The sequence below is a fragment of the Myotis myotis genome, unplaced genomic scaffold (assembly GCF_014108235.1).
Source record: "Myotis myotis isolate mMyoMyo1 unplaced genomic scaffold, mMyoMyo1.p scaffold_m19_p_8, whole genome shotgun sequence".
In the NCBI taxonomy this organism is placed as follows: Eukaryota; Metazoa; Chordata; class Mammalia; order Chiroptera; family Vespertilionidae; genus Myotis; species Myotis myotis.
Window position 1 is genome coordinate 9226025 of NW_023416390.1, and position 124371 is coordinate 9350395.

At 45.5% G+C, this 124371-nt stretch overlaps 5 protein-coding genes across 12 annotated transcripts; 3 read left to right on the forward strand and 2 right to left on the reverse strand.

Moving 5' to 3' along the window:
* The first annotated feature begins 3481 nt into the window (after positions 1-3481).
* Positions 3482-11733, forward strand: LOC118661031 (aldehyde oxidase 4-like). Of its 2 annotated transcripts, none has more exons than XM_036318541.1 (7): positions 3482-3576; positions 4489-4541; positions 4957-5071; positions 5251-5316; positions 7355-7540; positions 9498-9665; positions 11256-11733. In XM_036318541.1, the coding sequence occupies exons 1-7, from the start codon at positions 3520-3522 to the stop codon at positions 11307-11309; spliced, it is 699 nt and encodes a 232-aa protein (XP_036174434.1). In that variant the 5' UTR covers positions 3482-3519; the 3' UTR covers positions 11310-11733. The 2 variants fall into 2 exon arrangements, with proteins under 2 accessions (XP_036174434.1, XP_036174435.1); XM_036318542.1 differs by having other exon boundaries at positions 3552-3626.
* Positions 11734-20728: 8995 nt separating this feature from the next.
* LOC118661465 (aldehyde oxidase 2) lies at positions 20729-84097 on the forward strand. The gene is made up of 34 exons (XM_036319567.1): positions 20729-20877; positions 21861-21969; positions 22324-22450; positions 22676-22737; positions 30056-30145; positions 32457-32537; positions 34468-34612; positions 36057-36149; positions 39777-39928; positions 41374-41467; positions 42931-43040; positions 45705-45889; positions 47026-47209; positions 48390-48482; positions 49577-49746; positions 50414-50528; positions 52050-52172; positions 53187-53283; positions 53722-53846; positions 54788-54921; positions 57560-57647; positions 59770-59856; positions 60043-60234; positions 61248-61475; positions 65494-65589; positions 66961-67089; positions 69074-69148; positions 69881-69933; positions 71107-71221; positions 71936-72001; positions 72113-72301; positions 74428-74595; positions 81793-81869; positions 82350-84097. The coding sequence occupies exons 1-33, from the start codon at positions 20729-20731 to the stop codon at positions 81844-81846; spliced, it is 3978 nt and encodes a 1325-aa protein (XP_036175460.1). The 3' UTR covers positions 81847-81869; positions 82350-84097.
* Positions 84098-88907: 4810 nt separating this feature from the next.
* On the forward strand, positions 88908-106510 carry BZW1 (basic leucine zipper and W2 domains 1). Of its 5 annotated transcripts, none has more exons than XM_036318950.1 (12): positions 88908-89045; positions 90156-90229; positions 92209-92385; positions 95427-95521; positions 96506-96571; positions 98404-98539; positions 99451-99560; positions 102160-102330; positions 102546-102692; positions 103186-103324; positions 103572-103694; positions 104056-106510. In XM_036318950.1, exons 2-12 carry the CDS (start codon positions 90166-90168, stop codon positions 104085-104087), a joined length of 1260 nt encoding a protein of 419 aa, XP_036174843.1. In that variant the 5' UTR covers positions 88908-89045; positions 90156-90165; the 3' UTR covers positions 104088-106510. The 5 variants fall into 5 exon arrangements, with proteins under 5 accessions (XP_036174843.1, XP_036174846.1, XP_036174845.1 ...); XM_036318952.1 differs by lacking the exon at positions 88908-89045 and adding an exon at positions 89754-90028; XM_036318951.1 differs by lacking the exon at positions 88908-89045 and adding an exon at positions 89754-90013.
* Positions 106511-108536: 2026 nt separating this feature from the next.
* Positions 108537-110759, reverse strand: LOC118662015 (pre-mRNA-splicing factor CWC25 homolog). Its single transcript, XM_036320629.1, has one exon. It carries the CDS (start codon positions 110437-110439, stop codon positions 109189-109191), a length of 1251 nt encoding a protein of 416 aa, XP_036176522.1. The 5' UTR covers positions 110440-110759; the 3' UTR covers positions 108537-109188.
* Positions 110760-115564: 4805 nt separating this feature from the next.
* Positions 115565-122515, reverse strand: CLK1 (CDC like kinase 1). 3 transcript variants are annotated; one of them, XM_036319624.1, is made up of 13 exons: positions 122365-122515; positions 121177-121331; positions 120748-120976; positions 119627-119717; positions 119161-119227; positions 118178-118294; positions 117918-118084; positions 117610-117704; positions 117386-117515; positions 116899-116981; positions 116396-116475; positions 116043-116133; positions 115565-115932 (listed from the first exon to the last, which is right to left on the reverse strand). In XM_036319624.1, exons 2-13 carry the CDS (start codon positions 121329-121331, stop codon positions 115789-115791), a joined length of 1449 nt encoding a protein of 482 aa, XP_036175517.1. In that variant the 5' UTR covers positions 122365-122515; the 3' UTR covers positions 115565-115788. The 3 variants fall into 3 exon arrangements, with proteins under 3 accessions (XP_036175517.1, XP_036175519.1, XP_036175518.1); XM_036319626.1 differs by lacking the exons at positions 119627-119717; positions 120748-120976; positions 122365-122515 and having other exon boundaries at positions 121177-121301; XM_036319625.1 differs by lacking the exons at positions 119627-119717; positions 121177-121331; positions 122365-122515 and having other exon boundaries at positions 120748-121165.
* Positions 122516-124371: the final 1856 nt, after the last annotated feature.

The window sequence follows — 124371 nt, forward strand, 5'->3', positions numbered from 1 at the left end:
GACCTGGCCTTGTTATACCTGACTCCTTCCCTTGTGGACACCATTGGGAGCTCCTTATGGAGTCCCTTCTGCAGCGATAACAAGGTCAGTGCCTCATCTATGGTTTTAGCCACTTGTGACCTGCTCCAGCCCCACCCTAAGCCCCAGGCCTCCTCCAGCCTTTTTCTGCTGAGGCACCTTATCCCTTGTAGGAAGCCCTTACAGATGGGGCTCTTTTAAAAAGTGGTGATTAGAGGGTGCCAAGAGTCAGGAGGAGGAGCAAATGGGGAGTTATTGCTTCATGGTTATAGAGTTTCTGTTTGGAGTGATGAAAAAATATTGGAAATAGTAGTGATAGTTGCATGCACCAAAAAAAAAATTAAAAAAATACATCTATACTAATAAAAGGGTACTATGCTAATTAGACCAAACATCTTCCAGATGACCCTCTGGACAAAGCCATAGTGGTGGGGCCAAGGCAGAGGTGGTTAGGCGTGCAATCAGGCAGGCAGTGGAGAGTAGTAGGGGGATCAGGTCAGTAGGCAGGTGAGTGGTTAGGAGCCAGTGGTCTCAGATTGCAAGGGGGATGTCCGACTGCTGGTTTAGGCCCGATCCTGCCTGCAGGGATCAGGCCTAAACCAACAGTCAGACATCCCCCAAGGGATCCTGGCTTGGAGAGGGTGCAGGCAGGGCTTAGGGACTCCTCCCCATGTGTGAATTTCATGCACCGGGCCTCTAGTATAAGAATAACACTGTTTTAAAGTCCATGGGTAAAGTTCAGCTGACAACAGAAACCTTCTTCTAGGACTGTGTAAATATTGCCAGGCACATTTGAGACAAAATAAAGTTCTTTATCTGAAGTCTAAAAATACAGGAAGTCTAGAAGGGAGCCTTTCCACACACTGGCTTCCCTTGTCTAGTTTGGGCAGAGCGGTGTCCACAAATGCGGAGAAGGCCAGGAGTGGAACTTGTCACCTGGTCGCCCCTCAGACCGCCTGCAGCTCCTCAGTGGGCTCGCTGGTGGGGTGATTACCAAGAGTTCTGGAGGCTTACTAAGGCTTCTCGAGGCTCTAGGCCCTCTGTCAACCACCACTTTACACTTTCAGAGCAAACATATGGCAAAAGCTGAGGCCCCGTTGGCTGCAAAGACAACAGTGGCTCCAACCTGGATGTAAATAGACTGCCCATCGTGAGGAAGGTGAATCTGTTCATTTCAGAACCCCAGAATTCTTTTTAAATCCCAAGTCATTTCTATGGGAGTAAAGTGTAGGAAATGGCTAGAAAAGAAAAAAGACTTGTGGAAAAAATCTTAAATAATTCTAAGTTAAATGCAACACTTAATGGATTAAGTAAATCAATAAGCATTAGTACATTTATGTCTAGAGAAATAGAGATAAGCTACCTATTAAATGCCACAAAGTAAAGAAAGCAGCAAGTAGGGAAAACTGATCCCATTTTGGTTTTACTTCATCATGCATTCTTAAACAGGAATGGTTAAATATAGAAAATTCAATAAAATTGAAAAAATGTACCTCAGGCAGCACCCACACCACAGGTTCCACCCCGATGCACGTCCCTTTGAAGGCCATGCAGGGAGTCACAGTACAGCGTCTCCCCCAGAGATGGCCCAGGACTTCCCGGGACTGCTGCGAGCTGCCTTTCACCCATAGTCTTGTGTGCAGCAGTAGAGACAGGTTGGTAAGCCTGCAACTCTAGAGGGCACACATCAAGCTCTCTGAGTGGCTATGGAGTGTCTCTTGCTGGGTTTGCGATGGAGAAAGCCCTTTCTTCCACTCTATCCTGAGAAGATGGAGATCCCAGCACACCAACCTGCTGCAGTGCAATCCTCTCCCTCACTCCAACCTTCCAGCCTCTTCAGCTCCAACCCTGTGATACCTCTGAGGTGGGTGAAGAACAGTTTGTGGCCACTTTCTCAGCAAGACCTGCTTAGGAGGCAGAGCACCCCCATTTGGATTAAGGGGCTATTTGACAGCTATTGTGCCAGTCTCCTCCTTTTGAGCCCTTAGCCTAAAATTAGTCAGATAATGAATAACAAATTATTAGGTATAATAAATAAAGAAAAAAGAATAAAAAGAAGGAAACATAGTGGCAGGTGTCATGAATTGAAATAAAGGAAGTTATAGAAAGAGAAAGTGCAAGTGTCAGGGCTGCCTTGGGCAGCCAGGAAACCAGGCTGGGCACTGGTTGGTGACCCTTGAGCCTGGTCCGAAGGCAGCAGGGACAGGAGCCCTCCGTGTAGGGACTTGGAGCAGAGGGAGCTCACTTACTGTGCTTGAGGAGCTGCAAGGAGTCAGGATGGCTGGAGCAGAGGGAGCCAAGGGGAGGGAGGTGGATGAAAATGTTAGGTCTCTGGGGTGAGGTTGGGGTATAAATGCTCATTGTTAAAGCTGGGTAAGTGGTGTAAGAGGAAATATTGTACTATTCTCTCCTTTGTGTATTTTGAAATCTTCTCTAATGCAGAGAAAGCCAGAAAAATTTGTATCTGGTACTTTGAGCTCCAATAGGGGGAGGTGACTCTACTAAGAAATATGCACCAAAAGGTGTTCAGATGTCACAAAAGAATGGCAAACGGTCTCTGCTATACCTCAGCCTGTTAAAGGGAAAACTTACGTTAGCGGAGCATTCGACTGTTGGGCATAAAGTTATGCACAAAAGTGTATGGTCAGGTCACAAGAAGAAGGCCATCTGATAGTTGGACAGGCAGGAACTGTGCGACTTGGGTTTGCCTTGGGTGTGTTACTCTTTTGGAAGGCATGCATTTGTAATGAGGTCAGTGATTGAAGACTGAATGAACCAGCAAAGATAGGTTAATGAATGCAGGGATCTCCTGGATGCATAAGAAGCCAGAGACCATTTCCCAGAGAGGGGATGCGAGAACAGAAGGAACAGACACCAACAGAGGGCCTGAGGGCTATTCTGAGTCTGAGAAGAATAAGTAAAGGCACACGTGTAAGCAGATTTCTATTTGAATTAAGAGAGGAAGCCAAAGCCCAGCCCATATGGCTCATGGTTGAGCATCGGTCTATGAACTAGAGCAAGCATGTCAAACTCACAGCCGGCGAAGTACGTGTGCTGTAGCGGTGGAGACTCTTTCCACCCTCCAAGCAGCAATTCAGCTTCAGGAAAACATTATCCATCAACTAAATTAATGTTATTTCAAATTTTATTGGTATATAGATTAGTCTGCACACTTTGTCATTTTGGCTTTTGCTTTGTAGACATAAAAGAGCTACAACCCTAAGGCAGCTCTACCTAGCTTTATGTTAACATGTATTTAAACAACATTATAATAAAAAATAATTTTAACACTGCAGGACCCACAAGAATATTTGTTTCTTTCAAAGGGGTTCCATTCATTGTTCAAGTTTGAGAAACTCTGCCTAGAGGACTCGGAAGCAGGTTTACCAACTGACATCCTCATTTGAATTGATTTGAATATTGAATATTTTGCTACTCCCTGTGCCTTTCACTTCCCATGACATTTCAAATACTTATTTTTAGAATGCTTGCCAAATTCTTATGGCCCGTCTCCAGCCCGTCATCAGGAAAAACCCCAAGGGAAGCTGGGAGGACTGGGTGAGTGGTCCGCATTGTCCTGCCCAGAGAAGGCAAATGCATCCGGATAGGTAGGTAAAGCCCTCAGAGCGTGGATGGTTGGCAGTGCCCACTCAAGAACAAAGCATTTATTAGCGCTCACTTCTGCTTTTCTGAGAGTGAGAGAGAGTCCGTGTTCATCTCGTGGCTTCACTGAAGAGCCTCGTTTCTCACCGCTCTACCGTAGAACACACCTGACAACGGCCTAGCGCTACCCTAGAACACACCTGGCAGGGAGCCCTGCGCTGTCACTGCCCCTCTGGGCACAGGCTCCCCCTCCCAGCCTCAGGGCCTGGGTTTCCCACCAGAGCAATGGAGATCACGGAAGTCTCAATAGCAAAGGTTACTCTGTTTTTAATACTAAGTATTACTATTCTCATCATTACTATTATTTCCAGCTATACCCAGTTTACTACAGTGGGGAAGCTGATGTAATAAAATACTGAGACAGCCAATCAAATAACATGGGAAAAAGCACGGTAAAAATACATACACACACACATACTACATACATACATACATACACGCACATGCAGACACTTATGTACACATGTGTTTGTGTATGTGCATGTACATATATACCTACCTGTGTACACACGTATTGCATAAGTACATGAATATGGCCTAGTCTCTCCCTCTCTCTAATTTAAAAAGCCAAAAAGGGTGAAAAAATAATAAACTTCACACTGTGCGACTCTAAAGGGTCCCGGGGCACAGCTAGCAGCTGCCCGTAGGCACCGCCCGTGGGAAGCCCGGCCTGTGCTCATTATACACCATATCAGTCTCGCTGGGGGTGAAGGCGCAGAGGGTGCTGCAAACGGGAGGCAAGCCCAGCACAGGATTTTCCCTGCTGTCCCCGCACTTACGTTTCTTCGTGTCAATCACCTCTCTCAGATTGCAAAAGCCTACGAAGAATCCATCAGCCTGTCCACCACGGGATATTTCAGGTAAAGGACGCTTTTACGTTGGTTGGGATTACACTGGGGCAGGGATGGCGTGGGCGCATCATGAACAGATACCTGCTGAGCACTGGCGCGCAGCCGTGCGCGGTGTCAGCCTTCAGTCATGGGCCTGGGGAGGCGGGAGGAGACCTAGGGGAGGCCAGGGACCCTAGGAGCCACTGCCCTATCTCAGCCAGAGGGACACACCCTGTGACCTGGCACAGTCACTGCCTGATGGAAAGGAGGGCTCAGACACCCATGGGCCTTCTTCCCGTGTCTGTGCCGGACACGAGTAGGAGAAGGTCAGAGAGGCCTTTGGTCCTGGGTGGCGCTCTGTTCATCCCCAGGACCCACAGTGCCGCCCGGGATCAGACCACGAGGCGGGAAGGAACCATTCTTGCCCTCGGGTTTCTCTCCGCAGAGGCTACCAGACCCATATGGACTGGGAGAAGGAGGAAGGGGAGCCTTACCCATATTTTGTTTACGGAGCAGCCTGTTCTGAGGTGGAAGTCGACTGTCTGACTGGGGCTCACAAGGTAGAGAGGGGGGTGGGTGCTCCCACCTTCACAGAGTGAGCGTTTCTATGGACGCATTTTCTGTGTGTGGATGCTAATCACCCTGACCCTGCCAGTGGGGAACCGGGGACAGGGAGGCAGTTGTAGTTAAGATCTATGTTTAAATAACATTTTCCATCCTGTATGTTCTCGTGGTGCAGCTCCTTCGGACGGACATCTTCATGGACGCGGCTTTCAGCATCAACCCAGCCCTGGACATTGGGCAGGTGCGTGGTACCAGACCGCCCCGCGGGGACTTTTGGTCCATTCCATTCAGCACATTATTTCCCAGAGTTCTCCAAATGCTTATACCTGCTACAAGTACTCTGCAATATATGTCATATATTACACACACACAAATAGATAAAACATTGAACGAAAAGTCAAGAAAAAGTTAGCAGTGGTTGTCTTTACGTGGCAGAAATATGTGTGATTTACCCTGCTTTATAATTCTCCAGGCCTTCTAATCTTTCTTCAACAAACATTAACTTTTATAATTAGGGAATATTATATAAATGCATAATAATAAAGCCCCATTTGTATTCATATGCATTTGAATTTAAGTAGACTAAACAATTTAGAGAAATATAAGGGGAAAAGAAACGCTTAAAAACATTTTTTCTCTGGCGGAATTTCTGATTTATATCTCCCAAGTAAGTAAATTAACACACCCAAAATCTTTTTCAGCTTTAAGTTAAAGCCTTTCCTGCTGTTGGTGTAGTTTGTTCCCCCTGTCCGCGCCCCCTCACCCCCCTCACCTCCCGCCCCCGTTCCCCTCCGTAGCCTTGTTACTCAAAGTGGGGCCAACAGGCCAGCCACATCAGCGCACCCCCAACCTGCCAACCAGGCCCCCTGCCTAGACCTGAGTAGCAGGTTGAGCAGCTTGGCTTCAAACCCAACAGACAGACCTGTGGTTTCATCTGCCAACAGCTTCCTGTCTTCCTGAGTCCTAAGGAGCTGGCTGACCGAGATTGGCCAATGGGCTTGCTGAGGGACAATTTAATTGGTCCCTCAGTGTTTCTCAAAGTGCGGTCCTCCCACTTGGCAATGAAAGCACCTACAGTGTTTATTGGAAGTGTGGGTCCCTGTGCCCACCCAGGCCCACTTCTCCAACAAAAGTTTGCTGGGCGGGGACGTATAATCTACCCATTTAACCTGTACCTGAAATTCATCCCAAGTCTGTAAAGTTTGACAACCACAGCTGACCTCAGGCCCCACCTCTCCTTCACCTTTCTATCTGCTCCTACCAGCTTGTTCCTGCCTCTTTATTTCTTAAGCAAAGGCCAAAATGGAAATGTTACGATCAGAAAAACCCTACCTTTTACCACTGGGAAAGGGAAGAAAAAGCCAAAAATGTGTTAGACTGGAACTCTTGGACTTTAATCTTTTCCTTTAGGGACAAGCATTTGGAAATATCCAAATTTAGCATTTACATTTGTTTACTTTATTCTGTAATTTTACAATTCAATAGAATGCAACATGTAACTCTCCTTCAATTTTTTAACCTTGAGGCAGATAACTCCTTTAAAGGTGACTATGAACCTTTTTTTCTCAGAGCATAATAGTTAGTTGATAAGCAGAACTCAAATGGCTTGTAATAAAACATATTTAATTTGATAAAATATATTTCTTTAAACCCACCTTGCTTAAGTTTGATCTACTCTCCATCATAATTTATAAAAGGAAGCAAAAAAATCCAGATAGTATAAGAAATACTGTGCACCGGTTCCATTTACTTATTCACATTCTTTTAACATTAGCTCTTTTTCATATAGTTCAACAAACATTTTTTGAGAATGTATGTACCAGGCACTATGCTAAGAACAGAACACAAGAAGGCCAGAACTCATAATGCTTATAAACCAGTGAGAGCTAGAGTGAAGAGAGAGAGAGAGAGAGAGAGAGAGAGAGAGAGAGAGAGAGAGAGAGAGAGAGAGATAGGAGTTTGCCAAGTGGACAGGCTGAGGTGGGGAGCAGTAAAGAGAAAAACTGCCCTTACAAAGAATTGGAGGATGGAACCAATCTGGTGGGCTTGGAGAATCCCCCAGAACTTGACAAGTGTTGAGTCCCTGGAATGTGAGGTACCTGGGCAAGAAGAGCTAAGGCTGGGGCCAGGCAGGATGGCAAGCACCAGATGCCTTTGTAAGTTCACTGCAATGCTTTCAAGAATGACTTACTGTGGTTCAGAGCTCCATTTGCAATCACATTGGGATATATTTTCAACCAACGCCATGTACTTATAAACTGTGACATTTTTGCCTGTAGATTGAAGGAGCGTTTATCCAAGGCATGGGATTCTATACCACAGAAGAACTGAAATACTCCCCAGAAGGTGTGCTTTATTCTCGGGGTCCTGATGACTACAAAATCCCCACCGTCACAGAAATACCAGAAGAGTTCTATGTTACTTTGGTGCGGTCCCAAAATCCCATAGCCATCTACTCATCCAAGGTAAGAACTCAACACCTCTATTTGTTTGCTAGCGCTGCCGTAACGAAATACCAGTTGGGGTGGCTTAAGCAACAGAGATATATTTACTCAGGGTTCTGGAGGCTAGAAGTGTGAGATCAAGGCTTGATTTATTCAAAGACTTCTCTTTGGCTTGCAGATGGCCATTCTCACTGTGTCCTCACATGATCATCTTTCTATATGGCACATGTCGGATGTCTCTCTCTCTCTCTCTATCTCTCTATCTCTCTCTCTCTCTCTCTCCTTAATTTCTTTTTCTTATAAGCACATCCTAAAGACCTCATTTTAACTAAATTACCTCTCTAAAGACCTTATCTCCAATTACAGTCACACACTGAGTGCTAGCGGTTAAAGACTTCAACATATAAATTGGAGGGGAGCACAGTTCAGCCCATAATAACCTGCTCCTTCTAGAAATAATGAGAGTCCCCTGAATTTGCTTTCTTCTTGGAATTGCAGGTCCCAAAGGGAGATGGGGGAGGGGAGAGCAAACGCATGGCAGAGTGGTACTCACTGCCTTCAGAACCCCAAGTGGAGTCTTCACTCTTGAGAGAGATCATGAAATATATTTAAATAAAACAAGAAGTCAAACATCTTGGTTCATGAAGCTAAGTGCCACCGGGAGGTAAAGCTGAAGTTGTAGGTTAATTTCCCCAGCCCAGAGCCTTCTTCTCTGCACCCTTCCCACATGTCCTCCAGACTCAGTTCTTTCTTGTTCGCACTGCATCTGCCCACCCTCTCCCCAGGTCAGAAAGGGCTTTCAAACAAGTTTCTCACTGAGGGCGATTTGCTCTGAGGTGTTAATAGCCACTGATATAAGATGTGTTGACGCACACGCTCCATGGCCGTGGGGTCTAACTGGCCCATGTAGACTTGCAGCAAAGATTCTCAAACACATGTACAAAAGCACAACTTCTCCAACTTAAGTGCCATTCTGAGCCCACAACTGGCCAGACTCATGGCAACTTTAACCTCAGGTTTTCAGGAAACTACCTCTGTTTCTTAGGAGTAGGTCAGAGTTGGGAGGAAGGTGAGTCTTTCGATATGAATAGCCCCTCTCTCCACTTCTGCACCAGACTTTGTCCAGGGCTATCTCTAAAGACTGTCCTGGCACAACCCTGCCTCTTGGGGTCTAGCCCCCTCCCTTCCAGTTGTGCTCCAAATAGGGCACAGGACCTCTCTGCTCTTGCCCCCTCCTCCTCACCTCACAGGAAACCCCTTCTTCTGCCAGCTCCACCTTTTCCTCCACATTTGCCTCAGAGTAAAAGGCACAGCCTGGGGCAGTCTTTATCTGCTTTGGGCCCTTTGTCCCATCTCTCTACTAAGACCCTGGACATAGACCAAGGACCAGACTCCTTTAAAGAAAGAAAGAAGGAAAACCAGTACAAGAAGCATTGGAGGGTTATTCAAAATACAATGTTCATTCACACTGTTAATTCAAGAGCATCCAGCACTCACCAGGAAAGTGCGCACAAAGAAGGCTTCAACGTCCACTCTTCAGAGGCAACACCTCACTGTCTTTCAAGCTCAGCTACAAAGATTGTGGTTCTTTTGCTGTGGGTTTGAATTAAACACACATGGCCTAGAGCAGCGATTTTCAGCCACGGCACACGGGGTGAAAATTGCGGGTCTAGAGGCCAAATTGAAGGACTCCAGAGGGCACCAGGGGCTTTGGTCTTCTTGCCCTGGGCAGGGGAACAGATGTTTTTAGCTGCCCTGCTATCCTGATGTCCTGGAGCATTTTCATTAACTACAACCGCCCACACCAATCCGCGTGGGGGGATGGGTTCTGGCAATTCAGAGGCACCCCACTCTGAGGGTTAGGAAGCCAGAGGAGGTGAGTGTGCGCGAGAGTGTGCGAGTGCATGTGCGTGTCAACACAGACTAGCAGTCCTGAAGGAGCCATGCCTTTCTGACGGCCTCCTGCCCTCCTTCTCAGGGATTGGGTGAGGCTGCAATGTTCATGGGAAACTCCGTGCTTTTCGCCATACATGATGCAGTGGCTGCTGCCCGAAGAGAGAGGGGCTTGACCAACACCTTCATCCTAAACAGCCCAGTGACGCCTGAGGAGATTCGGATGGCTTGTGCTGATCAGTTCACCGACATGGTAAGGTTGGTGAGGACGGGCCCCTGCTGGGACCCCTCTTCCACGGCTTTCAGGTTCTCGGGATGAACGTGGTCTCTGTGACAGAATTCTCGCGCAGGTTCGACTTTTCCAATGAAAATTCTCTTCTTTTCTCCACTTGCTACTTCCTATATGCTCCAAAGCAGCTGCCTGCAAAGTGAGTGAACCTCCTAAAATAATGTTTCACTGTTTCCAGCCCCAAAGAAAAGCACACTCAACTGAGTCAGTGCTGATAGCAAGTGGTATATATTTCTGTTTGTTTCCAGGAGGCTTTATATTTCTTCCTTGATTTCAAAAAAGGGGGGAGGGGAGAAATATATAATACTTTCAACAATAAATTTTTTAAAAATAGCAAATGAGTATGGTAGGTTATTTCTTTAAACATTTGGTCAAAAAGCAGTTGATGTGGTATTTGAATTACCTCAGTAACCAAATTAGATTCAATAGATATCTGATCTGGTCAATTATTTGGAAAGTATCTTTCAAGCAAACTAATAAAAAGAATTTAAATGAAAATATCAAGTCACTGGGCACTTGTTAAAAGAACAGTTTCATTTTTCAGCTGCTGAAAATACATCTAGAACTATCAGCGACTGTTTCTATATTCAGCTGCTCACTATAGCCCTACATGAGTCTGGTATAAAATTAGACTGCGGTTTAGGCCTTTGACATTACAGGGCTTCTGGGTTTAAGATGCATTTTATCCCCAAACATTATGAGAATGAGGAGATTTATGACTCAAGGTTGGAAAGAAATGTGAAAATTATAAAATTTTGGTAAGAATAAAATGGACACTGACTTGTTCTTTTTTAAAAAAACGAACAATATTTCTTTTGAATTACAACATTTTTCATATAACAGCATTTTTTTAAACAGAAGAGACATTTATTTTTCTTAAACAAAAGGAAGTTCTGGATCCCAGGGCAGTCCAGTGATGCCATCAGGACCCAGGCTGCTTCCATGGTCCTGCTTCCCTACCCATTCCAGGTCCTGAGAGGGTGGCTTTCAGTCTCCTGGTTATGGTTGCTGGCTGCTCCCCAGGAGTCTGACTGACTGCTCCATGATAGGGGTACAGAGACAAAGGCTAGTTGGACACGCCAGCAGAATTCTGACCTCTTTTTTATTTTTGTGGCTCTGAATCTCAGCTTTCATTTTACTGCAGAGATTAAACAGTATTTCTTTTTTGACCCATTTAATACATTTTTTGTTTTGTTTTTTACTTTTCAATTACAGTTGGCATTCAATATTATATTAGTTTCAGGTGTACTGTTTAGTGGTGAGACATTTAAATAACTTATGAAGTGATCCCCCCATACCTCTCATACCCAACTGATGCAATACATCAGTTATTATAATATTATTGACCATACTCCCTATATTGTACTTTACATCCCCATGACTATTTTGTAACTATTTTGTCAATTTATACTTCTTAATCCCTTCACCTTTTTCACCCAGCCCCCAGGCCTCCTTTCACCTGCCAGTCATCAGTTTGTTCTCCGTTTCTGTTTTGTTTGTTCAGTATAACAACATTGTATTAATAACCGTCTACCTTTATTTTATCTTTTTCAGATCCCCAGAGATGACCCTTCAACATTTACACCTTGGTCCATCCGTGTGTCTTAATCTTATCTTTTTTTTATAAAATGAAAGGGTTGACCATTGCCCTTAAAATTCTCAAACCAGAGCAATATATATGGTATTTCCCAAATGTCAATGATAATTTTAGCTTTTTTATTTTTTAATCCTCACCCGAGGATATGTTTTGTTCATTATTAGAAAGAGGGGAAAGGGGGAGAGAGAGAGAGAGAGAAATATTGATGTGAGAAAGAAATATTGAACAGTTTCCTCCCATACATGCCCCAACTGGGAATTGAACCCACAACCTTTTTGATGTATGGGACAACGCTTCAGTTAGCTTAGCCATCTGGCCAGGGAAATTTTAGCATTTTTTAAATCACTCTCTATAGTTTTGGTCACTGCATGATCATATTTTAGGAAGCAAATTTTCACTAAAAGGTATAATAAAGAATCAAAATTCTCCTTTTCATTTGCATTATCCTGAAGATATACAGCATCATGGGGGTTCCATCTTAGTCCATGTCTTGTCCTAACAGAATACCATAGACTGGGTGATTTATAAAAAAAACACACACACATATTTGTTTCTCACAGTTCTAAAGACCAGGAAGTCCAAGATCACGGTGCCAGCAGATTTGGTGTCTGGTGGGCTCCTGCTTCCTGGTTCACAAACTGCTATCTTCTCACTGTGTCCTAATTGGGAAGAAGGGACACGGGTGCTAATCCCATAGATGAGGGCTTTGTCCTCATTACCTAGTCGCCTCCCAAAGGCCCCACCTCCTGATACCATCACCTTGGGGATTAGGAGGTAACATATGAATTTGGGGAGGACACAGACATTGAGTCCACAGCATTCCATGCCTACCCACCACACCCCACAAATTCATGTTCTCGTATGCAGGCAAATTGCTCTCCAACTGTGAACCTGTGATGTCAAACGTGTTACGTGCTTCCTAAACGTATGGTGGGACAGGCATGAGCTACACAGTCCCATTCCCAAGGAGAAATAGGAGTTTCATTCCCAAGGAGAAATAGGAGAGAGGAAAGGGATGGCAAGCCCCATGGATGTTCCACTTCTGAAGACTTGAAAATACTCCCCTTTGGCTAGGTGGTCTACCCTCCAGGCCTGGTCCTCATACTCTCCCAGACTCAGGGCAGGAAGGAGTTAGATGACTCATGTGGCACTCCTGAGTGTGCACACCAATGTCAAACTTTCTCCATCCCCAGTCACACCCGAAGGACCAACCTCTCCTCCAGATTCCAGGCACTGGAGAGGATCCCACACACACAGCCTAAGGCCTCACTGGTCCCCAGCTTCCCATAAGCCCAGCTGCCACCTGGCTCAGCAGAGACTGAATGGTTGGAGCTGGGAGGGGAGGGAAGAGGCCTCGTAGTCGATAAGGTTGAGAATGGAGGGCCTGGACAATGGGCATTTAATGACCAATCAAGGGTCCTAAAAAGTGCCCCACTCCTGGTCACCTGTGCTCCATCTTCGGCTTTTGAAGAGCTCACAGCAGAGGGCAACACACCAGGGACACGGGAGTGTGGCCAGTACTTTTCCATTGGCATCAGCAAGCAAGATTTGTTACCGTGTTTTTTTCCAGAAATAGGTTTGTTTTGGTTGCGGGGGAGGGCAGTGTCCTTTCCAATATTAATTCCGTCATTGGGTAAAAGGGTTCTTTGATGTAACCAATTCATGAGACCTTTCTTACAACAAATATACAAACGCCTGAGTCAGGAGGTGGGAGTTTCTCTCACCCACCAGAACAATCCATTTAAAGGTGAAGAAATTCGGTCTTGCCATTTCATGAAAGAAAAAAAAAATCAGTGGTTGTTTTTCTCCATTGTCTGACATAAGATCGGAGGGGAGCCCTTGGTGGAGACAGCAGCCTGACTTCGCGCTGCGGTCAGCCCTTGGGTCACTCTGCACTGAGTGATTTTTAGACTGAGTTCCCAGAGCCCTGGGGTTTCTGAAGGAGAGAAAGCCACAGGACTTCAGCCTCACCCCCAGCAGGCTCAACTAGCCTTGCTGTTGAATTTGTTCACACCGCATAAGGTTTCATGCAAACAAGTTCCCCTGGTGGAAACAAGTTTGAAAACACTCTTGATAAATCAGTCAAGGTCAGTTTTCAGTCTCCCAGAAAGTAGCAGATCTGGTTCCCTTAATCCGAAGCGCTTTCATACTTGATAACTCTAATCCCACAATCCGAATCTACATTACCCGCTTGCATTTTCTGTTGGCGCTGGAGGACTCCTTCCTATAAATACTGGGACACACCATGAACTGTGGTTTTGTTGGCAGCATCCCTACTCCTGTAAGTGGGAAGCGTGTGCTCTCTATGTTCACCGCTTCCCTCTTTTAAGGTGCAGAGTGAGATGGTGAAGGGATTGTGGAGCCTTAAAAACAATGCCTGGGTCACTTCTCCCCAAGTGCAAGCAGCCATAGGAAGGGCCTTTGCCTCCACTCCCTCCTTCCCCAGCCTGCCCCGCCTCCATTCCCAATTCCCACAGAATCAACTCCTACTCATCTTTCAGGCCTAGCAGTCCCTTCCTCAGGCCTTCCCTGATCCCTTTCCCCAAAACAAAGCTCCTCTCCCTGGTCTATGCTCTCACAATGGTAAATATTCTATCTCAGGTTAATTTTCTCTCTCTTGTTAACCATCAACTCCTTGGAGGAAGAACTCTTGTTGATCTTGTTTTTCACTGTGCCTCTACCACTTAGCATACTGCATGGCGCAAGCTGGGTGCTCAGTGTCTACTGGGTAAATGAATGAGTGAATTAACGATGCCTTCTTCATTTAAAGTATTTTTAGATAATCAGCCAAGCATTTATTAACTCCTGCAAAGAGCAAGCTACCATTCATTCATGTGGGGGATACAAGTAGCTCTTCTAACCTCCAGAAGCATATTACTCAATTGGGGAAATGAGACACAAACATTGAAAAGATAACCAACTATTAGTGGCAGATAAGAGACTGGTTTCCTGGTCCCTGGTTTATTAAATGAAAAGTAAAGAAGTGATTGTTTGGATCTGCAAGTGTGTTTTGAATTGAAAAAAGGATAGAAGGAAGGTTTGCTGCTGCTTTTTGGTGGTAGGTTAAAAGGGAGGAGGGAGGGGGAGGGCAATCACAGCAGGACAGGATCAGGGCTGTTATCTTTGCAGACACAGAGAGCCTCTCAGACACTCAACCAATACTTATTGGGCATTTACTCTGTGGTCGGCACCATTCTAGGCCCAGGGATACAGTGACGTCCCTGCCCTTGTGGCGCTTACATTCTAGCAGAGAAGGCGAATGAGGTGAACAAAACTCCGGGTCAGGCAATGATGAGAGCTCTGGAGAAAATGAAATGGGTGGTAGAAGAGAGCAGGACGGAGGTGAGACTTCAGACTGGAAGATCAAGGAAGGGCTCAGACCCAAATAACAAGAAGGCACCAGCTACGCCAAAGTCTGAGAAAACAGAAGTTAAGGCAGAAAATATAACTTGCACCAAGGCCTTGGGACAGGAAAGAAATGAGCACATTCAGGAAGCAAGGAAAGAGCCAGTGTGGCCAAGATTATGAACAAGAGAGACAGCGGTTGAAGATGTGCTCAGAGAAGTGAGTGGGGCCAGTCCCGCGGGGCCTCCATGGAGAGCTTAAGGGGTTTTGTTAGGTGTGTTGGGAGGCCAGTGGAAGGTTTCAAGTAGAAGAATGGTTGAGGCAGAAGAATGATGAGAAGGGTAGTTGGGCTAGAGCAGAAGATTGTTTTTGAAGAGCAAAAGAGCCTGAGGCCAGCAATAGGGACAGATCTTGGAGGGCTTTGCACACTGGGCCTAGGAATTTGGTCCTCATGTTCTAGGCCTCAGAGAGGTACGGAGCTATTTGTAGCAGAAGTAGCATGATCAAAAAATCTGACCTGCGGCCCTACCTTATTCACATTGTCGCCTCCAACTTCTCCCATAACCCTGTTGTGGATTTATTCAGCAACTGTATAACATATATGAAACACCCAAACACGCACACACAAACACGTGCACATGTGCGTAAACACTCATCTCCACAGGTGCACGAAGATGGGCAGGCCTTGGACCTAGACATTGAATAATAAAGTTGGCAGCTTCCAAGTGCATTTGGTTAGGGATGTTTCTGGACTAGCTCTGCGGTGGGAAGGATTCTGAAGCCACATCTAGACCAAGTGGGAAGGAGGATCTTCCTTAGTTAGCCAGGTCAAGAGGATGCCAGGTATTTGTTGTCTCTGGCCTGAGGCACTGTCACAGTGAGTTCGCTTTAAGACAAAGGGTTGACTCTAACCATGGCATGCCAGGGCTCCACACACTCATGAAGGAAGTGGGCTGGGGGACAGAGAGGTCTTGCCTCCTCTCCTGAAACTAGACCACTTGAACAGCTACCTGCATCACCCACATGTGAGGCCAAGTCCTGGGCATTGCTTCAGTTGAAAGAATAAGAATTGCTTGATTTTAGCTCCAGACATCTAACTGGAGATACTCAGAAAGATCAAAATGATATTGTTCTTTTGATCAAGAAAGGAATCCATCTATACACTCACAGGTATTTAAATCCAGGAGACCTTGGTTATAGTTCCCACTTTGCCACTTACGTTCTGCATGGTCCAGAGCTACTGGTCTTACCTATCTGAGCCTCTGTTTATTTATCTGTAAAGTGGTTGCCTTGACTACATCACTATTTTCCAGTGGACCAATCCTGCGGGTGGGGAGGAAGTAGGAAGGGTAAAGAGGGGCTGGGTGAATGCAGCACCCCACACTCCACTTTAGGGCACAGATGGGAATTGTCCATATGGCTTCCTACAAGGAGACATTTCTACAATTAGAATGAGATCAGCATTGGGAAAAGGGGAGGTCCACTTCTCTCTCTTTGAGAAGAAGGAACCCATCCAGGGGCTGAGGCAATGTACAAAGTGGGTTTGAGCTTAAATGGTTGTGTATGGTTTTCACACTGAGGCCCTCCAACCTCAGAGTAAGCAAGAAGGGATGTGGGCCATGCACAGAGCAAGCTTTAAAGCCAGGATTGGTCGGAGGCAGAGTGAGGCACAAGGTAAGAGGCGGGACCACACAGGTGCTCTAGACTTAAAAGGCCACGAGGCCAAGGAGTCTGCTCTCTGGACTCCAACTGCCAACTTCCACACAAGGAAGGATTTCAGTGCTTGGACCTGAATCCTTTGTGCTCAGTCCCGTGGCTGGTGCCAAAGAGCATACCCACCTAGAATTGTAAGGTGAAACCTGTTTACAGGTGTGATGCTTGGCCTGCCGCAATCCGATGAGTTGGTTTTCTTTGTGAACGGGAGGAAGGTAAGTGTTGGGGGTTACGACCAGTGCTTGAGACCACAGGAAACTACTAGCTGCAGGGGAGCCTTTGTGGCCCATTTGGGTTGAGACTTCTCCAGAAAGGAAGAAGAAGCCAGGGACTGGAACCCATACTAATTTGGCCTGTTCCCCATTTAGCCATGGCTCTGCCTCCGGGATGTGGGCGACGGTAAAGCACTGGGGTTAATTGCATGTGCCTCGGTATCAGTCTTGGGTCCAATCCAGCTCTGCTATTTACTGTATAAACTTATGCAAGTTACTTCTCCTCCCTGGGCCTCGGAGTACCCTTCTCAGAACCCACTTCCTGTGGCGGTTGTCAAGATAAAAAGAGAGGTGCTTCTTTCACTGATTAGGAATCCCCTCAAACTTGTAAATCACCGAGCACTGAGCCTGACGTACTGGAAGCACTTTATCTAGTAGCCTATGCTGATCCTCAAACTTAGGAGGAGAAACAGAGCTTCCTTTATTTTTCTCTTTATCAATTTATTTTTTCTGTTGAGTCTCCATTATACAGACCTGGGTAAAATGTAATTACAGTCCACATTGGGTCCCTTCTTTCCCTGGGCTGTGGCTAAGTTCCAGGAGGAACCTATATGACAAGGAGAGAGGGTCTCCCTTTGTCAGTCTCCCTGGCATCCCTCCCTCCAGTCCTCACCATCCATCCACACAGTCAACCCTCAGTGCCCTCTGCCAGGCCCCCTCCTCTCCTGAGCCCCTCTCTGATCCTTAATGGGACCATTAAGCCACCTCCCAAGGCAGGTGGCTTCTCTTGGGTCTCACCACCTGTCCTATAGGACCCCTCAGCTCTCTAGTCCCATAAACCTAATTGGGATTTGGCCATGTTTACCCACTGCCCACGCCAGGGCTTGGATCAAGAAAGGAGATAGAACATAGAACCTCTACGTTCTCATCATTTCCCTTCTAACTCTCCATCCTGTGTCCAATCGCCCCAGCCAGCAACCACCAGACATTCTTCCAAAACTATCTCTTATGAGCTGAGTCTTTACTTGCTTGTTCCACTGCCCTAGACTTCAGAGGCTCCTTCCTCGGTTTTCTGTTCCACATCCTCTGTGAGTCATGAGCCCCAAATGAAGTGGCTGCAACTAGAACAGGGAGGGAGTTGTGAGTTGGAGAAACTACAGATGTGTGTGGTGGGGATTGGAGTCATCTAGATAATGAAAGCATTATCCAACTGCATTCTCAGGAGATGTTTTTGAAGGACCTGGGGTGGGAGGAAGTGCAGGGGAAAGCTTCTTCTTTTGTTGACCAGGAGCCCCCTCGAGCTCCAGAAAGCAGGTGAATTTTGTTATATATATTTCAGAGAGGGGGAGAGAGAGAGAAACATCAATGATGAGAGAGAATCATTGATCAGCCACCTCCTGCATGCTCCCCACTGGGGATCGGGCCCGCAACCCAGGCATGTGCCCTTGGCCCTTCAGTCCGCAGGTCACCGCTCTGTCCACTGAGCCAAACCAGCTAGGGCAAAAAAGCAGGTGAATTTTAATATCTCCACTTGGAAGCATCTTCCTGTACTATTTTTATTCCTGGAGGTCTACACTAGGTCATGTTTTTCTTCCAGGGAGAATAGAAGATCCTAACATGATTAGCTGAATCTGTCTTTCCTCTGATGCAAGAGAATGGCTGGTGGTGTTTGCAGGACAGTCAAAGGAAATATCCTCAAATAAGCAAATGAGAGAGAAGCACCAAACAAGGTTCCTCCATGGCTTTTAGGGATGAATCCCCCACTTTTTAAGGTGAGGCAGGGAGAGATGCTAGGGTCCCATCAAAGCCACCTGGGGTCCTGAGCTGGGGCAACAAGACTCCACCACCACCACTCACCACACTGGCATGCACTAGGGCCTCTCCTGATGACAGCAGCCCTCTCTGCCTCCCCTTCCTGCCACCAACTCTTAAGATCCCTGATGTTACTACATGGACTCCCCACTAGAAGTGTCTCAGAGGTACCGGAATAGAAACTCTTCCTACCCAGCTTTCTTCCCTCCTGGATCCTTCATTAAATACACACACACATACACACACATGCATGCATAGATAAACAGACATGCACGCACATACACAGCATCCAAGTCTCTCCCAGGTTAAAATATTTCAAGGGTAGAAAAGACTTGGTTGGAAAATTCCACAAAAACAGATAGTGGATCAAACAGAGAGAACACCGCCCCAGGGCCCCTTGCACAGCAGTGGTTCCAGCTCTCATCACCTCACAGAGCATAGTCGCCACACTTGCTTGGTGAGTCTCCTGCTCTGTAAATATACGTGAAGGTCGTTTGCTGTCGGAGCACTAAAAAGCAGGGGCAGATGAAACCAGGCCTAGTATTTTACCCCAAACCCTGAATACAGCTGGCCACGACAGACGTTCCACTATCCATGGTCGGCAAACTGCGGCTCGCAAGCCACACGCAGCTCTTTGGCCCCTTGAGTGTGGCTCTTCCTAAGCCTTAGGAGTACCCTAATTAAGTTAATAACAATGTACCTACCTATATAGTTTAAGTTTAACAAATTTGGCTCTCAAAAGAAATTTCTATCGTTGTACTGTTGATACTTGGCTCTGTGGACTAATGAGTTTGCCGACCACGAGGTCATTGATTCAGTCCCCATAATAATCTCTTTTCTGGTTTCACCGCAGGTGATAGAGAGAAATGCGGACCCAGAAGTCACTCTGCTGACCTTCCTACGAAAGAACTGGATCCTTTTGACCAAAGTCTTGGCCATGTCTGTGTTTGCCTTAAAAGTCAGGCCTGCTGTGATTATGAGAACTAATCAAACTCTCCTTCCCCAAACAGTCAGCACCTTGGCCCTTGCTCTCTCTTTGCTTTGGCAATGGTTTTAAGGATATTAAGTTAACTGGGCTATTTACAGAGGCTGAAGTTTCCCCAGAATTTCTCATGTCTTGATCTCACAGCAGTGAAACAGAAGCTAAGCTCTTTACTTCAGCACTAATTACTCCCTTAAGGGCCTTCGGGTCCTGGGAGGGTAGTTATGTAATAGAGGCTTGTGTTTCAGGCACCCTGCCCTGGAAAGAAACCAAGTTTTCCAGATTCAGGAAGAACATGTGTCATAGAAAAAGATCTACATCTGTTTCCTTACAGCCGATTTTCCCTCACCATTTTATATTCTGAAATTTAGGCCATCATCATGGCAAATATATTTTAACGGATAAGTCTGATGGGTCACTCAGGGAAGCCAAAAAAAAAAAAAAAAAAAAAGACAGAAATTGCAAATTGAGGGAATCAGCCCCTAAACTAGTGTTGGTTAAAAGCTCACATGGATTTAATTAGTTGTCAATGTTTGAAAATTAGGAAATCCCATGGTTTTAAAAAACAGGATTTTTAGCTTCTCATGAAAAATGGGAAGCTAGTCATTCCTGTGTGGCTACAGTCTGGCTTAGAGGTGAGTGGGGACTGTCCCAGGCCCCTATGAAAAGTGGGACATGAGCTCTCCAGGTATACCCGACCCACTCCACTGGTTCACACAACCTCCCTTAAAAGCATTTAAGGTTATGACTGTTTAAATGAATAAGCCCTATGGCTTTAAAAAAAATAAAAGTCAGTGACTCTAAACTCTTCTTAGCCAGTAGTTAAGTATATCCAATCCCCTAAATTTTGTGGAAATGGGCCACAATTAGGGAAAAGGCTGACGAAAGAGAGGGAGCAGAGGCTGAGTCTAGTCCTGGACTTGAACCTGGACCAAGCAGGAGCAGGACACTCAAGGTAGTTTATGAAAATAAGGGCAGGGGTCTTCTCCAAAGGCTCAGTCACTGGCATTCAAATGCAATACAAACTGCTGGGCAAAACTAGCGATACTCTGAACTGCTAACAATAAGTCTCTCCCAATGACGTGATTAGAACCCAGAAGAGTACTTCTAATGAAACAGACTTTTTCAAAGGGCTTTTACTTTTATATCCACTCTCCTCCAAGCTGCTTATGGTGAGCAGGTGAAGATAACGTGGGTATCACGTTCCCTCTTTGCAAATGAGAAAGCAGGCAGGGAGAGGTTAATAGAATGTGTCCCACAGCTGACACGGTACGGAGAGGTCCTTACTGAGACCTGGAGGCGAGTGACTTCTCAGACGTGCATCCCTGTCTTTCCTTGCTAGCCACACCCTAGGGAGGCAGCTATCATGGCGGCCACAGGTCCACCTGGGCATCTTTTCCTTGACCACCTCCCTCCAGTAGGTCTCACAGGAACCAAGTACGCCTGCGGCAGAGGGAGCTGCGGCGCCTGTACCGTGATGGTGTCCAAGTGTGACCCTGTGTCCAAGAAGATAAGGTATCCTGCCCAGAAACCCAGAGCTAGGGGAGGGTTTTGTTTCTTTGCCAGGCTTCTAGTCTCATCTCGCAGCTAAGGAAGATCTCCACGGACCTCCCAGCCTCGTGATTTCACTGTCTCTGGATCTCAGGCCCTTCCAAAAATCTGATAACAGCTGTGAACTGTCTTCTCGGAAAATGCATTCATTAATTACATTTTGCACACACTTTCAGGGAGATCATGGATTTCCCACAGCCCATGTGTGCATCCCAAGTTAAGAAACCCCAATTTAGGTCAACCACTCATCTTACAGATGAGGAAACTAAGGCTCAACAATATGTAGTGACTTGTTTAAGGTCATGCAACTAGTAAGTTAAAGGACTTGAACCCACCTGTTTTGGCTGACACTAATGCCATTCCTACTGTTGGGCTGGACCAACCCTGCAGAGCAGGGACCTGGGCCATAATTCCATCCTTAAATTAAGGACTAGATTCCAGAACTTTGGCTGTTCCCAAATCTACTGGCCCAAGAAATGCCTTCAAAACAAAAGCATCCAACATTTTTGAGCGACCTTATACAGGGAAGTTAAAATTAACAAGCAAAATAAATTCATGAATATGGGTAAAAGGCACAGGTGTGCCTCTTGCCTGTTATGGGGTCAATGTCCTAAGGAATACCTATTGAGGTCCAATACTACTCCTGGTGACACAAGTTCATTCCCATTGAGGCCAGACCCAGGTAGTCTGTTCTGGGCTTGGAAAGTTTTCTGAAGTTCAGAATGCCCATCTTTCCCTGGAGGATCCCCACTTCTTGAAGATAGCACTGAGTCAGCAGAGGGGACTCTAATTCTTCCACCTGTCCCCTGTCCGGTCCCCCATCTCCCAGGCTGAATAGGCCTCTGGTTGGGGAAGGGGGGTTCCTGCTGCCCTTATTGGTCCCAGGGTTCCCCAGGAGGCAGGACCATGTTATTCCCCTTGATTTTCCTTGTATTTCTCATTCAAAGACACTTCTCCATCACCGCATGCCTGGTGCCCATCTGCTCTCTCTATGGAGCTGCTGTCACCACTGTGGAAGGTGTGGGAAGCATCAAAACCAAGCTTCACCCTGTGCAGGTAAGAGCATATGTTAACATTCTCACTTCTTGATCTTTTTAATGCTGAATTGACTGTGCTGCCTGGGAAAATTCTTGTCACTCTGGCAAGGAAGGCTGCATGCTGCTAATTCCCAATGAGAAAGATCTGGACATTTGAGCCTGAGAAATGATTGTAGGGATAGCAAATGGCTTCTGAGTCGCTTCTTCCTGGAGCAGAGGAGGAGAGGGGACACTGGCCACCTCTGATGGAGGGGAGGAGTGCACTGCTTAGGGAATGAGCTCTTCCCCTCAAGGGAGATGCAGGATGTGGAGCCTGGTGAGAGGTGGTGGCATCAGGAAGGCAGGTCCTGTGCCCATGTATGTGTCATTGCAGGAGAGGATCGCCAAGAGCCACGGCACCCAGTGTGGATTCTGCACCCCTGGGATGGTGATGTCCATGTACACACTGCTCAGGAACCACCCACAGCCCTCAGAGGAGCAGCTCATGGAAGCCCTGGGAGGTAGGTTTGACATAGAGAATACTCACCACCCCCAAAGCAGGTGGGAAGTATGCCTCCAGCTGCTCCACCCCGTCCACTATGTCACCCCAGCCCCACTTGAGGACCCCTTCGTTGTTTCCAAAGTAGCTGCAGTTCACCCCAGAGAGAAGAATGGGTCTATTTTAGCTTTCCAAAGAAACCAGTAAAAATAAAGCCTACTGATACTCATGCCCCTTATTTTATCAGGCAATCTGTGCCGCTGCACTGGGTACCGGCCAATTCTCGAGAGTGGAAAGACCTTCTGCATGGTGAGTAGATGACCATGGGGACACCTTACAGAGTAAGAATGCCAGTGACCTCTGGTCAAGGCTGGGAATTTAGGAATTGACTTTTTAAAACCATCTAAACAGACTATAAGGGAGAAAAGTGAGTTAGCTCCAGCTGACTCAGGGGAGTTTTAGCTATCTGTTGAGGACAAGGTAAACCTTACTCCTCCTTTGATGTCCCATGTCACGCCACAGAGGGAAGCCAGGTGATCTAACCAGGCATCTCCCATGATAGTTAAGCAAAGCATTAGAGCAGGACAGGTCGGAGGGCTGCAGCGAGCCCAGAGACAACAAGCAAGGGCATGGAGTTGGCTTTAGGGAGGCCAGCTTTAGTCCAAGAATCCAGACCAGCTGAGAGTGTGAGCAAATAAAGAAGCCAAATACGCAGAGCAGAATCCAAAATTCACCCCAGGTACAAAAGCACAGGGAGCTTCCTCAACAAAATGAGGATCCCTCCCTGGGCTGCTATGAAGTTCAGGTGAGAAGTCATGGCCAAGCATGTAGCAAAGTCTTGGCACTTAAAAGAGCTCAACAAATACTTACTACTGTTATTGCTGCCACTGTGAATAGAGATTGACGGGGAGACCAGCCAGGCACATCCGATGGCCCTCTCCTCAGGGCAGGATTGATGTGGGCAGTACCACCCTTCGACCCAAGCAAGGAGGACCCCACACATTGAAGGGCCCCTCACTGGTCCTCCTTCAGCCACTCTCAGGAAGCCCTGGGTCCAAGGTGACTTGTTCACCTGAAGCCTTCACCTCTTTTCTAGACCAGGATCCAGGTTTGGTCTTGACCCCATTCCCAGGCCTGACACAGCCTCTTCCCAAGTCCATCTTCCTAGAGCAGATCATAGCAGCCAGTGTGTGCACCTAGGCTGAAGGATGGCCAATAACTGGTGTTTTTGGAGAGAATAGACCGAGCGTGGACAGTCAGGCTGGGTGCTCACGCGGTGTTTGAGGCCCCTCGCTGCAGAACCAAGCCAGGCTGGGCAGAGAAGGGTGCGGGGGCCTCTGTTTGTTCTCTTGCTGCTGCAGCTCCACAAACAGTAGTTGTGGGCCTGGCAGTATGTCCCAGTCCCCAGAGCCAGGCCAGTCCCCCTTGCACACCTGTCCTCGACTTTTGCCACATGGAGAGCCAAAGATGACAAACTGAGAAAATCAATAGCTTGTAAACTCATCAAACTGCCAGTGTAAATGGAAAAGCATTTGTGAAACACAAATACTGTAAAGCAGGTTAAAGGAAACCTCTCTCCCTATGGGAATAAAGGCAAAAGTGTAGTCAGAGACGCACCTTGCAGCCAGCAGGCCCCAGAAACTTTAAGGGGTGAAAGGGCCCTAGCCGACTTGGCTCAGCAGATGAAGCATCAGCCTGTGGACTGAGGGGTCTCGGGTTCGATTCCGACCAAGGGCACATGCCTGGGTTGCAGGCTCGATCCCCAGTAGGGGGCGTGCAGGAGGCAGCCGATCAATGGTTCTCATCATTGATGTTTCCATCTCTCTCTCCTTCTCCCTTCCTCTCTGAAATCAATAAATAAATATATAAAAAAGTTTTTTTTTTTTAAAAAAAAGGGGGTGGATTGAAAACTAAGATGGCGGCATAGGTAAACACCGGGAAATTGTCGCCTCACACAACAATTGAAAATTACCGCAAAGGACTGAGCAAACATCATCCAGAACAACAGGAAGGCTGGCTGAGTGTAAATTCTACAACTAGAAGGAAAGAAAAGCATGCTGAGAGCCAGAGGCGCTGCGGAGGTGAAGTGCAGAGGTACGGCGGCTCGCGTGCACGAGGAAAGGGGGTGGCGCCTGAGGACGCGGCTGTCTTTTTGAATCACAAGCTCCCCACTGCTCTGAACTCCGGTTCCGGGAAGTCTCTGGGGACCCAGGACTCATACGGGGAGAGGCTGGTCTGTCCGGCAGCGGGCGAACTTGAGGGCGGCTTTCCCTCAGAGGTGCTTGCAGCCGTTACCGGGACACTGAGACGCGCGACTCCGGGCGGAGAATCGGCCATAGCTGCTTTCTCCGCCCTTTGACTCCCTGAGACCCCGCCCCACCCAGGCTTCGGCAGAGGCTTTTGCATGTGAATGTACCTAACTGCAGCCGAACCAGGCAGACCCGGAACTTCCAAGAGAAGGCCCAAGGCCCCGCAGCTGCTTGCATTGCTTCACAGCTGAGCCTCTTCGTGGCTCCTGCTGTGTGGCCTCAGGCAGAGGCTGAATTAGCACCTCCTTAGATCCAGGAGCCACTGTACCCAGTGGTCAGAGGGGGACCATCCAGACTGCAACTCCTCAGATCCATAAGGGACACACTCAGGGAGCAGACTCAGTGAGCACCAAAGCCCCACTGAAGCAAGTCTTGCCCCAGAAGGGTGTCTTCAGCACAGAAGTTCTCCCACTTTAGACACAGCTGATTCTCACAGCCAATTGGCCTGGAGGTCAATTCCTCCCAGTGATTCTACAACAACCAAGGCACCAAGAGTGCACCAAGAGTGTCCACCCCAGGTAACTGGGGAGGCTGAGCTACAGGACACCTGGTGCACAGGGCTACTCTATCAACACAGGGAAGCTGCCAAAATGCGGAGACAAAGAAACAGGTCACAAATGGCAGAAATGGAGGAAAGCAAACGATTGGATATAGAGTTCAAGGCCACGTTTATAAGGTTTTTCAAGAATTTTATGGAAACCGCCGATAAATTTAATGAATCCCTCAATAAGTATAGTGAGACCATGGAGGACATGAAAAAGGACCAACTAGAAATTAAGCATACACTGACTGAAATAAAGAATAATTTACAGAGATCCAGCAGCAGAAAAGAGGATCCCAAGAATCAAGTCAAAGATTTGAAATACAAAGAAACAAAAAATACCCAACCGAAAAAGAAAAAAGAAAAGAGATTCCAAAAATATGAAGATAGTGTAAGGAACCTCTGGGACAACTTCAAGCGTACCAACATCAGAATTATAGGGGTACCAGAAGGAGAGAGAGGGCAAGATATTGAAAACCTTTTTGAAGAAATAATGACAGAAAACTTCCCCTACCTGGTGAAAGAAATGGACTTACAAGTCCAGGAAGCGCAGAGAACCCCAAACAAAAGGAATCCAAGGAGGACCACACCAAGACACATCATAATTAAAATGCCAAGAGCAAAAGATAAAGAGAGAATCTTAAAAGCAGCAAGAGAAAGACAGTCAGTTACCTACAAGGGAGTACCCATACGACTGTCAGCTGATTTCTCAACAGAAACCATGCAGGCCAGTAGAGAGTGGCAAGAAATATTCAAAGTGATGAATAGCAAGAACCTGCAACCAAGATTACTTTATCCAGCAAAGCTATCATTCAGAATAGAAGGTCAGATAAAGAGCTTCACGGATAAGAAAAAGCTAAAGGAGTTCATCACCACCAAACCAGCATTATATGAAATGCTGAAAGGTATTCTTTAAGAAGAGGAAGAAGAAAAAGGAACTCTTACCATTTGCCACAGCATGGATGGAACTGGAGAGCGGATAAATACCACATGATCTCACTCATTTGTGGAATATAATGAACAACATAAGCTGATGAACAAGGACTGATCCAGAGACGGAGAGGCATTGATTGGACTGTCGGGCCTTGGAGGGAAGGTAGGGGAGGGTGGGGGTAAGGGGGAAAGATCAACCAAAGGACTTATATGCAAGCATATAGGCCTAATCAATGGACATGGACAACGGGGGGGTGAGGGCATGAGCGGGGTGGGGGGTGGGGGGTAGAGGGTAACGTGGGGACAAGGACACATATGTAATATCTTAATCAATAAAAAATATATTTAAAAAAAAGAAAAAAAGTCATAACCCAGCTACCAGAAAAAAAAAAAGAAAAAAAGGGGGGGTGAAGAACCAAGATGGCGGCATAGGTTAACGCCAGAGTTTGCTGCTTTGAACAACTACTTCAAAAGTGAAACCAAAAAACAGAAGGGACAGCACCCAGAACCACAGGAACGCCGGCTGAGTGGAAGTCCTACAACTAGGAGGAAAGAGAAACGCATACGGACACTCAGAGGAGGCGCAGTGCTGAAGTCAAATTCTGAGGTGCGGAGTGCGCGCAGCGGGCTGGCGGCAGAGGGCACGGTTGGCGTTTTCAATCGGGAGGGAGTCGCAGACTCTGAGCTCCAGAACCGGGCGAGTCTTTAGGGACCCAGACTCAAACGGGAGCAGCGGGACTGTCTGGCTTCGGTCAGAGCGAGTGCATCTTTCTCTCCGAGCTTTGCAGCGGGTGCTGGGACTCAGAGAGGCAGAGCCCCTGGGGACAGGACTGAGAGCCGCCATAACTGCTCTCTCCGGCCCACCCTGCTGATCCTGTGCGACCCACCCCGCCCAAGCCCTGCACACAGGCATTTGCCGGATAGCCTCAGGCAAAGGCTAGATTAGCACCTCCCTAGAGGACAGAAGTTCTCTCACTGCTGACACAGCTGATTCTCAAAGCCACTTGGCCTGGAGGTCAAACCCTCCCTGGAATTAGCTACAACAATCAAGATTTAACTATAAGACTGCGAACAAAGACCACTAGGGGGTGCACCAAGGAAGCATAACAAAATGCGGAGACAAAGAAACAGGACAAAATTGTCAATGGAAGATATAGAGTTCAGAACCACACTTTTAAGGTCTCTCAAGAACTGTTTAGAAGCCGCCGATAAACTTAATGAGATCTACAAGAAAACTAATGAGACCCTCGATCTTATATTGGGGAACCAACTAGAAATTAAGCATACATGGACTGAAATAACGAATATTATACAGACTCCCGACAGCAGACCAGAGGAGCGCAAGAATCAAGTCAATGATTTGAAATGCGAGGAAGCAAAAAACACCCAACCGGAGGGGCGGAATGAAAAAAGAATCCAAAAATGCGAGGATAGTGTAAGGAGCCTCTGGGACAGCTTCAAGCGTACCAACATCAGAATTATAGGGGTGCCAGAAGATGAGAGAGAGCAAGATATTGAAAACCTATTTGAAGAAATAATGACAGAAAACTTCCCCCACCTGGTGAAAGAAATGGACTTACAGGTCCAAGAAGCGCGGAGAACCCCAAACAAAAGGAATCCAAAGAGGACCACACCAAGACACATCATCATTAAAATGCCAAGAGCAAAAGATAAAGAGAGACTCTTAAGAGCAGCAAGAGAAAGAAACTCAGTTACCTACAAGGGAATACCCATACGACTGTCAGCTGATTTCTCAACAGAAACTTTGCAGGCCAGAAGGGAGTGGCAAGAAATATTCAAAGTGATGAATACCAAGAACCTACAACCAAGATTACTTTATCCAGCAAAGCTATCATTCAGAATTGAAGGTCAGATAAAGAGCTTCACAGAAAAGGAAAAGCTAAAGGAGTTCATCACCACCAAACCAGGATTATATGAAATGCTGAAAGGTATCCTTTAAGAAGAGGAAGAGGAAGAAAAAGGTAAAGATACAAATTATGAACAACAAATATGCATCTATCAACAAGTGAATCTAAGAATCAAGTGAATAAATAATCTGATGAACAGAATGAACTGTTGATTATAATAGAATCAGGGACATAGAAAGGGAATGGACTGACTATTCCTGGGGGGGAAAGGGGTGTGGGAGATTCGGGAAGAGACTGGACAAAAATTGTGCACCTATGGATGAGGACAGTGGGTGGGGAGTGAGGGCGGAGGGTGGGGCGGGAACTGGGAGGAGGGGAGTTATGGGGGGAAAAAAAAGAGGAACAAATGTAATAATCTGAACAATAAAGATTTAATTAAAAAAAAAAGGGGGGGGTGAAAGGAACAGAGTCCTAGTGGGGCTACTTGAGGTTCCTAGCTAATAGGCCAGGAAGACTGGCTTGTTCTGTCATCATTGACCCATGGCCCCTCCAGGGAGCTGTCGGAGGACTGAGTAAATGAGGGAGCATTGTGAGCGGAATCAGGAAGCTGGCAGCCTGAGACAGTTGAGCAGAAACAGAGAACTGGGGTATCTGGAAGTATTTCCTTAAATACTTAGGGAAAATTATTTAAGGAAGAGGATACAAGAGGTGAGTTAGGGGAAAATGGGAAATAAAGAGCCGGCAAATGGAAACCTGCTTTAAAATCCATTGACTGTCCATTCATTCTCAATGAGCCCCATGCAGATCCCAAACGTCTGGTTACCAAAGCGGTTTTCTTTACTCATCTTTCTTCATGTTTTTCTTTTCTTTTTTCAAGGTCCTTATATAAATGATAGCATTCAATGTTGTTGAGTCTTATATATGCTAGAGAATGGATAGTTATTGCCCTGAAAGACATCTTACCAATTAATTCTAGCACTAGGATTTCATCTAAGAAAAAATTCAGAGATGTACACAAAATTGTACAAGCAATAGACAGAAATGTTTATTATAATGTTATTTATAATTAGAAAATGTAGGCAAAACCTAAGTATATGTCAATAGCAAATTTTACAAGTATAAATCCAGAAGATTGATTATTATGCAATCAGCAAAATTATATTTTAATGACATGGAAAATTACTCTAGGTAACTAAACAAATAGGTAAGTAAATAAATGAAACAATAGGCAAAAAAAAGATTAACAAAAAGACAAAATGAAAAGTATGTTGTATTAAAATATAGTACCATTATATATTATGTAAAAATATTGCCAGTGAAATAGGGTAATAATAGTTTATTTCTTTTATGCTTCTCTATATTCTATATTATTGTTTTATACTATAACTAGAGGCCCGGTGCACAGATTCATGCACCAGTGGGGTCCCTCAGCCTGGCCTACGGGGTTGGGACCAAAACCGGCTCTCTCACGTCCCCTGAGGGGTCCCGGATTGCAAGAGGGCAGTTCTTGGGTGATGCACCCCAGAATGGGGCTCCCTCCTCTCTGGTTCCGGGTGCATCACCTGAGAACCGCAGCTGCCAAGTCACTGCAGCTCAACAGCTCTTTCATTGAGCGTCTGCCCCCTGATGGTCAGTGCATGTCATAGCTACTGGTTGAAGTGTCTGCCCCCTGGTGGTCATTGTGTGTCATAGCTACTGGTCGGACGGTCAGATGGTTGGACAGTTGCTTAGGCTTTTATGTATATAGATTAGATACTTGGTATATCTTACATATAAGTTTTATATATTCCATATGTATCATTTTACTTTAAAAATAAAGTAGAAAGGAGAAAGATCTTCTGATGATGCCTTTTCCAATAGAAATTACCAAAAGTGACGAACAATGTTGTCTCGTTTAAATTGCCAAACCGCTCAAGGCACACACCCATTTACCTATAAAAGAAAGTTTCTCATCTCAAGGCATTTCACCTTCGTAGGAGTCGAATGGCTGTCAGCAGAAGGGAGCAGGAGGATGCTGCTTGGCTCAGGGAGAAGAGGATTCTTCCTCACTCTGCAGGAGCACCGACGTGAGTCCCTGTGTTTGATTTGTTCTCTCCCTGAGAGCACTGCTCCACGCCGGCCCAGTGTTGACAGTGTGCTCATTAGTTCTGATGCTCATTCTCTGCTTTGTTCCAAGTTTCCCAAGTGCCTGCACAGATAAAGCACTTGTTATTTGGGAGGCAGGTTAGGGGGTGATTCAAAGTCTGTGATCTGACTGTCCTCTTGGCTCTCGGGGAGCCTGAAACTAAACAAAAGCCCGCTCAGGCCAGAGAAGACAGACCCGCCCCAGCAATGACCTCAATGATGAGTCCCACTGGGGGGAGGTGAGTCTCTGTGCCTGGTTTTTGGCTGGCAGTGGTCCTCTATTGCTGTGTCCCCTTTTGTGTATGGAGGGCACTGCAGCCTCTGGGAAGGGGAAGGAGCCCATCCGGAGTCGTGGTGAGGTCATGGCCCCAGGGCTGGAAGGCCAGCCTGAGACATCCCAGTCCCTGGTTTTGTCCTCTCAGAGATACTGGTTTCCAAAAAGACTCAACTTCTTAAATGAATTATTTAGTGAAGCCAGAATACAGGCTAGAGTTGGCTCCTGTAGATGAGGGAATCCAAGAGAACAGAGTCAGCCTCAGAGGAAACTGAGTCCCGCGGACCTACCTTATTCCCATTCTTGGCCTCCCACTGTCCCTGCATTTTGGTCTGAAGAAGGCGTGCAATAAACAGAAGGGTGTTGCAAAGGACAATGGCTGCACCCCGCCCCCAACCCCATGAGCATTTCACAGAAAATTAGTGCCTTGCAGGGATCAGTACATTCGAAAGTCTGATTCTCGATCTGGTGGCCTTGGGAATTCAACCTGGGCTCTGGAAACCACCTGACGTACTTTAACCAACTCAAAAGAACATGGTGGGCCCTGATGTTCCGTTATAAAGAGAAACACAGGTATGAAGTGGACCTTATGGTCACTGAGCCCCATGTCCCTTCCCTGCAGAAAGCACACCCAGGGAGCCACAATTTGAGAGGCTTGCTTGGTGAGCTTGGGTGCAGGGCAGTTGAATCATCATAAGGGTAACATTATAGAAGACCCCCTCTTCCACCAGGGTAGACCAGACGTCTGCACAGACCCGCTCTTCTCTGGGAGCTGTTAATATTTTCCACTGAGTAACTGTTAGGTCTTGGTCCAGCACCTGTGAGGGGGACCTTTTAATTCTTCATTATGTTTGTTTTGCACTTTAATTCTCAGATGCAGTCTTATTTCTAGGTTTTAGAGATACACCACATCATTGCTCCTACGTACTGCCTACACTTCTAAACCCAACTAACACAAAAACTGATCCTTCAGATGCTGGCCTGTTATGCTTCAATCTGGGTCCTACTCAGAACCTTTACAAGGAACAATGGCATGTTTTCTTTCTAGATCCTGAGAAGACCTCAGAGACAGAAAAAAAAAATGGACAGTGTGAGATAAATGTCAGGCCATTTTACCTAAGTGTCACAATTACCCTTCAAGATATGCGTTATTTCCATTTAGTCTTTAAAAGGAAGAACCTTTCCAGAGGGAGGGTTGGAGTCATGGCAGAGCTGAGAATGAACCCAGAGCTGTCTGCCCCCAACTTCTCTCCATGCTCTACCGTATTACTCAGACCTCTAGCCCTGCCCCCACAATGCTTCCCCAATTCCCCTCACCTCCTCAGGAATGTTTTCTGTGAATAAGTGTTTCCAAAGCTAAAACATTTTTTATTTAGACAAGATTGCAGTTTGGGTAACTTTTTGTTGAGGTTTTGTTTCCTAAACGTTAAAATGGAGATGATAATTTACCTTCTTTGCACAGTTGTTGGGAGGATTAAATAAATGACTAACATGTAAGGCACTTGGGAAAAAAGCACTCCAACAATTTTAACTATTATTGTTAAAATTAGTGGGGTGTGCATGTGTGTTTACACAGGGGCATGTAGGTGTAGAGTCATTTTTTTCTTAAGCTACAGGACTTCTCGGAGCTTTCAGCATTTTGAATCCTGACTTGACAGGTGAGAGGATAGTGGTTTGAATCCCAAACTACTTAACCTCTGATAATTTTTCATAGACTCTGTTGATGTTCCACAGGGTACTGTTTGAGGTATCTCATAGAACACCCTTTTCTTCAGTATCCTACTAGTGGCTAATCAATATCTCTCTCTTACAATAAAATTCTTACTTAACACAAATTGGTTCGAACCATTTCCCTGTATAAGAAGAGTAGGAAAGTTATTACTAAGTTCATATTGCCTGATTGATTGATGTAAATCACTGGGGTGCTGTTTCCAGTTGAGCTGGGCTGACCAAGCCCTCTTCTTCTGCCCTTTATAAAGATTTCCACAGAGTTATTTGCGAAAGATGAGTTCCAGCCCTTGGACCCTACTCAGGAGCTCATATTCCCCCCAGAACTCTTGGTAAGATGAACCGGGTGTTCTATGTACTTGTTTAAATGTCACTGGTTATAAACTCAGTTGCTCAAATTACCCTTTTCTTCCTGTGAAATTTGTCAAATCATGGGAATGTTTGATCAGATCAACATGCTTCTCCCTGCTCAGCTCACCAAGCCCTGCTCTTGCCCTGGACACACTCCCCAAAGCCTCAGCTGAGGCTATTTTTTAAGTGACATCATCGTATGTGTCCCTGTTGACTGTCCCACGCCATACAGCTTTGCTCAACCTCTCACTTGGTCTTTCTGGCCCCTCCAGTACGTTAATCCTAAGAATCACTTTCAGCCACCCACACCCTTTCCTCATCCTCTAGCACAGCGGTTCTCAACCTGTGGGTCGCAACCCCTTTGGCTGTCGAACGACCCTTTCGCAGGGGTCGCCTAAGACCACCCTGCATATCAGATATTTACATTACGATTCATAACAGTAGCAACATTACAGTTATGAAGTAGCAACGAAAATAATTTTATGGTTGGGTCACCACATGAGGAACTGTATTGAAAGGGCCAGAAGGTTGAGAACCACTGGTCTAGCAGCATCTCTATCTGGTGCAGTTCTACAAAATACCTAATTCTGAAGGGGTTCTGGTGCATTGATCCATGCATTGAACAACTATTTATCCTTCAGCCACGGGCCAGGCACTGCTCTAGGTACTGAATGTGCAGTAGGAAACAGAAGTACACAAAGACCTGGAGGAGTTTATGATCTGGTGGGAGAGACAGGCAATTAGCAAGATAAGAGATACAAGTGAGAAGAAAGAAGAATAAAACAGAAAAGAGGACTAGGATGCAAGGGGTTGCAATTTTAAATACTCGGTGAACGGAAGACCTCTGAGAGGTAACATTTGAAGAAAGTCCTAAAGGAAGGGAGGAGCCAGCCACGAAGATACATGGGGGAAGAGCAAACCAAACAGTGGGGACAGCAAGTGTAAAGGTGTGAAAGATAGGAGAGCGCCCTCCTGATGAAGGGACAGAGCAGGGACCAGCATGGCTGCGGGGACGGGGGCAGGGCTGCGGTGGGGGGCAGGGCAGGGGGCACAGACCATACCCCACTTACGGCTTTTACTCCCTGTGAAATGAGAAGCTATCAGGGAGGCTGGACAGAGGAGGGGTATCTCCTATCAATGTTGTCACGGGATGTGAGGTCATGCTGGCTGCTGGGATGGGAGTAGCCTGTGGAGAGGCCAGGGGAGAGAAGCAGGGAGCCCAGTCAGGGTGCTGATGGGGGTGATGGACCACTGCCAGGGTGCAGGTGGTGAGCAGCAAGTGGCGTCTGGAGATACTTTGGAAGAAGAGCAGACAGGATTTGCTGGTGGATGTGATGTGGGTGTGGGACAGAGGAGACGAGGCTTTGGGCAGCTGGAAAGCAGCCATTTACGGGGAAGGAGACCTCCTGGGGAGCAGAGTTTTTTTCTTTGGGGGGATTCCTTTTGGGCCTCGGAAGGGGATGGAATATGAGGATCTTGGTGTGAACATGTTGAATTTGAGATGCCTATTACACATCTAAGAGCGGACACTGAGTACTCCTTTAGGTATATGAGTCTGGATTTTGGAGGAAAAGTCCAGGCTGAATATATTAACTTAAGAGCATTAGTATAGTTGTGATTTTTAAGACCACGATACTAAATTATGTTAAATTACTCTATACTGAAGGGTCAATGACAGGTGCCCGTTCATACTGTCACTTGTCTCTGAGGAGCTACATGAAAACAGTGTTAAGCTAAAGGAGTAAATCTCTAGTGATGGAAATTCAGGCATTAGCCAACAGGTGTCGGGAGTATCTTTTTGGTCGAGTGGACCTCAGGACTCCTGGAATCTCCTAGAGGAACATGCCTCCACCCGGGATCTTGCCTAACCCATGAAGATAGGTGTGCACACACATTGTCATTTGCACGTAGAGACTGGCAGAGAACCCAGAAGAAAGAACCCTGACCTTTCATGGAGAAAGGGTTACCTGGATCTCCCCTGGGACCCTCAAGGATCTCCTGGAGCTGAAAGTGAAGCACCCAGAAGCGCCTCTCGTCCTGGGCAACACCTCACTGGGTAAGCAAGCGCAATGGTTCTCATGCCGCCATTAATGCCAAGCTGCACTTACATCCCTACTCTGCTCTCATCTCCAGGCGCTGCCTTTTTAGGAGAAAAGCCTCATCCTTTAAAATAAAAATAGTATATGTTAATAATATATCACAAAATATACTATACCATTATATATAAATAATGTAATACTTACATATGATTATTCATATCAATAATAATAAAAGCACAATATGCTAATTAGACTGGATGACCTTCCAGATGAAGCTGAGGCTGTGAGGGAAGCCCGAGTCCCAAGTGCCAGAGGGAAGCCGGTGCTGGCAGCCGGGGGAAGGAAGGCCTACTCTTGCACGAACTTCGTGCTTTGGGCCTCTAGTAATTATATATGAATTATATATATTATAGCAATAATATAAAAGTATAATACAAACATATTATATCATATCATATCCTAATGGTCTCCAAAGTTGAAGACTCTAGGAGTATACAGGGTAACCCCTTGAGCTGTCGGGGGGAAAAGTATTAGCGTTTTGAGGTTGTTGTTTTTTTTTTATCATTTACTCTATTTTGTTCTTTTTTATATTATTTTTGCAAATAGTCAGTAGATATAGCAGAATTTTATTAAGTATGTATGGGTATATTAACAATGTGCACCCAGTTATCATCCACACCCAGTTTAAGAACAAGAACTTGACCACGAACTTTGAAGGCCCTGTGGGCCCTCCCTAACCCCTCCCCTCCCCTCCCCTCCCCTCCCCTCCCCTCCCCTCCCCTCCCCTCCCCTCCCCTTCCCTTCCCTTCCCTTCCCTTCCCTTCCCTTCCCTTCCCTTCCCTTCCCTTCCCTCTCCTCTGAGGTACTCATCAGCTGGAATGTGGTGCTGGTCAGTCCCTTCCATGTTTTTACAGGTTTACCACATAAACTTCAATCCCAAAGCAAGACGTCATTTGGTTTTATGTGCTTTTTGAACTTCATATAATTACATTGACACAGTATTATGCTTCTGCAGTTTGGTTTGTTCATTGAGCTGAGATTCGCCCACATTGTTGCGTGTAACTGTGCTAGATTTCATGGTATGACTATAGCACAATTGACTCATTCATTCTATTGTTGAAGGACATGGAGTGCTTTCCAACAATAGCTTTGAATATTACAGATATTCTAATATATGTCTCCTGGCGCCCACATGCAAGAGTTTTCTAAAAACCTCTCATTCATTTTACTTCCCATTTTTATATAACCATGCAGTGAGTGCATAAATATAAACATATACTGGGAGCATATGTGCTATAAATTTACTTGGCTGGGTGTATGCCCACTGCTTTCACATCTACATACATATATTGTCAATTTTTAAATTAGTATCTGAACATTTTTATGAAAAACGTCCAATGCCCATAAAAAGGCATTTTCTCTTTCCTAACTCTCTCTATAATATATATATTTACTTTTCAGGACCTGCAATGAAATCTCAAGGACATGTTCACCCAATTCTCCTCTCTCCTGTGAGGATTTCAGAGCTGAGTATGGTGTCTACAACAAGTGAGGGTGAGTTCCTGGTGTTCTTGTAAAACATCAGTGATCCAACCCCTGCACTTAATTTCCACTTGCCAAATAGTTTGGAAACTCTTCATACACTTGTCTTGTCTGGCCTATTTCCAACTCTTTATTATTTTTCTGGTGTGCTGTACATCCTATCATGAAACTTTACTATCAAAACCTTTGCACAGACTATGAGGTATTCAGATGACATCACTCAATACCTTGTAGTCTCCTGCAGGACTCTTGCCTGGTAGATGCCATGGTGACCTAGAGACAATACATTTGCAGTGTCACTTGGATGGGAGGACAGCAAGAGAGAACGGCTGTTACCCATCAGTTGGCTGAATGGTCAGTTCCAGGGACTGGGAATATTTGCAGAGTGAAAGCAGGAGAAATGTTGTCTGGCACTCAAATGCTATTTTGTCTCCTGGGGACAATGGCAAGAGGCCAAGTGGGACAAAGACCCGCCTGGGCACGCATCCCGGTCCCTAAAACATCCTTAAGAGCCCACTGTGTGCAGATATCATCAGGCGAGGTGGCTCTCACAGCACAGGAAGGAAACATGCAAGACGTTGCCCTCAAGATGCATAGCAATCCTTTGACAAAAGGAACTTTATTTTACTCTTTTCTGCATCCCCCAGAGGTTCTAGCCTATATAGTATATGCATATGAATACTGTACATGCATATAGGTGCTCAGTCATTGACTTAATGGGGGGAAAACACACACACAAATGAATGAATTGGTCAGGAACTTGAATTTGGGATGCAGAGGAAATGATAACTTCCTCAACTTCAGCAGCAAGGAGGTTGGCTGAACTGGAAGCAGGCCACTGCGTGTTTGTGGGGGTCAGTGTGGGTGGTGGAGGAGACCTGCCTTGGCCTTTTCACCTCCATCCAGGAGGCCTAGCTTCCTGGCCTCTAACCATCGTCAGCCAAGCTTAGACTGTGCTGCAGGCCAGCAAGCCCACCTTCCCCAGCCTCACCCCAACCATGTGCAAGGGAAGGGACCCTTCCTGGTTTTGCTCAGCACCAGAGCTTCCCAGCGTCAGCCATGGACGACTCAGGCAGCACACCTGCATGCCACTTGGAGAGGGAGATGAAGGGAACCAGTCGCCACCCTGAAGCTGGCTTTGTTTTTTTCCAGATATTGGTTTTAAGTTGTTTATTAAGAAACCAGATTCAGAGGGAACCTTTGACCCACCCCCCTTTCCTGCCCAAGAGATTCAGACAGAGAAAGGAGAGCTTAGGAGGTCGCCTTGGGCTGAATTAACTGTGGTGAATAGAGGTCTTCAGACAGGGGCCTGGTAGCCAGATACCTGCTGTGTTCATTTTTTTCTGAGTCGCCTAGCAAGAATTCTCCTGCCATGTGTGTTCAGCTCTCCCTCAACCACCTGTAAATCACCCATTCTCATTTCTGAAATCTAACACCTCATTCTCCCCCTTTTCTCCTTTGTCCACATGTCTTATATACCCCATGGAGCCTCGCCATCTTTGGAATTTTTTGCCTATGTGAATTCTCCCTATGCATATATTAAAACTTGATTTTCTCCTGTTAATCTCTCTGTTAATTTAATTATTAGCCCAGCCTACGGAAAGTTAGAAGATGGGAGGAAAAGTATTCAATTTTTTTAGCTCTCACAGAAAGTGGAGGAAGAGAAAATAGTAAAATGGGTGGGTTGGGAGTTTGACAACTAATTTAAGCACAAGGTTCAGATGGAAAGCCCTTTCCTAGTCTTCACCCCAGGCACCCACATTTTCCCAACTGCTCTTTAGCACCACAACCCTGACCCCAAACAGATCTTAGAATAAGTACCTGAAAAGAAGCTGCTGTTTGCAAAAGGGAGAAGCTTTCCCGCATCCTTATACCTTATCACTGAGCCCCTTATACCTGCCCCGGAGGGGGCTCTTCAGGGCACAACTCCCAATCCTCAGTGTAACTCCAGGCCCTCCTTTGATAGATGAGGAAGCTGAGAAGCAAAGGGAAAGTGCCCTTGACCAAGGTCTCTAAACTGGCTGGTGGCCAAGCCACAGTCTCCTGCTTCCAAATCAGAGCTCCTTTGTTCCTGCCGTTCTCCTCCCTCAAGGCCCACCCCATGGCCTGTGCGGTTGGCTATTGGAATGGACCAGACCACTCAGTTTGGATCCTGTCCATAAATTAGAGCCAGATTCTGCAATCTGAGAAACAAACCCACGCCTTCCTAGGGGCCTCTTAAAATTAAAGTGTGAGTGCCCTCTAGTGCCCTCCAGGGATGTTTCCGAGGATTCTCAACCTTTTCCTAAGGCCCAAGAGTGAAGGACACCGGTGGGGGGCAGGGGTAGCCACATGCGCTCCCCCACCCCACCAGCACCCCAGAAAATAAATTCCTGTGACGGCATATGTTTGCTCCAATGTTGCATGCTACCCTATATCATGTGCATGTTTCACTCACTATACCTTTTCCCCCTCAAAATCTTTAGCACAGTAAGTGCTCCAGAAAGTCACCGCATCTTTATCCCATAGACACAGGAACTCCGAGAAGCATGAGTTAAAATAAAACCCACATCCTGAGATTAAAACCAAGTTAAAGCTCTTCAACTCCACTGAAATACAAGCTAGGTTTTGTGACCAAAGATGGAATGCAGCATGAATATAAGTACAGTAAAGAGAATTCTCCCCGTATAGTGATGTCTTGCTTAGCACAAAGTAGTGGGGGGTGTGAGCAATGGAAATGGCCAAACAAAAAGTCCCTGTGGATTGTCTGGCCCTGCAATGCCATCAGATGTGCCCCCCTTAATTACAAAACATCTTTCTATAGCTTCACTGCAGTTACTCAGGAGGAGGTCATGGAGAGCTCTAGTAGGGTCTGCTACCTGCTAGATGTTCCCGTCATTCCTTCTCTCTAGCTTCTAGTGACTAGCTTCTACCAGCCGTGGGCAAACTACGGCCTGTGGGCCGGATCCGGCCCGTTTGAAATGAATAAAACTATTGAAAAAAAAAAGACCGTACCCTTTTACGTAATGATGCTTACTTTGAATTTATATTAGTTCACACAAACACTCCATCCATGCTTTTGTTCCAGCCCTCCGGTCCAGTTTAAGAACCCATTGTGGCCCTCGAGTTTGCCCACCCCTGTTCTAGTCCCTTGCATTTGTTCAAACAAGAATGTAGACCAGCCCTCGCTGGTTTGGCTCAGTGGCTAGAGCGTTGGCCTGCAGACTGAAGGGTCCTGGTCTCTATTCCAGTCAAGGGCACAGGCCCTGATTGCTGGCTCGATCCCCAGTAGGGGGCGTGCAGGAAGTAGCCAATCAATGATTCTCTCTCATCACTCATGTTTCTCTCTCTCTCTCTCTCCCTCCCTTCCTCTCTGAAATAAGTAAAAGTATATTTTCTTTAAAAAGAATATACACCAGCTGAGATGTCCTAACCCTGGTGCACAGGAGAAGTACCTCGGAGCCTTTGAAAAAGCCCCAGGCCCAGAGATTCTAATGAAGTTGCTCTAGAAGGGGCACCTGTGCTGTTTTCGAGTTCCCGGTGATTCTCTGTGCAGCCAGCGTGGAGAGCCGTGTGCTAGACGAGCACTCAGGCCCTGGCGTCATGCTGACCATTTAGGGGCTCCTCCCAGGTCCCCTGTGAAAACAACTTGCTTTCCAGGACTCACCATAGGCGCCGGCTGCAGCCTGGCCCAGGTGAAGGACATCTTGGCTGAGAGGGTGTCCGAGCTCCCAGAGGAGAAAACGCAGACCTACCGAGCCCTCCTGAAGCACCTGAAGAGCCTGGCGGGCCAGCAGATCCGGAACATGGCGGTAAGTCCTCCGGCCCCACCATCGGGCACACGGCACCTCTGCTCAATCCCACTGAAATGCTGAAATCGGCATTGGCAGAACCTGTATGCAGAAGGGTCTCGGCAGGTGAAACGACAGGCACGATGAACAGATACGTAGTTAACAAACATTCCTTAATAACATGTAAAGGAGGGTTCTAAGTCAGCTTGAGTCAAATGGCCTAGTTGCACGGTGGGTAGGAAAAGGACTTCGTGGTTTTGCTGATTTTATGAGAAGACTGTCAAAGAACCCAATTCCGCCTCAGGCTGCATTAACGGAAGGATGGTGCCTAAAATAAGGAGGGCGGCCTGCTCTGCTCCAGACTGTTAGACCACAGCTGGAGTGTAATGCTCAGACCTGGGCAACACAGCTTAAGGTCAGGTTCTTTATGACCACAGGAGAGAGCACTGCATGCTCCCTCTCCTACATACCCCAAACGGTGTGTCAGAAACCCTCGGGGCATGGAGAATTGGGGAAGGAGCACCTGTTTCCTTTGAAAAAGCTCTTCAAGTGATTTCAAAATCCCAGTCAAGAACCCTGACACTCTGGAGCCTGGCGAGGAGATGGTGCAGGAGAGAGAGGGGCTGGCCATCGCCTCAGGAAGAGGGTGGTGCGGGTGGGACCGTCGGAGGGACCATGAGAGCTGCTTTCAAATATTTATGGGCTCCAGAGGGCGATGGGTTCACTTCCTATGATCAAGAGGATAGAAGTATGACCGACAGGAGGCCGATTTCAACTCAGTGGAAGCGAAAACTTGAAAATCAAGCTGTCCACAGAGGAATTGGGGTTCCCTGTCCTCACCAGCATTACCGCCCAAACCGCAGCCACGCGGGTGGTCACTGTGGACTCCGTCACTAGGAGGGGCGGAGGGTACTGAGTTGAATGGCCAGTCAGTGCCCTCCCAAGTTCTGAGACGCTACAGGCTCAACCCACTCTGCGTGGAGTCTTCCAAAAGGGGGGAAAGGCACCCACTGTCGGTGGTATGGGTGCCCCGCACCTGGGCATGCTCGCATGAATTCTGCAAGGTGGCCATGGCTGGGTTGGGGGGAGGGGGTGGTTTCAGAACTGGCCACTGAGCCTCGCTGCTGGGGTTTGAATCCCACTCCGGCCCCCTTCTAGCTGGGAGACCTCGGTCAGACTTCACAAGTTCTCTGTGCCCAGTGTCTTCATCTGTAGAATGAATCTGTAGGAACGACATCCATCTCATTGGACTGTTGTGAGGATGAGTAGATGTGTGTGGAAAGGAGGACAGCAGGTGGACACACCAAAAGCTCCGGGAGTGTGGGTTACCATCCATTCCTCTCCAGGCAGCGTGGACTCCCAGGCAGTGTGAACGGAGCGCCCCCTGGGCCCTTTCGCATAAGCAGGTGCCTGCGGGCAGAGGGCATGCAGATGGACTGGCCCAGGCTGTAACTCTCTCTCCTCAGTCCTTAGGAGGACATATCATCAGTCGGCACTGCTACTCGGATCTGAACCCAATCCTGGCTGTGGGCAACGCTACCCTCAATCTGATATCCGCAGGTGAGCTACCCCAGAGCACTCCCAACAGCACCTAAGGATTCTCTGTCCTTTTTTAAAGGCTCCTCTTTAAGTCGGAGCCCGTGTCCTGGCTCTCAGTGCAGCACAGGAAGCGCAGGCGCCTGCAGGAAGGCCCTACCCCACATGCACAGACACCCGCCCTGGAACCCAGCCTGTCTGATTGCCAAAGGGGTGCACTCGCCTCTTCTCCCTCAGGCTGCTCCCAGGGCCTCTACGTCCCCCTCCCATCCCTTCTCTGCTCCTTCACGCACAGCCCATCACATCCCCACTCCGCCTGTCCACCCCGCTCAGTCCATCCATTATTTACCCCTCCGTGGGCTGACACGGGCCCAGGCGCTGGGAGTCGGGGAGCAATCCAGCTGCCCCATGTGAACTTCAGGGGTGTGTCCGACCAGGAGTCCTATCCCAGGCCCCATCCCTGGTCGGTGGGAACCCAGAGTGTAGGGAGAGCCTTGGGGGCAGGGGAACAGCTCTCCGGTCCCCATCAGCTTTGCATGGGGTCCGCGGAGGGGCTTCACCCCTGACAGCCCTCAGCCCTTTGGCTGAGTCCTCCAGCCTGTGGTCCAGGACGACCCCAGTTATCCCCCAAAGACCAGGAGAGAAGAGACAAGACTCCGGGGCGTCAGGATAGAAAGGACAGCCGGGCCCGCAGCAGCCGGCCTCCTGCACCAGCCGCAGGAGTGGAAGGGTAACTTCTCCTGGGCTGTTGCTTGGTCGTTACCCCGCTTCAGGTCTCTGTCCTCCCAGCTCTGCGAAGCAGCCACCCCGGAGCACTGCCCAGCTCCAGAAGCCAGGCCGTGGGCTCGCTGACCAGACCCCGGAGGGCCAGAGCTCAGCGGGGATCCTGGGCGCTCTGCCTCCTCCCACACCTGTTCCAGCTGGCATGGTGCTGCTTGTGCCGGGAACACGACCCGTCAGGGTCTCTAGGCTATAGGGTGATCTTCTCCATACGTCTCCTGTGGCTCCACAAACCCCCCTTTTAAAGCCAGAGGGGACCGGGACCGTGCAGTGATAGCAATGGGGCTGAAAGGAGGTTTTGTGCATTAAAAGCATAGATGTCTGGTTAGGAGCCCAGAGCAGCAGCAAGAACAAAAGGCAAAACCAGGGGTTTGAGCTCTGTTCACCGTGCGAACAAACCCTGTCCCAGCATAGGTTGCGCCCTTCCCTTGATCACAGAGAGTTAACCGGCCTCTGCTGGACAGTGAAAACCCGCACAGGCCTGGCCGGGAGGAGACTGGCTGCGAGGGGGGAAATGTCCTGAAGCTGCCACCACCACCCCATCTTCCCTCCCCGTTGGAGGCACAAAAGAGTCCTGACTGTCACACGCTCTGCCCCTCGTCACTTGGTGCTGAGCCGGGTGACCCCCTCTTTGGCGCTGACAATGAAGCGCACAGAACGCCTCGCGCTCCCTGTTGCCTGTGCAGAAACGTCGTCTTCTTCAGCAGGAGGCGCCCGGCAGGTTCCGCTAAGCGAGCACTTTCTTGCCGGGTTGGCAAGTGCAGACCTCAGGCCGGAGGAGGTTCTGGAATCTGTGCACATCCCTCACTCTCAAAAGGTAAGACGCGCCGGCCGCTCCTGGGAGCTGCTTCTCGCTCTTCGGCACGAACCCGGCGTCTTTACACTGAAGCGGAGGAGAGAGGATGTCTGCCAGAGTCATGACTTCCTGTTCCCTGGACGGCAGCTCCAGGCCTCAGCCCCTGGCAGGCAGCCCGGGGTGGGTGTAGGGTGTTGTTTCAGCTGTGGGTGCGGCTGCTGAGGCCTGCGGTCAGTCGGTCCTGCTTCCTCCTGCTCTCTGACCGACTCCGGGAGGGGACCCTCCCCGGCTGGGAATGAGCTTCTCTGTCGGACCCACAGCACATGGAGGCTGGGCGGGCCTCCAACTCCCGCTCCAGCCAACCCCACAGTTCACAGAAGGTGAGGCCTCCAGACACCTGCCAGCACAGCACCCTGGGGTTGATGCGGCCACCCCCCAGCTATGGCGGGGCCTCTGTCCTCATTCTCTGTCCCCTGTGCCTCTCCCCCAAACTGTGTCTGAATCCCAGAGGACAGTCTTCCCAGAGAGAGGCAAAACCACCCCCCCCACACACACACACACACACTCACACACATTCACACACACACACACTCACACACTCACACACACTCACACACACACTCTCACACACTCACACTCACACACTCATATTCAAACACACACACTCACACACACTCACACTCACACACACACACTCACACACTCACACACTCACACACTCATATTCAAACACACACACTCACACACACTCACACACACACTCACACACTCATATTCAAACACACACACTCACACACACTCACACACACACTCTCACACACTCACACTCACACACTCACACACTCATATTCAAACACACACACTCACACACACTCACACTCACACACACACACTCACACACTCACACACTCATATTCAAACACACACACTCACACACACTCACACTCACACACACACACTCACACACTCACACACTCATATTCAAACACACACACTCACACACACTCACACACACACTCACACACTCATATTCAAACACACACACTCACACACACTCACACACACTCACACACTCACACACACACACTCACACTCACACACTCACACACTCATATTCAAACACACACACACACTCACATACTCACACACTCACACTCATACACACTCACACACTCACATACACACACTCACACACTCACACTCACACACACACTCTCACACACTCACACTCACACACTCACACACTCATATTCAAACACACACACTCACACACACTCACACACACTCACACACTCACACACACACACTCACACTCACACACTCACACACTCATATTCAAACACACACACACACTCACATACTCACACACTCACACTCACACACTCACACTCACACACTCACACACTCATATTCAAACACACACACACTCACATACTCACACACTCACACTCACACACTCACACATTCATATTCAAACACACACACACACTCACACACACTCACACTCACAAACTCATATTCAAACACACTCACACACACACTCACATACTCACACTCATACACACACTCACACACATTCACACACTCTCACACACTCACACTCACACACACACACACACACACACACACACACACTGATCAGAAGCCAGGTGTCTGCTGGGTTGTGCAGGAAGTCTTAGAGTAAGGCATGCTGTCAGCCATGCATGACCTCCATTTATGTTTCCTGTGGCATGAACTCTGAAATGTGTTCCCAGTCAAACGTGCCTCTGTGTAAAGGCCCCAGGCAGGAAACCTCGCAGATAAACACCGCACCCTCGGAGCCACACAGCTGGAAACACACTGGGGGCTCGGCCATCTCCAGTGACCCCATGTCAGGGGTCCCGGTGCCGAGAGGGCAGCGGGGCAGCATCACCCTCCTGACTTGCCCCTGGCACAGGGGTCCCTAGCCCACCGTGGGAAAGTTCATTTCGACTCTCTTATGAGCCCTGCACAATGGAAGGTGATGGTTTCTGCAAACCAAGAAATGCGGTCGAGCTCTTTTGCATGTTGGGCAGATCATATCGAAAAGTACTGGTGTTGAGCCCCATCCACAGAGTGGTTGAGTTTCGACCTATGAACCAGGAGGTTGCAGTTTGGTTCCCAGTCAGGGCACATGTCTGGGTTGCGGGCTGTGTCCCCAGTTGGGGCATGCAGGAGGCAGCCGATCCATGATTCTCTCTCATCATTGGTGTTTCTGTCTCTCTCTCCCTTTCCCTCCCTCCCTCTCTGAAACCAATAAAAAGTAAAAATATAAATACATATATATTAAAAGAAAAGAAAAGAAAAGCACTGGTGTTGGGAGGGTCCTCCATCCTCGCAGGGGACACGGGGCCTGAAGACTACGGGGAAAGGCACCTGGAAAGATGACACATGGAAAGGAGCCAGCCGTTCTGTCCTGGCCTCACAGGAAAAGGGTGCAGTGACCCCGTTCCTGGAGGGGACCGGGCAGGGGGGCGGGGGAGGGGCCTTGCGCAGGACACTCCTCAGTTTGAACGAGAAGGCAGCCGAGTTGCCCTCAAATGGTGCCAAGTGTCCTTGGTGTCCCTTTCTGTTGGGTCCAAGAGATTAATCAGTGGCGCCGAGAAGCAGAAACCGTGCTCTGAGGTTGACCCATGGAGCAGCTCCCGACGGCATTTGCCTCCGCAGGGGGAGTTGGTGTCGGCCTTCCGACAGGCGCAGTGCCAGCACAACGCCTGGGCCCACGTGAACGCGGGCATGCGGGTCCTCCTCAAGGAGGGCACCGACACCATCGAGGACCTGAGCATCGCCTTCGGGGGGCTCGGGGCGGCCACCGTCAGCGCCCGCCAATCCTGCCAGCAGCTCCGAGGGAGGTAAGCAGTGAGCCCTGTGCCTGAGGGTGAATCGACGTCAAAAAAAAAAAAAAGGTGGAAATTTGGCTCAGGCGAGTGTTGGCAAAGCCTGAGAAAATGGAAACGCCTCTGTGTGGAGGCACTGCTTGTTCTTTCCATAGTTTTGCTAAATGAATCAGACCTTTCTTGACGATGATTAAGTAGGTGGCACTTTTTGGGCGAGGAATACAACAACTGAAATGGCGAGGACTCCTCCAGCCCAGTCTCTTGTGACACCAATACTCCAGCAAACGCACACCCGGCAGCGTCCGCGTGGCACCTGCACCCTCTGCTCAGGTGCCAGCTGCCTCTTCCTCGGTGAAAGCCACGTCCGAGTCTGAGTCTCGTCCAGGTCACTGTGGAACTGGCCCTCGTGGTCTGTTTGTTGAATGCCAGGTTCCAGCCTGCTGTGCCCTCAGTTCTCCTGAAGGGCTTGTTAGGTGATTTCTACACTCCCTTCCAGCTCGATAAAGCCCTGGCCCGTTTTCTCCGTGGTTAGAGCATGAGCCCACACTGAAGGGTTGCCGGTTCCATTCCAGGTCAAGGGCATGTACCTGGGTAGCAGGTTGGATCCCTGGCCTGCAGGAGGCAACCAATTGATGTGTCTCACTTCAATGTTTCTCTTTCTCTCTTTCTCTCTCTTTCTCTCCCTCCTGCTCCTTCTTTTTTCTTTCTTTCTGTCTCCCTCCCTTCTACTGTCTCTAAAAAAAATCAATGGAAAAAGTATCCCCAGCCTAGCCAATGTGGCTCAGTGGTTGACCATCGACCTATGAACCAGAACTAGGTGGTCATGGTTCGATTCCCAGTCAGGGCACATGCCAGGGTTACAGGCTCAATCCCCCCAACCCCAGTGTGGGGCCTGCCGGAGGCAGCTGATTGATGATCCTCTCTCATCATCGATATTTCAATTTCTCTCTCCCTCTCCTTTCCTCTCTGAAATATATATGTATATCTCCATCCATTCCCAGGTGAGGATTAACAAAAAATAATAATTAATAAATAAATAAATAAATAAATAAATAAATAAATAGGACTCCGGAGTCTCTAAGTGATCACCAAGCAACCTCGAGCACCTGTCACGCACTCTGACTGGTCCCCTGCTGCCTCCATCCCACCAGGCGCTGGAACGAGCTGATGCTGGACGAGGCCTGCCGGCTGCTCCTGGACGAAGTCTCCCTCCCAGGCTCGGCTCCGGGGGGGAGGGTGGAGTTCAAGAGGACTCTGGTGGTCAGCTTCCTCTTCAAGTTCTACCTGCAAGTGCTGCAGACACTGAAGCCGCTGGCAGAGCGGCCCTCTGCGCCTGTAAGTGCTCGCGCTTGCCCAGGCTCCTCGCAGCCTTTAGCTCCCAGCGTGCCCACTACTTCTGCCAGCTGTCCCGTGGGGCCTGGGCCATGGCCTGCCGCCTGTTCTGGGTCCCAGCCAGTCCGTCCCCAGCCATCCCACCTCCCAGATTCCTGGGGCTCCGGGCGCCAGGCTGCCTTCAAGCCACAGATGCTGACCGCGTGCCCTGTGCAGTGAAAGGTTATGGCGCTCCTGCCTCGTGTGCGATTATTTTTCTTCCAATATCACTTTGGAAAGTATAATCGCACGTAATGAAATGCACCTGTTTAAATACAGTGAGTTTTGACCAATGTGTCAACCCACGGAGCCACCACCTCAAACAAGATACAGGGCATTTCCATTTCCCCAAAATGTACCCTTTTGTCCCTTTACTGTCAACCCTCCCACCCTGCCCATATTCCAGCTTCAATATGGAGTGTAAAATAAAATTTTAATTTTCTAAAATACTAAAATTTATTTACATGCTGATACTGAAGTAGCTTCTTGCTAGATTTTCTGATTGTAAATTTCTGGAATAATTAAGCAAAACAAAACATTCTCTTCCTCCCTCCCTTCCTCTCTCTTTCCTCTCCTGACTATGATCACAACTCTCTCCCTACCTTATGCCCCCTCCCCACAACTCCATCCCAGCAGCTCAGCGTTCCTGAAGTGTCTGGTTCTCATTTACTCAGACCCTCACCAGCCACATTCCCCAGGAATTTAATTTCTGAATTAAGACACTTGATGTGCTTAGTGACACACAGAGGGCCTCCCATTTTACTTCTCTCCCAGAAAGCCGAGTAGCTGAGAAAAGCAATAGGCTATGGGCTCTCGTGTGTACAGTGAATGCCAGCTCCTTCTGGATGGCTTACGTAGCCCCAGTTTTCTTGCTTCTCTCCCTGCAGGCCAGCTCACCCTCTCTTCCTTCTCAGGGTGACCTGAGGATCAGCTTCAAACCAGTCAGTCCAGTTCCTCCTTATAGGGAAGGAGAGGGAGGGCAAGAAGCTTTCATCAAAAGTAAAATCCTGGAGGCGATGGGGATTTGGGTTACCTCCCTACACTGACCGTGCAGTTTTGTGGGTATTGTAGCCAAGTCATGTTTGCATAAATCAAAGCCCAGCTTAAACACGGACTAATCAGTTTGTTTTGAAACTTCACCCAGGACGGCCTTCGATATCCTGACGTCTCAGACCCGTTCCTTAGCGGGCTGGAAGATTTGTCCGTCACGGTGCCCCAGGGAGTCCAGAGGTACCAGGTCAGTGAGTTTAATTTAACAGAAACTTAGACACCAAGAGATAAGCTGTAGCCGTGCGAACAAGCAAGCTGTTCAGAGTGGCGATTTTAGTCCTGACGCTGTGTTTTTGCTGCACACTGGCCCTTTGTTTAGGCCGAGTCAGGGAGAGGCTGGATCTGAGCTCAGGCCTGAGCCACCAAATCAATGCAGATCAATTGGTTTATCTGAGGCTGAACCGACCCGGAACAGTTTGACCATCTAGTAACTGACGATCTCTTCACACTGTCCAATGACGTCCTTTGCACATTGGTTTGAAGAGCGGCTGAGCCTGGTGTGGGGGAAGGACAGCACGGGAGAGGAGCAAGGCTCAGCCTCCCGCCCTGATTGCAAAACCTTTCATCTCGTCAGCAAAACAAGAGCCCTGCAAGTAACAGAACCCCCCGTCCTTGCAAGACAACTTGGAAAATGTCTACAGTTATCTAGAGCACAACACCTCCCCCAACCCCGTCTCCACGCACCACACACCACTCTTCCTGGAGAAGAGTTCTAGAGCGAACATTTGCTCCATTGCCTTACGTGCCCAGGGATGTTTCTACGCCCCTTGGAGGGCAGCCAAGGCACTTAGTCCGGATCTGGGTGGGCCCCATGGCCATTTGCTACCCCCTCCCCCACCAGAGGTCTGCTTTGGGCTTAGATTTTGGTCCCTCACCCTCAGGAATTACATCACTTTAGCCTTCATCATCATGATCCCTTTACATGTGAACAGGTTGATTACTGGGAAAATCAGAAAGCAAGACAGGGAGACAGACCCCTGAATTCCAGAAGAAAGGGGTACAGGGATACTGCTTAGAAAAAGAAGATGCCAAAATGAGAAACGGGGGTGCCCCTTCACCTGTTTCACAATTTTGCCAAAAAGTTGGCCCTGTCAAAGGTATTGCCACATAACTGAAATGACCGTTTCCCAGTGTAGTTGCATCATTACGTTGTCATGCTCTCTATCGGACCCACTCCAGGGTTTGTTGCCCAAGGGTGACTGTGTGTTCTCAATCCTGATTCAGGCGAGTTGAGAATTGTCCAGGCCACTTCTGAAGAGCAACTCTTGTCTTCCTCTGTAGAGTGTGGACTCTCGCCAACCCCTCCAAGATCCGGTGGGACGTCCCATCATGCACCTATCAGGTCTCAAACATGCCACAGGTGAAGCCATGTTTTGTGATGACATCCCCAGGGTGGAAAAGGAACTTTTCATGGCCTTGGTGACCAGTACCAGAGCCCATGCAAAAATTATGTAAGTGAAAAGCTTTCAAAAAGCCTTTTACACACACATGATGAGTTTTAGGGACACACACAGAGCCTTCCCATTTTACTGCTCTCCCAGAAGAGCCAAGAGCTGAGGATTTCCTCGGAGAAATGTGCCAATTCTTCTGCAATGTCCTAAACCCAAAGGACCTAAAATAGAAAGAGTAAAGTAAAGATCACACACAAAAAAAGAAAAAGGAAAGGTCACCAGCCCCCAGAGGAGGAAGATAAAGTATCTGGAAATGACCACATGGAAAAGACAAAAATTATAGCTATGGGTTTCTTGATTCCATTCTAACCTCACAGTGCCCCATCTCCCTGCTGCAGCCCCAGGCAAGGCTCAAATAAATAAGTAGAGCTGATATTCAACTGGTGATAAAATACTGAAATACTTCATTACTGAATGGTAAATGGCCATATCCTACGCTTCCTAAGGAGGCCCCTTGCAACAGGCACACTGGCCCATCTGACAGCTCCCCTCCCAGCAGCGAAAATGTTACCTCCGGCCCAGCAGGGGACGTCTTGATCAGGGCCTAAGCTGGACCAGTCGTTCTATACTTTTATTTCCAACCATGCTCTATCCCTCCTTCAGGTTTGGGACCCTCAAAGCTTGTTGATTTCTATCTCTTAAATATTTCCCTTTTTTTTTTTTCCAGATCAATTGACTTGTCAAAGGCCCTTGAACTGCCTGGGGTGGTTGATGTGATAACAGCTGAAGACATTCCAGGCACCAATGGTACTGAAGATGAGAAATTGTTGGCTGTAGATGAGGTACAGAATATGCCTTTCCATGAGTTGTGCAGATAATCACCAAGGCACCCTCTCCAAGCCGACTTCCCATGGCCTCCCTGCCCTCTCTGCCAATGGGGGTAGAGGTGCCAGTTCTCCCAGCTTCTTTCTACCCCTAACATCTTTATTCAGACAAACCTACACTTCTGGAGTCAGGAAATAACATAATAAAAAGTAAAGTAAAGTCATTATGGAAAAATAACTCTTAGTTTCCCCCCCCCCCCCCCGGCATGCTCTTGAGTCAATTTATCCTCATCTGGAAAATGCAGGAACTGACCTGTGTCAGAATAGAATAGAAAAATGTAGAAAGGAGAGTACAAAAAACACAGCCACTCTCTGTTATTTACACTGAACTCCCTCCTTTCCTGGATCAACCCCATCCCCTCCACCTTCCACTTACCTCACACACTCCAGTTTTTAAAAAGTTCCTCTTGCCATCTTTGACCTTTAACCAATTCAACAATCATTCACTGAGCTCTTGTGTCTGGAGCCAGACTACCTTGGTTCATGTCCCAGCTCTACCTCTCACTCACTGTGTGTCCTTGGGTGGCATCAGTTGTAAGATGAGAATAGTCATAGCACCCGCCTCACTGTGTTGCTGTGAAATTTACATGAGTTAATGCATGTGAAGTGCTTACCACAGTGCTTGGCACGTGAAGGATCTCAGTGTTAGCTGTTATTGCCACATCTCAGTGAGTCCCATACAGACTGTCTCCTGCAGCCTTGGCATGAATCACTGTTCTTTTGGTTGAACTCCAGGTGAAGTTGGCTGTCACTGAGGACCTGTATTATCTATTAGGGCTGACATACAAAATACTACAGACTGAGTGGCTTCAAAAAACAGAAATTTATTTTCTCACAGTTCTGGAGGCTGAAAAGTCCATGTTCAAGGTGTCAGCAGGTTTGTTTCTCCTGAGGCTCTCTTCCTGACTTGTGATGGTCATCTTCTCCCAGCATCCTCACATGGCCTTTTGTTGTGCATGAACCTCCCTGGCTTCTCCTCCTCTTCTTGTAAGGACATCAGTCCTATTGGTTTAGAGCTCCACCCTTATGACCTCATTTAACCTTAATTATCTCTTTAAAGGCCCTATCTCCCATACACTCATATTGAGGGGTTAGGGCTTCAACACATGAATGGGGGTGGAGTCCATGTTCTACAAAAAAATACTGTCCTTATTTTTAAACTCTAAAATGACACCACAAAGGCGATACATATGACCCTAACTTGACAGGACAGAGCAGATTCAGGTCACAGCCAATCTCACATTCACTCTGGAGCTTACATGCATTGAGTAAAATGGCCAATGGAAACATCTGTATTATTTAAATTATTTTTTAATTCAAAAAAATGTTAATGTGTTAACCAAGCACATACAGTTGAATGTGACTTCAAAGTGGTTATTATTTCTCAATGATGACAACTAAGATGCCACTGGTAAAGTTGAGCTTAAAGCTACTCCTACCCAGAATTTTCTACCTGCTTCATGCATGTACTTTCCACAGGTACTTTGTGTGGGTCAAATCATCTGTGCTGTGGCTGCAGAGACAGATGTACAGGCGAAACGTGCAATTGAAGAGATAAAGATCACCTATGAAGATCTGGAGCCCGTAATCGTCACCATCGAGGTAAGCTGACTGGTCTCTCCCATAAGGTTACAGATTAAAAGTACTTTTGTAAATATCTTAATATCATCCTTAGCAAAAAAGGCAATAGCTTTAAAGCTATGGGAGAGTAAGAATGCAAAAGACAGGTGCCTTCTGAAGTATCGAAAACGACCTTGGGTCTGACAGAACCTCAGAATGGCTCCCAGTCTTCTTGTGTGAGTTCGTTCATGTTATTATCAGAAAGAAAACAAAGAACTAGAGAAGCCCTGTGAGATATGTCAAATCTCAAAGAAATGAAAAAACTTCCTACAACATCTATTGGGCTTTCTTACCCAGAAATGCATTAGGACTTGAGTCTTCTCCCTCAACACGGCCTGTTCTTTCAGATCTCTGAGTTAGAGGTTCTTGTACATGAGCTACCTAAGTCTTACACCAGTGTTTTTTCTTCGTGGAAAAGGTAAAAAGGGAAGGCCCAGAACCTCACCCATACTACATGTAGACCAGGGGTCCTCAAACTTTTTAAACAGGGGGCCAGTTCACTGTCCCTCAGACCGTTGGAGGGCCGGACTATAGTTTTTAAAAAAAACTATGAACAAATTCCTATGCACACTGCACATATCTTAATTTGAAGTAAAAAAACAGAACGGGAACAAATACAATATTTGTATTTGCATGTGGCCCGTGGGCCGTAGTTTGAGGACCCCTGATGTAGACCTATCACCTGTTCCCTGGAGATCCACATTAAAAATGAGAAAAGTGTAGTGATCATCCTGGACCATCAAAGTGCCTCCAGATCTCAGTTCTTAACGTTTCTCTAACCCTTATTGGTTTCCTCTGCAATCTAGAAGACAATCTCTCCAACATCCCATCTCTGCAGTGCGTTCACTGCTCTAGTACTTCCCTGCTTGCAGGACTCCTTTGATGTGTCCTAGCAGATGGCAATTTGGGGAGTTTGCTGGCTTTTTATTAAGAAAAACACTGCCAGTGGAAGAAACTTACAAAGAATTGGCTTTGTGTTTTTCTCCTGTCACTTAGGATGCCATAAAACACAACTCATTCCTATGCCCTGAGAAGAAACTTGAACAAGGAAACATTGAGGAAGCATTTGAAAAAGTCGATCAAATTGTTGAAGGTAAGAGACTCAGGATATTTGATGGGATCTTTGGGGGATTCTACTCTAAAGCAGACATTGACAGCCTGTGATTTCCTCTTGGTGCTTTGCCAAATTTCTCTTAGATCTCTTCTTTCCAAATAGTGTGGGTGTGTGTGTGTCTGTTGGTTTTGAGGGTGGGAGGTAGGGAGCAGCAGAAGAAATAGAAGAAAAACTCCTAAGATTTTGATGCGTCAAGGGCAGGGTGAGGAATGGAATCAAAACTTGTTATCCAGAACTGTAATCTCTGAAAGATTGCTCTCAGTTGACACAGGACAAATGCCTAACCCATCAGTTCCTCGGTCAGGACAAATCCAGGCTGGCCAGTTCACCACATCTTGCTTGCTTTTGAATTCCCCAACATGACCATTTCCAACCAGCCTGCACCTTCAGGAATTTCCCTGTGCTTGCACCTAACAGGAGAGGTCCATGTTGGAGGACAGGAACACTTTTACATGGAAACACAAAGAGTGCTTGTTATTCCAAAGACTGAGGACAACGAACTGGACATCTATGTCTCAACCCAGGATCCAGCCCACGTGCAGGTGAGGGCCAGGACCGCCCCCCACCTCTGCAACTTCCGCCTCACCCCCCTCTGCCTCGGAGTTGGCAGGCATTTACTTAGAATACAAGCATTGGACAGCAATGGAGAACTAAGGCCCCAGAACCCCCTTTTCTCCTGGTCTTGTGAAGTCATTCGTTGTATTATTTAGATTTAGAGAAGACATTCAGTGGCAGTATGCTTAAATGAACTTTGTGATTGGATGACAACACTAAGTTATAGCTATACTTGGTTTTTCTCTAAGATAATTATTACAGTTAACCTGTGGAGTAAACTCTTCACTTTATAGCACGTTTTCATTTCCCCAGCCATAAAGTACTCAGCAAGTTTTAGCTGCAAATGCTTCTTGTTCAGGAGGTTGTCTAGAGTTTGCTGTTTCTCACCTTGTTGGGACACTGAGTTAAGGCAGTGGTCGGCAAACTCATTAGTCAACAGAGTCAAATATCAACAGTACTTCTTCAAAATAGACTAGTCCAGGCCAAAAACCGACTTCTGCGCATGGGCCACGAAGTTTCAATAGCACTGTACGTGCACCCACATGTGGTATTTTGTGGAAGAGCCACACTCAAGGGGCCAAAGAGCTGCATGTGGCTCGCCAGCCACAGTTTGCCTACCACGGAGTTAAGGCATTTGTCTCGGAGTTCAGCTTCTGACAGGAACCCAGGATGGTTTCTTCTGACAGTTTCCCTTCTGGAAAATGCGATTTTTCTACTGGAAAGGCTGTGTTCTGTGGTAATGGCCCATGTTTATGACCTCAATGGGGCTACACAAGACACATTCAGACTGTCAGTCTTTTTTCTTTTCTTTTTTTTTTTTTACAGAGCAGATGTGGATGGATTTTGCAGTGATGTTGTGTTTCAGGAACTCAAAGTCCTCCTTACCATTTCATTCTTGTAAAACTTTCCCAATATCTAACTTTTACAGAAAACAGTGTCTTCTACTTTAAACATCCCAAGCAACAGGATCACCTGTCATGTGAAACGAGTGGGTGGAGGTTTTGGCGGGAAAGTAGGAAAATCAGCTGTGTTCGGAGCTATTGCAGCTGTGGGTGCCATCAAGTAAGTGCATTTGGGGGTACAGAAGGGTGTAAAATGTCAGAGCTGAGGGCCGATCAGTGGCCTGAGAGGCGCTTGGGCTGCTGTCATAACCACCTGCCACCCTTGGGCAGCTCAGCCTCCTGTCTCTTTTTCTTTTTAATTGCAGATACAATGCCCACCCTCTTGGAGTTAATAGAAAAGTCATATGTAGATAGGACTTTGACTATGCTAATTTCCTATAAAAAGGAAAAGTAGCATTACTAGTTGAACATCTCCAGGGCGAGGGTTGTCCTGACCCTGAGCTTCAGAGAAGGTGACCCATTTAGAGGTGGGGCAAGTAACTACCCAAGTAGAGTGCCAAGTGGGAGAATGCTCCCTCACTTTTCCTTCCTACTCTCAGCTGCAGACAGGCGGGGTGAGGGAGGAAAGACCCCACCCTTTGCCTCCTCCCTGCACCTGGGGAGAGCTGGCTTTTCAATGTGTGTTCAGTGGACAGATGACATCCTCAAAGAGAGCTCCCGGGCTCACCTCAATGGAAGGCTCACTGTTCATGCTGTTCATGGTGTTGGCTTTTCTAGTTCGTGTTCTTTTTTTCTTTTACTTTTTTTTTGTACTTTGTCAGAGCTCCAATCAGCCTGTAAATGTCCTTTAGCAGCTTCTGTATAGTTCAGAGCTAGGAACCAAGACACTCAGTATGTGTCTCCTTCCGTGATGAGAGGTAGGAAAAAACAGGATCTGAATCTCACCTCCACTTCTTTCCATAATGAACCTCTCTCTATTCACATCCACCAGGGACCCAGCAAGGGAGAATCAATTTGTTGTATTCCCACCAGGCTTTGTGCCTTTAAGGCTTCTCAAGCATAATTGCACATTAGACTCATCTTGGGAATATTTAAATCCAATTGCCTAGGATGCCCCATACTGACCCAACCATTATTATATATATTTTTTTAATATATCTTATTGATTTTTTACAGAGAGGAAGGGAGAGAGATAGAGAGTTAGAAACATCGATGAGAGAGAAACATCGATCAGCTGCCTCCTGCACATCTCCTACTGGGGATATGCCCGCAACCCAGGTACATGCCCTAGACCGGAATCGAACCTGGGACCTTTCAGTCCGCAGGCCGACGCTCTATCCACTGAGCCAAACCGGTTTCGGCATTATTATTTTTTTTTTAAACTTTCCTCCCTGGCTGGGTGGTTCCGTTGGTTGGAGCATTGTCCCATACACCAAAAGGTTGTGGGTTCAATTCCTGGTCACGGCACATACTCAGGTTACAGGTTTAATCCCATAGGTCAGGGTGCATATGGGAGGCAAGCCATTGATGTATCTCTCTCTCTCTCTCTCTCTCTCTCTCTCTCTCTCTCTCTCTCGTCAATAAAAACACTTTTTGAAAGCCTTCCCAGTGGTTCTACTGCCAACTGTGGGAAACACTATCTTAAACAACCCTGCCTTAGCATACTACTGCCTTGTGTTAAGTGGTCCCCAGAGGAGTGCTCCCAAATTGCTGGTAATAAGATTTTCCTCAGCTCATAGCAATTTCTGCCTCCCTATCCCAGACCCACAGAATCAAAATCACCAGGAATTGAACCCAGAAACTGAACATTTAACTGATGCTCCAGGTGGTCCTCACCATTAAAAAAGACAAGGAAACCCTACACTAGAATTATGGTTTTCAACATGTACCTAAAGACACTGCATCAAAATCGCTGAGGGAAATGCAGATTCTAGGGCCCCTCCCCAACCTATTGCTGAAGTGCTAAGGCTCAGGAATCTGCATTTCACCAGCACTCCAGAGGATTCTTCTACACTCCAAAGTCTGGGAGCTTCTGCCCCTGAGACACAGAAAGGCTGAAGCTCCTAGCTACCCAAAGGTACAACTTGGCCAACATCAGGGCAGTCCCAGTGAAAATGAAGATCCAGCCCTGGCTGGTTTGGCTCAGTGGATAGAATGTCAGCCTGCGGACTGAAGGGTCCCAGGTTTGATTCCAGCCAAGGGCACATGCCTGCGTTGCGGGCTTTATCCCCAGTGGGAAGATGTACAGGAGGCAGCCAATCAATGATTCTCTCTCATCATTGATGTTTCTATCTCTCTTTCCCTCTTCCTTCCTCTCTGAAATCGATAAAGGTATATTTAAAAAAAGAAAGAAAGAAAATGAAGATCCAAATCCTGACACATCCTAAGACAAGTGTTGGTCTTTGCTTGCAGTTGTGTTGTTAAGTTTGCATTTATCTGTTCACACTCTTTCTCCTTTATTACTAGTGGTGGGGATATGCAAAAATGACTGGATGTGGATGATTGTCAAATTTAAAGCCATAACAACACAAGTGAACAGCCATGTGACATTAATCACTTTAGCTAGATCTTAATTATAGACCACGGAGACGATAGTAATTTAGTTGTACATTAGCTCAATGCTTCACACAGTGTATGCACTCAATGAATATATATGGAATGGATGGATGGTTAAATGAATGTTTGGATAAGATGGATTGGAGGGCAGGTAGAGGATGGATGGGTAGAAAGGTAGATAGAGGATGGGTGGGTAGATAGATAAACGAGGGGATGGATAAATAGGTGGATGGATACTAGGTGAGTAGATGGTGGATGGATGGGTGGGATGCAGACTGTGACGAAGATTTGTTGTCCTTTAGAACTGGTCACCCTGTTCGTCTTGTTCTTGATCGTGAAGATGACATGTTAATAACTGGGGGAAGACACCCATTATTTGGAAAATATAAAGTGAGTATTAAAGATGAAATTATTAAAATACCTCATTCTATTTGAATGGTTTTATTCTCTTCTATTGTTTTGATTTTGTTGAATTCTAAAAGCAATAATCTTAGTATCTAAAATATTAAGTGAGGATGCTGTATATTTGAATACTCATAACATTTTTGGGAGGAACTTCTAATAAATCTAGTGTAGAATTATGAAGTTGAATAATAAAAATACATGATTAAAAATGCTAATGTTTCCTCAGTGACAAAAACCTGAAAGAAGCTACAAACATTGTTATACTAAACTTCACTTTACAAGTGTTTCCACTAAGTGGTTATGAAAGTGTCATAAAAATTATTTGCAAATAGGAAAAAATAATTCACTAGCAAGTGAAATAAATTTAAATTGTTTCAAACCACATTCATTGCATTTCTATGAAACTGTAGCATAAACACTATTAAAAATACTTATTAACATCAATACTACTTTTCAAATTTGTGCTTGAGTTCTTTGGACAGTTCTAATGTAATATTTCCCTATCAAATATGCTTTATTTGGCAATTACTCATAGCGTACATATAGTTAAATTTCATATCTAATTTTGTCATTGCCTGAGATTACTAAATTGTTATATTTTTTTGTCATTACTAAAACAATGGCTTTTCACAATTTTATCTCTTCCATTGGCATTAGTAACTTATAAAATTAGAGAGAAATAAACCATAGTTGGCAGTTAAACTTTGTATTTGCCTTCAAATGCACAGAAATTAATACAGATATTATCTTCTAGTACCAAGAGCAAGGTAGAGACACATTCTGGGATTGTGGCAATTAGTATTATGGTAGTTGCTGAGTCCTTTGGTTTTGGCCTGAATTATAAATCAGAATTTATTTATATTAGTTGTGAGACACTTTTAGTACTACTGCCTATTAAGAGGATTTAGACAGCAAATATTTTCGCATTTATAATAACATAAAACATAATATAAAAGAGGGAAATCATTAGACTATTTTAAAAATCCAAATTTTATTTTATTTTTAAAGAAATATAATTGTACTTCCAATATAATAATATGTGCATATGCGTATACATGTATGTATATATCCTCATTAAACTTAGCTAACAAAGGTTTGCTTGTTTACTTGGAACTACTAGTAAATTAGTAGAGCAGATACCTATGTGTGAGGGATTCTTTCAAAATTCTTCAAAAGTTTATTTAAAAGCTGAAGAATTCTCTCTGCTACCTTTGCTTGGCAATGCTTTCTTCAGGAAAAGTTAAAGGTACGCTGCAGCCTAGCCTTTGTCAAAATTGCCATAAATTCTGAATTGGCGGGTTTTCCCACATGTCCTTACTGCTCTGGTTTATTATCCAACACTTCCCTTGGAGTAGATGATAATAGTCAGATAGTTGCACGTTTCATCACTTGTATTTGTCCCCGGGTCTTCAGAAGACAGACACCAACCAGAGCCAGTCTTTTTGGTAGAACTACAGCAGGGCGTGGGAATTTCTCTTTTCAATCTGGGCTCTACAGACAGACTGGTCCCGTGGTGGGAGTGGAGTGGTGACCTCAGGAAAACACCAGGTGCCTCTGTGAGTCCCACCCAGGAAGCACAGCAGTACGAGCTCACATTTGTTATGTAACCAGTTGCAAAGCGCTCCACAGCTCAGCACAACCGCCGTCAGGCCAGGGACCATTTCCAGCCCTGGCTTTTGACGCTTTCCTGCGACGAGATGCACTGCCATTCATCCCATCGAACTCTGAAATTCCAGAAACTTTTCCACGGGGCGGAAACCACGGGCTAACTCAGAAGGAATGCCAGTAAAAAGTGAAGGAGAATCTTCCAAGAATAAGGAAGAAGAGGGTAGCAATTACATGTCTGGAGATCAGCAAAAACTTTAGAATTCCACGATGACGGTGAAGCCAGAAAATTGCAGGTTGAAAGGAAAGGGCTCAGCAAAATTCAGGTCAGAGGAGGCCTTTGTCAGCCAAGTGCTGAAAGCCAGGGGGATAGCCAGGTGGGGACACCACAGAGCAAACGCGAGCAGAGTCTGTCTTCAGTCCTGCCCAACAGGGGAGCTGGGCTGTGGCTCCAAGTTGGCATGGACATTAATCATGTAAAATGTCCATCATTTGCTGACAGGTGGGATTCATGAACAACGGGCGGATCAAAGCTCTAGACATTGAGTGCTTCATTAACGGAGGGTGCACACTGGACGACTCGGAGCAGGTGCGTGCATCACACACCAGTGACCTTGGTCGTGAGTAGAACCCAGAACTTCTAGATGAGTCTTTACTGAACGCGCTTCCTCAAGTACTTAACCAGGTTCCACAGCAGCTCGACTCTGTGTTCTTGACTTTTAGAGAAAAGAGGAAAATGTTATCCAATATATGTGAATACCTTCTATTATTTTAGGTAACAGAATTCCTTGTACTAAAGCTGGAAAATGCATATAAAATCCGAAACCTCAGGTTCCGGGGCCGTGCCTGTATGACCAACTTACCATCCAACACGGCCTTTCGCGGATACGGCTTCCCACAAGGAACCCTGGTAACAGAATCTTGCATCACAGCTGTGGCAGCCAAATGTGGCCTTCTGCCAGAGAAGGTAAGGTTTTGATCAAGGTCACAGCCAAGGTTGCTGAAGAATCAGATGAGGAGGGAACCAGCTACCTAGGGAAATACCCTAGAACCACTCAAATTAGCTCTGGCTCAAAATTCAAAATATATTCAGGGCTACCTAAAATAATTCACCTCCCTGCTCTTATCTTTCATCCTTCTTGTACAAAGATTTCTCTTTTTCCTTCTTTTTAAAACTTGTGCAAAGATAATTACTCTTCTTAACCTTTAAACCCCACTGCAGTCATTAAGTAAAAAGTGAACGTACCCTTTTTTATCCCTCCGTCCCTGTTGGTTAAGAGTAACCATGGTCAGCATTTCCATATTTATTGTCCTAGCCCTTTCTCTATGGGTATCCACCCATCTGTATTCATACATACACACATCATCATTGCCCTGTGTTTATACATGCACATATACAGTGATTTACCAAAATGGGGCCATAATAAACACATTATTCTGCACTCTGCTTTTTTCTCCTTGACAATAGGCTGTGGCCATCTTCCTGTAGCAATAGAATGACCTTCCTTCTTTTTCAAGACTGAATAGTGCTATGTAACAGGGATGTGCCGTCATTTGCTTAGCCATTCCACTACTGGTGCACGTTCAGCTCGTTACCCATCCTTGGCTATTAAAATGCTGTTGCTATACACATCTTGGTGCAGATGTCTCGGGGGTATATCTTTGCCCTCCTAGGTAGAGGGTAAATTTACAGAAGTGAAATTGCCAGCACACTTGAAAACTCTTGAGAGATACCGCCAAAAGGATGCTCGCCGAAAACATTATTTTGCGCAATATCCTAGGCGCACAGTATATACAACATGCTAGTCAGACAGGGGCAGCTCCTGGCAGTTGAGGTTAGAGTTGATAACACTTTCTGCTCTTCATATACCCCATCAGACCCCAGCCTGCTTTTTACATTTCAATCTCGTTTCCTCAATATATGCTGTAGTCAGTTTCCGACTTGCCATAACTATCGATTCCATTTTCCTCCCACGTCAGGTTAGGGAGAAAAACATGTACAAAACTGTGGATAAAACCATCTACAAACAAGCCTTCAGCCCCGAGAACCTGATACGATGTTGGGACGAATGTCTGGACAAGTCTTCCTTTGGCAGCAGAAGAAAGCAAGTGGAAGCATTTAATAAGAAGAATTACTGGAAGAAGAAAGGACTTGCCATTATCCCCATGAAGTTTTCAGTCGGCTTTGGTGCCACTAGCTACCATCAGGTAAGGTCCTACCTGTGTCAGACACGCTCCTTGCCCGATCGATCAGCTTGTGCTGACTTTGCCGGAGTGTCACCTTTCCCAGGGCGCTGAGCCCCTCGCCTGAGCAGCACCCATCTGCAAGCACTTGCTCCGCAGTGCAGTAGAGAAGCGCCTCCACAGCAGATAGCAGCATTGGCAAGCATGAGACCTGCAGCTGGGGGACTGCCAAGATGGAGTCCTGACTGACCCACTGAACCCCTATTCAAAAAGGGAGCAGGAGCCCACAGGGCCTGCGGGGCTGTGCTTTCTTTTTTCTTTTTTTTTAATATATTTTATTGATTTTTTACAGAGAGGAAGGGAGAGGGATAGAGAGTTAGAAACATTGATGAGAGAGAAACATCGATCAGCTGCCTCCTGCATATCTCCTACTGGGGATGTGCCCGCAACCAAGGTACATGCCCTTGACCGGAATCGAACCTGGGACCTTTCAGTCCTCAGACCGACGCTCTATCCACTGAGCCAAACCGGTTTCGGCTTTTTTTTCTCTTTTTTTGAGGGGGGTGGGGGGGCTGTGCTTTCTAAGCTCAAGGGTCACAGGCTTGGGCAGGAATGGGGCTGCTCCTGGCCTGCACCCCAGCCCCCACAGCATTCCTGGTGCACCCTAAGTCTTAGGCAGGGAAGTCATTCCACGTTGCCCTGACCAGCTATTTGTTTCAAGCCTCCTCTCCCAGGAACAGGTCAATTCTGATGGGGAAAGGGGGGTGGGGCCCAATCCTCCCAGATCGGTTTGCAAAAGGAAAAGGCAAGTCATTCAGAGGCCCTCTCCAGAAGGGAGGGGGAAGGGCGGCACATAGGTGAGTCTATTAAATAGCACGAGGCCTGGTACTGAGTCTTCCCAGCAAGCCCAGTGGGCCACATACAGGAAAGCTGTTTAGAAAACTGGGAAAGACTTGCATCTCGGGATTGTCCATCAAAAGCAGAAAAATCTTACACACATTATGTCTAAATATAAATCTAAAAATGCAGTAGATCTCCCTTATGTATATACCATTGAAAACATTCTTCCACTTACACCCAACTATTGGCAGCCAATACACACACACACACATACACACACACACACACACACACACACACACACACACACTACAAAAGCTTCCCTGTCAAAGAAAGTCTTTCTTAGGTAATAAACCAAGTACCCCAAACCCCTGATCAACTTGAATCAGGCAGACCCCAGAAACCGCTGGCCCTGCCACTTACTGGCTGTGTGATGTTCAACCTCTCTGGGCCTCCGCTTCCTCAATTATAAGCTGAGAACAATAATCCTTTCTCTCAGGGTCGATGAGAGTTCAATGAGATAATGGCTGCACGGCATCGGCAGGGTTCCTGGAGCACCGTGTAGTTATCAGGACAGTCCGCCCCACACCCAGGAGATCTGACACACCTCTCAGGCCTGCGGCTCCTCTGTTGTAGGGTGAGACCCCCCGACTGCTGGTCACAGTCCTGTTCAGATCTGAGGTGCCCATTCTATACAGAGGTGCATGAAGGTTAATTGTCTGCAAGCCTGACTGAATCAACAGCTAAGGCATAAGAGATCCTGGATATCACATGTGCAGCCAAATGCGTCTTTTCTACAGCAATTCTCCAACATCAGCTGGGTGTCCAACAATCCATTTCCATTCTGACACTGACTACCCAGACTTAGTGCATAGGTCAAAGGCCGAGCCCCTCAAGACCGCCCCAATTTCATACACCAGCCCAATGGGGTGCTCAGGCTACCGGCACTTCCGCCCACCCAACTACAAATTTGGGGGTTTCCTCTACCCACCCCCTCAGGTTTGATAATTCACTAGATCAACTCACAGGACTCAGGAAAGCACTTTGCTTATGATTACTCCGAATTTATTCTAAGTGATACAACCCAAAAACAGACGAATGGAAGAGACGCATGGAAGAGGAGGTGTGAGGCTGTCATGTCCTCTCCCTCCACCATGGGGCCCACCTGGTCGTGGATGTGTTCTCCGACCCGGAATCTCCCAGAAATCTCGTTACCTGGATACACTTGAGTAAATCATCGGCCATCGGGGATTGAAATCAATCTCTAGTCTCACACTACTCTGGAGGTCAGGGAGTGGGGCTGAGAGATGTGACTCTCCCAGTGGTTGGTTTCTCTGGCAACCATCCTGCCTCCCCCGCCCCAGCTAGATAGGTTGCCCTCCAAGAGTCATCTCATTAGCATACAAAGCACAGTAAATTCCATGGGTTTTAGGAACTGTGTCAAAAACCAGGGGCAACGACCACATATTTGTTTGTATAATACCACAGCTCCCCTCACCTTTATGGCTGCCCCTCACCTAAACCACAGCCTAATTTCTGCCAACTTCTCATCTCACCACAAAAAAAAAAAAAATGTTTTAAATCCAGCAAAGTGTCCCTTTGCAAGACCTCCAGCTTCCCCACAGAGTTCCAAATTGATGTGCTCAAGGCACACCAGGCTAGGACCTGAGGTGTGTCATTCCAGGTCAGCTGATGACTCAGAAAGCTGGACACCTAATCCCTAAACCAGGCAGGAGTAGCATGTCCTCGCAGGGGGTCAGGAGGCCACGCTGAAGAAATACTATTATTAGAACCTACAAGCCTTGATGCCTGGAATCCCTCCAAGCCATCCGGGCCCCAGGCATCTCCAGACAGAATAGACAGAAGTCCTACTTCCTCCTCCTCCCCCTCCCCCTCCCTCTTCTCCTCAAAGGAAAAATACCACATCGCCATCCATCCAGTTTAACAAACACTTTTTTAGTGTCTCTGTGACTCAGATCTACTCAGAGTTCCCTTCAGGACACAAAGATGAAAAAGACGAGGTGCCCCTCCTCACTGAGACTCCCTGTCACCCCGGTATTCGTTTCCTGTGGCCTCAATAACAAAGTACCACAAACTGAGTGGCTTCAAACAACACACGCATTCTCTCACGGTTCTGGAGGCTAGATGTTAAAAATCCAGATGTTGGCAGTGCCATGCTCCTTCGGGAGGCCCCGGGGAAGAAGCCTGCCGTGCCTCATCTCATCTAATTGCATCTGCAAAGACTACTTACAAATAAGGTTGCTTTCTGGTGTCCTAAAGGGACAGGGATTTACAGGGGACGCTACTCAACTCAGTACACCCCTATAAGAGTAGGTGCAGAGAAGGGAGTAACGGATCCTTCCTGGAGAGGAAAGAGGAGTGTTCACAGAAGTTCTAACAAAATAGAGACCACAGGGGTGGAGGGTGTTGAAGGCTGGGGAGCAAACCAGGAAGAGAACAGTGCAAGTCAGGCAGGAACAGGGGTAATGTCAGGCTTAGAGGAAAGGTAGGAAAAGACAGGGATGAAGTGGGAAAAGCATCAGAGACCGAATCCCAAAGGGCCTCATATAATAACAAGGAGCAGGTGCAGGGCTCTCCCTTGCAGACAATGGGGAGTTTTTGCCCACCTTGCCCAAGGGGCAAACTGTTCTCCCTTTCATGATTCCATTCAGTGTCACTGTGGGGAACCCTTCCCTGGCTCTGCAGAAGCAGCTGGGTCTGTCCTCCCAGGTCTCTGGGGCCCCAAGGCACACCATTTATCTCACAACTCATTCTGCATTCTAATGACCTGCTTTCCAGCCTGCCCTCCCCCCCCCCCCCCCACTGCACTGAGCTACCTGAGGAAGAAGCACATCTTATTCATGGTTATATATCTAGAGCAAGCACAGAACACGTGCGTGTACTTACAAATGTTTAATTCACCAGTTGAGTGGTTTGCCAGAGATTTTAAGCAGGAGAGTGACTTTCAAACAATGCCCACAACTCCTGAGTATCCCAAGGGGCTCCTACTAAAACCAGGTTCCTAACTAAGACTGTCTTTCCAGGTGACTTTTGCACAAAACAGAACTAGGCCTCTGAACCCCACCAGGAGAGCTTGCCTCTGACCCCCCCCACTGCGCGAGACTGGCGTTTCTCTACCCCATTTCTTCTATTGAGCCTCACTAAACTGGCCCTGAGCTGTGTCTTCGGATTGTTTTTCTAGGCAGCTGCACTGGTTCATATCTACACAGACGGGTCTGTATTGGTCACACACGGAGGCAACGAACTGGGACAAGGTATTCACACCAAAATGCTACAGGTAAGATCAATAAACTGAAGTCATTGATCTCATTCATTGTTGATATGACTGACATTTGGCACTAATTTTAGGGTAAGGGACAACTCCCTGAACTCAAACCCTAAGATCTTGACTATTTAGTTGAAAAACTTCTTACATATCAAATAAAATGGCTGAGGTGGTGGAAATCACACACACACACACGTGCAAATTCTCCTGAAGCTTGGCCAGGGCTCATGGATGGAGCCGTTGAGCCCCTGGATCGTTGCGCTGGGTGTGCCATGCAGGCTTCGTAGAGTAGGAGTTTCTTGCTTTTCCTGTTTGAGACCAGCATGCATAAGTTTTGAAGTTTGGACAACAATATTAGGATATTGTTTTGACAAGTAAGGATAAGTATTTCATCAATGTTATTTTCCTATCATTTTTAAAGAATACTTTAACACACACATGCCTACATACAAAATAGGAAGATGTGACCCCAGGAGAAAAAATTAATTCTTTAAATAAACTTAACTGTATGACAAATACATTAGATTGTTGGAGTGCATATCTGCAGCTTTTGACTATCCATCCCCTTAGCTACTTTGGAATACACCTCCCACATTCCAATTGAAGGACTCCTCAATTCTGGTGGCTTTCAGCCCCATCCCCCTCCTGTTACTGGTACAAGATGCATGTGCCAGGGTGTTTAAAAAAACAAGTCAATAAAACATCAGAGTTTTAAGTAAAGAAATGTGTATTGATCGAGAAGGCCCCACTCAAGAAGATGGGGGTGCCTTACAGCTTCTGCAAATCTGTCTTTTTTTTCTTTTCCTTTTTGTTTTTTTTTCTTCTTCTGCAAATTCATCTTAAGAGAGCCCAGCATTCAGGCATCTTTTTTGTCATCAAGGGAAGGGAGGAGAGGTGAGACAAGACGTGGGTGAGGGCCATGAACAGTGAGGCTCTGACAGGGTTCCAAGGAAGAGCTGCAATTTCTAAGTCTTGTTCCAGTTGGTGGTTGGTCAGTTGACACCCACTGACCTGAGTGTGGTCTGGAGGCTCCTTTAAATCCTCCCATTCGAAACCATATTGTATTCTCTCCCTTATTATTATTACCTATCATGTACGTCAAGACGGGCAGTCACAACGTAGTTCGGCCCCCCATTGCTGCCTCTCGCGATACTGGCTGCCTCTCGAGAAAATGCCTGGCGGGGTGGCTACCTGTCATGGTATTGTCCAGCCCAGCAGTTGCCTGTCCTGTCGCTGTCCAGCCCTGTAGCCACATGTCATGAGATTTATGCTTTAAAGGATATCACGAACATATTAAAAATAGTCATTTTTATTAAGAAAAATGATGACTCAAATCTTCATAGAACTCCTTGCTGAACTTGAAAATATGTCTTTTTCTCATAGGTGGCCAGCCGTGAATTAAAAATACCTATGTCTTACATGCACATCTGTGAGACAAGTACAGCTACGGTGCCTAATACAATTGCTACAGCTGCCTCCATCGGTTCAGATGTCAATGGCAGAGCCGTGCAGGTGCTTGCTGCTGCTGTCTGTCTGTCTGTCTGTCTGTCTGTCTGTCTTTCCTTGGGTACTTGTACCACATCTCCAGTTTTCTTAGCTGGATACAGGCACAAGTGGCTGACTTCAGAGAAGCCATTTGTGTCACTAAACTCAGGCTCAGGCTAACCAGTGTCAGAGAGTGTGTTAGTTGGAGTAGGCTAAATGGCGGTGACAGATAGACCCAGAACATAATGGCTGAAACATAACAATGTCCCTTTCTTGTACGCTGAAGAGTCAGGGGGAGTGTTCACTCATTCAAGCACCCAGATTGATGGCAATTCCTCCATCTCCAACATGTGACTTTCAAGGCTGCCCTGAGCGTCATCAGCCAATGAGCCAGGGAGGGAGAGCGTGGAGGCCAGATCTGGCAGCCATGCAAGTCACTTCCACTCGCCATCCATTAGTAGAACCAGCCTCAGGCCACAGCTCACTGCAGGGGAGGTGGGAGAAGGTAGAGCAGTGGGAAACCACACGCCCAGCAACTATGGAAGAAGGGGAGCCTGCGTTCTGGTGCAGAGGCAGTCTCTGTCCTTCGAAGACACAGAAAGAAGAAATCTGGGAGCCAAGTCGTGCGGAACTGTGCACGTTTCCCCTGGCACCAATAAGGTCTTGTGGGCAGGGAGGCAGAAAGGACTCCAGCCAGGTAGACAGGGTACAATTAAAGCGTCTACATCAGTGGAGTCCTACCAGAGTACTCATCCTTTTTGTTTGTACTTGCTTTCTAACGGGTGTATAATTTTTGATTTTTCTGAATGGAACCATGACTTCACATTCCTTCATTCAAATATCTGGTTGCCTGTCCTTCTGTCATGTTCCTGTTATAAACTGTCCCCTTTTTCTATTGGAATGTTGTGGGAAGGCATATTCCCTCAGTGCCAGGACACTGCACTTAAGCTACCAAGATGAACCACTTTTCAATCCATTTTATCTCTGTGAGGACACCCTGAGAGGGGCTCAAAAACCAGAGATTTTTACTCAGAACAAATGTGTGGGAAACCTCAAATTCATGAGATCCAATTTTGGGTAGAATCAAACACAAGTTAGGAATAGCTCAATGTGTATGGAAGTTGTCAGCCCAAACTCAGTGTTAATTCATCTAGGACAGCGATTTTCAACTGCTGGGCCGCAAGATTTCGAAAAACATGAAATACCTGACATTTAGAGACACTGACCTCTTTTCCCTTAGCTTGTCAAATTAAAAAAATGACAACACAACAATAGCCATCTGGTGTGAATGAATCAAAATTATACCTATTGTTTTTGTCATTGCAGAAAAAAAAATTGGGGGTGTACTGCAGAATTTTAGTAATTAGAGTATGTGTGCCAGGAGATAAAATAGGGTGAAAATCGCTGTTCTAGGATGCTGAGTTTTAGGTTTCAGTTCTGAGTATCAGAAACTTTGTAGATCAGGTTATTATAAAAAACAAACTCAATTATTTTTTCACTTCACACCCAAAGGAAAGGCCGCCATTGCAGTACTTTGATGTGGATGGGTGATCAGGCAGAGGGATGGACAGAGAGTTGAATAATGTTTCAGACCCAGGCGGATATTGGCGTGTCATTGTTGGAGATTGGAAAGCACAAATTTGAATGAAAATAAGATGTTTCGTTTATTTTAATGGCTAGAAGATACAAAAGAAGGTACAAGTCAAAAATGTAGAAAAAGAGAAGCAGGAATTAAGCACATGGATATATTTAGAAAGGGGACCTGAGAGGAGAAGCTCAGCTGAGCCTGTGTTCTCACAGGAAGTGAAGCAGGAAGGGAAAGGCCCTCCAGTAACGGACGCTCCTCTCAAAGTCAGGGGCTGTGTTGGTACCGGCTCTGTGTCCCCAATGTGCCCGTATCAGGCACTCCATAGTATTCGCTGACCTAATCAGTTATCCATTCATCTCCTTCCACGCAAGTCCTGACCCCGGGTTCTTCTCTAATGGGAATGCCCTTCTTTACTCCTCCAAGAACGCTTGTCAGATCCTTCTGAAACGCCTTGAGCCCATCATTAAGAAAAATCCAGAAGGTTCCTGGGAAAACTGGGTAAGTGTTCCACTCCATTACTACAAATGAGGAAACCCACACCAGTGCCCAGAGCACCATGGCAGCACACAGCTGGAGCTCGTAGCGACAGTTCTTCTGAGTTGGTTTATACCCAAGGGCAAGAGCCCCAAAGGCTGAGACGCTGTTCCGTGATGTTTACCAGGTATGTATGGAGAGAGCGCCCGGGGAACAGCATCCCTGAGAAGAGGAATGGAAGTGTATAAAGAGTACCCAGAAGGCCTGACCCAGACTGAGCCTTCCTCAGACACACATGCACACACACACACACACACACACACACACACCCGATATGGAGTATTGTTATTGAATAAGTCTCACAGGAAATGATTTGTTTAATCCAACTTTACAATACCCTATATACTATTTCTTTAGCACAATTATCTCACATTTGCACATACACTACTAGAGTGCTGACATTTAGATATGAAGCACTAATACCTTGTAAACTAAGCCTGTACATCATGGATGGGCAGCAGGATTCCATTTTATTTCTTTAATTCAGACCCCTGAACTCAAATCAGAAGGAAATTGTTAGTGTACCAGCTGAGAGGAAAAAATATAAATTATGATGAGTTAGTCCTTTTATTGGTAACAAAGCACCAACAATGATCATATGTCAATTTTGACACACAGTTTTATTTTGAATATTTTTATTTTCACCTATTAGATGGTATATTTATTTTATTTTAACTGATTATGCTCATCCTGCAGATAGAAGCTGCTTTTGAACAAAGAATCAGTCTCTCGGCCACAGGATACTTCAGGTAAAAATGGCAACGGTAACAGCTTGACTTAGCCAAGAAAATGGGAGGCAACCACGCACTCAGGGCCTCCATCCCTCGTTTGTAAAACAAGTTTTCATCGTGTGATCTCTGAGGTCCTTTCTGGGCCCCAAATTCTACGACTTCACATAGGCCTTTGAGCTATGTCCAAAGAAATATTAAATAACAAAAATACCCCTATTGGAAAGTTAAACATGACTTATAACATCTAATCATTATTTACTTTTCTTTATTGTGGAAAAGAAAGAATAATAATATTCTTTAGTGTGAATTGTAAAAAGAAGTAACTTGCATATCAAGTTTACAAATCTTCCTCCCGATACCATAAAATCTCTCTGTGCGGAGGCCCCTTGGTAGACAGGGGAGGTGGGCGGGAGGTCACCAGTCATCACTGGTGCAGGACCCCTCAGTGGAGGCCCTTGGAAAAGGTGGGTTGATTGAAGGAAGCACAGAGAGGAGAGCTGATTGTCAAATTCTGGAAGTGCATGACATTAGTGTAACAATCTAATGGAGCAAACCACCAAACGAGAAAGAGAGAGAGAGAGAGAGAGAGAGAGAGAGAGAGAGAGAGAGAGAGAGAGAGATCTCATTAAGAAGAAAAAAGGAGGGAATAGCCATGCCCAATGCCCTGTACACTGTGAGTTCTAAATTCCTGAGTTCAGTTACCAAGAAGAGAGCGAATCAGCCTCCAGCTGGGTACTTTTCCATTATAAGTTAATGCATTGAAGTACTGGCCCTCTTTTTACCAGCTAGGGGGACTCACTGGGAATGCCGGTAAAATCAGCTGAAGTTCTCAATGTGCAGAGCTAAACCACAAGCCTAAACCATCAAAATACAGACCTGGAGAGCCGAACCGAAATGGTCCATTGGCTTCTCTCCGTTTCTGACCTCCTGACTGCAGCACAGAGCATCCTCTTTAAAGTGGAGGCGAAGATTCGTGTTGCCACAACCAGCGGGGATGTGAATACAGGCTGCAGTTTAAAGGAGTGGAAAAGGGCAGTTGAAATAAACAGCAGTCAAATTAAATGCTATCATAACTTTAGAAATTTTTTAAATGAATCAACATTGCTTGCACACACGCACGCACACAGACACACACACATGCATGCACACACATGCACACCCCCAGCTAAAGGGCTTTATTTCTCCCATCAGGGGCTACAAGGCCTTCATGGACTGGGAGAAGGGGGAGGGAGACCCGTTTCCTTACTATGTCTACGGAGCAGCCTGCTCTGAGGTGGAAATCGACTGCCTGACAGGAGCCCACAAGGTAATAAAGCTTTCTTCTTGGTGAGTTAACACAAGAACAAAACTGCGTTGCACATGAACAGCCCTGAGTTCTCTGTGTCATACTTGTATACTGTAGGAAGAAGACCCTTTCAATCCCGTGGGAATGTCTAGAGATCCAGCTTTATCATGAATTTGCACTTAGAAAGAAGTAGTCAGGAGGCATTGCTCATGACAGCCTAAAATGCATCGTTTCTTATTTTAATTCAGACATCAAAATCACTTTCCAAAGTTGTGTGGAAAACAAAAGGGGGGGGGGGTGTTCTGTTTCTAAAGAAAGGTCAAGTTATCTCATCTGAAGAAATAGGTAATTTAGCAAATTGTCCTGAGTAAGCATTTTGAAAGCACACAGCAATGTGATACTGTTTCTTCAGAGTGGGTTATCCCAAGGTGCTCCTGCCTCTAAAGAAATAGATTGGGGTTGGGAGAGAAGGGGAGGGCTGTGACAATAACTTTGTGTTTGCCATCTCATTGAGTCAAAGCCATGAATGCAAAAGACCTTCTGGGGCCACTGATAGTCTCCGCACTAAATCCAAAGAGATAGCAGATGTCTTACCCCCTCTAATGCTGATGGAGTTCAATGCAGTCTTAATTAACTAGCAGGAGTTTGGGAATCATTTGGGACCATGTGAATAAATCTTTAAGTACTATTTTTAATTCAGGTTTTCACACTTGAGGTCATTTTAATTTTTGGCAGAAAATCAGAACAGACATTGTCATGGATGCGTGTTGCAGCCTGAACCCAGCCATTGATATCGGGCAGGTAGGTCCTGGCCCACTTAGCTGGGTGCTGCTTCCTGGGAGCCATGGTGGGTAGGTAAACGCCTTCTGAAAAGCACACAGTCTCACAGAGCTTGGCATTTCCCCACTTCAGGTCGAAGGTGCGTTTATCCAGGGCATGGGCCTTTACACCACTGAAGAGCTGAAATATTCCCCGGAAGGTGTCCTGTACTCACGAGGCCCAGATGACTACAAAATTCCAACCATCACAGACGTCCCAGAGGAGTTCAATGTCTCCTTGTTGCCGGCATCCCAAACCCCAGTAAACATCTATTCCTCCAAGGTAAGCACCCACACCAGCCACTGTGCAGTGTGCTGTGTCAGGCAGCATAATAAACGAAAGCAGGTGGACAAAATAAAAAATAGATGTCAACTCTTATCAAGACCAAATCGAGACAGACTGTTAGAATTTGGAGATGAATCACCTCGAGCAAAGGGAAATTCGGGGAAGACGAATGATCCACCCAGTGGCCATCCTGGCCAAGGATTTGATTTATTAAATCCTCTTTCAGCGAGAACTCTAATATTCAGCCAAAGCTTTGATTGGATAGAATAACATTTTCACTTAAGAACCTGAAGACTAAAATTTTAAATGGGAGTGGGAATAAGATTTCAATGCTACTGAAACCTTAAAAACCAGCGGCAGCGTGAACAGAACCCTGGGCCAGGCCTCAGGAAACCTGCGTTCCTGCCCGAGCCAAACTCTGTGATACTAGGCAAATCACTCAGCTCCGAGGGGCTCAGGAGCCTCCTCCCTCCCCAGAAATAATCTAAAGCAACGTTTCTCAATGGGACAGGAAGGGGGGGTCGCCCCTCAGGGAACATTTGGCAGTGCCTGGAGACGTTTCTGGTTGTCACAACCATGGAGGAAGATGCTGCTTCTAGTGGGTAGAGGCCAGGGATGCTGCTAAACAGCCTTCAGTGCACAAGACAGCTGTCCACGGCAACGAATCATCGGGCCCCGATGTCAGCTGTGTCAGGAAGCAAAGACACCAACCCTCAGCAATTGCTAACGTCAGGAAATTGCAAATTAAAATAAAGGTCAGCGTGTGTGTGCATTGCTGTGTGCAGGTTCCAGGAGAGCTACCCTCGCAGTTGCAACTCCCTTTAGGTTTGAGATGCAGTATTAAAAATGTCTTTAAACTCTTTTGGGAGACTTCTCATGAGAGGCGGCAAAGTAGTACCAAAATCAATAAGTCCAGGAGTCCATATCCATCTGCTGGAATTGCATCATTTCCAAAATGGAGCCCTCTTGCCGCCCAGGAGCTTTCTGGGGACATAGGGTGATGAGGGGGAGAACGGCACAAGGGAGGGGCAATTTTGAAAGGAAGGCCAATCACCAGGCCTTTGGATTCTCTTTGGGCTGGAAATCACTCTGAGGGGGAAAGGCAAAAGGATGCTCAGACCCCACAGAGAGCAGCTCTCAGGGCAAGCAGGACCCTTGGTTCCTGTGGTTGTGGCCAGCCCCGCACAGGCAGACCTGTAGGGCAGTGATGGGTTTGCGCGTGTGCCGGGAAGTGTACTAACAGCAGGGACCTACCAGGTACCAGGTGCTGTGCTTTTGTGCTACCTGAATGCCACCACACCCTGAAAGGTACGTGTCATTGCCTGCATCTCACTGATAAAGGGAAAGGGACTCCGATTCAGTTTCTCTAGCTCAGGGGTTGCAAATGGGGCCATTGGCCAAATCTAGCCTGCAGATGTGTTTTCCTTGTCCTATGCAGTGCTTTTTAAAGTCATGAAATTTTATTTATTTTTTTTTAATATATTTTATTGATTTTTCACAGAGAGGAAGGGAGAGAGATAGTCAGAAACATTGATGAGCGAGAAACATCGATCAGCTGCCTCCTGCACATCTCCCACTGGGGATGTGCCCGCAACCCAGGTACATGCCCTTGACCAGAATCGAACCTGGGACCTTTCAGTCCACAGGCCGACGCTCTATCCACTGAGCCAAACCGGTTTCGGCTATTTATTTATTTTTAATGTATTTTTCTTGATTTCAGAGAGGAAGGGAGAGGGAAAGAGAGAGATAGAAACATCAATGATGACTGGCTGCCTCCTGCACACCCTACACAGGGCATTGAGCTTGCAACCCAGGCATGTGCTCTGACCGAGAATCTAACCGTGACCTCCCAGTTCATAGGTCGACACTCAACCACTGAGCCACGCTGGCTGGGCAAGTCAGGGAATTTTACATGAAAATACAAATATTGAAATTCTCTTGAAAAATGGGATGATCTGATCGTTTGGGCTGCGTTTCTGGAAGGCAGCAGTTAGCTAGAACCGAAGAACAGCAGCCTCCTTTAGACAGGACATGGGTATCTCTATTTCCCCATAATCCCCCCTGACTTCTATCAACGTATAGTTTGGTATAGAAGCTTCTAAAACAAATGTGCTCTCTTGCAGGGCCTGGGGGAGTCCGGAATGTTCCTGGGGTCATCTGTATTCTTTGCCATCACTGATGCTGTGGCCGCCGCACGCAGAGAGAGAGACATAGCCGAAGACTTCACAGTGGAGAGCCCAGCAACCCCTGAGTGGGTCCGGATGGCCTGTGCAGACCGGTTCACAGAGATGGTAGGAGTTGTTTACTTTCCTAGGAGGGGATTTTTCTTTTCCTCCTTCTCATAACTCTTAGGTAAATGTGTAATCTAATCTGTATCTAATCAAATTAAAAGATGAAAGTTAAAATCAGTCACAATCCCACTAACCAGAAATCACCATATCTCTCTCTCTCTCTCTCTCTCTCACACACACACACACACGCACACACACACACATTTTCAACCGTCTTTCCTTTGGATAAATTATTTACATACAGATACACAATCTTACACTGGATCTGTCACCAGTCTGACCACCCTCCCTCCACCCATCTTTTAATTCATCTATGTTTACACGTAAAATAGACCTTATTTATACAAAATCAGGGCATCCCTGACATGAACATTTGAAAAGGTCTGAGCAGTGTAATTGGGAGTGACTCAGCGAGCCTTCACTCACATCTGGATTGAGAAGATACTTTTTCCCATGAAAGATCACTCAAAAACTAGCTGCCTAAACCCATAAAGAAAATAAATGACCAAACTCATGTATCCCACAAACTCATCGTCTTTATTTAGAGCCACTGGCCCAGGTTTTGGAGACGAGGGCAGGGCAGAATGTCTAGCTTCGCAATAACAAGCCCCTTGTTATTGAGGCTGCTTAGACCATGTTGAGAGCGACCATTTACCCCTCATCTTATCCTGACCCGCAATCTTCCTCGCAGTCCACTGACCTCATATATGAGAATATAAACCCTTCAAGTCCTTGGGAGTCTTCGGAGGTTCAAGAGTTCCTCTGCTCTGGCCTCCAGACCGCTCCCCCCGCTGGACACCAGCAAGTGGGTGAGCAGAAGCCGCCTTGAGTGGAGCCTGAGGGAGGTGGAAAGGAAGCCCTGACTGTTGTTTAAAATATATATAGAGAGAGAAAGAGACTTTAGAGAGGAAGGGAGAGGAAGAGAGAGATAGAAGCATCAATGTTGAGAGAGAATCATTGATCGGCTGCCTCCTGCATGCTCCCTACTGGGAATGGAGTCCACAACCTGGGCATGCGCCCCAACTGGGAATCAAACCCTGACCTCCTGGTTCATAGGTTGACGCTAACCATTGAGCTGACTCTTGGTTTAACAGAGAACCAGAGACACACAAAATACAGATGCTTCTGCTTCTTCCTGTCACGGGAAATGGCAATACTCCTCCATCCAGGTAGTAACACAAAACCAGAAACCTAGGAGCTGGCCTGACATTTCTCCCTTTCTCTCTCAGTAGCCAGTCCTTCACCATGTCCTGTTCATTTCAACCCCTAGCAACCTCCTGCACCACTCTGTTCCTCCATCCAACCACTCTTAAACAAACATTTGTTGAGAAACGAATAGGTGCCAGGCATGCTGGGTGCTGGCAATGAAAGAGATCTGTCTCCACTTACTCTCTAGAGACTCTCAGTCCAACCCCCAACTCTCTAGTCTGGGTCAGAGCGGCCGCCTAACAGTCTCCCGACACCCACGGCAGCCAGAGATTTGTGGTGTGACAGCTATGATCCCCATTATTCTTGGGTTAAAGATAAAACTTTTTTATTTTCCCTGCCACGTCCAGAAACCTGTAAAATCCAGTGTGGCAGACCCCCGCCCCCCACCTCTACAGCCACACGTGGTCCCCACCCTGCCTTCTCTCTCCATCCCAGCCACACTCGCTTCTTCAGGCTGATCCTTGTATCAAGGACAGAGACCTCCGCCGTGTTCCTCCCTCTGCTGGGAACCATCTTCTTTCCTTTCCTCACCTGGCTAACCTACTCACCTTTCATATTTTAATCATATTCAAGAGATGAGTTGGGTACTTTGTTCTTGCATAGTGTGAGGTAGCAGGAGTGTAGTGGTGAACCGGACGCAGGTCCCCGCTCTCAAGGAGCTGACGGTGGAGCAGAGGAGAAAGGAAAACACTGCTGTCAGTTATAAGTGCTCGGCTGATTCTGGGTTATCCCTGTGAGTCAATGGAGCAATCTGTTCTCACTTAGCCCTAACCGTTTCTTAAAGTCAAAGGAGGTATGGGTGTGGCTCCAGCTTTAATCACTCAGCGTGTAATCATTCATTCATCTAACACCTATTCAGCCCCTTCCATGTGCCAGGCACCAGGGGGGAACTAAAGAAATAGTGAGCCAGTGAATCTTCACCCGCATGGAGTTTACATTTTACTGGGGAAACCAGATAGTAAACAAACACACAATATAATTTCAGAGGAGGCAAAATAGAAGAGTAAGGGGCTAGAATGCAATGGAGAGAGTTATTATAGAATTTTTTATAGAGTTTATTGAGAAGTTTTCTCTGGGTGTTCACATTTAAACTGAGGCCTGAATGAAGAGAAGGAGCAAACAAAAAGCTGGTGATGGCAAGGTCAAGGCAGAGAACAGCTAGTGCAAAGGCCCTGGGGCAGTTGTAATGGATTTAAAGTCGGCTGGGACTAAGGAGCCCTCAAAAATAAATAATCTTCTTAAGCCTCTGATCTTGCTTCTCGGGTGGAAAAATGCGTAGCTGAAAGGCTGTAATCGTTCCCACTGGCAGAGAGATAAAAGAAACCAAAGTCGGTGGCTGCACCCCTTATCTTCGCACCAGCAGGGTGAAGCCTGGACAGTCCTTCCAGTCCACAGATTTCCTGGCAACTTGCCTCTGTCACCATCCAGCTCTGTTCTTCAGATCTTTAGAAATATGTTCGCTCACACAGCAGCCTCCAGGCCCCCTTACAGACCAGTCTCCTTAAGGCATCTTGGAACACATCTGAGGCTGCATCAGAACTTACATTTGATCCAGCTACATCATGGTTCATAAGTTGAAATATATAATGATTCTCACTGCCATACAGTATTGTACTATACCAAAAAAAATGTTTTAAAGAAGCGTAGACATTAACATTCTTTGCATTTGGGCCTTTGAATGCTGTTGTCAAAACACAGTTTGATCTGCCCAGCCAGGATGGCTCAGTGGTTGAGTGTTGACCTAGGAACCAAGAAGTCACAGTTCAATTCCCAGTCAGGGCACATGCCTGGGTTGTGGGTTCAATCCCCAGTGTGGGGTGTGCAGGAGGCAGGCAATGAAGGATTCTCTCTCATCATACATGTTCCTCTCTCTCTCTCTCACTCCCCCTTCATCTCTGATATCAATAAAAATATAACTTTTAAAAAACATAGTTTGTTCTGACAGGTGAGAAGATGAGAGGGTAGAATGTCTGTGACTAGAACATGAGCACTGGAAAGTCCTCTTTTAATAAGCTCCTTATGACCGTAAGGTAAATAACAGCCTATTTCTTACATAGAAATGACGGTCTGACACAGTAGTTACTTTTCCTCTTGGAATTAAATAACATATGCATTTAAATGCTCGTAAAAACGCTGTGTAAATACAAGTCACTGTACATATTAGAGAGAAGTCTCCATCAAGGACTCGTCACTGTCAAAGACCTTCTTCCAGATGCGCCCCTCCCCAAGGCTGAAGAGCGTCCACATTCAATCAGGTGGACCTGGCCAGGGCAGAAAACAGCTCAAGATGAGCAGCCACATTTTCACGGATAATTAGCTTCAAGCTTCAGCAAAAAGCCCGCCTTAGTAAGAAGGCCGGAGCGTTTTTTGCTTAAACGTGCCACCTGTTTACTTTGGTACGGGCAGCCCTTCCTGCCAGATGTGGATGAGGCTGTCCCAGGGGCAGGCAGCCTGCTCCCCTGCGCTCCCCCTTCCCCCTGCACAGCCGCTCCCTCCATGCACAGCCCCCCCATGCACAGCCGGCCACCCCACCCCACCCCCACCCCCCCCCCCCCGCGCGCCCCGCATGCACAGCCGGCCCCTCCCCCATGCACAGCAGCCCCCCCCCCCCGCCCCATGCATAGCCGCTCCCCCTACCCCCTCCTCACCCCACGCACAGCCTCGCCATGCAAACCGCCCCCACCCTCCCCCCCCTCCCCCCCCCCCGCCCAGCCCCATGCACAGCCTCCGTTCTCTGAGAGGGAGAGGCGAGCAGCCTGTCCCAGGGACTGCTCCCATTTCCTGTGGTTCTGCGACCAACCCCACGGCACGTGGAAACGCGCAGTGTCCCGGCTGCTCTGCTGAAGGCTACGCCGCAGTCACGGGCAGGGCCGTCCAGCGGCACAAACACGCCGGCCACGTGGACTCGGGGAGACCGAATGACTCAGGGGCCGCTCAGAGCGGAGACGCCCCGCGGTGCCTCCCTTCCTCGGGTGCTGCGCCCACGCCCTTCCAGTGCGACATGCACACACACACGCACACACACACACACACTCACACACACACACACACTCCACACTCTCCCCTGCCTCTCGCGCTGCCCTGGCGGGGGTCACCGGCGCTCTCACAGGCTGTGAAACTGGTGCCACGTGGGGCATGCCTGTCCCAGGAGGCAGGGACTGACTGCTCCCCTCCATGCTCGGACCCACCTCCTCCCTGCAGGGGCCTTTCCGACCACCGAGGGTAGCTTATCTTATCGGATGCTGTCGTTAAATGTATATGTTTGTACCTAAAAGCTCTCCTACCTGGTCCCTGGAAGGTTACTCCTTCAGGCGGGAGAATCAGAAGAGAGAGGGGGAAGAAGGCAAAGCTGAATTCCCTGAGATTAAGAGAGGGAGGGAGGAAGGCAGGATGTGAGACAGAAAGAGGTCTTATCTCGGGAGGGAAAGGCGTAACAGGCACTGCTTTAACTCAGTGAGGACACGGCCTGGAGCCGGAGGACAGGCTGGCATCTCAGCTCTCCCTTTCGGGATTTACTTACTCTTCTGATCACTCCGTATCCTCATCTATAAAATGGGGGAGGAGGCGTGTGGAGAGGATAATTATAATTCCCACACAGGGTTGTTGTAAGGTTTAAGTAGATAATATGTGGAAAGCATTTAGCAGTGGACCTTACATAGGTAGTGGTCAATATACATTGATGATGATGATGATAACGATGATGATGATGGAGTCTGAAGTCCCCAGGAGCACCATCAGTTTCAGAGACTTGCTAGATCAGTGGTTCTCAACCTTCCTAATGCCGCAACCCTTTAATACAGTTCCTCATGTTGTGGCGACCCCCAATTTCATTGTTACAAATTGAACATAATTAAAGCATAGTGATTAATCACAAAAACAATATGTAATTATATATGTTTTCCGATGGTCGTAGGCGACCCCTGTGAAAGGGATGTTCGACCCCAAAAGGGGTCGCGACCCACAGGTTGAGAACCGCTGTTTTGGATGGACTCACAGGACTTAGAATGCTGTTGTAGTCCCGGTTTTGGTTTCTTCCATGAGAGGATACAGATGAGGCAAAGGCAGATAGGGCAAAGTCCAGGAGAGACTGGGTAGGAGCTTCCAGTGGCCTCTCCTGGTGGAGCTACACCGACAGCACTGCATTCTCCCAGCAACAAGGTGGGAGAAGGAACACAAAGTGTCCATCACCTGGGAAGCTCACCTGAGTCTGGCGTTCTGGGTTCTCACTAGGGATCAGTGATGGAGCACAGGTCACCTGCATCACTGACCTGAGTTACTGTGTCCAGCCCTTCCAGAGGCCAGGTGATGCCCACTGACCCAACGCCTCAGGTAGACAAAGACACTCTAATCAGGCAGGATCCTTCAAGGGTTTATTTAGGTGTTATCTCCCTGGGGCTGGTCGAAGTCTCTTTCTTTGGAATGTGCAGAGGTTGGACAACTCAAGCCTGCTGAGTTAATCCTTTACTACACAATAATGATGATGAAGATGATGAGGAGGAATTCTGGATGGATGGCAGCTACCACTGACACTGGGCCTTGACACCAATGAGACCGGATACAGACCTATCTCAGAAGCTGAGATTTAACTAAAAGTGGACTCCATCTTGATGGCCATTGTGAACATATTGCCTTCATTCTAGCTATCAAGAACCAACCAGGGAGGAAGAGGAGGAGGGAGGAAGGGGTCAATGGCACCAAGCAAGAGAGAAGATAAAGGGAAGGTCACCAAAGGCCAAGGAAGAGCAGCTTAAGTCCCAGGTCTGGGTCTCTGAAACGAACAAACAAAAAAAAGCAAGTTATGTCCTCATTCAAGGAGGTAGGGAGGAGGTAAGACCCAAGAAGGCCGAGGTAGCAAGATAATGAGTGTTGATCTGGGTCCCAAAGCCAAGGGTACCTCAGGAACACAGGTCTGGTGGAAAGTGCAGGAGGCAGGTTTTGGAAGAGACTAAAAATTGCCATCACCTTTAGCAGGAGAGTTGACCTGAATCGACCTCAGACTAGACTGAGGAGCTTTGTCCAGCGTCCAGCCCGCCCAGCGCAGGTGCCACAGGCTGATTGTAAATAAGGTACCCGTTGCAGCAGCTAAGTAGAGAATCAGGGACGTCTCTCTGTGAAGGGCGAACCTAGCCCTCCATTCATATTTCATTACAGATTAAGAGCAAACAGGAAGAGTAGAATTTGTTAAGTTATCCTGATAGGAGTTGGATGGTTGTTTTGGGTTTTTTTGTTTGTTTTGTGGGGGGTTTTTTGTCTTCTTTTTGTACTTTTATGCAATAAATATTAGGAGGAAAGCTTTTTGGAACCCTCATAACTTTTCGTTATTTATGGGAGGTTTGTGCTTTTACACCTGTGTAACTAAAAGTCAACTCTTTGGACAAAAAAAAAGCATAACAGCAGAGGCAAGGAATGTAATTTCTGCTTTTTTGGCCAAACCTAAGGGAGAGCATTCCCACCAGAGGAAACGGGAATTGAGGACCACAAGAAGGAAGGATTCACGAGTCAAGTTCTTGGGGCTCGAAGGCCAGGATAGGGAAATGAGCCTGGGTTTTAACTGGCAAGGGTTCTGGACAAAAACCATTTGGCTGAAGGTGTAGACAGAGCTGCTCTCAAATTATGGCACAGGAGTCCTGGTCCCTAGGCTCCAACACAAACAACTCTCAACCTAACCACTCCCCTTTCCACCCTCCCTAACCCTGCAAATGCGTTCATAGGAAATATAATTCTCTGTGAGATTCACATCTTGGAAGTAAAAAGGATAGATAACTAATAGAGTGTCTTCTTACTTAACAACGAGAAGAGCAGCAGATATCACAATACCAGACCCCCTGTCTCTTCAGAGTTGACCCTGGAAAGAAAGGGTATTCCCCAGGAAAAGCTACCTCCTCCCATCAGAAAAATTTCCCCAAATCTACAGATTTGATATAATTTTCCTGGTGAAATATATGCAGTGGTCTTATGATATTGTTTTGATTTTGCTTTCTTTCTTAGATCCCAAGAGATGACCCTAAGACATTTAGACCTTGGTCTATCCCTATAGCATAGCACTGCTGTCACTTTTCTGAAAGGTAAGATCAGTAAGCTGAAAGATAATTACTCAGAAAAACTGATCCAGTCCTTTGTGTTCTATGGAAATTTATGATGACACAAGTGTGTAAGTCCAGTTTCTTTTTTTTTATTTGTTTAAAATGTTTTTGTTGATTTCAGAGAGAGGAAAAGAGAGGGAGAGAGAGAGAAACATTGATTTGTTGTTCCATTTATTTATGCATTCGTTGGTTGATATTTGTATATGCCCTGACTGGGGATAGAACCTGCAACCGTGGTGTATCGGGACCATGCTCCAACCAACTGAGCTACCCGGCCAGGGCTCATCTAGCTTCTTATTTTATAAATGAAGATGTGGGGGCCAAGGGAGAATAAATAACTACCTCAATGTATTTATTCATAGCCATAAACCTTACCAGTTCAATTTTTCAACTATTTATTGTTCTTCTCTCACACCAAGTCGAGGGATTTACACACTTTTATAATTATTCTTTTTTTTTCAGGTGCTTCAGTTTTCTACAAGTGAAAAGATGGCTTGTTAATCCTAACTGGACTCCACACTGATATTCTTATAGTGATATGAAGAAGAAAAAATGACACAAAACTTAGAAACATTATTCAAGTCTGATTACCTTGACAAGATGAATCATTATTTACGAATCATTAATTTAGACTTTCTGGCCTAGAGGCCACCAGACAACCACTGGGATAGTCACACACAGCAATCAATCTTAATGCTAAGTTGTTTCTGACAGCATCATGTCAATATTGCTGTAAAAGCAAATCTTTCCTTTGTGTTTATCCAATATCATTGGACTGTAATGCAGGCTACAATCCTAGAATGAAAGACACTTCGCAGTAGATAAGCATGTGATTACTTTCCCCAGGGATGTGTTTGATTCAGTGGCCACAGTTAGGGACACCACAGAGTTCTACAAGGTTTGATTTTATTTTGTTTTTACTGTGGATTAGCTATGGGTCCGTGTATGTGCATTTGACAGCAAAGCAGTTGTATTTTCCTCATTGTAGATGAGTTATTCAACTGGTTGATATTCTTTTGGAATTTGGAAGGCAAAAGCATTGTAAAAAATGTTTTCAATGTAGTATCATAAAACCCTTTTACTTCTTAAATCTGTTTATAAAAAAAAAACACCTGATCTGGTATCAGAGTTTCAGGAAAACTTCATTGCTCCATTTCCCATATATTGAAGTGGGTAACACAGAGCAAAAAAAATTCTAAATTGTAATCACCCTATGTTGAAGTTGGAAACATGCAGGGTCCACCAAATTTTATTCCTCGATTTTAGAGGCCTTCAGAGAAGGAGAAACCAGCAAATGAATTATTCCGTATTTGACCAGAAAGTCAGGGGGTAAACTGACATTCTATCAACCAGAATTCATATGATCAGGCTCACCAAGCCTTCCACTACAGTGACTCCTTGAAGCGAATGAAGGATAGGCCGAGCTGAGAGCGTTTGGTGGTTGGTGAGAGAAGGTAAACATTAGACATGCCTTACAGCCTGGAGGAGGTTGAAGGTCAGGGGAGGCACTGAGCCCATGTGATTGAAGGGACTGGGACACAGCTGTTCACAGGCCCATCCGCTGACTTTGGAGGCTCCACTAGGGCACAGGAGTCCAGGGGAGAAAGTGGGACAGGAGCACAAGGAGAAAGGAGTCGGGAGCAGAGGGGTCATGGGCAGGACAAAATTTACGAACGATTTTTGAACACATGAGCAGAAGAGTTGGGGAACTTAGTGGGAGCAGCCGGGGTGAAATAAGTTGAAGTAAAAAGATGTTTTAGCCCTGGCCACAGCGGCTCAGTTGGTTGAGCATCATCCCATGCACCAAAAGTTCACTGGATTTATTCCCAGTCAGGGCACATACCTCCAGTTTATGGGTTCAATTCCCGGTTGGGGCATGTAGGAGGCAATTAGTGTTTCTCTCTCTTTCCCTCTCTCTCTAAAATAAATAAAAATCATATTTTAAAAAGATTTACTTCTTTTTTTAAAGATGTTTTGAAAACGTAAGTGAAGCCTTGGCCGGGTTGCCCAGTGGGTTGGAGCACTTTGGCTCACACAGCTACTACAGAGAGAGCACACGAGTGAACGCGCAGGCAGAAGCGTGCTGCCGAGACAGCTCTTTGTTACGATCTGGTTATAGACTCTGGACTTGGGAGAGAGCAGGCTTTCTTTCAAACTAGCCAATCTCTGTCCTATCTCCTGTGGGCTGGTGCTGCATCCTCCCCGTCCCCTCCAATCTTTCCCCCAGGTTTTCCAGGCTAGACTCCACCCCTGTAAGTTGCCACATGCACCCAGCAAAGGAACTGCCACTGCTGTTTCTATTCCTCCCTTGGTAATCACAGCTAAAGACTGGAGCTGATTCTTCCTGCCCACTTCCGGAATGAAGGCCCCTGGGTGGAGAGCACTGTCCCCTGGAAAGCCTGTGAATGCGTGGCTTCCTAGTGAATCAGGTTTAATGTCCAATTCCATTGGCTCCCTTCTTAACTAGCTACTTATGCTAACATGCACATGTGTGTATGAGTGTGTATGTGTGTGTGTATATATATATTTTTTTTATTATTTTTTTTTTAAAGCCAGGTTCATAAGGTGTTCTACAATCATTAATCCAAAATAGAGGAACATAAATACTTTTCCCAGATCATTTTCCAAGGGAAGCACTGTGCTTTTCAAAACAGACCCTTGGCATCTTCCTCGTTGCTAGAAGAAAGACCTATTGCTACTTGCCCTTGAAAAGGAAGCATTTATCTATTTCCACCACCAAAGTTAAAAATAGTAACAAGTTCACATGCAGCACCTAGCAGCTTTCATCTAAATAGGTTGAAATTTGCCGGGCTGGCGTGACTCAGTGGTTGAGCATCAATCTAGGAAACGGAAGTCACGATTCAATTCCCGGTCAGGGCACATGCCCGAGTTGCGGCCTTGATCCCCAGTGTGGGGCCTGCAGGAGGCAGCTGATCAGTGATTCTCTCTCATCATTGATGTTTCAATCTCTCTCCCTTCCTCTCTGAAATTAATAAACAGATATGTTTTAAAAATAAATAAATAGGTTGAAATTTTACATCCAAAAGTTACATGGGGAACTTGCAGCAATGGCAAAGTGAAGAGGTCAGCAAATCTGTCTCCAAAAATACTATAAAACTGGGCAAGTGTCCCAAACTACTATTTCAGGACTCCAAATATCAAGCAAAAGCCAACAAATAGAGAAGTGTTTATGAAAAACTGCTAAACTTTAGGTAAAAACAGGGGTCTATGGCAATCTTTTCAGGAAGGAAATAATAAAGATTGGAGTGGACCGACCCACTCACTCTGCAGACGCCCTTCGAGCCCCAGCACCACCCCAGGTGCGGCTGGCCAGGGAGCAGGAGGTTGGCTCCAGGGCGTGTCTGGCCCATCTGGCCAAGTCCCACCCCAACAGCCACCTTCTAATTAATTTCCTTTCAATGTGCACAAATCCATGCACCGGGCCTCTAGTGCTTAGATTATTAATCTAAGCCTTAGAAGAATGCATGACATATGTGCCTGCTATATAAAAATAGCTAATATCTTCATTAGTGAAACATTGTATCTTTAACAGACTGTGGAAGTGAGAAATACAGTTTGGGGAGAAGAGTAATCAATAGTACTAAGAGTTTTTAGTTTGGTGTTCAGAGGAGATACCAGATAAGGTGGATTGGGAGTTTGGGGAAAACGCTAGACATAGAGGTCTGACTCTTGGCACTTCCCTCTGCTTCTCACATCCATCTCATCTCCCATCTGTCTCATCTGTCACACTAGCCTCCTTTGGTCTAACAGGTCAGGCCCTTCACACTGCTGTTTACTCAGCCTGGAAGGGCACAGAGTCTGGACTCAGTAAATATTTAATAATTCGATATTTGAATTTGGAACTCTTTTAAATGGAGATTAAACTAAATACCTGGAAATGTATGAGACTGCCAGGTGTGCTGGGTAGTCATGGCCCAAGCCTGCCTATAACTTCGTTAGTAAAAGGTTAAGCCAGCCCTACTCATTGTTCTTGTGCATCTAGGTTAACACACCTTGAAATGCCAGAAGTAATCCTCTTTTCCAGGCCCCTCAAGGAGTAACCATCCTCAAGAAAGCACATAATTTTGTTAACTTTCCTGTAACCCAATCCCCACCTTTCTTTTTCCTACTTTCATGTCATCTTCCTGTCATCGCCTCCTTAATTCCAAATGTATAAAAGAAACTTTAAAACTGGAGGGAGGGGAGAGAATTACCAAAGAACTTGCATGCTTATCTGCACAACCATGGACATAGACAATAGGGTGGTGAAGGCCTGGGGCAGCAGGGTCAGGCTAGAAAGGGTCAATGGGGGAAAAGAGGGGACATATGTAATACTTTCAACAATAAACGTAAAAATAATAAGATAATGAGATGCAAAGAAAAAAAGAAGATAACATGTTAGGTTAAAAAAAAAACAGCTGTCATTCTCTGGGATGAGACTTGAGATCTTGCTTCCCAACATATGGCGTCAGTTTGGCTCACACCAACCCTTATAAAAATTCTCTGAAGGTTTGGGCATTTCTTATGTCCTGTTAACGTAAAGCAGGGGTCCTCAAACTACGGCCCGCGGGCCACATGCAAATACAAATATTGTATTTGTTCCCGTTTTTTTACTTCGAAATAAGATATGTGCAGTGTGAATAGGAATTTGTTCGTAGTTTTTTTTTAAACTATAGTCCGGCCCTCCAACGGTCTGAGGGACAGTGAACTGGCCCCCTGTTTAAAAAGTTTGAGGACCCGACGTAAAAAAAAAAACAAACCATTGAAACCTATAAAGAATTTTTGTGAGTTTATTTGAGCCAAACTGTCGACATATGCCGGGAAGCAGAACCTCAACGAATTGAGATAATGCTCCGGAGAATGGCGGGGTTACATTTGTATTTATACATTGCAATCAGAGGGGGGACGTAGGTGGTTACATGAAATCCATTGGTGATACATGAAGGAGGAGGGATAAAGCAAAGCAGGGGAAACCCCTGGGATTGGATAAAAAGTAAAATGATGGACACATACTTAGGTGGGTGCAGGATCAATTAACATGACAATGAAGGAATTTGTAGTATCTGTCCTGGCGCCCAGCACATTTGGTGGTGCCCCAGAGGCTCCAGAAAAAGGGAAGTTACAAGTTACCCGGACATTTCAAGGGTATGTTATCACAGATGCAAAAAGACAGATAGGCTCAGTTAAGGTAAAGGTTGACCTTGTCAGTGAAGATACCGGCCTAGGACGTAACTGCCCACCGTAACGGCTTTTAAAGTTTAATTTCAGACGATCCTTTGTGGTTTCTTTAGGTTTCTGAGTTTGCAAGACCGCCACGCAGGCCTCCCCTGAGCTGGTCAGGTCAGCGTGTGGCCCCTTTCGTCCACAGTCCATTGCACATGTAAGAAAGCATGACACAAAATAAAAGGCGTGCATACAGGAAAGAGGAGCCCAGCAAATACGAAGTATTGGGGGAGGTAACAAGGACAGTGGAGTGACATTTTAAGGCCATGGGTAACAACGCCTGAGATGCTCCGAGGCGGCCCAAAGGGGAGCACTGAAGGAATGTCTGCGTTTGGCAATAACTTCAGAAAAGAACTCAGAAACATTCCCTGACGTGGGGCGGGGTAGGGGGAGCAGAGGGTACTGAGTTAAGGAAGCCAAGTTAGACCAATTTACCAAAATGATTGATGAAGAGAAGCAAGATCCAGAGAAGGTGATTTTAGGGACAAACCCTGCTTTGGGGGTTTCTCTGATCGGAGAGTAAGGAAGCAATGGCGAGGCAAACAACTAAGGTACAAACGGAACGGAAGGTGAGGCGAGGCCCTGGATGCGCCCTGCATTCCTGCTTGCACTGTTATGACGCCTGCACTGCTGCTCACACGCACCGTCTCCAGGCCCCGGCTCTGACCACACACCCTCTAACCCAGCGATGGCGAACCTCTGACACAAGTGTCAGAGGTGACACGAGAACTCATTTTTTGGTTGATTTTCCTTTGTTAAATGGCATTTAAATATATAAAATAAATATCAAAAACATAAATCTTTGTTTTACTATGGTTGCAAATGTCAAAACATTTCTGTATGTGACACGGCACCAGAGTTAAGTTAGCGTTTTTCAAAATGCTGACACGCCGAGCCCAAAAAGTTCGCCATCACGGGCTCTCGGAAGTGTGGCCCCAGGTCAGCAGCCCCGGAAACTTGCTGGACAGGCACGTTCTGGAGTCCCACGCCAGGTCTCCTCGGGGAGGCCGACAACCTGTGCTTTTTTTTTTTTTTTTTTTAAGTTTACATGCTTTTATTTAATTTTATTTTATTTTATTTTATTTTCAGTTGATCAGCAGCCTAGCCAGGATCTCTAGCCAGGAACTCCAGCCAAGTTCTGGTTGTCTTCAATCTGTGCTTTTTAACGTCCTCCGGGGGTGGATGCTCTCCCTCCCAGTCCCCACCCCGACCGCTCCCCGGAGGAAACGCAGAGACCTCTGCCCGGCGGTGACGACAGTCCCGGGGCAGGGCTTCCTCCTGGACCCTCGGCGGGGCCTCCTCGCTCTGGGGGGAGTGCACGCCCCCCCGACCAGCACCCCCGGGCAAGCCGGGCGCTGAGGACTCAAACAGCCCCAGCGGAAACCAGGGCGGGCGGGTCCCTCTAACCAACCTCAGCGCCCACCCGTTCAAACCCCGGACCCCCACCCTGGCCCGCCCTCCCGCTTCCACTTCCGGCTAGAGGAGCGGGCCGAGGAGGAAGGGACGCGGGCGCCGGAGCCCACCTTCCTCGAGCCTGTCGGGAGGGATGGGGGACCTTTTATTCCTCCAACCCCTCCAGGTGCTAAGAGGCCGGAGAGCGACGCGGTGGGAGAAGGGCAGGCTAGTCCAGGGTGAGTGTCCGGGAAACCTGGAACTCAAGGGCAAAGTTAAAAAATGGCTTGGAAACCCTCCACTCTCCCCTCTCCTCGTCTCCCATCCCGAGCTCCCGGATGTGGAAAAGGCCGGGGCTCCACGCAAGAGAGGGGCGGGGCGAGGCGCGCGACGAAATCTCGCGACAGGAGAGCGGTGGGCGGGGGCGGCGCCGCTGCCTCCTCCTCCTCGCGTTAGTTCCGGTCGCCGAGGAAAGACCGCCGGACCGCCGCAGTTGTCGCCACCTCTGGAGTTTCTGGCCCTTTTCTCTCCGCCTTAAATTCGGTGAGGCTCGGCGCCCTCCCGCCCCGGGCTCGAGTGGCGGCCCCTGGGCGGCGGGTAGAGAGCGAGGGCGGCGGCGGCGGGCGCCATGCGGCCCGGCTCGGAGGGGCCCGGGCGGAGGCCGCCACATGAGGCCGGGCGGGAGCCAGTGTTCGAGGGCCCGGGCCGCCGTCTCACCGGGGAGGCCGAGGGGCGGCCGGGCCGGAACGGGGACCCCGGAGAGGGCGTCGCGGCGCCCGAGGCGGAGGCCGGGGCCGAGACAGCCCCCTCCGCCCGGCCCGGCCTGGGTAACAAAGCCGCCGCGGCCTCTGTTGGGTGATGTACGCGTGGGGGGTTCCGGCGGGCGGGGCGGGGGCGCCGCCACCACCACTGCGGCCGCCTCCCCCGCAGCTGCTTTCGCTGGAGGGCGGGCGGATGTACGGGGCGGCGGGGCCCCCGGCGCGAAGCGCCTCGGCGCCTGCGGTCCGCTCGTCGCGGCGGCCGTCCGCGCCGGCGGCGGGGTCAGTGGAGACGGGGCGGCGGGACGCGGAGCGGCCCCGACGGCGCCCCGCCGAGACCCAGGGCACCCTGGGCGGGGTGGCGGGTCGCGGTTGGCGCGGGAAGGGCGTGGGCGGGAGACACGTGCCCTCGAGGAGGCTGGGATCGGGGGCGGGGGCAGGGGCGGCTCGGCCCGCTGTCGGTTAGTCTTGCGGCGGGAGCGGTGCGGTCGCTGGTGCGGCGGGAGGGCAGGTTCCTCGCGGGGAGTCGCCCCTTGACCGGGTCCTGCGCGTTGACGGACCAGTTGGGCACCTGTTAGTTGGCGGGCGGTGTCGGCGGGTTTAGAGGAGCGAGGACGACACCAGAGCGTTGTGTCTGCGGGTGACTTGCCACCAATCACCGCACTGTCGTCGCCTGGAAGTGCTCGCTCCAGCCTTCGGGGGCTTCTTGCGGGAGAAGGGCACGTTTTGAGGTTATAGTTCCTTAAAGCGAAGGTAATTATTGACCAGGTGTGTTGTCAAGACCGAAAGTGAGCGCTCCATTTGTTTTACTTGAGACTAGACCTCGGTTTAGTGCTTTGTTTTTTAAATGGATGTTATGGCACTGATTTTTACGGCCTTATTTTTCTTCTCCTAGGGTGTCTTTTATGAATAATCAAAAGCAGCAAAAGCCAACGCTATCAGGCCAGCGTTTTAAAACCAGAAAAAGAGGTAAATAATTTGTGTTTTAGAAGTATCTTTCTGGAGGCCTCCAGAATAACTTCTTTACCTTGGTTCCTCTGGGTGACAGTTGGCTCAGTACTAAAATCATAAGAGAAAATACAGAAAGGAACGTGAATTTCTAGTTGACTGTTTCAGGTACCCTTCATGTTTCTAAGTAGTTTGTTTGTTTGTTTGTTTGTTTGTTTAGAAAAGTATGGGCTGCATTTTTAATGGTAAATTTCATTTAAGCACATTTTTGTTTGAGGGGAAAGGTTCATTTATAAAAAGAGAGCTCCTGCTGTGATCACTAATTTCACCCAAAGGTTGTGAAGATTGGTGAGAGCCAAAATCAGACTTGGCCCATGGAAGTTAATTATGGAACATAATTAATTATTAACATTGTAATTTTTTTTAACATTGTAAATTTTTTTTTTTTAAATATTTCTCACAGACTTACTAAGAAAAGTACTAAAATTATACAAACTACTACTTTATATTAGTGGGCACTTAGATGAATATTGAATTTTGTAGCAAAGCATTGTTATATACTGCTGATGCAAAGTTAAATGAGATGTGATCTCAGGTATATTTTATACTGGGCTTAGTATTTCCCCCCCAAACTTCATTATTGCTCAAAAGCACATGTCAACCTTATTTTATAGTACATTTTGAGAAAAGGGAGAACTGGGTCAACTACTGGTTAATAATTGTTTTTCTACTCTGAATAGAGACACTTTGAGATCCATATTCTGAATGCTTTGTAAATCTGTAGTTATAGTTTGTCCCCTTGTATTGGGGAGATCAAAGAGTGATTTGATTCTAGTCTTTGCCGATGCATTTACATTTAACTCAGTAGGTTTTCTCAAGAGAGGGAACGGAAGTTGGAAACCAGAGCAACTTAGCACTAATAGGGAAGAGTGAGTGGATTCCTGGCATTCACCTTTATATAAATAATTTTATTGGTAACAGGAAGAGATGTCACTTCCCGCTTCCAGATTGAGAGCACTGGTGCTCTCCTAATTCTCAATGATTGGGTCTTGGGCAAACAAGGAGTTGGTCACCCTCATGCTGTGTGAAAGTTAAGGTAGCTTCTCACCTAGACAGAGATCAAACCCTGTCATGGAGAGTGATAACAATTCAGTGAAAGCTAGGTATGTACCAGGGCATTGTTCTGGTTGCTTTCTATCTTAATACAATTTAATATTCACACCGCTTTCTGAGATAGGCACTACTCTTCATTACTTTTTACAATAGGAAAATTTGCACCTAAAGAATGAGACTAGTTGCTCAGACAGTTAATGATGGTCAGGATTTGTATCAGGCCGTTTGACTCAAGAGTCCTTGCTCTTAGCTACTGGTCTTTAATTCCTCTGGGCTTCAGTTGTCCTTCTGAATAGTTGGAACAAAAAGATCTTCCTCACCAGGTTGTTGTAAGGATGAAGCAAGGGAGCTAGTGTAGTTTCTGTCATACATTGGATCTTAAGTACCAAAGGAGTGAGTTTTTTAAAAAGCATATAAAGTATTATGGGCATTTAAAAAAAAGAATTAACAGCTCCAGTGTTTGGACAAAACTTCACTCAGGAAATTTTTAGAGGATGCCCTAAATTTCAGAAAGGCCCAGGGGCAATGGAAGAACATCTCAGATAGAAGTTGTTCCCTGGCAGTAGAAACACGCTACCTTATTTAGCTTACTTAACTGCGACTCATGTGAAAAATAGTGGAAGAAAAGCTACACAATTCTGTGCCTAGGCACCTGCCTTGGACTAGCAGAGGGGAAACTTGCACGGGGTGTGTGTTCAGTCTGTTTATTTGCTAGCGTTCCAGGTCTTGGGTAATCCAGCTTATGTTAGTTTTTTTCCAGTTGTTGAAATAAATGACATAGTGATGAATGTGACTAACTTATTCAGTGGTTATAACTTCCTAAGGTGGTGATTTCATGGCATTTTGATAAGCCTTTTAAAGCTAAATGGGGTTTTCTTTCTCCTTAGATGAAAAAGAGAGGTTTGACCCTACTCAGTTTCAAGACTGTATTATTCAAGGCTTAAGTGAAACTGGTACTGATTTGGAAGCAGTAGCAAAGTTTCTTGATGCTTCTGGAGCAAAACTTGATTACCGCCGATATGCAGAAACACTCTTCGACATTCTGGTGGCCGGGGGAATGCTGGGTAAGAGTCTGGGTTTTGTGGAAAGTGTGCTGTATGGAGAAGTTTGTTAGAATCCAGAATATAAACCGTTTGACAGGCCCATGAAATTGGGTTGGCTTTGGTTTTTTTAACCCCCTTAGGATTTTTCCACTTTTAACTCCCAGACCATAGCAAGTTAGCAGATTGCCTTGCTTTATCTAGCTTTATATTTAAAGTGTGTTACAGAATTATAACATTTGGGGATAACTTTTCTGATAATACAAACCCCTACAAAACCCCCCAATCAGTGATTCTCTCCTCCCTCATATGTGCTTGAACAGGTTGGAAAACCCTTCCCTCTTGATCTAGCTTATGAAATACTTCTATATTTAAAAGCCTCTAGTCCTGTATGCTTCAGTATATTAGCTACAAAGTATATGTGGCTTGTCCAAAGTGAGATGTGCTAAAAGTGTCAAATAGACATTGGATTTTAAAGGCTTAGATTTCAATAATAATTTGAATACTGAGATGTTCAAAACTATTTTGACATGCTGGGTTAAAGTGTATTAAAATTAATTTCACCCTTTTTAATATAGCTAGTAGAAGATGTGAAATTACATTATGTGGCTCACATATTTTTGTTGCACAGTGCTGCTTTAACTTCTACATCCCCCCTCAACAGCTCAGGGTACCTTAACAGATTGTGCTACTTAATTACATATCTTCAAATGATGATGGTAATTTCATTTCATAGCTCTTTAATGTATTTCAGAATGTTTTCATGGTAATAATGGCATTGACCCTCAGGGGCAAGCTGACAGAATCAGAACTCCATTTGTATACATGCAGAATGGATGCTTAGAAAGGCTTCGGTGACTTATATGCAGTCAAACAATTGCTCATTGGTGGAACAGAAACCTAACATTAATATATTCTTGTGCCTAGTCAGATGAATATTTCTTTCATTGTATTACCAGCTTGTAGTAAGAAATATGAAATACATCTATTTACCATTCATAATATTGCTATCAAGAAGCCTGTTTATAGAATTATTTTTAAAACATGTACCAAGAAAATTTTCAAACATATCCTAGAGAGAATAGTATGAACTTCTAATTCAGAAATTATTAGCAGTCTTACTCTGTTTATGCCAATTTCATCCCTCCTCCCCCATATTTTTAAGTATACAGACATCATTTTATCCATAAATGCTTACAAATGTATCTGAAAAATAAAGTTTCTAACTTGTGAATTTATGTAAAATTACATATCTAAACCACCTTTGAACGTCTCCACTTAGAGTGACAGATTTGACTCTATTGATTAATGCAGCGGGTTTCGTTGAGTTCCTAAAGTGGGCTATTTCTGTAAACTGCTTCACTTTATTCACACATACTGAACCAACTTAGCCATGTTCCTGCTGAGAAGTTGACTTGCTTTTAAATCATGTTAGAACTTTCATCATTTTATTTTATAACTAGTGGCCCAGTGCACAGATTTGTGCACACTGAAAGGAAATTAGTTAGGAGAAATATTTCTTTAAAAAAATATATATTTCATTGATTTTTTACAGAGAGGAAGGGAGAGGGATAGGGAGTTAGAAACATCGATGAGCCCTGACCGGTTTGGCTCAGCAGATAGAGCATCGGCCTGCAGACTAAAGGGTCCCAGGTTCAATTCCGGTCAGGGCATGTACCTGGGTTGCGGGCACATCCCCAGTAGGGGGCGTGCAGGAGGCAGCTGAATCAATGTTTCTCTCTCATTGATGTTTCTAACTCTATCCCTCTCCCTTCCTCTCTGTAAAAAATCAATAAAATATATTTTTTAAAAAAAGAAACGAAACATCGATGAGAGAGAAACATCGATCAGCTGCCTCCTGCACACTCCCCACTGGGGATGTTCCTGCAACCCAGGTACATGCCCTTGACTAGAATCGAACCTAGGACCCTTGAGTCCGCAGGCCGGTGCTCTATCTACTGAGCCAAACCAGTCAGGGCTAGAAGAAATATTTTAATATTGCTATTCGCCCTTTCTCTATGAAAGAAAATTAGTAAAATATATGTGAAAATAATATATAAATTGATTAATAAAATAACAAAGACATATAAAAACAACAAAAACATGATATAAAAACAATGACTGATAAATTGATTAAACTTACTCTAATATCTCCCTGTATACCACATAAGAGGAAGAACACTTCCAGAATGCTTGACTAATTTCCTTTATAATGAAGTATTTACAACTTTAACTTTAATGTCACATGCTCTTTAAACTCGAGAGAAAACAACATATAACTGACCATGTCCAAAACGGGTTCAGGTAGGAATATTCCTACTCTGTCTAGAGTTTGTCCTTGTGATTTATTAATAGTCATTGTGGCATCGTGGGAAACTGTCTTCAAATTAATTTAAATGGGAGGCCAGTGTCAGATGGGGACAAATCAATTCTTGGAATCAGAACAACCTCTCCTTCCCCAGATCCTGTTAATATTTCAGCTTCAATTATGTTAGGTCTCAATCTTTTGATAATAAATCTAGTACCATTACAAAGACCCCATTTGCTATTAAGATTTCTCAGTAGCATGATGATTGCACCTACTTGCGATTTTAATTTTATGACATGGCATTCCCGAAGGAGTACTATTAAAGAAATTCGATGGAAAAATTTTTGTTTTTGGCATCATCCACTGAATCACTCAAATAGGTGTGAAAATCTCCATTGAGTATATCCAAAATTTCCTCATTTAATTTATGAACGTGCTCATTTTTAGAACAAAGAATCACGTTTAGATATAATGTATAGATATACTATTTCCAAAGGTAGCTTCAATAATGATTGTTACAAATCATTTCATGGGGGATTTTAATAATATCCATTCTGAGAGCTTTATACATATCGTGCATGCTCAGGTCAACCTTTATTTTTAAATTGCCAGTGCGCGTCATATGTACCGGCTGGTAGGACAGACGTATGGCCGGTCACTTAGCCTTTTATATATAGAGATGAGAATCCTCACAAAAAGTAAAATTGAAATGGTACTCATTTTAAATGAAGGTCACTGCAAATTTTTTGTTCCTTAGCCCCAGGTGGTACACTGGCAGATGACATGATGCGTACAGATGTCTGTGTGTTTGCAGCACAAGAAGACCTAGAGACCATGCAAGCATTTGCTCAGGTAAATAAAACTTTTAAGAGGTTGCAGTAGAAGATTGAAGGAATTTGAATTGAAGGTTTAAAGTGAATTTTCTTGTGAAATATGATGAATTAGAAACTTCAAAATGTGTTGAGGCAAACAAAGTAGGAAAAGATTGAATTAGCCCTTCTTTTCCTGTTTGTCCTGAAATGAATCCATTTTTAAGAAAAAATGTGAAAATGAAAAGGGAAATCAGTTCCCTGTCATGATTTCTATCATTGTGTTATTCTGTGTATGAGTTTTTATTTATTTATTTAATATATTTTATTGATTTTTTACAGAGAGGAAGGGAGAGAGATAGAGAGTTAGAAACATTGTTGAGAGAGAAACATCGATCAGCTGCCTCCTGCACATCTCCTACTGGGGATGTGCCCACAACCAAGGTACATGCCCTTGACCGGAATCGAACCTGGGACCTTTCAGTCCGCAGGCCGACGCTCTATCCACTGAGCCAAACTGGCTTCGGCCTGTGTATGAGTTTTTAAAAAGTGAATGAGTTACAGGCAGATTAGCCTAACAATCAAAATCTCATTTGAATGTTTCATACATAGTTATTTATGCTTGCATTACTATAAGCCAAGAATTCAAGTGTATCTAACCGATTTTGTTATCTGTGTCATTAGGAAAGTAGAACTATATTTAGTATATCCTACAAATAGGTAAATGACATATATGAGCAACAGTTAGTCTTTGCTTTAATATTTGGCAATAAAGATTTATTGTGGGTTAATGTTAAAGTTAACAGCATTGCATTGGAACATTGCAGTGTTTGGGAGTTGACAGACTCTTCCCAAGCAGGTTTAAACAGCTTATAAACGTATCTAGTGGACGGTTCACTTCTTTGCTGTTCTAGAGATACTATCACTGAGATCTCAGGTGCCCTGACCTAGATCTTTTTGGGAACCTGGCATCTGTATATATGAATTTATCATTGAACTTAATTTATTCCTTTACTATTCTTAATAGGTTTTTAACAAGTTAATCAGGCGCTACAAATACCTGGAGAAAGGTTTTGAAGATGAAGTGAAAAAGGTATGAAGAGCAATATGTTTTGTGGGAAAGAGAAGGTTGAGGTCAAAAAGGGGAATGTTAAGTCCTAATTCAGCCACAGGTTTCAGATCATTTTAAATGTAACTGTCATTTGTACTTGTTAATTACTTGCCCTTTTTCACCGGTCCCCATTCCATCTGGTGACTGTCAGTTTGTTCTCTTTGAATATATTTGTTTTGTTTGTTCATTTTTATTTATTTTTTTTTAGATTTCCCCATATAAGTGAAATCATATGCCATTTGCCTTTCTCTGTCTGACTTATTTCATTTAGCATAATATCCTAGATCCATCTATATTAAGGTTTTGTTCTTTTTCATGGTCAAGTATATATGTACCAGGGTTTTTTTTGTTTGTTTTTTTTGAATTATTATTTATTTTTGGTTTTTTTATTAGTTAAGGTATTACAAATGTGTCCTCATCCCCCCCATTAACCCCCAACCTCCCCCCTATGTACCAGTTTTTTGTTGTTAATCCTCACTCGAGGACATTTTTCCATTCATTTTTTTTTTTTTTTTTTAGAGGGAGAGTGAAAGGTAGGAGGGAGAGACAGAGAGAGAGGAATATTGATGTGAGAAAGACACATCGATTGGTTGCCTCCCATATGCGCCCTGACTGGGGCCAGGGATGGAGCCTGTACTGAGGTACATGCCCTTGACCAGAATCGAACCTGACCATGGGCCGACGCTCTATCCACAGCTTTTTTTATCCACTTGTCTGTTGATGGGCATTTGGGTTGGTTCCATACCTTGGCTACTATATGTAAATAATGCTGCAGTGAACATAGGAATGCGTATATCTTTTTGAATTAGTGTTTTGGGTTTCTTAAGATAAATACCAGAAGTGGGGTTGCTGGATCATATGATAGTTCTGTCTTTAAATTTTTTTTTTTTTTTTTTTTTTTTTTTTTTTTTTTTGGAACCTCCTTACTGTTTAGATTTGAGGTAATTTTAGATATTTAGGTAGATTGTTTCTGAAATGTAGTTTGGGGGTAAATCATTTAGTTTAACTTGCTATACACTGTTCCTTAGCTCTGTGTCCAAATAAGTGGCAGAAGACTAAAAGTCAAAGTGGAGTTTGTTCAAAAGATAGACAATAGAGGATTAGAACTAAATACATTGAAAAAGGGAAATTTAGCTTACTTGCTATTTGAGTCTTGGCTATACAGTATGTATAGGTGCACAGAATATATGGTAATAATGTTTTTGGTAACATTTACCAAGTATCTGACACTATTCTAATTAAACTCATTTAATATTTGCAAAAACCCTATGAACAAGTTTAATCCACATTTTACATATGAAGAAACTGAGGCAACAGAAGTTAACTTGCCTACAATCACTCAGCTAATCCTATAAAATTCTATATAATAAAAGCATAATATGCAAATCCACCAAACGGTGGAACAACCAGTAGCTATGACACACACTGACCACCAGGGGGCAGGTGCTCAATGCAGGAGCTGCCCTCTGGTGGTCAGTGCGCTTGCACAGAGGGAACACTGCTCAGCCAGAAGCTGGGCTGGCGAGTGTAGCAGTGGTGGCGGGCGGTAAAGTAGCAAGGGGTGGCGGGCTGCAAGAGAGATATGTGACTGCTGGCTTGCGGACATCCCCTAGGGGTCCCGGACTGTGAGAAGGCACAGGCCAAGCTGAGGGACACACACACACACTGCACGAATCTGGTGCACCGGGCCTCTAGTGTGTATTATAACTGACGTGGGCGGTACTCCAGAGCCCATACTTGTAACCAGTATAGTATGCTTTACTGCTTCTCTTTAAATAGTTGCTCTTTTAACTTATAACTATTTATTTTTACAGCTGCTGCTGTTCTTAAAGGGTTTTTCGGAGTCGGAGAGGAACAAGCTGGCTATGTTGACTGGTGTTCTTCTGGCTAATGGAACACTTAATGCATCCATTCTTAATAGCCTTTATAATGAGAATTTGGTTAAAGAAGGTAATTAACCTTTAGTAAAGGTTAGTTTTTAGTTGGCTGAGGGTAGGGTAGATAAGAGCATGAAAGATGGACTGATATAAAACTTAGAGTTTATTTAGATTTGACTTGTATAGTCTTTTTAACTGTCCTTAAATTTAATAGGTTGATTCAGATTCATTAGACATTTATTATATACTTTTGGCATAGAGGGTTAGTGGCTTAATTTAGGTATACAGCAAATATACAGGGTCCAGATGCAATGTGATTATAAAGTAAAAGGATTTTAATTCCATGGTAACCCATAAGGAGATTAATTCCAATTGGGAGACTTGGGATCATCTTTAATAGTGAAAATACTATTGGGGGAAATGTCAAGCTGAAAAGGAAAATAAGTCCCTTATATTGATCTCCACAGGTAAATTATTTTTTATAGTAACAAAGATAACTTCTCTTTACAAATACTATTTTTTATTTTTTTATTATTTAATCTTCACCCAAGGATATGTTTCTATCGATTTTAGGGAGAGGGGGAGAGAAAGAAACGTTTGTCTTTGCCTTTCATATGTGCTCTGATGGGGAATCAAACCCACCACCTTTTCGTGTATGGGATGATGCTACAACCAACTGAGCCACATTGGCCAGAGTACTCTGTATTTAACATGCCTTATTTTAATTTTCACAACAACCCTGTCAATTGTAAGAACTGTTTACCCTCATTTAACACATTAGAAAACAGTTTCACTTGAGTAAGAATATATAATCAGCAAATGGTAGACTAGAGAAATTGGAGTTAAATGGTAAGCAGTAGCAGAGGGAAGTTCAGGAGTAAGTGGGAATAAAGGGAGTAGTCCTGTGTGGCTTAACTATGGAGGGAGGAAATGGGGAGGTTGAATCCAGAAAGGCGATTCTGCTAAGTGTGCTCTTTTCTACAGGGGTTTCAGCAGCTTTTGCTGTAAAGCTCTTTAAATCATGGATAAATGAAAAAGACATCAATGCAGTAGCTTCAAGTCTTCGGAGAGTCAGCATGGATAACAGACTGATGGTTTGTAGCTTCTTTATTTTAAGAGGAAAGGAGAGCGAGAGAGAGAGAGAGAGAGAGAGAGAGAGAGAGAGAGAGAGAGAGAGAGAGAGAGAGAGAGAGAGAGAGAGAGAAGCATCCATGATGAGAATCATTGATCGGGTGCCTTCTGCATGCCTCCTACTGGGGATCAGGTTCACAACCAGGACATGTGCCCAGATCAGGAATCAAACCATGATCTCCTGGTTCGTAGGTTGATGCTGAACCACTGAGCCCCACACCAGCTGGGGTATCTTTTTTTTTTTTTTTTTTTAAATATATATATATTTCTTTATTGATTTCAGAGAGGGAGAGAGAGAAACATCAATGATGAGAAAGAATCATTGATCTACTGCCTCCTACGCACCCACTACTGGGGATCGATCCCACAACCCAGGCATGTGCCCTTGACTGGAATTGAACCTGGGACCCTTTAGTCCACAGGCTAGCACTCTATCCACTGAGCTAAACTGGCCAGGGCCAGATAAGATTCTTTTTTTTTTTTTTTTTTAATTTTATTTTTTTATTTTTTTATTTTTTTATTTTTTTTTAAATTAAATCTTTATTGTTCAGATTATTACATTTGTTCCTCTTTTTTTTCCCCCCATAACTCCCCTCCTCCCAGTTCCCGCCCCACCCTCCGCCCTCACTCCCCACCCACTGTCCTCATCTATAGGTGCACGATTTTTGTCCATTCTCTTCCCTCATCTCCCACACCCCTTTCCCCCCCAGGAATAGTCAGTCCATTCCCTTTCTATGTCCCTGATTCTATTATAATCAACAGTTCATTCTGTTCATCAGATTATTTATTCACTTGATTCTTAGATTCACTTGTTGATAGATGCATATTTGTTGTTCATAATTTGTATCTTTACCTTTTTCTTCCTCTTCTTAAAGGATACCTTTCAGCATTTCATATAATCCTGGTTTGGTGGTGATGAACTCCTTTAGCTTTTCCTTATCTGTGAAGCTCTTTATCTGACCTTCAATTCTGAATGATAGCTTTGCTGGATAAAGTAATCTTGGTTGTAGGTTCTTGGTATTCATCACTTTGAATATTTCTTGCCACTCCCTTCTGGCCTGCACAGTTTCTGTTGAGAAATCAGCTGACAGTCGTATGGGTATTCCCTTGTAGGTAACTGAGTTTCTTTCTCTTGCTGTTTTTAAGATTCTCTCTTTGTCTTTTGCTCTTGGCATTTTAATTATGATGTGTCTAGGTGTGGTCCTCTTTGGATTCCTTTTGTTTGGGGTTCTCCGCGCTTCTTGGACCTGTAAATCCATTTCTTTGACCAGGTGGGGGAAGTTTTCTGTCATTATTTCTTCAAATAGGTTTTCAATATCTTGCTCTCTCTCATCTTCTGGCACCCCTATAATTCTGATGTTGGTACGCTTGAAGCTGTCCCAGAGGCTCCTTACACTATCCTCGCATTTTTGGATTCTTTTTTCATTTTGCTTTTCCGGTTGGGTGTTTTTTGCTTCCTCGCATTTCAAATCATTGACTTGATTCTTGCGTTCCTCTGGTCTGCTGTCAGGAGTCTGTATAATATTCGTTATTTCAGTCCGTGTATGCTTAATTTCTAGTTGGTTCCCCAATATAAGATCGAGGGTCTTATTAGTTTTCTTGTAGATCTCATTAAGTTTATCGGCGGCTTCTAAACAGTTCTTGAGAGACCTTAAAAGTGTGGTTCTGAACTCTGTATCTTCCATTGACAATTTTGTCCTGTTTCTTTGTCTCCGCATTTTGTTATGCTTCCTTGGTGCACCCCCTAGTGGTCTTTGTTCGCAGTCTTATAGTTAAATCTTGATTGTTGTAGCTAATTCCAGGGAGGGTTTTGACCTCCAGGCCAAGTGGCTATGAGAATCAGCTGTGTCAGCAGTGAGAGAACTTCTGTCCTCTAGGGAGGTGCTAATCTGGCGTTTGCCTGAGGCTATCCGGCAAATGCCTGTGTGCAGGGCTTGGGCGGGGCGGGTCACACAGGATCAACAGGGTGGGCCGGAGAGAACAGTTATGGCGGCTCTCAGTCCTGTCCCCAGGGGCTCTGCCTCTCTGAGTCCCAGCACCCGCTGCAAAGCTCAGAGAGAAAGCTGCACTCGCTCTGACCGAAGCCAGACAGTCCCGCTTCTCCCGTTTGAGTCTGGGTCCCTAAAGACTCGCCCGGATCTGGAGCTCAGAGTCTGCGACTCCCTCCGGATTGAAAACGCCAACCGCGCCCTCCACCGCCAGCCCGCTGCGCGCACTCCGCACCTCAGAACTTGACTTCAGCACTGCGCCTCCTCTGAGTGTCCGTATGCGTTTCTCTTTCCTCCTAGTTGTAGGACTTCCACTCAGCCAGCGTTCCTGTGGTTCTGGGTGATGTCCCTTCCGTTTTTTGGTTTCACTTTTGAAGTAGTTGTTCAAAGCAGCAAACTCCGGCGTTAACCTATGCCGCCATCTTGGTTCTCCCCCAGCTGGGGTATCTTCTTTCATTCTCTTATGCCATTCTTGCCATGAAAGTGTAATAAGGAACTTGTCATTTGTAATCTGTTAAGAGTTTTTCTTAACCTGATTTAAAGATAATCTAACTAGATGAACTTCTCCTTTCAGGAACTTTTTCCTGCCAATAAACAAAGCGTTGAACACTTCACAAAGTATTTCACTGAGGCAGGCTTAAAAGAGCTTTCAGAATATGTTCGGAATCAGCAAACCATAGGAGCTCGTAAAGAACTCCAGAAAGAGCTTCAAGAACAGATGTCCCGTGGTGATCCATTTAAGGATGTAAGATATTTTTTGTTTAAACTGTCTTTATCTGGCTAAAGTATTTCACTAGAGTGGGCTTTAGTTAATAGCTATAGAATATTATGCTGGGGCTTTGCCTGTCTTTTTTATATTTAGTGCCTTCTTGGGCCCAGAAATTATAACACTCCGGGGGGTATGTATGGCGTATGTACATACATATCATTTATGTTAACTAAATTTGGATTCTTTTGCAGATAATTTTGTATGTCAAGGAGGAGATGAAAAAAAACAACATCCCAGAACCGGTTGTCATTGGATTAATCTGGTCCAGTGTGATGAGCACCGTGGAATGGAACAAAAAAGAGGAGCTTGTAGCAGAGCAGGCCATCAAGCACTTGAAGGTATTAGATCTGTGCCTTGACAAAACATTCTGCTTTTAAATTTGGAAAAGTGAACTGTTACTGTATTTTTTCTAAGAGTGTTTATCACATCTAGTTCATGGGGATAATTCAACCAGTAAATAGACAAATATTATTGATGTAACTTATTTTAAAGCCTAGCTTGGGTTTTGTTTGTTTCACAGGTTAAAAACGAGTATTTAAAAGTAGTTTATGCCTGCAATTTGGTGTTTGGTTTTTATGGAACTTTGGAAATTTTCTTCTTTTTCCTTTAAAATATTAAACATTGTATTGACAGTTATCTGGAATCCCTGGTGCAGTATTGTTTATTTGACATAGATGCTTAAGCTTTACTATTTTTTTTTAATTTCCACTAAGTAGAATATAATTAATTCACAGTGATTGTAAAAGATAGTTATGTTCTGTATTTTAGGAATTTTATAATGGATAGTTAGCAGAATGAATAACTAAATCTTTTCTCCCTTCCCTTCAAAAGCAATACAGCCCTCTCCTTGCTGCCTTTACTACTCAAGGTCAGTCTGAGCTGACTCTGTTACTGAAGATTCAGGAGTATTGCTATGATAACATTCATTTCATGAAAGCCTTCCAGAAAATAGTGGTGCTTTTTTACAAAGGTAATTTAAAATTTCTCAAAAAAAATTTTTTTTTTAATAAAGAAGGTGTCCCTGGCTGGGTAGTGGGTCTTTTATGTTTTTCTTTAAAAATTACTTGTTGAAGATACCAATTAAGAATGTTTTGAATACAGGTTTGTTGGTTTTTCCTTTCAATAGGATCTTTTTTGCACCTTAGGTAGGTTCTAATGCGGCGTTAGAGACATGTTTGAAAACTTCCCGAATGTAATGCTCGCTCTCTCCTTTACAGCTGAAGTCCTGAGTGAGGAGCCCATTCTGAAGTGGTACAAAGATGCACATGTTGCAAAAGGGAAAAGTGTCTTCCTTGAACAAATGAAAAAGTTTGTGGAGTGGCTCAAAAATGCTGAGGAAGGTAAGTCTTTTGTGGCAGAAGCCTAAGCACTGGTTAAGTGTGGCTATAGAACGTCTCCACATGCGCCTCTTTCTTTCAGAGACCGTTTTGTACCTAGAGTACAGATTTTTGTTGATTTATTAACTCTGAGGCAGCTGAGGAAAATTAGACTTCATTAAAATATTCTGATGACCCTAGTACTACTTTCTTAGGAGGAAATTTGAAAATTTTGAGAATGTCTGATACGAATTTTGAGATTTATAAATGAATACTCTTTAATATCCCTCATATAAGTAGGACATTAATAAAGTCTTCACAGTTATAAAAGGGAACTTTTGCTTTCTGATATATAATGCTTTGCTCCATTTTCCCTCTTTTCTAGAATCTGAGTCTGAAGCTGAAGAAGGTGACTGAATTTTGAAACTACACCCTCAGTAAAGCAAACAGGAGTTGTAGATAAAATGTCATGTCTCATGTGTCCTGGTTCTTACATCTTCCTACCTCCCTATATCAAGCATGATATAAGGGCTTTCATGGCAAATTTTATTTTAACTGTTTCTATGGTTACTGGAAATGTTGGGTTTAATTTCTAAAACCATGTTTTAAGTAGCTACAGGAGCTGTAGATTTGGATCTAATGTTGCATTAGTCTTTTCAGTTATCTTCTACCTCCTGTATTTTCTACTGTAATAATGTAATTTAAGGCCTTCCACAGTGAACAGTTCACTTTTTTCCTGGGTTTTCTATATAAACAGTTTTAAAGATATGATTTGGTTAAAAATAATTTGTTATAAAAATTCTGTTTGCAAATTAAACTGTAAAAGTATCCAAAGTCTCAAAAAGCAATGATTTGTGTGATAATTCGGTATGCCCAAAGCCCTCCTCATCTGTAAAAATCTCATATGCAGTAATTGAACTCATTAACATGAATCTTGAGTATTTGAACCATTGCTCACATGTTAATATTTTCTTGAATTTCAGCTCCAGATGTGTTTGAGCTCAGTTGTTTGCTCTGATTTTCATTCCTTAGTGAAGCCATGGAGAAAAGCTTGAAAGTGAGGTCTTTGGGAAACTATTGTGGGCAGAGGTGGTGGGAAGAAGAAAGTTGAGCTTTTTCCTATTGAGAAACTTCTTCATTCAGTTTCTGTCTTTTCAAGCAGAACATACGGGGTATTCTTGTCATACCATTTACAACTGTACCTTAGAAAAGTCTTGTCACATAATGAATTTAACACTTAGAATGTTAGGAAAGGACTCATGAAATAGTGTGAGTAATGAAACGACTGTACTAAACCCAGTAAATTGTTGAAAATGTTAAGTGCCAGCATGTTCTAATTGGGACTCTAAATATAACTCTTTTCCTATTGGCTTAGAGTATTTGATGTAAAGAATGGAGTGTAATGATAGGACCAGCCTCATTCTCCTAACTAATATTCACTAATTAATGATTCAAGCATTTGGCTATTAGCATACCCTAGTTGCCTTTTTTAATTGCCATGAGCCAAAAGTCTTTTCTATACAATTCAGTTATTTTAATTTCCATCTTTTCTTTCTGCCACCCATCTATATATGTAGTCAGCAGAAAACAAAATGTGACCACACTTTTTGATTGGAAAGACTTCACCTTAAAAGTGAAGATTTTGGAAGTTTTGATTATTGAAAGAAATTTGCTTGGAATAATGCCACCAGAGACTGAGTAGAAATTGCCCCTTTCAAAGGTGCCATTTTTATGAGCCAAGAATTTGGTGTTTAACAATTAATCTGGAGGGAATAATATGTAGTATAATTTGAAATGAAGGTGTATAGTTACCTTAAGAAGAGCATTATTATTGATACCATTGTGAATGGGGTGAAATTGTAAATGAATAACTGATAAAATTTTCATGCACAGGCAAAATGTATTCACTAGGTTTCTACGTAGTGATTTGCTTTTGCTTTGTAATTTGTAGTCCTTAAAAGACTTTAAAAAAAATAAAGTCCATCCTTATTAGGTTATATAGGTCAATCTTTATTTTTTTTATAAATTCCATGCTAATGTCCAGTGGTAACTGTATGTTATACATTCAGGCATTTCTACTATGTAAGCATTAAATAATTGCTCTTTCACCCTTGTAGCTCCCAAACTATAAACACCTACAAAGAATTCTGATGTTGCAGAAACTACATAACATTTCAACAACCAAATTATTGCATGTTACTGCCATTCAAAGTGTACCCTGTTTTATTATATACTGTGTATAGTGAATGTGTAGTCTTCCAGAACTACATTATGATCTTTGTCTGATCACAGTTTTTTTCTTCATAATGACAACGTAGTGTTTACTTACAATATTATAGTAAATGGGTATCACCTGTGACAGTATAAAAAAAAGGGAATGCTTTCTGAAAGGACTGCAGATTTTCTTTTAGAATTCTAAGTGGTAATTTTGGAACTCGGTTGCCAGTGCCAACCTATGGCCTCAAATATGTAATTCTTAATATAGATGTTAAAACTGTACTTGTATGATTGGATAAATGTTGATTTTCCTAACTCGGTTTCTGTTTCAGAGGGTCTCTTAGATGCCATAATTAAATGTGTTTAGAGCTGATCATAAGTTTCTTAATCTTAATTATTCTGGAGTATTGTCCTAGAGATATTTATTATGCTGTTCTTATGAAAATTCCAAATACCAAAAACACCAAGGATATTTTGTCACAGCATAATGATGGTGGTAAGAGGAAATGCATGTGACTGAGATACTGACTTCTAATTCAGTGTTTCTCAAAGCTCATCACTCTCCTCCAGGAAGCCTTTTTAGAGTTTTCTTATAGCACCCCAATAAATTTTATTACAGATAAGCTTGTATGTGTATTGTACCTGCTTTATACATTAAAAGAATACGGGAGGTTTTTTTGTCCCATTTGGGGGTGATACCGCCCCCACTGAGAATGTGGACCTAATACGTCTTATTTTAAAGTAGGAGAGGACCTAGAGATAGACATTTGCATTGCCAGACATATCTTCATGTAGATCCATATCCTGAAGCAGTATTCTTTTCTTCAAGGGTTATTAGGAAATAGAGAAAATTTGTTTTCTGCCAGTCACCATTTTTTTTAACAGTAGCTCACCACAGGCATTAGACAAGTCATTTCCCATTGACTTTGGTGGTCTTAAGATATTCTTTCTTGATTGTAAATATATGGGAGAGCTATTTGGGTTCCTTCTAATCTATAAAAATCAATTAAAATTCTAGATGAGTGATTTTAAGTTGTTGGGCAAAACACTGGTAAATGGTATTAAAATATTAACTGATGCATCTACTGTCTCACAGGATGCTTGCAGGAACTGGCACAACTACTGGGCTTTAAATGTAACATGAGTATCAGAGTTTAAGTGTACGTTATTGCTTAGACTACTAAATTGCCTTTATAAAAATTTCCCTCGGGTGCTGTTTACAGGTGCCATGTAAAATAAGTTAATCATTTCTGTGAGAATTACGCTAGGTGTTAGTTCCCTAGTATATGTAAGTTAACCTATTCATCCTGCTGAGTCCTAAAGGTTTAAGTTGTTCAGCAGGCTTTAAGTGGGCTCTAGAAGATATAATCAGTACTTTTGACTTCAGAGTAGCTTATAATTGGCTTCTGTCTAAAAAACTTGAATTGCAGCGAATTTGTACCTGAACACAACCCTATGCATAAGTGTGTGAAACTTGGTTGGATCAGAAAGGCTTCCAAACTCCCTTTCTCCTCCACCCCTCTTCCCATTTTACTGGGTAATTAGGAGTCATATCAAGTCCAATCATCTAGATTTTCCAGTGCACTTACAATGAATTTTTAAAAGGATGAGGACAGTGCATCCATCACTGTCACCTTAGTAACTTACAAAGAACCCTAGTTGACCTGGCCCATGTGGCTCCGTTAGGCATCATCCAGGCACCACGAGGTTGCAGGTTCAATTCCCAATCAGCATGTGCCAGTATTGTAGGCTTGGTCTCCTTAGGGCGCGTTCAGGAGGCAGCAGGTTGATGTTTTGCTCACAATGTTTCTCTCCCTATAAAAATCAATTTTAAAAAAAACTTAAGCCCTGCCCTAACCGGTTTGACCCAGTGGATAGAGCGTCTGCCTGGGACTCAAGGGTCCCAGGTTCGATTCCAGTCAAGGGCATGTACCTTGGTTGCAGGCACATCCCCAGTAGGGGGTGTGCAGGAGGCAGCTGATTAATGTTTCTCCCTCAGATGTTTCTAACTATCCCTCTCCCTCTCTGTAAAAAATCAGTAAAATATATTTAAAAATAAAAAAACTTAAGCCCTGGTCAGGGTCAGTTTGGCTCAATGGATAGAGTGTCAGCCTGTGGACTGAAGGGTCCCAGGTTTGATTCCTATCAGTGATTCTCATTGATTTTTCTATCCTTCCTCTCTGAAATCAATAAAAAAATATAAATTTTTAAAACAGCTTCCATTTTTTTTTTTTTTTTTTTAAGAGCCAGGGAGCATACTGCAAATTTGGTCCTGACTCATACATTTGACTTCATCATTGCACTTCTCACATAAAAGACTCTAAGCACCCATCCCCTCCTAAACTAGCTGGATTTGCAAAGGGGGAAAAAAGCTGACCTGCCTTACTGTATTACTCAATAACAAGATACAATGCGATTCCGTTAAATAGTAAAGTCACTTACCAAACAAGATATTATCACAAAGCTAATGTTTTTTTAAAAGCATGTAAAAATTACCATTTGTGCCCTAACCTGTTTGGCTCAGTGGATAGAGCATCGGCCTATGGACTGAAGGGTTCCAGGTTTGATTCCGGTCAAGGGCATGTACCTGGTTGCGGGCACATCCCCAGGGGGGGGTGTGCAGGAGGCAGCTGAGCGATGTTTCTCTTTCATCGATGTTTCTGACTATCCTCCCTTCCTCTGTAAAAAATCAAAATATATTTTAAGAAATAAAATAAAATACCATATACACACACACACACACTATACTTCTACAGTTTGAGAGTCCAATGGTTCCAACAGTTCACTTAAGGATTTTAAAAATATTTTCCCCTTCCAGATTCTTTGTCACTCCCTTGGCTCTGCCCTAACCTGGTCTCACCCTGTCACCTATTAAACCAAGTAAATGTTCATTTACCCAAGTGAGCACAATCTATGTCAGCGCCTGGAGAGTGAGGTTTCTAAAAGGACTGGTATATGCTGAGGTGGTAGAATAGGTGTGTTCACACAGTGGGAGGAAAGGCATAATACGAATCACAACCACAGGAAGCAGCCCTCCAGAGTGGCAGGAGTGCTCACACCTAGATGGTCCAGTGCCCACCATTAAAAACAGTCAAAATCCACTCTGCACCCAGCAAACGTTGCTGAGGGTCCCATAAAGCAAGCTCTCGAAGTAGCTGTTTCAGGAGTCAACGGAGGAGAGTCACTTTGAACAGTGGTGGTTTGACGTCTGTGGAAGAAGTCACTTGAACTCATAAAGAGAATTTTTAAGGGTCAGCAGCTTCCCTGGAACATTCAGGAAAACCAGCAAGAGAGGATGGTTTCATCTTTTCATAAAGTTCTTCTCCAGGGCTACCGAGGTTCTCTGTAAAGAGTAGATATTCCGCTTCACCCGGTCCTCCAGGGAGGAGGCGGACGCACTCTCTAGCTTCATGCGGTGGATAAACTTCCCGTCCTGAGAGTCCAGCTTCTCCAGCCTCTGCTCCCTTTCCTCATCCTTCGCGTGCTTCTTAAGGATGTTCAGCCTCTCTTCCTCCCGCCACTTGGCATTTTCCATCATTTCTTGCCGTTTTTGCTCAAGTTCCTCTGATGAGAGCTTTCTGGTATATCCAGGTGCGTGCCGCCTTTGGTAGACCTCTTTTTTAGGTGATGGGCTCTTAGTTCGGCCTCTCTCTCTCCTGTTTACCTTAGAGTTGTGCGTTTTGCTTGGCCTTGGGGACCGTGACCTTCTGTCCTGGGATCGAGACCTCCTGTCCCGGGACCCTCCTCTGGTGTTCTTGCTGGCATGTCTGGGAGGTGACGGGGAGGAGCTCCTGGACCTGGAGTGATTCTTCCACCCATGCACTCCTTTTGGCTCAGCCATCAAAGGGCCCTGCAGACGCTGGCTATGGTCGGAGTCCCTGATCTGTAAACCATACCCAGGAACTTTGGATAAAACAGAGGAAGAATTTACCATCTTCTTTTGAGACCTCCCCCAGTTGCGCTCATCCTCACTGCTGCAACGATCACTACTTGAGCTTCTGTGCTTATGTTTCTTGTGCTTCTTTTTCTTCTCCTTTTTTTCCAGACTCCTTTGCAACAATTCTTTGATTTTCTTCATTTTCACAGGATTATTCAATACCTCTCTGTTTTTCTCTTCTTCCTTCTTCCTGATGATGAAGAGTGGGTCCTCCCGGATCTTGCTGGCCATGTCAAGGAGGGAATTGGCACCTGAAGGGGCAAAGATAGAGCCCGGGAGGAGTCCTGTCTCAGAACAGCCTGCCTCCTTCTCCTCCATCTTCTCAAAAACGTATTTGTCAATGGGGCGCCCCAGCAAGTACTCATCACGGTTCACCATCCCACCAGGACCCTGGTACATCCAGTCCAATTTTTCTTCTTTCTTCTTGACAGCGCCAACATCCTCCGCATAGCGCTGCATCTCCTCCCTGGCCCTCTCCTCCTGCAACTCCTGCTGAAGCTCCTCAATCTTCTTCCGCTCAGCCTCATGCTTCTGCTCAGCCTTCCACACTTTCTCCACATTGCGGAGTGTCTGCGGGTGCCAGCTCTTCTTCAGGTTCAGGTCTCTGCCCCCCATGATGGTGGAGACGTGTCCTCACTCCGTGGACCTGGAAATCTCAGGAAGGAGCGAGAGGAAATGTAGAGAAATAGTTCAGGCACGACCGCCCCAGGTCTGTTCTCGGGGGCCACCAGCGGCTGGATCTACATTCTACTTCCGGGAGGGCGTTCAATAAAAATATTTTTTTAAAAAAAAACTTTTAAGGCCTGGGTCATGTAGCTTGGTGGTTGAGTGTAGACCTATAAGCCAAGTAATTATGGCTCAATTCCAGGACAAGGAGACAGTGTTCAGTTGATCAGCATAGCGAGGTTCTCTCGCCAGGTTCTCTAGCTAGGTTCTGTCTTTACTCTCCTGTTACATCTGTATTTATACCAGTTGATTTTAATCCTATCCATTCTATTCCAAAGGTTAGGGCGTTTGTTCTCTCCATTCCAAGGTCACTACTCTATTGTTCTGTTAAGCTACAAGGAAGTAACTGAAAGAGATTATCCTAAGTAAAGATTATGTAGCTTAAGCTTGATTGTTCGTAGTTAAAATGATTAACTACCCGCCTGGCACTTAGTTAAGGGGTTTTACTGATTTATTCCCTTCCTCAGTCCTGTTAATCCCTAACTCCAGAGAAAAATCCCCACCTGGGGAAACAACCTTTCTTGGAGAGGTGACCTTGGTTAAAACACATAGCGCTAAGAAGGGGAGCAAAGATATTAAGAACAGTGTGCCATATATGCCAGGTCCCTTGAAACATATGCTGTGCAGATGTTTCTTACCTGCAGCAACTGTGTCAAGCAGCAAGGATGCACCGGCTTCCGGCACCTGTGTTTTCTATATGGATCTCTCCCTCAGAGCTCTGCTCCAAAAAAGTCATCCACCAAATATTTACTGAGCAGCAGAGTTGCATAAAAAGTTCTTATAGAAAAAACGAAAGGGCACAGGCATAGTGTTGGCAAGAGGGATTGTGGCAATTTCAAGTAGCCATAGCCAGGGAAGGCCTTGCTGAAATTAGCAAACATCTGAAGGAGGAGAAAGCGAGATGTGTTATTCAAATACAAAACATGCAATACCTGGCTAGTCAGGCACTTACCTCTTTTCCCTTAGATTTTAAAAAACTGACAGCCAACACAAGAGCCCTCTGGTGTGAATGAATCAAAATACCTTTTTTCAGATAAGCAAAACATATTTTTGTGTGTACCACAGAATTTTAGTAAACCATCTACACTAATAAAAGAGAAACATGCAAATTGACCATCCCTCTGTTCCACCCACCAACTAATCAAAGTATGCAAAATAACCCAACGAAGATGTTGGTTAATTTGCATACACAGGCGTGGAACAAAGACTGGAGACAGCATAGAAGGGAGTGAAGTGCAACAGAAAGGAGCAAAGCGGTGGAGAAGGGAGTGAAGCTTGCCTCGGTGGGCTTCGCTCCCTTCTCTGCTTCATTCCAGCTTCAGGAAGCCCTATTCTTGCAGGAATCAGTAAAAGACAAATATGCTAATTGACCGTACCATCGCTATGCCCGCCAGCCCATCAGAAGAGTATGCAAATTAACCCAACAAAGATGGCCGTTAAATTTGCATACTGCAGGTGGGGCAGGCAGCGCCAGACGCTGCCCTTGGAATCCTGGCCGCAGATCGGGGACCGGGAAGGCGGGGCGGGCAGCACCAGATGCCACCCGGGAAGGCAGAGCAGCGATCGCCCCAGCCAGAAGCCTGAGGCCTGGGTAGGGACGGAGCCGGCAATTGCCAGGGGCTGGGGGTCCCCTGCCCAGGCATAATGCCCTGGCTAGAGACCTGAGTATGAGTGGGGCCTGCGATAGGAGCAGGCTGGGGGTCCCCTGTTTAGGCCTAATGCCCTGGCCAGAGGCCTGAGGCCTGGGCAGGGGCAGAGCCGGCGATCACCCCGGCCAGAAGCCTGAGGCCTGAGCAGGAACAGAGCCTGCGATCGGAGTGGGCTGGGGGGTCTCCTGCCCAGGCCTAATGCCCCAGCCAGAGGCCTGAGGCCTGGGTAGGCGATTGGAGTGGGCTGGGGGTCCCCTGCCCAGGCCTAATGCCCCAGCCAGAGGCCTGAGGCTTGGGTAGGCGATTGGAGCAGGCTGGGGGTCCCCTGCAAGGCCTAACACCCCTCTGGCCTGGGCAGGGGCGGAGCCTGCTATCTGAGCAGGCTGGGGTCCCCAGCCAGAGGCCTTAGGCCTGGGTAGGGGCGGAGCAGGCCATCGGAGTGGGCTGGGGTCCCCTGCCCAGGCCTAATGCCCAGACAGAGGCCTGAGGCATGGGAAGGGGAGGAGCCGGCAATCGCCCGGGGCCGGGGGTCCCCTGCCCAGGCCTAAAGCCCCGGCCAGAGGCCTTAGGCCTGGGCAAGGGCTGAGCCGGGGATCGGTGTGAACTACAGAGGAAACATCTTTTCTGACCGCTCATTGGCTAAGCTCCCTGTATGCCACTGGTAATATTCTTAGTAACTTGGGTAATAAGAATCCGAGAAGGTGATGTAGGGTTTTTTTCCACCTCACTCCTGGAGAAAAAAACGAAGGTCTGCTGCTGGAAGGGCTAAGAAATATCATATCCTGCCCTAGCCGGTTTGGCTCAGTAGATAATGCCTGGCCTGCCTACCACAGGGTCTAGGTTCAATTCTGACCAAGGGCACGTACCTAGGTTGCAGGCTCTTCCCTGGCTGGGGCCCAGGTCAGTGCTCATGCAGAAGGCAACCAATCAAAGTGTTCCTCACACTTTGATGTTTCTGTCTTTCCCTGTCTCTTCCACATTCTCTAAAAATCAATGGAAACATATCCTCAGGTGAGGTTAAAAAAAAATAAGAAATGTCATATCCTATGAAAGACACATCTTGAAAATACCTAAAGAATGTTGTCATTTTTTCATGGTGAAGGGGCTGGAGTCCATGGTGGCTGCAGTGACTGGCAGTGGCTGCAGCAGGTCTGGTGCCTTCCTCTGATCAGCCCGGTCGCCTCCCACAAAGGGAGGCCAGACTGTGGCTTAGGCCCGCTCCCCAAGGGGAGCAGGGAGCGGGCTTAAGCCATCAGTAGGACATCACCTGAGGGCTCCCAGTATGTGAGGGGGCAGGCTGGGCTGAGGGACCCCCGTAGTGCACAAATTTCATGCACTGGGCCCCTAGTATATGTATAAAAGCCCAGCAACTGAAGGGTGAAACCACCAGAATCACCGACCAGTCACTATGATGTGCACTGACCACCAGGGGGCAGACGCTCAATGCAGGAGTTGCCCCCTGGTGGTCCCACTGTGCACTGCTTGGCTGACCAGGATGAGCAGCTGCTCCCATTGTGGGAGCAGCCACTAGCAGGCCCAGGGTGATGCCAAGTCTCTGCACCTATCAAATACCTGAGACAATCCAGACTGGCCTGACCCCACAAGCTGATGCAGGCCCTCTAAGGTGCATTCTAGAAAGAGCGCAGGTAGCTGGCATAGGTGAATGGCAAGAGGGGACATGACTGTGGACTCTGTCCTGCTGGCTGAGGATCCTGGAGCACAGCTGCCCTGAACAACCCCAATGGTGTCACCAACCTGGCATCACACCATTGAGGACATTCACCGAGTGGCTTTGGGGTGCAAAGCTCTCCACCAGGTTCCCCCTGGACACAGAATGTGACTTTACCCAAGACATTACCCCAAAACATCAGCTCAACTAATTTCCTCATTCAGTAGCTACTCAGAGGGTGGATCCATGGCCACTTGTCTAAGTAGGATCAGTGGGGCTCCCACAGCTGGTGATCCCTGCAGGCCATGGTCCCCGCCTCCAAGTGCACAAATCTGTGCACCAGGCCTCATTAAAGTTTATATGTGCCATGAGATGAAAAGGGCTGAAAATTGCTGATTTAAATGGGCATTTAAAGTTCAACTCTTCATAGCTGTATAGCTATTTTATTGATGAGAATCACTGATTGGCTACTTCCTCTGCACACGTACCCTCTTACTGGGGATCGAGCCTACAACCTGGGCAAGTGACTGGGAATTGAACTGTGATCTCCTGGTTCAAAAGTCAAAGCTCAAGCAGAGGCACAACAGCCAGGCAGGTATTGCACGTTTAAAAATTCTTGCCACATACACACTGGTTGAAAAACGTTTTAAGTGAAAGCCCATCTGAAAAGGCTATATACTTTGTGATTCCAACTTCATTACATTTTGGAAAAGGCAAAACTAGACAACAGTAAAAAAGATTAGTTATTGTAAGTTGAGGGCTGGAGGGAGGGATGAACAGCGTATTTTTACAGCAGTGAACATAATGTGTTTTATGACAAGTGCATCATCACACACTACATTGCCTTGAAACCTATCTGCGAGCAGAACTATCTAAACAAATATAATGGAATAACGGCAAAAATAAGCCAGAAGGTAGGCTTTGGGTGATTATGGCAACATAGGCTCATCTATTACAGCAAATAAACCCTCTGGTGATGGATGGTGATAATGGACAAAAATCTTACTATAGTGACTTGATAATTCAGACTTGGCTGTAAAGGATCTGGAAACTTCTGTTATGTCCTGAGGAGCACATGACCTTAAACCATTTGCAAAATCCCATTCAGGGGGAGACACGAAAGCAGCAATATTAAATCTGAACAGGAATATAAGGGAGAACAAATTCTTCTTGGTTTATCTTTAGATCTTTATATCCTGTAATTATTTTATTTTTAATATATTTTATTGATTTTTTACAGAGAGGAAGGGAGAGGGATAGTTAGAAACATCGATGAGAGAGAAACATCGATCACCTGCCTCCTGCACGCTCCCCACTGGGGATGTGCCCGCAACCAAGGTACATGCCCTTGACCGGAATCGAACCTGGGACCCTTGAGTCTGTAGGCCGATGCTCTATCCACTGAGCCAAACCAGTCAGGGCTATTTTTACTTTTTTATTGAACTTATGGGGATGATCTTGGTTAAGAAAATTATATAATTCTATAATAAAGCATCTATATTATATAATGTGTTCAACACCCCATGTAATTTGATTTAGAAAAGGTGTAAGTCCCAATGCTGGCATTCACTAAAATAAAAACAAAGCTAAATATTTCCAAAACTGAAGGAAACTTCCTAATAGAAGAAACATGCCCATTCTTTAAAGTGACAAGAAACAAAAAATGGTGCCAAAAACCAAACTGTCCAGATTCATATAAACTTCATAAACACAAAAACATTTATTCTGAATAGATCATTTTATACAGAAATCATTGTAAAAGATGTTCATTACTTAGCTATGGACTTAACAAATCAAACTATCCAAACAAAATAAACAAGGCAATATAAAAGTTTAAGAAATTTACAAAAGCTGTACAAAATAATTTAATTAGACTGATACAGTCTATAAAATCTCCTCTTTCGCTGTACAATTAGAGATCTATGTAGTTTTTTTTAAGGGATGAAAGAAAGGATGTTTTAAGGCTTCTTTGAGAGTAATCCTTTTAGATGGCTCATACTCCAACATTTTCTGAATGAGGTCAAAGAGAAGCTCATGTTCAGCATCCTGAGAAAGCATAAATTCCTGAAAGGAAAAGAAACAGTCAACAGCTTTTTCTACTACCACTTGTACTTTATTTCTCCACTGTAAAAAGGGAAAACTCAAGGATCATTTAAGCAATGACCCAGGCTTACCTTTAGAGGTTTACAACGCCTTGAAACATATCTGCCAGCAGAACTGTGTTCATCCCAGTCCAATCGATCATGATGGAAATATTTACGTTTCCTAAGAGTAAGTCAATATCCATGTTTATGTTGACAATGAAAATTTAAACATCTACTAATAGTGATTGGTTTAATCATTTATTATGTTTATAGATCAGACTAGTATTTTCCACAGATTTCAAAAGACAGCCTAGTGAGATCGTTACTGGCTTCCTGCAAAATAATCATCAGCTACTTATGTGAAAAAGCATTACTGTTTTATAGTTCTAATCAGGACAGGTGACCAACTGGTACTAAGGAAGGCACCTACTCTCAAAACATACCTGGTTTTCTGTATCATATGTTTTGGTAAAGGTCCAAGAATCCTTTCCATCATTGCTAGGTGCTCCTTACTATCATGTGTCTAAAATAATAAAGAAAACTTGTTAACTACCTGAACTTGCATATTATGCTTTCTCATTTAACATAGCTGCTATATTTCTAGTCCCTACATGGTTTAGACACAAGGAAGGATGTGATCACTGAAAAAGGCCTACTTTTAGCAAGTTACAGCTAAAAAAATAAAACAAACCAAAAAAAACATAAGCCTTACAGATCACCAAACATTCCCCTAATTCAGCAAGTTTATTTAATAGATTAAAAAATATTTTAAATAAAATCATAAATTATGAAATGCCCAACAGAATCACAATACCGTAATTTTTATTTCTTTATATTTATCTACAACTAATAGTCTATGATGGGGAGGGGGGTACAGCTATGGAAATATATGTATGATTTAGTGTTCATTCATATAAACAGACACTTATACAAAGAAAGCACTTACTGGAAACACTGTAAAGCCAAGGTAATATTCAATAAGAATACATCCTATACTCCAGACATCACATGGTTGGGACCATCCTAAGGCTGTAAGATAAAGCAAACTGTCAGGGGGAAAAATCCTCAATGTTTCTTAAAAACATTTTTTTTAAATGTGCATAAGTTGATGTTTGAGATAGTAAAGATCCTAAAGCAAGCACTTAGTCCAAGATTAAATATAATAGGATAGTATGTAAGAGTTAGGATTCTGGAGATACTAGTTTCAAGCCTTAAGTCAGGCTCTTGAGGCTAGTGATTGGAGAGAGGGGGGAATTTTCTTTTTTCCTGAGCCTCAATTTCTTAACCTGTAAAACGGGCACACTATGCCATATAAAGACTGCACATGCAAAGTATCTGGGACATAACAGGAATTAAATGATTATGTTTTCAAACTATAAGTAAAATTTAAAATCAGCTTCAGTAAGATTCCCAAAGCACAATTAAATACTTACCTAAAATAACTTCAGGAGCCCTATAATGTCTGGTAGATACCAATGTACTGTGATGTTCATCATCATATGTTGCACTTCCAAAGTCCACAACTTTAATATCTGGATTTATTAAGGTACGTTCATCACGTTTCTAAAAACCATAAATGATGGTTAAGAAGGTATTACTATTAAGAAAGCATTAAACATTCATTTAGAACTATGAAGTTAATACATGAAAGACTTACCATTTTGGGATTATATGCCTCTGTGTAGTCAGACTGCACAAATAAAATATTTTCAGGCTTTAAGTCGGTATGAGTCAACTTATTACTGTGCAGAACTGAGAATGAAACATAAAGAGTAGCTGTACTCTACAAATCAAAACCCAAAGTCCCTACCAACAAAAAACACACCTCTCTGATGTCTTTGCCACAAGCCTGAAGAAGTGGCCAACATTCAATTAGTCCGCTAGACAACCACCCAGGACTGAAACCCACTACCCTCCTTAAAAAATTAGCACACCAACAGCTAACATTTCATAAAAAGTACTTACAATTCACAGACTTGCATATCTGATATGCCATCTTCCTGATATGATCCAGTCGAAATGGCAGAAAACCATTCTCCTTAATAAAATCGTAAGTACTAAGTCCTAGTAATTCAAATACAATGCAAATGTGACCATGATGCTCAAACCATTCCAACATCTGGACACAGCGGCTACAAACACATGAAAAATAACTTAGTACAGCTTCTTATAATCGTCTTAAAATCTACCTAGAGCCATTTTCTTAGTTCTATTTTGATACTTACAATGTACTATTGGGGTCTGTTGTATTTAAGTGTTCCAGCACTTGTATTTCTGAGCGGGCAGCTTCACAGTATCTATCCACATTTTTAACTATTTTTACTGCTACATGTCTACCTCCCCTGTTAGAGAAAAATCCAAGTTATAAATAAAAATAATCAAGGTATTTTAATGCATTTTTCTATCACTCTCTTCAAACTGTACACACTTCTACTTTGATTGTATGTATTATCTTTTAATTGCAACTTAAAATAAGCAACTAGAATGACCTTTAAAAAAAAGATGGCCACAATTGGGCCTCGTGAGACAAGAAAATACTATTTTCCTTAAATAAAATCTGTTCTCAGCTTAAAACTGAAATTAGAGGCTGCATATACTATTAATTACTACTACTTAAAAATAAAATCAGCTCTAGCTGGTTTGGCTCAGTGGATAAGAGCATCAACCTGTGGACTGAAGGGTCCCAGGTTTGATTCTGGTCAAGGGCACATGCCTGGGTTGTGGGCTTGATCCCAGTAGGGGACGTACAGGAGGAAGCTGATCAATGATTCTATCATCATTGATGTTTCTACCTCTCTCCCTCTTCCTCTCTGAAATCAATAAATATATATTTTAAAAATAAAAAGATATATAAGAATAAAAACAGCTGGTATCTTTTACTGGGAGTTTCCTACAGACAAGTAAAAAACCCAAGGTAAAGGGTAAAGATGTATCTAACTCATGGTCAGACCACATTCTAAAGCTATATATGTTTTCTTTTAAAAGGTATGTTGATTTTTTCCTTCTTTTGAGTAGCGATTTCAACCAGCTGCATCCTGCATGCCCCCCTACTGGGGATCAAGCCCAAAACCTGTGCCCTGACTGGGAATTGAATCTGTGACCTCTTGGTACATGGGCCGATGCTCAGCCAACTGAGCAACACTGCCCAAGGCTAAATATATTTTCTATACCGATCACTGCAAGTACAGTGACAGGATAGGAAACTTACACTTTATGATCAATGCACTCCACGACTTTTCCAAAAGCTCCTTCACCTAAAGTATCAACAATTTCATCTAAAAGAGAAAAATAAATCTCAGTCACATCAAGAAGTGAAAACATTTTGCTTATCATAATGCTATAAATGCAGATTATTCTAGTTGATGCTAAATTCCCTTATCACTATTTTATTGGTCAACACTGTCAAAAAACATGTAACTATTTTTATGTCTAATTTCAGTCTTAAAGCTAATTTCATTTAACTTGATTTACTGTTTTGGAAGTTCTACATAACAAACATTAAATTTCTAAAGAAAGCAAAAATACAATTCCCCCCCCACCACCAAAAGAAATGGAAAAAAACAAACAAAACAAAAAAACAGAAAGAGAGAAAAGATTTCCAAATCCCTGAAATCTTAATCTATATATAGATATGTTATCTGAAAAGTTAATAAGTGTTGAAAAATATTCTATACATCTTGCACTTAGTACGTCTCCACTCTGACAGATCAGGTGACCCTCCTCATCATCCTCTACACTCCTGGATCTTTTCCTTCGGTGACTCTTCTGGAAACGTCAAGTGGGCGGCACCAAGATCATCCAGCCAATCAATATACCCGAGTGAATTCAGGGCAGAATACGAAATTCATTCAGCGGGGAGATATTCAGGCATTCAGATACACGCCAGGCCACAAACGGTTGGCAGGAGCAATTTCAAATTCAGTCCCCAGAAATTCACAGGGCACATAGTTTATGTTAACAGGAGAAAAACATGGCAAGGAACAGATTTTCAGATAAGATACTCAAAGTGGCAAGGCAACAAAACATAACACAATTGTTTTCTTAAAAAATGCTTAGTTGTAGCATTCACTGAAACATAATTTTAAGTTTCTAGTGTCCCAATTTACTGTTGCAAAATCATAGGATGTAATATTTACTTGTCAAAGTAGACTGCGGCCAAATTAAGATTTCCTAACTAATCTAAGAAAACAAAATACTAAGATAGCAAATAAAACTGAAGTCCTAATTTGGGGAAGAAAAAATTTTTTTTGGTATACAAGAATAACACCATGACACTTTAAACGCCATCTGAGCTGATCTCCAAATTAATACACATTCCATAATGTTCAAATCTGTTAAATGGTGGGCTTAGTGAAAAAAAAAAAAAAAAAAAAAAAAAATTAGAGCGAATGTGTTGCTAGAACAAAGTTACATCTAATCCTCATCATACAAATATAAAAGGCCTAGTCTACTTTTGTGGTTAAGGCTTCAATTTATCAAAAATCAGATTTCTTGAAGTACCATGAAAAATCTGTCAGACTAAACTGCTATCACTGCAATAAACTAACCTAAATTAAATCCCCTCCACTATTTCATGGAAATGACAGTTGCCAATTAATAACAAAACCTATTAAGTAACTAAATATATACTGTACTTAGGGCATTTCCTATCCAATGCACAAATAGAAAGGATCCTGCAAGTTAAAATTGAGATAACTTCATCTTAAACAGAACTTTCTCAAATGGTCAAACACAAATTAAAGTTTCTTGCTCCAAGGGGAAATAAAATCTCCAAAGGTTTTGAAAGCGCTCCTACCGCGTGTGATCGGCGATGGGTGGTGCTGTGGTGGGTCCGGTGCTTGCTTTTATAGCTACTCCGTCCACTGCGGCCAGAGGACTTGCTGCTGTGGTTCTGGTATCTGCCTTCATGGTCCCTGTGGCGATGCCCGGGCTCACACCCTTGACTGTAGTCATTTCTATATTCATCAACGTAGCGCCGGCTATAATAATCTCTCTCATTTAGAGACCGGCTTTCCAAATAATGACTAGAAAAACAAAAGCACACTCTTTCTCAATGCTTCACGCTAATACCGAGTATCCTCAACTTCTCAGTAAATCTAAGACAGTAAACACTAAGATTTTGTTTTCTCCCACCAACACACACACACACACAGACACAATTTCACCAGCAGCACAGGCCACACCGCACACAGGGAGCGGCGCCCCCCGGCCGCGCCCTCCTCACCTGTCCGAGGTTTTCGCGGGGTCGTACTGGCAGCGCTTGCTCTCGCGGGCGCTGCTGGGGGACCGCCTCGCCCTCTTGCGGCTGCTGCTCCTCCACTTGGCGGCCTCCCAGTCCTCGTCCCAATCGGCACCGTAACTTCTCTTCGAGTGCCTCATCTGCGGAACACACAAGTCCCCCAGCTTTACCGGGCGCCGCACGTCAGCCAGGGGCGGTTTGGTAAAACCCTCTGCAATCCGCGCTGGCCGTGACCCTGCGGATCGATTCCTGCGGCGGAGGCTTAACCCAGTTCACAGGACGCGATTCTCCCCTCCGAACGGGCCTCCAACACGGGCCTCCAACACTGGCCTCCGACTCACACGCAACCGTCCGTGTTCTCGAGGCGGAATCATTTATTGTCTAAAACTCCTGTAAAGGAGGTAAAGCGACCGAACTGGCCAGGCCTTCAGCCAGCGACACGACACGATCCCGTCGCTGAGCGCCACTCCCCAGCACGCCCTGCACCCAGCGTCTCCTCAGGGCCGGCTCACACCCGCTTCTTACACCGTCGGGCGAGGAGGGGGACGCCATCTTCCTTCCATCGATGTTTCCAACGAAAAGCCCTAACTTGACTCCCCCCGTCTCCGCGCTCACTCAAACGGCCCCGAGTGGGGCGCAGACATTCCACACACAAGATGCACGACCACACACGCCTGCAAATACTCTATCGTTTCTTTCCTCGGGATCCCAGACCACACCGAGGGGGCACTTCAGTCCTGCGAGAAGCGACTGGGCGTGAAGGGATAGCGCCTTCTACCCGGGCCGCGCCTTCCGTCTTTGTCGGCACAGTTGCTCACAGAAGCGTCCTTGACGAGGAACCACGGTAAACACCGGCCGCGACGGGCGCCCGCCGCCGCCATCTTACAGCGCGGGAGGCGGCGGCTGCTGCGGACAAGATGGCGCCCGGGCGCGGCCCGCCCCACCCCCGCCTCGCAAACACGGTCACTCTCCTCCGCCAGCGTCTGGGGCGTCGAGGTTCCGGCAGAAACTCGCGCCGACAGGCTGGACGGAGCCGGATGGGGCGAGGGAAAGGGCCCGCCGTGCAGGAGACCGCGAGCGGCGTCCTACGAGCCCGGGTAGGGCGGCATCACCGGGTGCTCGCGGGGCGCAGACACGGGGCCCTGACACCAGCCCGCTTCCCCCAGCGCTTACCGTCCTGGCCAGAGAGTCGAAGCCGAAGGAGACAAAGCTAACGCGACAGCGGAGAAGGCCCTGCGGGCTGGACGGGCTCCGACCGCAAAATGGAGCTGACAGCCGCTGCGTCAGGGCTCTTCTGAAAAACACCGGTGACGCTGCAGCGAGGCTCCGCCTCCGGGCGGGGCGTGCGCAGGTGCAGGGGCGCGTGCGCAGGAGGGGGAGGCGGGGCGCGGGGCCCCGTGTGCGCAGGCGCCGGGCCGCGAGAGGCGCTACTGAAGGTGACGGGGAAGCTGCGCCGGCGGCCATGTTGGCCAGGGTCAGCGTTGGACAATGGGGAAGCACTGAAAGTGTTAGTGAGAACAGCCTCGTCTGTGCTCACTGAAGAGTGTATTTGTGAACCTGGAGACGAGGAAAAGTGTATTCTTTAGCGCACATTATGTGTGGGATGAGTGTTTGGGGAGTGTTCCCAATTAATTTTATTAATATCAGCCACTATCTCACAGGTGACTGTAAACAGGACCTTTACAGAGGCAGTTAAGGTTCAATGAAGTCACTAGAGTGGGACCTAATCCAATGGGACTGGTGTCTTTCCTTATAAAGAGACTAGAAGTCCCATGCACGAAATTTGGGCAAGAGTAGGCCTTCCCCGGGCTGCCACTTGGCTTGCCCCTGGCACTTGAGACACAGGCTTCCCTCAGCCCTGGCTTCATCCCGAAGGTCGTCCTTCTGGACATCAGGTCTAATTAGCATATTATGCTTTTATTATCATAGACTGGACACAGGCACACACAGAAAGACCATGTGAAGACAACACGGTCACCTACAAGCCAGAGAGGCACCAGTGCGCACCCCCCCCTCCCCCCCCAACACACACCTGGACCGCTCATCTCTCAGTCCAGGTCAAGGCTGGCAAATTTCCCTAAAGGGCCAGATATGGTCTCTGTCGCTACCAAGCGGCATTGCTGCTGTAGCACAAACCAGCCAGACAATACATAATGGACTGGGACTGCGTTCCAAGAAGGTGTTATTTACAAGAACAGATGGGCAATCTGTTTCGCCAACCTCTGATTTAGATATTCCTCTCCTTTTAAAGAGAATTTTGGTTGGTCAGCAATATTATAGTCGTCTTTGTAGTGTAACACATGGAACAGCCATCCCCCAAACACTAACGTGAAATCAGTGGGAGTGGACAGAAGTCATTATTCTGGATCTTGCCCTCAAGGTGGGCAGCCAGGATACCGCCCTACCTATTCGGCTATAATTGAGCTGACTTTATAAGGTGCCCAAAAGTGACCATAGTGACACTACTTTAAAAAATGGCAGCGTTTAAAATAAAAATTGAGGGAATGCCAGCCAGTACCAAAACATCCTGACAATGAGTAAAAGCCTCTTAAAAGTGATGACAAAAACTCAATGACATGTTTGGAGAAGAAAGAGATCAGGAATAAGAAGTGTAAAACAAACTCTGGCCAAAAAGGGCCTTTCATACTAATTCTAGAAACCTAAATGGTTAAAAGGCTGAAACAAAAATGTGAGAACATTAGTATAATTGGTGCCTCAGTTTAGTGGAAGGTATAGATGGTAACCAGAGGACAGCTACAAGCTTAACTCCCAAACTGTAATTAAGAAAGAACCAAAACATTTCATCAGCCATCTGCAAAAATAATACAAACCAAAAAATGCTTAGTTTTAGGAATACCCAAAATCTAATCAAGGCAGTAAGTGGAAAACATTCTTGATAAAATCAACAGCAGAGTCTGATAAATAACCTGGTTAGGTAGTGCTCTAGTGGAGATAAATAAAACAGCTTCCATTACTTAATACAGAACATGACATGCCAGAAGCTTTACAAACATAATTTCTTTTAATCCTCACCATAGTCTATGAGGGAATATTATTTATGAATAAGAAAACTAAGTTCTTGGTAAGTTCATTTGCCTAAAGTTACTAGCAGGGAACAGAGCTGTGATTCAAACACAGACAGAACTCTACAACTGGTGTTCTTAACCAACTAATTGCATT

Excerpts from the sequence above, each read along its gene's own strand:
- LOC118662015 (XM_036320629.1), bottom strand. The coding sequence starts at position 110,439 with ATGGGGGGCAGAGACCTGAACCTGAAGAAGAGCTGGCACCCGCAGACA.
- BZW1 (XM_036318950.1), top strand. The coding sequence starts at position 90,166 with ATGAATAATCAAAAGCAGCAAAAGCCAACGCTATCAGGCCAGCGTTTT. Across the intron at positions 92,386-95,426 it reads GGTGGCCGGGGGAATGCTGG|CCCCAGGTGGTACACTGGCA; the intron begins GTAAGAGTCTGG and ends TTTGTTCCTTAG. Across the intron at positions 102,693-103,185 it reads AGGCCATCAAGCACTTGAAG|CAATACAGCCCTCTCCTTGC; the intron begins GTATTAGATCTG and ends TCCCTTCAAAAG.
- LOC118661465 (XM_036319567.1), top strand. The coding sequence starts at position 20,729 with ATGGCGGCCACAGGTCCACCTGGGCATCTTTTCCTTGACCACCTCCCT. Across the intron at positions 41,468-42,930 it reads CCTCAATCTGATATCCGCAG|GAGGCGCCCGGCAGGTTCCG; the intron begins GTGAGCTACCCC and ends CTTCTTCAGCAG. Across the intron at positions 52,173-53,186 it reads CCGTAATCGTCACCATCGAG|GATGCCATAAAACACAACTC; the intron begins GTAAGCTGACTG and ends CCTGTCACTTAG.
- LOC118661031 (XM_036318541.1), top strand. The coding sequence starts at position 3,520 with ATGGCCCGTCTCCAGCCCGTCATCAGGAAAAACCCCAAGGGAAGCTGG. Across the intron at positions 4,542-4,956 it reads TCCACCACGGGATATTTCAG|AGGCTACCAGACCCATATGG; the intron begins GTAAAGGACGCT and ends TTCTCTCCGCAG. Across the intron at positions 7,541-9,497 it reads TAGCCATCTACTCATCCAAG|GGATTGGGTGAGGCTGCAAT; the intron begins GTAAGAACTCAA and ends CCTCCTTCTCAG.
- CLK1 (XM_036319624.1), bottom strand. The coding sequence starts at position 121,331 with ATGAGGCACTCGAAGAGAAGTTACGGTGCCGATTGGGACGAGGACTGG. Across the intron at positions 118,295-119,160 it reads GAGTGCATTGATCATAAAGT|GGGAGGTAGACATGTAGCAG; the intron begins GTAAGTTTCCTA and ends TTTCTCTAACAG. Across the intron at positions 115,933-116,042 it reads GGCGTTGTAAACCTCTAAAG|GAATTTATGCTTTCTCAGGA; the intron begins GTAAGCCTGGGT and ends TTTTCCTTTCAG.